The sequence below is a fragment of the Polyodon spathula genome, chromosome 2 (assembly GCF_017654505.1).
Source record: "Polyodon spathula isolate WHYD16114869_AA chromosome 2, ASM1765450v1, whole genome shotgun sequence".
NCBI classification, from domain to species: Eukaryota; Metazoa; Chordata; class Actinopteri; order Acipenseriformes; family Polyodontidae; genus Polyodon; species Polyodon spathula.
This window is the reverse complement of record NC_054535.1, coordinates 57,108,548-57,239,117: the sequence shown is the minus strand read 5'-3', so window position 1 is coordinate 57,239,117 and position 130,570 is coordinate 57,108,548. Positions and strand designations below refer to the sequence as shown.

Genomic DNA, 130,570 nt, shown 5'->3' with positions numbered 1-130,570 from the left:
GAAAAGGTTTTTTTTTTTTTTTTTTTTAATTATTCTGGAACGCTGCAGTGAGTGCTTGGTATACTGTAGAAGGGATTGTAGGGCAAGCCGTACAGCTGCCACGCGGTGGGGAACACACAGCAGTGGAAGATTCTAGAGGGCTGCAAAGCAGACTCCACACACACATACGGTCTAGCCAGGCGAGACCGACTGCAATATGCGTGTGGCAAAGCCAACGACGCGTGTCAAAATATATATATAAATCTGAAATAGAAATATATACAATCCAAAAACACACAGTATAATAATAATATTTATAATAATATTATAAATAATAGGAGAAGACGGAGACCACGAGGTTAAACAAAAACGCAATGCCGAAGCAAAGCGTGAAGGATATATATAAAGTAATATATAAAATATATAACACAATTATATAATCCAATAACCAATAATAAACGTACTGAAATAAACTCGGAGAAGGGGCCAAAACCAGCTTCTCAAGCCTAAGCTTTGTGAGTACAATCAGTACGAGCTCTAGTACCTACTGCTACCGATGCTGAAGACAAAAGAGGAAGAGAGTCTCTGCACGCGGGAGCAGGCTTACACGGCAGCTCGCACAAAGGCCTATCAGCAGCTTTGCTATAAAGCTCAGCCAATCCCTACTGCCTGACGGCAATGTCCCATATGTTAATGGTTATTTTCGAATTGAAAGGGAAACTGGATTATGCAGCAGTCAGCAAAAAACTTTTATAACTGCTTGTGAACAGGGTGGCTTTGCAGGGGTGATGTCAGACCAGAAATACAGACTCCAAACAATGAGGAATGGTGGTGAACCTGTGAAGCTATGGCATCCAGAGTTTTATTAAATAATAATAATAAACAAAATGATTTAAACAAAACAAAGGCCCGTTGGCCAAACAAACAGACAAAACAAACGTGGACGAACCCAACAAACAAGTACCGTGCTGGCACTTCCAGCATGCTGTAACAATTGTTATTGTACTCTCCTTCTCTCTCCCATTCTCCACTCACGAACACATAACCCCCCCACCCCCCCGAGTGAGTGAAAACATGCTGCTTTTATGCAGCTGTACCGAGACTCGATTGCTGATCAATCATTCAATTAGAGTCTCGGTATAACTGCACGTGAATTAATAAAAGTGCAATTCCCTGTGCTCACATGTTATTTTACCTGCACGTTAAGTGCTGTGCAATCCTTGTGCCTAAATACAAATGTACATTTTAAACACTTGTGCTTGTAACCCATAATTTTCCACTGTGGTTGAGTCTGCAGTACATATTTAATATATGAATCAGTCAAGAAAATAAGTAAGACTAGGTTGGATAGTAAATATAACTTTATATATTTTGTTTAAATATAACTGATATAGCATTACCTCTCCCCCCCCCCATAAATGTTATATATATATATATATATATATATATATATATATATATATATATATATATAATATATATATATATATATATATATATCAGGAGAGAGTTAGATTCCTCTCTGCCTAAAAACATGTGCAAATGCACATTGGTTTAATTTAATTAGATTTCTGTTAATTGTTTTATTGTTAATTATCCCCTGCACCTGGCTATCATTGTGAATTAGAGTCAGGCGCAGGGTATTTAAGGAAAGCAACCAGTGTGCTCAGGGATGCTGCGGTGAGGAAGGCCCAGCTGATGGTGCTTCAACCGTTATGTAAAAAAAGGCATGGTGTGAAAGCCTTTTTTGTGTTTTGTTAGCTGGTGTAACAGGTAAACAGCTTAACTGTCCTGTTGTATAGTTTAGGTTCTTGTTTAGTTAGGTGTTTGAATTTGTTTATTTTCTGTAATTAAAAGTGTGCGTCAGTACTGTTCCTTCCGCTCCTGTGTGTTGGGTTGTGTTTAAAGAAGGGAAAAGAACCTGAGCGAGCCTGTGTGGCGAGTCTCCAGTTCACTATATATATATATATATATATATATATATATATATATATAATAGTGTGGGACATTATGGGACATTCAGGTGCATTTCAGTTTAAGTACTTTTTATTATACGCAATAAAACTATTGTTGCATGTTTCAAAATGCACCGTAATTTCGGTAAGACAAGTTATATACCCAGCATATAAGGCAAGCAGCTGAATATAATACAGAACATTAGTAGACTCACTTGAGACTAATGAAACCTGAGTGATGTAATTTGTAGAAAAACTTATATATTTAAAAACTATATATATATCAGGGAGAGAGTTAGATTCCTCCCTGCCTAAAAACATGTGCAAATGCACATTGGTTTAATTTAATTAGATTTCTGTTAATTGTTTTATTGTTAATTATCCCCTGCACCTGGCTATCATTGTAAATTAGAGCCAGGTGCAGGGTATTTAAAGAAAGCAACCAGTGTGCTCAGGGCTGCTGCTGTGTGGAGGGCCCAGCTGATGGTGCTTTCAACCGTTATGTAAAAAAAGGTATGGTGTGAAAGCCTTTTTTGTGTTTTGTACCATGTCCAGTTGTCGAATTTTGACAGTACTGTGTATATCAATCCCAAGAACAAATTAATCCACAAACTTAACAATTTTTCTGTAATTAAGTGTGCGTCAGTATTCTGGTTCCTTCCGCGCCTGTGTGGTTGGTTGTGTTTAAAGAAGGGAAAGAACCTGAGCGAGCCTGTGTGGGCGAGTCTCCTCCAGACTATATCTATAATATATATATATATTATATAGATATATAGATATATATCACACCATAATGGGACATTAGGTGCATTTCAGTTTATGGGACATTCAGGTGCATTTCAGTTTAAGTACTTTTTATTATACGCAATAAAACTATTGTTGCATGTTTCAAAATGCACCGTAATTTCGGTAAGACAAGTTATATACCCAGCATATAAGGCAAGCAGCTGAATATAATACAGAACATTAGTAGACTCACTTGAGACTAATGAAACCTGAGTGATGTAATTTGTAGAAAAACTCTGCCTGTCTGTTTTTCATTCCAGCAAAATGGTCGATAACAGCATCATGCCCGCATGGATTTTTTTCTAGAGCCTTACAATCCTCTTTTCCACCGCAATAAGTGCAAGCAAGTAAAATTGCTTATGAAGGAAAAAAATTTACAACATTTTTTCTGCCATTCATTGCTCACTGTGCTACAACTAGCACACTGCAGTGCATATGGACTTCAAAAGAGAGCAACCGCACATGACCCATACACAGCCAAGTAACAGACACATCAAGATTAAATTTAATTAGGACTGGTGGAGTCTAGCCAAATTGATTATATTTGTATTGTGTTAGCCAATAGAAATACAGTAAAACTAGACAGCGGGTTATAGAATTGTATGGAATAAATGTAGATTCCCAGCCCATTTTGAGGCTACAAAAAAACTTTAAAAATGGGTGAAATTCAGATATATCAGCCAATAGCAATACAGTAGAACTTGGAATAGAATATGTAAGTTTGAAAATGTGTGAAACAGGCGCTAGAGGCTAAAGGGAAGCTACCCACGATACACGGTTAACACAGATCAGTACGGTTAATATGTTTTTACTGTTACTAAATTACACATAGGCTTAGCCTTCGCAGACTCTTATGACGAGCAGCCACTCAACGGGTATTATAGTTATGATTAAGACCATTTTTAAATCTATAACCATCTGTTGTACACCTTTTCATGGTCATGTGCCTTAAGGCATTTTACAAACATGAATATTACATACTACATCATTATCCTACATCTATGAAACCCACTGATATGCAATGACATTACATGATATGCACAGGTCCATGTCACATTTGTTATACATTTCGTACCAAGTTATTATCATCAAAGTAGAGAAGATATGTAATGATGCAGAAATCGGGCAGTTTTTAAATTGTTTCAGATTCTTGGTGATACACCTCCCTGCCGACCTGTGAGGGCACTGTGTAAAGGGGAGAGAGTGCCCTAGACTGGATGGCCGGACAATTCATTCCCAGGGTTAGGCGGAAGTTGGTCATCTAGAATGGGAGTGGAGCTCTGGTACACTAAATCATTGACCCAGAAGGGAAGTGATGTGGCAGCCATAAATTGGAGGAGCTGTTGCACTCATTAACCAAGGGGTCATGATTGATGGTACAAAAGAGGACAGAGCGAAGTGATCTGTTCCTTTGTATGGTTAAAGGTGAACTGGAAAGAGATCGGGATTTGTTATCGTGAGTGTTTGTTTGTTCTGTTCTGTCGTGTCTAAACAATTCAGTGTTTGTTATTATTAGACGGCTAAACATGATCTGGAAATGTCTCCAAAGGCCAGCACTTACCAGACATCACTGCACTTTGTTTCACAAAGACACCAATTATACCACAAGCACTTTAGTATGCACTGTGGACTTGTGTATGTGTTTTGTGTTTCGTGTGAGTGTTTAAAAACGGGTCTGTTTATCATTTCGGGACCAACCCGTGGATTATAATAACGCAATACACACCACTGTATTGCTTACCACCATTATTATTTACTATGTTTTTGTGTCATCAGACAATTGGATTTTAAATATAAACAACATTACACTTGGATTATCGTTGTCTGTCTGTTCATTAATCACTGCTGCATTGCTGCATCTGCACACAGTTAACCACTTTGCCACAGTTCTTTAAACTACAAAACCAGTTTTCTTAATTTTAAAGAAAAACACAAAGTGGTACTGGTTTCTCCACTGTTAACATTGTTACTGTTTTGTGTAATTGTTATACAGTGCTCCCTTGTTATTTCACTATTTGATAATTTGCAAATCTGGTTAATTCACAGTTAGTTCATACTACACACCCTGAATGTATCCCACATAAAAGCATAGCTAAATATCTCTCTGAGATCGTCTGGAGCAATCTACCGGCTTTGGACTGATAAATTCCTAAATTAAACCAAACCATGTGGTACTAAGACCTTTCAACTCTTCTGGTCCAATCATATAGAGAGAAGGTACATAGGTGGGCACAGCCATATTGAATAGTCATTTTGACACATGATTTGAATGGAATGAGGAAGTCTGTTGAGTCCTAGGCAGTTAAACATTTATCACAGACAGGTAAAGACAGTTATTGAGAAAAATAATAACTCTACTTCGGATCAATAGAACCAGAACCACTTAACATAATTGTGAACATTATAAAGGGAAAGGTGAAAAATATTTGAAGCCACTGACTTTTTAATGAGAGCTTTTTTAAATTATACTACTGTAAAAAACTCAATCTTTGCAATGATATGTGAAAGTATCTTGTTTTACACTCATTATTTAGATGCATTGACCCAGAAAACAACTTCTCAAACATATTGCTTCAGTCAGTCTGTTAAGTTTGGCGAAATAAAAGATAAACAACATTTGTCAATTTCATTAAACTGAACATCGAGTATTTGCTCTTAAAATGAGAGCGCCATATTTCACAGAAGCCATGCCTGTAAATAGTGTTTGGTTTCATTGTGGGGGCATTAATAAATATAATTATCTTGCATTTAAGTTATGCAGGGATGGGGTTAACTTCCAGTGAAGACACTGCCCAGCCTGGAAAGTATGGATTTTAAGGTTTTGTTTAGCCTTTATTTTGGCCACAATATCCTGTTTCTTTGCTTTGTTTATTTCGTATTTGTAAATAAACCTACACTTCCGCGCTTTAACTAAAGCTCTGTTTCTGATTCTCCCGCCTGCTGGGAACCTGCCTTGCCAGTGACGTTATCTTTTCATACCACATCAAAATATATTATTAAAAAGTTGAAAGTACAGATAAGCAAAGTTTTCTTAAGTACGTTTATTTTTAGGTTTGTTGAGTTCTTGGGTGTGTAAATGGCAGGGCATAGCTTCACAGAACAAAGCATTCCTATGCAATGTAAATAAGCTGACAATTTGTAACTGATGTCATGCAGTGTAGGTTCATGAGAAAATGATAGATGCTGTAATTAGTAGCATTCTGTGTACTGTGTATACTTATCCCTATCATTAAAATAGACCCTCATGAGCTGTATTCTGATATGTAGTGGTTTACAACATTATATGCTTTATTTACTTTGTTTGTTTTTGTAAATGTTGTATCTTTTTGTTAATGTTAGTTAATATATACTGTTTTCATAAAGTACACTCAATGTTCTCAGCTCTTAGTCAACAATATCAGTGAAACTGGCCGGTTTAAAGGCATTTTTTTTACGTTTCTAAATAGGTTACTACAAATCAACGAATCAATAACAAAGAACAAAAACATTTGTTAATATATAGTAGAAGAAATACCCACTAGAGTAAAGCATGAACAAACGTGTTAGTAAGGGGCATGGTGTCAGTATCTCTGACTGTTATTGAAAATACAAGTCAGAGAATACAATCACTGACTAAATCCATTAATGAATGTTATAAGCAACCCATCGCCAATAGCATACAAAGAATTTTAACATGGCAGATCCTTCAATGGTCCAAAGAATATGGTCAATTGAACTGGTAGTAGAAAATCACTATGCACTCAGCTAGATCAGCTATAGAAAGCTATTCACCCTTCACAATTCTCCCCACCAAAAAAACAAATAAATAAGCAAGACATGTGGCGGTGTTAACCCCCACCCCCATCACCACCACCCCATCACCACCCCTCACCATTGCCTGTCATCCAGGTCATGACTATCCCTCCCCACCAACTAATACGAATAGTGAACCAAAATACAGATATTTATTGTTTTATGCTATATTGCCAAACTAAAGGCAACACCAGACGCGATGCGATTTTTTCATCGGGCAAGATCACTTTCACAGCGACATGACCATACACATCTGAAGCGACACAGACACAATGCGACAGATTTGAAAACTGCCAGATCTATGAAACTATAAAAAATTGCTATTGATAAAACTATGTTAAAGACTGGTACATATTTGTCAGCATAAAGTGGAAATTATGAGTGTCTTCTCTGACTGTATTTCAACACAATAAATCATACATACCAGGTTTATCCAGTTCCTTCAAAATTGATATTATCTTTCAAATCTGTATCTTTCAAATTGCGATTATCTTTGTCATAAAGCTCTGGGTATTTTTCCACTTCAAGTATTTTTTTTCCTCTGTCATTTTGGATACTGCACCCCGCTAGACCATGTGCATTGAAGCTGTTCTTTGATTATTCATTCCTAGCTGTCATGTGACAAACTGCAAAAAATAGGATTCAATACTATTTATTTCATGTCATCTGTTGTGTCGCCTGTGGTTTGAAAGATACTTATTAAAGTATCAGTTCTATTCATTTTGTTGCATATTTTATAATCATATAATTTATTTATTTATTTATTTATTTATTTTTAAATCAAAGAATAGATTTGGGCATTGTTGTAAGGGAAAGGGAAAGGGCCGAATTCAGACAAATTGAGTTTTTATCTGATCCTCAGAGCCTCCCCCACTCGCAATCCAGAGAACAAGAGATGGCCAGTCTGGATGTGGAGGCAAAAACAAGATGACATCTTTCGGGCGAGATGGTACTTTCTCGAGTTAATATGCATACACAAGAGATAGCAAACTGACTCTAACTCAGCCAAGCGGAACAAAGAACACTGTTTGATCTCACAGAGACTGGTACACAATCACACACATACACACACACACACCACTTATCAAAGAGCAGACATAGAGTTTAGAGTTGCAACTGCACTGAGCAGGCAAATGAAAAGGGTGTTAACTTCTAGGGTATGTCAACCAGGTGCTGTACATTTCGCATTGGAGTGATGGTGGGTTAATATTAACATATACAATCCCTATTGGAGAGATGGAAAACGAGGCTGAGCCAACCCTATGCTACATAATGTGAATGTAAGTCTCAACAACCTGTCCCGTTAATTAGGGTCAGCAGCCTGGCCAGGTTAAAACTTAATTTCCCACAGTTCCTTGCAACCACCCTCTGTTCATCCTCTCTCCCCATTGGCTCATTCAAATACCCACTCCTCCAATCTCAGAGCTCCTAGAAGCCAGCACCTGTACTAAAGCTGATTGATTAGGCCTGAATGTTGACTCCTTTTCTTTGAGTCCATCATAACCTACAGCATTACAAACTTAAATCTCAGTGAATCCTTTAGCATTTTTAGATAATTCCAGTGCAGTCATTATTTTTTATTGTATCCTGCACTTTTTCTAAACTCTTAATTTTATTTTTTTAAGTTTAGCTGTTTTTCAAGGTCTGTTTAGTGTTTGTTGTTTTGTGTGTTCAGTCTCCATTTTTTCCTGATCTTTCTGATTTTTTACAAACAACTGTTCACCATTCAACTCCGCAGTACTGGACAGACTCATCATTTTCAAAGTACTCAATTTTTTCAACCTTCAACAATCACCATCATTACTGGACACTCTGCTGGACTTCCTTATCTGCTGGTGAGATCATTCCTTTTCTGATTGGATTCATTCTACTTTAATTTGATACTTTGTTTCCTGTATTTTTTGGTTTTGTTCTTTTGTTACTTTGTTTGGTTTTCAATTACATTGCTGCCCTGCTGGACTTGTTCGGCCTAAATTTCATGCACCATCCATTGCCATCCAGACTGTTATTAGGCTTCCAAGCAGACTGGCTGGAAGCCTATTGTTCTTCAAAAGATTATTATTATTATTATTATTATTATTATTATTATTATTATTATTATTATTATTATTTATTTTCTTTCCTTCTGCCGCAACGGTAAATCTTTAACAGCCCATAAAATGAAAACCATTGCAGGTAGAGACTTGCTGTTTGGAATATTGGTAGATACCTATGGGAAATTGACCCTGAAGCAAAATGAAGCACGTAGGTCACATGGTTTGGCAGCCATGTTTTGGTCATTTTCAAAACTTCTTCTCCAAAACCACTTATGCTAGAGCTCTGAAACTTGCTGTACATGTTTATGAATGGTCAACACTTTGAGGTCCTATGTTGGACGAGATCCAACATTCCGATTTTCCTTTTCCAGTCTGATGTCGGACCCTGTTCAATATCATCAAAAAGATGTAAAGCACAGGTCTCTAGTTGTTTTTTCTCTGGAAAAAGCTGAGAAAACCATTCAATGACCGAGTGAGACCGATAGGAGCTGAATGATACCGAATAAAAAGGTATGTTTGAGCAATAGAGCTAGCAGCTGCACCACAGTCACAAATAATGGAGATGGCTGCTTCCGCATCCAGCGCTCAAAGAATATCACGGACATTTGCAGAGCTTTTTGAGATGTTATAGTAGTAAAATAATGACTTGTCTCACATTATTGAGGTGTTTGGTGATAAAGCCAATGATCAGGAGAGGATTTATCAGTATGCACGTCTATAAAGAGGTATGTGAAAAATACAGCTAACAAGGGTTGGGGCTTGACTGGAGATGCAGTACTGATGTCGTTTTGCCATGCAATGAGTTTTAAACCTGTTTTACTCAAAAATATATATATTTTAAACAGTGCATGTGAAAATAAATTGGACCTGACGAGCCTGACAAGCGCTGGATAAATGGACTGCAAAGGGTTAAAAGTTATTCAAGTAAAAAGTTTTCTTCAATGGTGGTCATGTTTATGACATCAGAGGTCAAAAGTGAAAGCAGTCGATAACTCCTTATAGAATGCAGATAGGGCCACTGTTACAATGGAACACATATAGGAACCCATATGTGTTCTATCAAAAACATTAGTTGCCCGTGACCTTTAACCTCTCTTGATAGGATTATCTCTATTGTTATTTTTTATCGCCTACCAAGGACTTTAATAGCCCATGAAACAAAAACCTTTGTACGCAATTGCTCACGGTTTGGTATGGTGGTACATGACTATGGTTAGTTGACCCTGAAAAAAAATAGGTCACATGGTGCCTCAAATGGTGAGTTTTTCGTCAATCCAAGATGGCCGACATAGATGACTCTTGCTTATAACTCCTTAGAGAGTGCAGATAGGGTCATGGTTACTATGTAAGACCTATAGTAAGCCATATATGCTCCATGAAAATATCTCCATGCCAGTGATCTCTGACCTCTCCTAAAGTTCAAATGCAAAACTTGATTATAATCATTGATTATAAGATTGCAGATAGGACCATAGTTACTATGGAACACTTATAGCAACCCATGTTTGCTCTATAAAATAATTTTAGCATGTGACCTCTGACCTTTCCTAATGGTCAAATTGCTTGTTACTCATTAGATAGTGCAGAAAGGGCCATGTTTACTATGGAACACATATTCTAACACTTCGCTGGTGCCTTGGAAGCCTTATAGTTGTTGACAACTCTAGTTATTATTGTTACCATCTGTGATCATTTCATTCACCTTTATCTTTCTTTCTCTGTCTGCATGTGCATTGATTTGGTGTTCATGTGTGGGGGTTTATTTAAGGCCCATCGGACACTTCGGTGGAACGCTTTAATAAGACCCTTAAGAACATGTTGCGCAGGTTTATTCGTAGTGATGGGCGTTACTGGGACCAGGTGATTCCTCCCCTTCTCTTTGCGATCAGAGAGGTTCCCCAGGCTTCCACGGGGTTTTCACCATTCAAGCTGTTGCATAGGCAGAGACCCCGGGGCGTGCTCGATCTGGTCAGAGAGATGTGGGAGGAGCAGCAGGACAATTCGACCAATACCATCCGGTATGTGTTGGACCTGCACAAACGTTTTGAGTCTGTTGGGAAATGGGCGCATGACAATTTGCAGCAGGCACAGCACAGACAGGAGATACAATATAACTGAGGAGCCCGGTTGCGCACATTTCAGCCGGGGGATAAAGTACTTCTATTATTACCCAGTTCTGAGTCGAAACTCTTGGCTAAGTGACAAGGACCCTTTGAGGTTACACGCCAGGTTGGGAAGATGGACTATGAGATCTGCCAGCTGGAGCAATGGAGAGAGAAACATATTTATCATATCAACCTCTTAAAGCCTTGGTTGCAACCAGAGGCGTTGTTAGTGGTGCATGCAGATGACGTCACGGACCTGGGACCTGATCTTTCTGTGTTAGCAAGAAAAGGATCAGTACAGATTGCGGAGAATCTGACACCAACACAGAAATGTCAGGCTCACGGTCTGGTGGCGGAGTTTCCTGACGTGTTCTCTTCCATCCCGGAGCAGACTCGAGTAGCCCTTCATCACACTGATATTGAGCCGGGGGCGCTAGTTCGCCAGAGGCTGTACCGTATACCTGAACGTAAAAGACAGGTAATAAAAGCGGAAATTGACGAAATGCTGAGACTGGGGGTAATAGAAGAGTCCCAAAGTGTCTGGAACAGTCCAATCGTTTTAGTCAATAAGCCAGACGGGTCAACTCGATTTTGCATTGATTTCAGATGAATCAAAGAGAAATCGAAATTTGATGCTTATCCGATGCCCCGGGTAGATGAGTTGCTGGAGCGTCTAGGCACAGCTCATTTTATAATGACACTGGATTTAACGAAGGGGTACTGGCAGATACCCCTGACTCCAGAATCTAGAGAGAGGACGGTGTTTTCGACTCCCTTCGGGTTGTACCAATTTAGGACCATGCCCTTTGGGTTGCATGGAGCACCCGACACTTTCCAGCGGATGATGGATCGCATCTTGCGGCCCCATAAGCAGTACGCCACTGCTTACATAGATGATGTGGTTATCCACAGTGAGGATTGGCCGAGTCATCTGTGTAAGGTAGTGGCGGTGCTGCAATCCTTACGGGAGGCGGGGCTCACTGCTAACCCAAAGAAGTGTGCCTTTGGGAAGAGTGCGTCTGAGTATTTGGGGTATCGAGTTCGGGGACGGCCAGATCAGACCGCTGGTTGCTAAGGTGAAAGCCTTGGCTGACTGGTCGGTTCCTACAACAAAAACCCAGGCGCGCTCTTTTTTGGGACTAGCGGGTTATTATAGAAAATTCATCCCGAGCTTAGCTACACTTGCTACTCCCTTGACAGACCTCATCCGGAAGGCTGCCCCAAATACGGTTGAGTGGACGAGTCGTCAGAGTCGTGCCAGAGGGCCTTTCTTGCCTTGAAGCAGAGGCTGTGTAGTAAGCCAGTGCTATGCAGCCCAGATTTTGGTAAGAGGTTTACCCTGCAGATAGATGCGTCAGAGACAGGTCTTGGGGCAGTGTTGTCACAGGAGGTTTGGGGAAGCGAGCACCCAATCCTGTACATCAGCAGGAAGCTCCTTCCCAGCGAGAAAAATTATAGCACCATTGAGAAGGAGTGTCTCGCAGTAAAATGGGCAGTCGAGTCACTCTGGTACTACCTCCTGGGGCAACACTTCACCCTAGTTACAGATCATGCCCCTTTAGCATGGCTTCACTGGATGAAAGACAGCAACACCAGAATCACACGGTGGTACTTGGACTTACAGCCCTATGCCTTCAGGGTAGTCCACCAAGCAGGAAAGCTGCATCAAAACGCAAACTTTTACTCTCGGGAAGACATGGGGGTGTAGGATTTTCGAATGAACCGGTAGTGTCATTCTGATGGGAAGGATATGTAGCAGGGGAGATCTGTGCTTACTCTGCTGGCGTGTTCACAGTACTGCAGGAAGAGGGCAGCAGTCTTCCAACAACCGCCTGTGAGTCATGGCAGTGACACAGGGAGGTGGGAAAGTGGGTGTGTGGACTTTCCCCCTCTCTGAATGGCTGAGAGGCGATTCTTGGGAAATTGCTAGCCCTATAAAAAAATGCTCTTCTGTTTCCTCAGGTCTGCCTTTGTAGATGTGCTGTGTGTGTGGAAATGCTGGTCGAGGACGGAGAAACCAGCTGGGAGCAGCGAACAAGCCGGAAAGTGACAGCGGGGAACCCTTGGGCAGAACCCCAAAGTATTGTTTAGAGCAGGCAGGGAGCCGCTAGAGTAGGACGGTGATCCGGGTCGTGCGGGTAGCGACGATTGGGATAACGCTGCCGAGTGCAGCACCTTCTATTTGTAGTTTTATTACTGTTTTATTTTTCCTTGTTCTTTTCGCCTTCTGTTCTCTGCATTATTTTGAGCACCTGCGAGTGCGCCCGCAGTTAATTCAACTTACCAGCTTTGGTATTACCGTGGTGTTGTTTATCATTGTTGATAGGCAGCCCACGGACAACAGTGCCCTCTGCGGGTAAAACAGTGAAAGTGCCGAAAATAAAACTGGGCACCTGGGTGGTGTTCCAAGTACAACTGTTCTGTCTCATGTGCCAATGCATTATCCACCACCCTTCCACAGCATGTCTATAAAAATCTAAACTGGACCTTTAATTAATTGAAGAATCTGCATGCTCTGTAATGGGAAAATGATTCCCTGCATATATTGAATAAACCAAATTGATATTTGAAGAAAGGAATCTGTGCATTTCTTTGAATCTAGTTCACATCAAGAAACAACTATGAGATCTTCTTCAGGCATAGCTGTCTACTGAGAGATTAACAGCACAGCTGACTCAGAAACCACATACACCAATAACTGATTACTTCACAGGGAAAACAATTCAAACCTTCAAGAAGATCAGTCTACATTCTTGACTTTGATTTGTTTAATTTAACAAGAACCTGCTTTATTAAAAACTAAATAGTTTTTTTCACAGTGAACAATAGATATAGAGGATAAAACACCATGGTATGCATCCCGTTCAAGCCAATCAAATACAAAACTGAGAACCAACCCAATTCATGCTTAATTTATTTATTGAGGTGTCTATTTTATGTCTAGACTTAAAACACACCCATTTGCACAAACCTTTTAGCTTTGGGCAACAATGCATACCAGACTCAAGTGACAAAATACAATTTATGATAATTGCCATCTAATGAATGTTCACATCTTGCATTAAATTAGCTTGAGGGATATTAGCCCAGTAACTACTGCAGAAAAACAATTTATAAAAAATCTCAAATGGGTCATCAGTTTTAGGTTCATTAAACTTTTTGAGGGTAAATTTTCTCAATATTACACACTGGAGAACTCAATCAATAGGAAAAATGGGAAAGCATGACTGGGACTATGTGTTAAAGAACAGTTGCCCTCTGACATCATTCAATAATAATAATAAAAAAAAAAAAAAAAAAAAAAACATTGCTGTGACATCATTTAATAAAACATTAATGATAGGCAGGCTGGTTTTCCTGGCCAGAATGCGGTACGGAAAGTTCAGACATGTGTGGGTACAAGAACAGAACACATGTGTAGTCAAATGCTTCAGACCAGACATGGATTGTGGTTACAAGAACAGAAGAATTCTATCTTAGTAGTCAAATGCTTCAGACCAGACATCACCTTGTTCCACAGTTCCATTCTATAACATACATGTCACAGAGCCAGGTATTTCTATTATTTAGCCCACTAGTTAATCTATGTTGTCTACACAGCTCTCTGTTGAAAATGTCTTAGTTGCAAGATGGCAGCGTACAACCCAGTTAGTAGCTCAACATAACTATATACTTTGCTTAAAGTTACAGCAACCAGTTACAAAAGGAGCATTACACTACATTTCCTGGAGTTTTCACATTACAATGAAAACACTTGACCGTTGAAAATGTGACTTCACTAGTTACATGCACCTGTGAATGTGAATGTTGATTTGGAGAAAATTAGCTATTTTTTGAAAATCACTTTCAATAATCTATTGGAAAAGTTCATAATCCTATAATTAAGTTAAAGGGAATGTGTAGGTATAATATTAAGAAAAAGGGATTATGATAGAAAATAAATATATTTTATTGACATTACTTTTAGAGAAAGGGTAGTGTTGTAACAATTTGTGTGAAAACAAGCAGTTTCCACTTTGGAGGGGAATGAGAATGGGTCCTACAACTATGTGAGAATTTCTTATTCAATTGGTTTTTAGGCTACCTCCGAGATGTAATGATCTAAAGTAGCACTTATTGAAGTAAGCACACCTAACTCTAGTGTTCATTTCAGCCATTAATACATTCATCCAATTATTAAACTTCTTTGCTCATTAAAAGCACGGGAAAGCAGTATTGTGATGTCAACCTCAGAACAAGCAACAAATAACACAGCCAGAGTAGCCTAGGGTTTATCTTACATGTTAAAAGTATCTTAAAGAATAGGCATGTATACAATATTAAAGCACTGACACAGCTGTGTTGTAGATTCATTTTATAAAAAGCGTGATTCAGCCTGATCTTGGGTCAATATATATGGACATCACGAAAGATCAGACATCAGTACGAATAGCCTATACAAAATTAAAACCCTTAGCAGTAAATTACTACACTGCATTAGTCATGTATGCTACCACAGGTTATAGACGACTAGTAAGTGAGGCTGTGAAAGGGTGGTGGGTAATTCACTGACTCAGGAGACAGACAGGTGAACTTGACAACACCGCACAGGTGCCCAGTTTTATTTCAGGGCGCTTTGGGTTTCTTTAGCCCGCAGAAGGCGCTGTTGGTCCGTGGTCTGCTTACCAACTATGGTAAACAGAACCACGGGAATACCAAGCAATGGTAAACAGTCCAGGCGCACTCGCAGGTGCTTCAAAACAATAATGCAAAAATCAAAGGCACAAAGAAACACGGAAAATAAAACAGTAACAAAACTACAAAGAAAAGGTGCTGCACTTTGCAGCGATATCCCGGTCGCCGCTGCCTGTGCGACCCAGATCACCGACCTATGCTGCCAGCTAACTAGCCTGCTTGGCTACAATATTCCAGGGTCTGCCCAAGGGTTCCCCGCCCTCACTGTCTCGCTCTGAAACCCTCAGTCTCGTTCTCTCCCGACTGGTTCTCGGTCCTGGACCAGCGCTTCCGCATTCTCGGCGCATTTAAAAGGGGAGACCTGTGGAAACAACAGAGCGTTAACTTATAGGGCTAACAATCTCCCCAGGACTCGCCTCTCAGCCATTCAGAAAGGGTGAAAGTCCACACACTCACTTTCCCACCTCCCCGTGTCACTGCCATGACTCACAGGCAGTTGTTGGACGACTGCCGCCTTCTTCCTGGCACACCGTGAACACGCCAGCAGAGTTAGCACAGATCTTCCCCTGCATTAGGACATAATAGACATTAGGAATTATTCTAATCACAACCTTGTTTTATTTATTATTAATACGTACAGTGTAGTTTAAAAAAAAAGACTTAAAAAAACTGTGTAGTGTGATGTCTTAAACAAGCCACATGTTAACATGTATTCATCAGTAGAGTCTGTAGCAAACAAAACAAAATTCAGCGAACTTTTCATTAATACAGATTTCAAGGGACCATTAAAAAATGGCTTTAGGGACTGAGCTATTTCAGCCTGTCTTTTTTTTTTTTTTTTTACTACTGTGCTACAACTCTTTAACTATAAAGGTTACAGGTACATGGCATACATGAAATGAATATGCACACACTAGGCTTTCATAAAAAAAAAAAATGAAATAGTCTGAATCTCACCCTGTTCAACACAGATAACAAAAACCACAGAAAAAGACAAAAAACTAAACAAAAAATCATTATTTAGTGTTGGTAAAACAATATTTTAGCATGGCCAGCTCAAATCAAACAGTGCACAATGAAACTTCAACTTGAACAAATTAAAAAATAAAGGAATTATGGTCATATATACAAAAGAAAACAAAAAGAAAAAAGAAAGAAAGAACAATCAAATTCTTTGTCCCAATCACCCTAATCATGTGGCACAAAATGGGGCTGTTCAGTGTGGCTTAAATAGCCAGGGCAACATAACAGTATTACCAAAACCCTGGTTCCCTGAAAGAGAATGACAACCATTACCGAATGGGAAGAGCCATGTCTGACTGTCAATCACTGAGCATATATAAAAAAATCTGCCCTATCAGGGCCTTGCTGTGAAGAGGAAGTCCCTACCCCCTCCTGCTCAAAAGGGTCATCCTCACAGTAGCATATCGCCATTTTCTTTCGAAATCAGAGGGCAGCTGGGGACACAACCTAAAAGGGTAGTGGTTGTCATTCTCTTTCAGGGAACCAGGGTGTGGCAGGAAATGACGTTGCAGTGACGTCAGGCCAGAAGAAGAACGAACAACAAAAGGTAACTGCAGTTCACAGGCGCGGCATGCGCCGTTTATTAAATACAAAAAAATTAATTAAATATTTAAACAAAAATAAACACTGCTCACAGAGCATAAAAATAAAAGATTTAAACAAAAATAATCACAAACACTAACATAACACTTATGGTCCGGTTGGGCAGTAGCCTTCATGGATCCTTTGAAGTTTCAGTTTCGTTTTTAGTTTTTTTCTCTCCTCTCGCTCTCCTGTTCTCTACTTCCGAACACGCACCCGGAGTGCAGAGAGCTGCAGGTATTTATGCAGGTGACCACCCCCTGATTAGCAAGAAATTAATCACTTAATTAATTTGGGTGATGGCCACCTTCTGCACAAGTTTTTAATGTGGATGGGGCTTCCCATCCACGCTGCAAAACAATACAAAAACAATAACAAAACAAAACGCACAGCCACGGCGTTATATATACAAATATAAAACAATATAAAACAATAAACAAAACACACATCAACGGCGTATATATATATATATATATATATATATATATATATATATATATATATATATATATATATATATATATATATATATATACACACACACACACAAATAAAATACAATACAATAAATCATAAAACAAACAAATACAAAATAACACAGGGGCAGAGGGTGAAACCCTGTTCTAGAAATAAACAAATACGTTTAAGCAGGACTTTCCTACCCCCTGCTACATAGGTTTATGGTAATAACCTAACGTTCCCTTTCAATGGAATGAAAACCATTACCGAATGGGAAGCTGTACCAAAGCTGTCGTGGCTCCAGATTACCGACAGTACAGTCCACATGACGCCTAAGGGCATGCCACCTGCAACACTCTAGAGCCCAGGGAGGGTCTCGGTCAGTTTGCAACATCAAGGGCGTGCAAATGTCTGACTACCTGTCCATGTAGCAGCATTGTAAACCTCATGCAAGAAGGCGCCAAGAAGGAAAGCCCATGAAGTTGCCTGGCCCCTGGTAGAATGGGCCGTAATGTCCCACAGCAAGGGGGAGTCCATCTGTTCATACGCCAAGCGTGTAGCATCTGCCACCCAGTGTGCTAGACATTGCTTCGATAGGGCCTGACCTCTGCAGTGGGACCCATAGCAGACAAACAGCTGGTTGGACTGTCTCCAGGACGCCGTCCTATCCAGGTAACAGCACAGAGCCTGAACTGGGCAAAGCATGTGCTGTCTACGGTCCTCCTCTAACTCGTGCGGGGAGGTCTGAAAGTTTCCAAAACCACTGGTTGGTTAATATGGAATGATGATACCACCTTTGGCAAAAAGGTTGGATTTGTTCTTATTGTTACCTACGAGTCATTTCCAGTGAAAGCCATACATGTGTCATCAATGGACAGCACATGAAGCTCACTTACTCGTCTGGCAGACGTAATGGCTTTTAAAAACGCCACCTTCAGGGAAACAGGGCGCAGTTCTGCTGACTCCATGGGCTCAAATGGGGGACCCGTTAGGACCCACAGTACCAGTTCTAGATCCCACTTGGGGACTATACTTTTCATGGGAGGACGAAGCCTCCAAGCCCTTTAAGAAATTGCACTGCCAAGAAATGTGCCCCAGGGGACTGTGGCAGAGTGTCCCGCCCCTTTGTGTTTTGTGTTGTATGTAGTGTGTTAATGTTGGTGTTTATGTATAAAATACACAGGATACAAAGATGGGTTATGAGCACAAGTGTAATAAAGTGTAATTTGTATTTAGGCACGAGGATTGCACAGCACTTCATGTGCAGGTAAAATGTAATAATATGTGAGCACGGGGAATTGCACTTCATTAACTCACATGCAGTTGTACCGGACTCCAATTGAATGATTGATTAGCAATCGAGTCTTGGTACAGTTGTATAAAAGCAGCATGTTTTCACTCACTCAGGGTTGTGTTCGTAAGTGGAGAATGGAGAGAGAAGGAGAGTACAAATGCTACAGCGTGCTGGAAGCACCAGCACGGTACTTGTTTGTTGGGTTCATCCACGTTTGTTTTGTCTTGGGCTTGGGAGTGGGCGGGTCTTTCTTAGGCCCCGGCCTCGGTCTCCAGTTTGAGAACTGGTTACACTTGACTGGCGGTGGTCCCTTGCCGCCGGCTCTTCCTCTGTCTGCTTGTCTGTTCTGGGGTGGAGGGCGGAATTCATGCCCTGTTGCCCTGTAGGCTGTGAAGGCCACCTTGGGCGCTGGCAGTAAGCCAGAAGGCATTAAAATTTGGAGGCGACCTCCATAGCCTTGTGGGACCTGTCAAGGCTCACATCAGTGGTCACCCCAAACGTCTGCCCCGGTGTAATGGGGGCATCCAGAAACGCCACCTTCTCGGTCTCCACGGCCTTAGCTTGCGTCAGCCACAAATGCCGGTGAGCGGCCACCAGCACCACCAGAGACCTCCTTGATGCCTTACCCATCTCCCCCATTAAGTCAGTCATCGCCTTTGCAACTCCCCTATGTCTGCTTCTGTCGCCCTTTCCTGTAGCCTCTCTGCCAACTGGGTCTGATAGAGCACCAGTATTGCCATGGCGTTCGCTGCTCCCTCTGACAGCGCTGCCAAAGCGTATGCCTTTTTTAGCATCGCATCCGTTGACTTGCAAGGCTTGGACTGGCAGGTCCGGTCTTTATCCCATCTGGTGAATGTGGAACCTTGCACTAGTACCGTGACCGTGTCTCCAATAGTGGGAAATGTGCCTAGTCCTGCTTCTTGGGCTCCTGCAGTGTGCAGCAGGGACTCTGCTGTTCTGACGCTGGGTTGCTCCACGAGGAGCACACCATTTCCAGGAAATCCTGGCACAAGGAGAGGGCCTGCTGTGGGTGCCCTTTTTGTTTTAAAAAACAGTTCCCCTTTAACTCCTGTTCTGCTGGCCAGGGAATATCCGTGGCAGCAACTGCATGTTGCATAATGGCCCTGAACTCTTCCCTCTGCGACACATGCGGCAGGGGAGGTAAGGAGCCCCCCGCTGTGGCTTGCCCGATGGATGTACCTGGTTTAGACACATCTGACCTTGACACTGTGAAGGACAGCTCACCTGAGCTAGGAGGTCTAGGTTATGGGGAAGGGGAGCGAGACTGGGGAAGTTGGGGCTGCCCGGTGGTACGGGGCAGTCTACCCTGAGCTTTGAGTAGGGTACACTGAGCTTTGAGTAGCTCCAGAAAGTGCCACTCAGCCAAGCTTGGGCACCTCTGAGGAGACTCCGACGGGGATCATCTGCACCTGCGTGGTGATCGTCTGTCCCCTGGTGAACACCCCCTCGAGTGGTACCGCCTCATCGGTGACCATCCTGCTTCTCCTGAGAGGTGCCTACCTCTGCATCAGTGGTGGAGAAGGGGAGGGTGACCCAGGTGTGCAGGGGAGCTTCCTGGTCACTCCTGGTCAGGGCCAGGGGGGGGGGGGGGGGGGGGGGGGGGATCCTATATGACCTTTGCAAAGGGCCCTGGACCACAGATCTCATTTTCCCTTGGCTCGGGGAGAGAGACTCCATTGAGTCTGCTCTCCTGCACTTAGTTCTTTTGGAGAACTTCCTGCATGGAGAGCAGTCCAACTCACCCACCAGTGCTTTGGTCGCATGGTTTGGCCCCAATGATCTGGCGCAGGACGAGTGCTCGTCCTGTCTGGGCAGCTTCGCCGTGCACTGGTCGCACTGGTCACACCCAGCGGAGGACCCAGTGGAGCGCACTGACATGGTGCGGGGAGCAGGTGGAGCTGGCTGTCGATCAGTGCCGAGTGTAACGGAATTTGCGCAGAGGAAGTGCGGTTGGTGCTGAGTTATCGGCGGCGAGTCAATTGGTGCTGAGGGGGACTGCAGTCGGTGCCGAGTTATCAGCGCGGAGGTCGATGCCGAGGGATAGCGTGATCGGTGCAGAGTAGCTGGTGCCGAGTCAATTGGTGCTGATGGGGAGCGCGTTGGTGCTGAGCTGTAGTCAGCGCCGAAGATTATCTCACCGGTGCGGAGTCAATCGGGGCCGGGTTAGGCACTCGAAGGGTGTTGCAAGCCTGTGCCGAATAATCGGCGTTGGAGTTGGCACCGAAGATAAGTGTGGTTGATGCTGGGCTGATGTAGCCGAGTCAATCAGCGTCAGCACCAAGGGCGAGCGTTGCCACGCTAGGAAAACCCGAGGCTTGAGAGGGGTGCGTAGGCCCGTGTGGTCACCCTACAGCACCACAACAGCTCAAACACGGTGTGAAAAACAACTACACGAGGTAGTGCTAAGGAGAGTAATGGCCACTTGCCAATCTCAAAGAGGGGCCGAAACAAGCTCTAGTCAGTAAACTGACCCAAGAATAAGGCAGGAGCACTCTCTAGCAACCGTGTATATTTTAAATTTGCAGGTAGAACCAACAAATTCAGCCACTTTTGGACAAGAAAGCATGAGGAAATCTGCGATCTTTCGGTGAAGTGAGAGAGAAAATGGCGATATGCTACTGTGAGGATGACCCTCTTGAGCAGGAGGGGGGAGGGACTTCCTCCTCACAGCAGGGCCCTGATAGCTCAGCTTTTTTATATATGCTCAGCATTGACGGTCAGAGAGGGCTCTTTCCCATTTGGTAATGGTTGTCATTCCATTGAAAGGGAACGCTAAACAGCTGTGGTCTCGTACATCTGATCCACAAACAGAAAAAATAGGTCCTTGTCATTTCTCTTATTGTGTAAAGATTTTGTGTGAAAATGTTTGTTTACTGCACTGAGATAGATCTGTTTTTCGCAAAACAGCAGCATTCCAAAACACTTTCATTCAAGCCTATCTCCTAATATGGTCATCTACCGGTAATACACAAGTAAGAACTCGTAGGAATCTCCTCTTTCCAGTGACATATCGCAAGCAGGGCTGTCTCTCACAGTGCCTGAGTAAAAAGAGTTATAGGGCCAGGTCTTCGGCCAAACCGTAAAAGGTTAAAAGTACTGTGCATTTTGTTGAATATACAGTAAACTATTAAAACTTATACATTGCAAATGAACTGCACTTGAAATATACTTGTCCCATTCTTATCAAACGGGCATTATTAAACTGCAAAAGCAAGGTGTCCTCAGCATCAGGGTATTGAGCAAATCGGAATTGCTGATGATTTGCATCCACAGTTTGCTGTTCATAGGCCTTTTGTTGCAAGGAAACATATGAAATCCGTTCCTTATGTTCGTGAGATTTCAGCAGTGAAGATCCTGTTTGTTACATAACCTCACGCAACCTTCTACTATAAATAAAGCCAATAACAAGTAATTCTTTATTAACAACTGAGATATTTTATTCAACATTGCAAATTATTGCCATTTGACTCATAAAAGATGATAGTGATTTATAGTTGAGTTATAAGCATGGTTATAAAAAATACTGACTCTACTATAAATTTGCAAAGCACGGAAATATAGATTTTTATGCTTTTGTTATCTTCGTGTTTGGTCAACGGGTAGCTGGTTGCTTTAAAACTAGACTTTTTGGTCCCTTAGCAAAAAGATGCAATAGCTTGTCCACGAATTTGTTCAAAAGAAATACAGGGTTTAACAAGAGCTTGCTGCAAGATTTACATAAAGAAGTTCCAGAACGTTACAAAAATGCTCGGGTGGATTATCATCTACTGTGAGATTTGTTGAACTTGAACGGTATACATATGTGTGTGTGTGTGTGTGTGTGTGTGTGTGTGTGTGTGTGTGTGTGTGTGTGTGTGTGCGAGGAAGAGTAAAAGCGGTAGTTATGAAATTGTGGGTAATCGGGATATGCAAATGTAAGCGTTACAAGAACCAATCAAATCACGTTTTGCCCTGAGAGTAAGAAAATTAAAGTAGCTTTTTTTGTTAGGGAGAGTAAAGGTGGTAGCTATAGAATTATGGGTAATTGGGATATGCAAATATAATAATACAGTGGGCAGAACGGGGCTTGATCATGTTGTCCCGAGGACAGTGTGTGCGAATCGTGAATACAGCAGTTTTAAAATCAATGTAAGATTATCCCAGTAATTATGAATTGAAAAATAAATATATTTTTAATAAAACTTTTTGTACACTACATGTCTGTGTTACAATATTTAAGTATGTTTGAGTAGTTTTATGTTTTCAGAGGTCTAAAGTCACTGCATATTGCAAAAGACAATGAAACCTGTAATAGTTGTAATAATAATTTCTCAAAATATTATATAAATCTCACAAAATCTAATTCTTTAAATTGTACAATTCACCTAGATTACATTCAGAACCAAAAAGATAATATTTTACTGTATAATAGTTTAAAATAAACTTAATACCCTTTAATCTTTCTGAATTCCTGTTTTCACATTATTCTGACAGTTGGAAAATTAATATATATAATATATATATAAATTCTTTAGGCTGTTTTTTTGAAAACAACAACAAATACCTTTCTCTCAAAATGTACATAATTGGTTAGTACTATGTGTCTGGAAGACATACCCGTGAATTATTATCCTATCAAGTGGGGTTTGGAAGATATGTGGGTTAGATTAAGTGACAGGTATTCAGGTTTGTCAAAGTTTAACTCATTCTCTGCTGTCTGAAATAATGGCAACAGTACAGATTTGCTGTGACAGACATAGTGAACCAGTGTGGTGACCCTTTACCTTCCAGGATGTAGCCTGTCCCTCACAGAGCCGGTTTCCTGGTTTCTCTAGACTAGTCTGCTGATTGTTGAAGCAGAACATCTCATTCTCCGGGCAACTTCTCTCACAGACAGGCCACCTTCAATCATGTTGATAGCAACCAGGCAATCTTTATTACTCAAGCGGGGCATGGTCGTATTGTTCGCTGTTTTTGCATTAATTCAAATCATGTCTTTTCAAATGGCTATTTATACAGATTCTTAATCAACTCATTTTCTCAACTCACATACCACACACTGAGCACCTAGTGTTTTTATGAAATCACATGACTTGAGCTCAGTATTTTGTTATCCCAAGGAACAATACTACTCAAACAATGAACAAACCTATCTGCTCACTATTTAAAATGTAAATAACATACATACTCATGGCTCACTCGATGACTACATTTTACAAAAGTAATACGTAGTCAGTCATTATATATATATATATATATATATATATATATATATATATATATATATATATACCAGGTTTAACAATGTAAAAAAACAAGTTAGAAAAATGCAACAGCAGTTTAAAGTGGTGATATCAAACACAAAAGCCCAAGTTAGGAGAAGCAATTGGGGCAACCTTGTCAAACATCAAGCAAATAGGCACAATTGGAAAGGTGCTGGGGCCCAACATTCACACAATTGTTGCTTCTAACTTGGCTTCAATCAATTAACACTAGAAGGACCGTAGATATACTCATACCTAGAAGCCCCACGTATTTATTTTACAAATCAAAACAGGCAAATGCAAATAAATAAACATCTGAATAGTCATCGGTTTACAACATACGGTACATAGTTATAAAACTGAAATGATAGCAATCGGTTTATTTCAACAACTACCCAATGTGCAGCGTGCTAAGGACATGTGCTTTTCAAGGACGTCATATTGCAAGTTTAAACCACAGTATTTTTTTTTCTTCGATAGGTGCTGTTTTAAAACATAAATACATTGTTTAATATAAATGGTGTGGATATCAAACTGCTTGAGAATCTAGTTTTCTGTTGATGTTGACCAACATGTGAATTCACATGATTGGTAGATGTCCAGTTATTTAGCTTTTCTGTTTGAATAGTCGCTCATCACTCTTAAAAAATGTTAACTGAAGAGGAAGAATAATAAGAATACATTGGGTATAACAGATATTTACGTTTTTATCACATTTGATGTAAGCAAGTTTCAGACTTTTGGTGCTGGTACAGATGGTAATTCTAAGTGATTTAGTTTTGCCGCTGCAACATGGTGAAAACAGCAAACCTGTTGGAGCTGTATAGAGACTCACTGTAGTTTCAAACAAGTTTTTCTAACTTGTATGAGGAACTACCATTCTTCTCAATATATATGTATAATGTTTATATATATATATATATATATATATATATATATATATATATATATATATATATATATATATATATATATATATACACAGTCAAAAATGTTTAGCAAATAATGGATATCATGGAATGTGTTTTTTTTTTTGTGTGTAACGCTTATGTCTGGGTTTATGTTTTTTTTCTCCTGCTTTTTTTAAATTACATTTTTATGGTGGCCAAATGAGGCAGGCTGCACTTGCGGTGCTTCAACACAAACTAAAAACGTATTGTAAACCCAGTTTAAGAAGGCTGTAGGGTATCAGTAGTTGCTCAAGGCCAAATTGGAACTCAGACAGAAATATTTAAATATACCTTCCCAGATTTTGATATTAATCATGTTATTTGCATTTGGAAGGTGACTTTCTCTGGCTAAAAGAAAACTACAAGGAAACCCACACTACCCAAAAGGTACTACCAAAACAACCTGAGAAAAAGGTGAGACTTATTTGTATTTTTCCATGGGAACCCTGCTATTGTTTCTACTAGTGTTGTACAGTAACATTAACAGTTTTATTTTCCTTTCATTAAAGATGGTGCCAAATGCACTTCTGTGTAAAAATATTGCTACATCTAGCCCAGTGTATAATATTTAGCAAGTCCTGCCCTTTATGTGCTTATTATCATTGACGTACTGTACATAACTAATATTGTCTTCATGTTTATCTATACACTTTAGATCTACATACAGTATATGTCTGTAATAAATATAATACAATCACAATTACCTCAGCTTTAATCACTGAGCATTTTAAGCTATTGACGTCTATATTTCAAAGTAATCCTTTGTTTGTTCCTATTAGTTTAAACAGATATATACAATGATAACATTTAAAATCAAACAGTGCTGCTAGGGACAGTTTTGATTGACTATGTCACATACCATGGATGGTAGGTAATACTTCTAAATGCAGTTATCAGTAGATATGTTGTGTTTTAGGAATGCATCAACAACATTCATAAGCTGTCTTCTGGTTTGAACAAGTAGATTTATGACAGCATTTACCCTTCAGTTCTACCTATATACAAACACCTCTACCCAGATGTAACTTGTTTTTGTTTGATCAGTATAATACAATGTATATAAAAAATACTCCCTGATAAGCAAGATTCCTTACAGACATCTATGTCTATGTGTTTGTGTGTGTGTGTGTGTGTGTATATATATATATATATATATATATATATATATATATATATATATATATATATATATATGGTATATATATATATATATATATATATATATATATATATATATATATATATATATATATATATATATTTGCTCAACATACCTTTGTCAAGGAAAAGTGCGTTTGAAAACAGTAGAGGTACTTATATGTGTAAATAGTGTATGTAAGGTTGGCAGGGATGGGGTTAATTCTGCCCCTGCCAACAATCACAGGTGTGGCCATTCTCCAGTTAGGTAACTGAGTGCTAATTGGAGAATGGCCACAATTATAAAAGGAGGATAGATATTTTGTGTAGGGAGCTAGAGTTAGGTGTGTGGAACTGTGTGTTTTGATTTTGTTAATAAATGTGTGCAACAGTGCTTCAGTGCAGTTTTTGTCTTTGCCGGTAACATCTGGGCCACAGCTCTATCCTGTCACACTACACTCACTTATTTTTCTATTAAATCTGTTCATCTGCTTGTGATGTCATTTACTACATAGTTAGTGATGTAAAGATATACTATTCATTTCTAATTTAAAACCTTCAGGCATCATGGTATTGAGTGTATTTATCTATTTATTTTCTTTTATTCTTCTGTATTTTACAATGTCTAATGTTATTTCTTCCGAAACTATAAATTGTAAGTCATTCATGTTATGTTCATTTTTTGTAAAGTGTTGAACTATTGGTTCACTTTTATATTTATGTTTCGTAGATGATTCTTTATTATTTTCTATAATGTTAAACCTGTCTCTCCTACATATTTTATTTTGTTACTTTTTTTTATGAAAATGGTATATTTTCTCCAAAATAAAGTAACAAAATAAAATATGTTACTTGTTATGTTACAAGGGTTTGTTATGACTGAATATATTTTATCTATTTGTGATTTCACTTTTATCTTTATAAATATATTTGCATACTTTACATGTGCTCTTACAGGTTTGAATGTCCTCTAATGTGTCTGTGATACATGTATGTTTACTGTGGACCATATACAGTTGCAGGCAAAAGTATTTGGCAGTTTAAAAAATAGAAAAACCACAAACAAAGTGATTTCTACAATTTCTAATTGTCCTATTAAATACATTAAAGTAGAGATTCAGCTTTATAATAAAACAATGCATTATTACATAACATGCATACAATGAAAAATAACATGACAAAACTAATTTCATACTTTGACTAAATTATTTTGTCAATCAACATATTTTGTATGAAACCTATTCATTGTTAATTATTGACAATTAACATGATTAAAAACAAGACCTGATGATAATTATAGAATAAATAAATACATAACACCGTGGAACAATTTTTTATTTTATTTTTTGGTTCCTGGGTAGTAAATGTTATTTCCTAATTGCTTATGCCTCAAAAGTATAGAAAATGGCTAATATTCCCCACAAACTTTGCTTTTGTGACCAGGACAGTGATATTTTGAAATTTACCTATTTTCCAGAACATTCCAGATAGATTCAGTGCTGAGTAAACTTGGAGTAACTTCTAGAAATGTCCAGTAATAGTAATATAAATACAGGGGCCTTAAGCCCACCAGTTCAGTTTAGTTCCAGTTGCCTAAGTGGATACATATCTGCATTTGGCATGCGATGGTGGCATTCCTGATGGGTCTCCAAGGCGGTTTTACCAAGTTTCCCTGCTACTTTTGTCTTTGGGACAGCAGGGACACCAAGGCGCACTACCACAGGCGGGACTGGCCACAGCGGACCGAGTTCTCTGTGGAGAGGAACAGCGTCAAGTGAGAGCCACTGGTGGACCCCCGGAAGGTGCTGATGCCACCACTGCACATCAAACTGGGCCTTATGAAACAATTTGTCAGAGCTCTAGATAAGGAGTCGGCAGCCTTCAAGTACCTTCAAGCTGTCTGAGGCAAAGGTCAAAGCCGGTGTCTTCGTCGGACCACAGATAAAGAAGATCCTGGAGTGCAATGAATTCCCCAAGAAGCTCACTAGTAAGGAGAAAGCGGCTTGGAACAGCTTTGTCGCAGTGGTTCGGGGCTTCCTGGGCAATCACAAGGCCAAAAACTATGTGGAGCTGGTTGAGACTCTGGTGAAGAATTACGGCACAATGGGCTGTAGGATGTCCCTCAAAGTCCATATCCTTGATGCTCATCTTGATAAATTCAAGGAGAACATGGGAGCGTACTCGGAGGAGCAAGGCGAGCGCTTCCACTCGGATATACTGGACTTTGAACGCCGCTACCAAGGACAGTATAACGAGAATATGATGGGAGACTACATTTGGGGGCTGATTCGTGAAAGTGATTTACAGTATAATCGTAAATCTCAAAAAACTACTTACTTCTAAATCATTTTTAGTCATTTTTGTATTATTTTAGTATAAATACATGTTAATTTGGATTCATATGTTGTTTTTTTTCCGACTTTATGTGAACGAAAAGATACAAATTCGCCCGTTTTCTCATTGAAAATAGGTAAATTTCAAAATATCACTGTCCTGGTCAAAGTTTATGGGGAATAATAGCCATTTTCTATACTTTTGAGGCATAAGCAATTAGGAAATAACACTTACTACCCAGGAACAAAAATTGTGTTACATAGTGTAATCATCAAGTGCTGAAAAATAAATTAGAAATTTGTGATTCAAAAAAGCAATAAAAAAGGTTAAAACTAAAGAGTATAGCAATGATCTCAAAATGACAGTGATACAACTAAATGAAAAAAGAGAAGCTACCAGCAAAATAGCAAAGCCTCAGTTTACTGAAAAGCACTATGTGGCTGTTATTGACAAACACAGGAGAACATGAACTACTGCAGCTAGCTCCAGGTGTGGAAGACCAAGAAAGATTTCTGTGAAATCTGGAAGAAGAATAGTTCAAACAGCCTGGCAAGATCTTCAGATTACTGCAAAAGGTTTGATACAAGTATTGAGAGAAGATGGGCAAGAAATTCACGAGCAAACAATTCAATGATACCTCAATAAGATGAATGTCCATGGGTGAAAACCAAGATGCAAACCTTTGTTAAAAATAATACACAAAAGAAAGCTATAGAAGAATTTAAAAAAAAAATCATCACGCCCTGTGTTAAACATGGTGGAGGTTTTGTGATGGTATGGGCTTGTTTTTCTTCCTCAGACATTGGTAACCTTTGTACTGTAGAAGGATCAATGAGTGCTGCAAAATATCAAGACATTTTGCACTCTCATTTGAGCACCTATACGAACTACATAACTTTTCAATTGCAACGCATTATCAGAACTGAATTATGTCTGATCAGCTGAACTATTTCCAGTTGGAAAACTGCTGACAACAAAGTTAATGCTACAAGACTTGGAAATCCACAAGCTGATCTCCATTTGAAAATAACTATTTGTCTATTGCAAGCCGACACAACACAATGCGTACTTCAAGCAAAGTACTGTCTTCTTTCATTAGAACTTCAGATCCAGAGAGAGAAGCTGCAGCATTCATCAAGAAATTAACTGTAGCAACTGCTATCAAGTTAGTGGATAAATTGTTCTAAGAATAGAATATAACTTCCTGTTTTAGCGTGTGTAAAAAATGTATTTTCTTTGTTGAAATGTGCAACTCAAAGGAGAGAATGTGATTATTGCCCCATCTCTGAGTTAATTTATATATATATATATATATATATATATATATATATATATATATATATATATATATATATATATATATATATATAATCAACTGATGATAACATATTATTAGTTTGGTACATCACGTCTAAACTCAATTAACACGGTAAAACAAATTTGTTAAATTAGGTACTGCAATGTTAATTAATTCTCGTGTATGTTGATATGAATTGCAACGAGAAACAGGTATTGAAAATAGTAATGCAGGGCCCAAATGGCGCATCCAGTAAAGGCACTCTGCATGAGTGCAGGATGCACCCTATAGCCTGGACATTGGCAGTTCAACTCTGGGCTATTCCACAGCCAACTGTGGATGGGAGTTCCCAGGAGGCGGCGCTCAATTGGCTGAGGGTCAACAGGGGGTCTAGGTCAGCCAGGGTGTCCTTGGCTCACCACGCACCAGCAACCCCTGTAGTCTGGCTGGGTGCCTGTGAGCTTGCCTGTTAGCTGCATTGTCCTCCTACACTGTAGCTCCTGGGCAGCGGCATTGTGAATCCACAGTGTGTAAAGAAGCAGTGATCAGACATAATTAATATTAGTATATTAACCATGTATGCTAATAATGTTATGGTCATTTTAATTGTTTTACTATGAAATCAATGAACTGTATACTATCCACTCATATCTCTAATCAATAGCCTGTCTGTCAGTTCTGTGTGTTAGGTGATTACATCACCATAGTGTAAAGGTTAGCGTGTTTGCCTAGCACGCCAAACATCAGTGGATCAAAAACTGGTGAAAACTTTTTTTTAAAAATATCAATTCTACTTTTATACTAACATAATTTATTACTTTGTGTTCATGAATCTGAATATACAAAATGCTAACTGTATTATGTTTTATATTGTAGCGATCTCGGTTAATGCAGGTAGGCTCCCCACACAGGACGACACATTCCACACACAGGCGCAGGGCAGACGCGAACTCGGGATCTCTCGCAGTAAAGCATAGCGCCAATACCACTGTACAAAAGAGATAGCTCCTTTGCAAGGAGCATATATCAGGCTTGTGTCTTTGTAAGTGATTACGTCACTTACCAGCCCTGCTGCTGCCTTCCCCCATGCATGCTACATTATATTAAATATTTTAATTGTTTTAGTAAAAGACAATTAATAAATAAATAAACTAGATTGAACATAATTTAGATGTTTTATTTAACATCATGTAATCAAAGAAACTACAGAACGATATTGCAAAACTCTACCGGAAGCCATAATAGTTATACAGTAGTATTTAAGGCATGTTGGATTTCGAAATGCCACATTTTTAAATGTAACAGTTTTTCGATAAGTATGGAAAACAACACAGAGGTATGTAATTCAGTATGTTAACGTAGCATTATTCCACAGGCTTCATTCAACTCCGTTAAGCAAAGTGTTTTAATTATATAGGGAGATGCAAAACATTTGGCCATAGCTGTACTGCTAATTCACTGTATTCTAATAGAAACATTACAACTGTACATGCAATACTGGCAAAACACAATAAGCATAGACTTGATTTATGATGGTCTGTACTGTATAGCCAAATGTTTTTATATAATTGACCCACAATATTAATGTTATAGTTTATTACATACAGTGTTCTGTTTGGAACTTTTTGTCTAAACAAAATCACCACAATGTACAAACCGCATCCCCAAATCACTGTGCTAAAATCCATATCAAACAACCTGAATGTTTCAAAATTCAGTATTAAAAAAAAAAAAAAAATCATGCTTTTGGGATATTAATTTGTTAAGCTTGTTCATATAATTATGTTTGCTTGGGCTAGGTTTTGACATGCACATGTGTTTTTTTTTTTTTTTATAGAAATGTTTTCGTTCTAACTTTTGTACTTGATAACACTAATTTTAAAATCCAATGATTTATATCTTTTAGTACTAATTTGAAACTATTAATATGTTTCAATATTAACTAAATTGAGTTATTAATCACATTGATTCATCTTGTTACACAATTGATTTATTAAAATGTTTGGCGATACTGTTACTTGATTGATTACTGTCTTGTTCAGTCATCTTAAAATAACGTTAGAATATGTTTTGTTGAAAAGTAATATGTTTTTGACCGTTTCAGATTTTGCTGCTGATGTATTTATTTTCAAAAGCTTTTCTTTGGGTTGTGCTGCAGCGGCGCTGTACTTTTTTTTTTCTTTCATGTGTATTATATATAAACCTGTGTCAGTATTTAACATAACGTGTGACGTGTTTAATCAAGCTTACAAATATAGCCACTTTTACATTTTGTGCTTTATAATGGAATATACAGGATTTCTAGCTATAAATATTCTCAAAAAGGAAGGAAATTCTTTGCAAAAAAAATCTTCATTAAAAAAAAAGGGAAATGTGATGTTACGGTTTATAACCCTAACTCTGCATTCCCTCCCACCCCTTACAAGCAGTGGAAGGGGCAAGGCAAAACAAGCAACCACAGACAGACATCATCAGTTAGGAAGAACAACATACAAGTCTCTGCAGAAAGTACTGATTAGAGCAGAAACCTCAAAATGGAGCGAGGTAACCATGGTGTACCACAGGGATCAGTATTAGATCCTCTGCTATTCCTAATCTACATTAATGACTTAGAGTCTTGTATAGTAAACAAACTTGTTAAATTTGCAGATGACATAAAAATAGGAGTGGCAAACACTGTTGCAGCAGCAAAGGTCATTCAAAATGATCAGACAGCATTCAGAACTGGGCAGACACATGACAAATTACATTTAATAGAAAAAAAGTGTAAAGGACTGTTAAATATGTGCATTATACATATCATATGGAAGATATTGAAATTGAAGAAGGAATCTATGAAAAAAGCCTATGCTTTTATGTTGACTCAGAAATGTCTTCATCTAGACAGTGTGGGGAAGCTATAGAAAAAAGGCCAACAAGATGCTCTGTTACTGTATATAGTAAAAAGTGTTGAATTTAAATTAAGGGAAGTAATGTTAAAACTGTACAATGCATTAGTAAGACCTCATCTAGAACACTGTTCTCCGTTCTGGCCATCTCGCTATAAAAAAGATATTGCTGCTCTGGAAAGAGTGCAAAGAAGAGCGACCAGAATTATTCAGAGTTTAAAAGGCATGTCATATGCAGACAGGCTAAAAAAATGTTATCTATTCAGTCTTGAACAAAGAAGACTACACAGAGACCTGATTCAAGCCAAAATCCTTAAAGGTATTGACAATGTCGACCCAAGGGACTTTTCAACCTGAAAAAAGAAACAAGGACCAGGGGTCACAAATGGAGATTAGATAAAGGGGCATTCAGAACAGAAAATTGGAAGCACTTTTTTTTACACAGAGAACTGTGAGTGTCTGGAACCAACTCCTCAGTAAGCTGACACCCTGGGATCATTCAAGAAGCTGTTTGATGATAATCTGTGACTACTATAAGCTACTAACAACCAAACAAGTAAGATGGGCTGAATGGCCTCCTCCCGTTTTTAAACTGTTCTTACTTATTTGGCACATCAGTTACATGCAGGCTACACTGAAAATATGACAAAGCAAAGGAGTCTCGGTCCGTTGTTAAAGAAAAGGGTATGTAACCAGGAAGTCCCTGGTTCAAATCCCGGCTCACTCATTGACTGACTCATTGTGTGACCCTGAACATGTCACTTAACATCCTTGTGTACTTAACCTCTTTTGGGTGAGACATTGTTGTAACTGACTCAGCTGATGCATAGTTCACACGCCCTGGTCTCTGTAAGTCATCTTGTAAAAAGGAGCCTGCTAAATAAACAAATAATAATAAACATTTTAAAAACACAGGATTCTGGTATTTATAATATGCTATATGACAAGTGGAATTTCTCTGACATTCAGATTCATTGAGATTACAAATCCTGTTACCCTGTGGCAAAAAGACACAGTACCGTTTGACTAAATACACAACACAAACAGTTCATAGAGACAGCAGCCTGTCGCCTAAGCTTTATTAGAAAATGTTTACAAACCAATAATAAAAAAAAAAAAAAAAAAAACACATCTCAATTTATTTTAAACAATATTGCCACCCAATATTGTTTCACATGTGAACACATACTAAATTCTTCTTATATAGACACATTGCATATTGGATCTTGGCTTAAATATGATTGTTATGTATTCTACATTACTAAGCTTATGATTTACATTAATTTAAGGTACCAAATAAATAAAAAATAACACATAAACACATATAAATCTTGTGTTAAACATTAAAGGTGCATACATTACACAAAGAATGGTGACTCACTCAAGGTAATATTTTTTTAATGGACGTGATGGACTTCTTGTTTTCAACCCTAAATGTTTTATATTTCAGCTCTGCCAGGTTATTTCCTTTTTCACCAGTCTTTTATATTTGAATCAAGTAGGCTTGTATGATGTGAGGGTCTTTTTCACTGTCACTTTTCCATGGTGCGCATTACTCTGTTAATTTATTTAGATCACACAAACAAACTACAGCATAACAATTACACAAGAGCAGTGGATATTGTACTGTTAATATGACACATTCAACAAATTATGTGAGAAATTACATTTTCAAAACATCCCTGTTCAAATTCATTTAAAGCTCTTACGCCAAATCATAAATTCTTTCTTTATGAACAAAACGAGTTCTCGGTATGTTAAAAATTCAAGCCAGCAAGTTTCAGCCTGCTTAGCTGCAGATAAGATTGGCTTGTTTGGGAAGATCAAGGTTAAATTTCAAAAATAAAAGGTACAGAATGTGAGCTTGTACATATGAGCAGCATGTATGTCAGAAGAAGCACCAATGTGTATTGCTGTAAGCAATACAACTCCATATAAACTTATAACAGCAAATCCAAGCTAATTGTTTTCAGTGGCAATATGTTGTGCTTATTAAACAAATGAATTATTTCTAAGGTTAGATCAGAAACAGAAAATTAATTGTTATTCTAAAGGGCACTTGATGTCCAATAATATATATACAATTTTTGAGAACAGTATTATTTATACAATTTTTGAGAACACTATGCCAGATGGTCTCATATAAAAAGGACTGCACAATGTTAGATCATTGCTGTCCAATTAAAAGTTCTACTGTGCTCTTCTAATATGTTCTGTATGGATTTAAAGCTAATGAAAATAATTGAAACACTCTTACTTGGAGTGAATTGCCATTTGTTTTATAGGTCTTGTATAGATTTTCCAAAAACTTATCAACCTAACATCCAGAAAAGCATTCACCTCGCAACATTTCTCCTCTTGTGTTAACATCATCACTAACCTGCTAAAGGTGAGACAGGACAGACAGTGTCTCTAAATGTCAAAACGTATTGGATATGACAATCATTGGAGGAAACTACAAATTAAACAATTAATTGAAAACAGAGTGTCCATCCGTGCTCAGCAGTACCACATTGTTGATGCAGCTGACTACAGAAAACACAAGAGAAGGATTGCCAACTGGAAGCTTTAGATAAATAAAATATGTCTTGCTAGAGTGATTCCTAATATTGAGTTCAAAACCCATGTTTCCCATAATGTGTTTTCCTATCAAAGCCCAGAACATGATTCCAACCTATACAATAGCAATGCATTCCAGGTAAGAGTGATAGAATTTAAATGATTAGCTACATCTTGAACATTTGTCGCACCTTGATAAACAATAAACAATGCTGTAGAGCGCTTATAAACTAATGGAGAATAACTCCATGGGTCAAAATTTCTGAATCCCTTCCCTTCCCTTGAACACATCATTTAGAGAGACATACTTCCAAAGAGCTATAGGAGATGGTCTATGTCAGGAGCTTTCTAGACACTTTAAAACTCAAAAGTCATATAAAGTTGTTATGTCAAAAGCTATTGAGATGAGCTCAGGATTTTGACACTCGTCAGCATCCCCTTTTATGTCTTCATACCGAGTTGTCTGGATGGCAGATCTGGTATGGAGACTTTTGTTTCTTGCATCTGCAATAAAAGACAGTTACATTGTGAGGCAAAAGAACATAAGTCTAGTATCTCAATTGTTTTCTTGTTTGTTGTTTACAACATGATACTATAATCTGCAATTATGTTTTATTTAGTCTCTGATGACATTCCTGTTGATAATATGTTACACCTGGATTTTACTGGGTAGACAAATGTATTACAGTGCACTCTGTTTGTAAGAATCACTGATATAAGAATCAACCGCATATAGTGATCAAAACACCTGGGACAAAATCCTTCCTATACTAATCATGCTAAAATATACTCAGCTTGTAAGAATCTTTTCACGGCAAACTGACTACACGTAATAAGGTACTGTATCAAGTGCAATGACGTGTACAGCCACTGTTTTTGAATTTGATCACATCTCGCGTGATTAGGCTCTTACGCAGCGTGGATTGTGCAATGATGCAGAAAACACTGGACAAGTTTGTAATCAAACAGTGACTGCGTGCCACTGCATTGTGCAGGATTGTGTTCTCTGTTAGTGAAAATGTGTTTCAATAAAGTGAATACACGTTCATTGAATACATACCGAGTACAGCAGTGTTATTGTGTAGTGTGGCGGCGCGATGTGGTGAGGAGGAGGGGGGAGATTGCTGCGCATCTCCGCTTAGTGAAAAACTGTGAGATTTGCATTGCAACTGAAAATAAGTAAGTCATGTTTAAATGCAGTGGTAATCCTGACAGTAAAATACTGTACTGTAATGTCATTTTAATACAAAAGCCATTGCACGTAGCTCCGCACAATAGTTAAACTAGGCACCCTCACAAGGTGATCGCTTTTCAAGTATACTGTAGTAAAATAGGATTCTGCAGCCTTGAGTAAACATAGTCGTGATCATATAACAAGTTTCTTACCCACAAGGCCTTGTTTTGATATACTGTCCTCAGTGATTGAGCACCATTGATATCTGAATACTATATTTAAACTGCTGATGGCATGCTTTTGCTAACTGTAGTGTGACAGAGTGGCCGAGGGCAGTGTAAATAATCAGGCTGGAGTCTTGATTTACAGTTTTAAACCGGTGTTGGTTTTATTTTTTCTGTGGTGGGGAAACAACTGCTAATACACCAAACAAAGCAAACAAAATAAACCTAGCTCTCAGCTGGAGCACTAACTAAACAATACTTCGCATGGTCTCTGTCTGATGTCAGGACAAGTACAAATCAACAGTTCATATGTTTCCCCTGGAACTACACATATACTGTGACTACTTATTTGCATAGTACCGGAACAACCACTAGATCTCTTATTTGCTGTTTCGTTTGGTTGTGGTTTGGCTTTGGCTTTGGTTTCTTTTTCTGTCTGTTTCTTGCTTCTGCTTCCTTACTCACACCACAAAGGTATCGGCTAAGCCCTTTTTATCGAGGTGTCATTAACTTTAACAAGCAGTTAACCAATTGACCATTATCCATAATGGATTTTTCGTGGGCGTGCGTACATGCGGGAACTCATGACATCCCATTACATTGCAGGGAACAAAGCTCCTGTTCTCAAACTAACATACTGATTCTGCAGTACTTCACCACTGTAATCATATTGGTCCGCTTATAAGAATCAAAACATCTGGGACAGATGTGTTTCTTTTAAACGGAAAGTACTGTAAAACAAAAACAAAAAAATACCCATAAAGAACAAATACAATTTTAAAAACGAATAAAAACTGTATACATTAGGAAATATGCTGTATTTTCTCAGCTAATTGATCACCATCTTACCTTTTTTTAAAACAACAGTAGAGAACCCCGATCGTGCCACCAATCAGCAATAAAATGCCAACTCCAATGGCGATAAATTTCTCTGGGCCTTCTTCTGTGTGAGAATCCAAGAGCAGATGCTGGCATCTTTCTCCAGTGTAGTCTTTATGACATCTGAAAAATAAGTTAATTTCAGCAGGAAAATCAATAACTGATTTAATATTGAGAATCCGTGATGGGCAAAAGTTTAGGTTTAGGATTTTATTTTAATGACCTACACAGTGGAAGATGTAAATACTGTAAAATAATTACCTGCAAGTTGGTGTACTGAGTTCTCTCTGGTAACTGCAAATGCCATTCATACAGAAGCTCTGGTCATTCTCAGTACAAGGGCTTAGAAGTTCTAGAACACGAGGCATCTCTGAATTGTTGTCTGTTGGAAAGGAAAGGGGATAAAAATCTTATTACTTACTTTATCACTAGACATTTTTTCAGTGCCTTTAGTGTTTTAAGTACCTCACCACAACACTGTGTAGTCCCAGCAACTGCTTTGTCTCAAATAAGTGGTTACTGCAATCACAAACACATTTTTCAGAACACCAATGGTCTTCCCGCAATTGAGCTTAAGGTTTGTTTGCAGACTAATTTAGGTTCATGGATTCCAGAGCTAACAGAAAAAAAATGTTCACCACGGTGCTTCCTGGAGACGTTTGCATGACAGTATAATTAATACCTGCATACTTTATTCATGAGTCCAATTTGCATTTAGTTTGATGCAAGGGTATTTAGTCATTTCAGAGAAATGATTTAGGCTGTCAAGACAGAGTTCTACATTCCAGAGAACACACAAGGTGCTGTTACCAGTTTAACTATGGCTGATAGACACATCCACTGTCATGCAAATGCTGTTTGGCAAATAAGAGCTGTTTTTCTGTTGAGCAGTTTATGAGGCATTTTAGCTAGTTGGGGCTGTTACAGTAACTGACACACTGTCCCCTATTTAAATGTTAATGTGTGTGAGAATACATTTGCATAGCTAAACTATGTTTTTTGTGTTTATGACAGACACAGCTTCAATATACAGTAATTGGTTGTCATAGGTTAACATACATTTCATTGGGCCTGTCATAGCAAACAATAACCTTGATTTGGTTTGTCATAATAGAATTGGGCTTTGTTTCTCTTTAAGTACTGTAGTTTTTTTATTTTAAAACACCACACAGTACATGTTCCAAAATATCTATCTTTCATTCTAAACTTTTCATGCCTCAAATAGAACTGCTGCCACTCAACTGAGCTTCACAGAGCAGCCATTCCCAAAACCCCTGACCCCAGGATACGAAAAAAAAAACAATGAAATGAAAGTTCCTTCGTTCATAAAATCATTATCTAAACACTGACATGACAAAGGATCAGTGCAGCCTGCGGGAGGACAAAACCGCCCCTGTTTAAATTGAAAAAATAACAAAAAGAAATAAATAAAAAGAAACAATTTCAACAATCGACTACAGTTATGCGTACTGATTAACCACTCTGGGGTGACCCCTAAAACAACAAAATTATTAGCAATGCACAAACACAGAAACAAAAAAGAAACACTCTGGTTTATAACTAAATCAAGTTTATTATGTTGGTTAGGGTAAATGTTCTACGCTGGATTTTACCACAGCGCTCATCAGATCTGGTTACAATGCACACGAGTAACTTTGCAGACTCACGTTTGGCAATCATTTAAATCAACGTAGATAAACATTCCAGTTATAAATAGGTATACATCCGCAGCAAACTATTAGCAGTCCTTGTACAAACCAAGACAACAATTAGGTTTTACACAGTGTTCACCCCTTTTTATACAATTTTTAAACCAGTGTCTTACCACTTCCAGAGAGAGAGCACTTCGAATCACCACTTCCCTAAATAGAAGCATGCATTTCTCTGTCGATACAGAGTGCACAGTTAAATTCTAAAAAAAAATATAATTTGCGATCAAATCTTTAGTTGATATGTCGGTCCGATTAATCTGTTAATCAGAACATCCTAATATTATACACCCATCCCTCATTATATCGCCCTTCGCTATACTGCGGATTCGGATATATTGCGGTCCTGGAGTTAACTTCACTTAGAATTACTTTTTGTTTTATTTTGGACAGCACGTCACATACTAAAATATACAGAACAATTAAAAACAAAGCATTAATATCGTACTGTTCTCATATATACACGCATTGCACAATAACACAAAACAAATTAAATATCTACTTGCTGAAGTGGTTTTTTAAGCAATGCACAAGCAAAAGTCACAAGGCAGTGACGTCGGCTCCCTAGCAACAAGCCTCCTATGTTGGGAATGGATTCTTTCAATGCACCGGATTTGGGCATTTGAGAAAGGAGAGGTAGATTCATGAAATTAACTGGAGCCTTAAGTTGATGAGAAGCAATTACCCCCCGTAGTATGAATTAAAACAGTGTTGCGCTCGAGCACGAGCTAGGTTTTATTTTCATTTCCATTGTTTTGTTTGTCTGTTTGTTTTGCTACTGATACCTGTCCCTGTGTGGGAAACAATAAAATAAACCATGTTTGCAACTGCACTTCCTGACTCCAGCCTGGTTCATCAGTGCACCCTTGACCATACTGTGACTACATATATTGTGATAGAGTGGCCAAGGATGTAAGTGATCAGACTGGAGTCTTGAATTATAGTTTTTAAACAGGTGTCTTACACTCGGCGGGGAAACAACCGCTGATAAAATAAAACAAACAAAATAAAGCCAGATTACAGCTGGAGCACTAACTAAAAAAGACTTTTTGGTCCCTGTCTGACGTCAGGACGGATAAGCCATTTATCCAAATAAACAAACACAAATCAAAACATTTTATATTAGAAAGCATTTGGGGATATTGGAAGACACACAAAAAATGTAGTTCAATATGACAGCGTCCACACTTCTGACAAACCATACTACCTGATGCGATTAATTTAGAACCGGAATAGAGACTACCCCTTGGGGTATATGAAATGAGCGTTCCAAGAAATGTTCTGGGGACACTGGGACCAGTGTTCCAAGTGGGACTGTCATGTCCAAAACAGGATGTCTGGTCACTTTACCAAAAATTGACTTTCCCCACAAAATATAAAAACAAGAAATTCCTGCCACAGCAAAGATATTTCTAACATTCCTGGTGAAAAGGGTGCCAAAACACTGCCTTTGAATAATACAGAAGTGAGGGGGATAAATATTATGTGAAATGTGAAAAGTTGCGACAGAATGGGATAATCATTCCAATACATACACTATATGAGTTGCAGAATATAATCAACCAGTACACTATATTACATATCCTTTAATGCAAACAGTACCTTGTAAAATTCCATGAATTGGATTGTTAATGTAAAATGAATCACAAATATGATCTATGTTCCCCAAATTAATTAAATGGATTTAAATTCAGTCTTGTCTTTTTCCCTTTGTTTATTTCCCTAATATGACTACAATAAGCTAATATGCACTGAAAACAGAAAATAATGGTAACATACCTGTTGTGTCATTATACTCTTCAAATCCCTTAAGTGTGTCAGGGTTTTCAGCAGAGTTCTCTGTCACAGTTGTTGAGGATGAGCACACAACCATTATTGTAAATGCCATGACTGCTAAAAGACAAAAGAAGCTTTGAATCACAACATATTTCATCTGCATCTGCATTATTAAAGTGTACAATTACCCTTGGTTAATTGTGGCAACTACAATAAGGGAATACCACAATTTTGTCCCTAAACCAAAAGCAATACTTTGGTTGTACTGAACCACTTACAGTACATGTATGGTTTACTGACACGCATGGCTAGACACCTACTGTAATTAAAAGTGTTAACTTGAAAACAAAGGAAAAGAGCATACTTGACTTTCAAATATACTATTGCAGCAACATACTAGCTTTATATCGAACAAATTTTAATATTATATCCATTACCTTCAATTGTTACCGTAAATATTGAAAGTAACCTGAATTTGGGCATGGTGTGACTCACAATTCTCATGAACAAATGGCAGCACACATCTGCCCACATAAGCATCCTTCTATGGTCTCTCAACAGGATGTAATTACTCAACCCCACTCACCCGCCCCACCTCACCTTCTTTGGAGTTATCACATTTGGCTTTTGTCAAATAAAGCAAGCCAGGGATAGATTTTAAACAATTCACCTGAGTTGATAGTTCTATAGAATATAGAATACAGTTGCACTTTGGAGTAAAGTAATAAACAAATCTAAACAAATCAGGCCAATTGATGAAATCATTGCAAGGATCTGGTCTAGATTTACTTTTCCTTCAGGGCTCCAACTAGAAATAAACCACTCAAGCTGTTTTAGAGGCTTTTCTATGCTGCATCTTAACTGTTTTTATTATTATTATTACTGTTTTTAATTAGGTTAATCTTGCTCTCTATGTAACCCCCAGAACTTGTGTAATTAATTTGTTGTGCTAATAAAATGTAACATAACATTTAGATATTTCACAACTCCCAATAGTTTTATGCAGTGGCTGTGTTTTTTCAACAGTGGGTGCGTTAAGTAACTGAGCTGCTCAGAGACTTTTTCCCCCTTTTTCCGCTCACTTAAAAAAATAAACAAAAAATTTTTAATCACTAGTGAAATCTGCTCGCGTCGACTGAGCCCTCGACGAGTCCCCTCTAATTTTTTTTGTACGATTTTGGTTTGGTTTTTTCCCCCAACATTCACCCAAGAAAGTGAAACTCGACGACACTCACGGAGTGAATGACTTGTGCGGGTTACTACACTTGTTTTTTTGTACAACTGAACACATCTTTATATTCTTGTGTAGAATATAAGGAAAACAGGTTTTAAACTTTAAAACAAATAAAATATATATATATATATATATATATATATATATATATATATATATATATATATATATATATATATAGAATTAATTTGAGAATTAAAGGAAAATGTAGAAAATATGACAATACAGTTGTAAGTGCGGGTCTCTGGCTGATGTAATATAGACAACTTTAAAACAAGCTTTGTATTAAGACTTTTCTTAACTGACAGAATACACTGTGTAACAATTTTTAAATTCTTTTTGGTTCCTCGGTAGTAAGTGTTATTTCCTAATTGCTTATGTCTCAAAAGTATAGAAAATGGCTATTATTCCGCACAAACTTTGCTTATGTGACCAGGACAGTGATATTTTTTAATTTACCTATTTTCCAGAACATTTCAGATAGATTCAGTGCTGAGTAAACTTGGAGTAACTTCTAGAACTTTCTAGAACTTTCCAGTAATATAAATAATAGTATAAATACAGGGGCCTTAAGCAACCAGTTCAGTTTAGTTCCAGCTGCCTAAGTGGATACATATCTGCATTTTTCTGAGATGGCATCAAGAGGCTGCAATGGTAGCATTCCTGATGGGTCTCCAAGGCGGTTTTACCAAGTTTCCCTGCTATTTTTGTCTTTGGGACAGCAGGGACACCAAGGCGCACTACCACAGGCAGGACTGGCCACAGCGGACCGAGTTCTCTGTGGGGAGGAACAACTTCAAATGGGAGCCACTGGTGGACCCCTGGAAGGTGCTGATGCCACCACTGCACATCAAATTGGGCCTTATGAAACAATTTGTCAGAGCTCTAGATAAGGAGTCGGCAGCCTTCAAGTACCTTCAAGACTTCTTCCCTAAGCTGTCTGAGGCAAAGGTCAAAGCTGGTGTCTTCGTCGGACCACAGATAAAGAAGATCCTGGAGTGCAATGAATTCCCCAAGAAGCTCACTAGTAAGGAGAAAGCGGCTTGGAACAGCTTTGTCGCAGTGGTTCGGGGCTTCCTGGGCAATCACAAGGCCGAAAACTATGTGGAGCTGGTTGAGACTCTGGTGAAGAACTACGGCACAATGGGCTGTAGGATGTCCCTCAAAGGCCATATCCTTGATGTTCATCTTGATGAATTCAAGGAGAACATGGAAGCATACTTGGAGGAGCAAGGCGAGCGCTTCCACCAGGATATACTGGACTTTGAACGCTGCTACAAAGGACAGTATAACGAGAATATGATGGGAGACTACATTTGGGGGCTGATTCGTGAAAGTGATTTGCAGTATAATCGTAAATCTTGAAAAACTACTCACTTCTAAATCTCTTGTTGTCATTTTTGTATTACTTTAGTATAAATACATGTTAATTTGGATTCATGTGTTGTTTTTTTCTGACTTTATGTGAACGAAAAGACACAAATTCGCCCGTTTTCTCATTGGAAATAGGTAAATTTCAAAATATCACTGTCCTGGCCACAAAAGCAAAGTTTGTGGGGAATAATAGCCATTTGCTATACTTTTGAAGCATAAGCAATTAGGAAATAACACTTACTACCCAGGAACAAAAATTGTGTTACATAGTGATATCAATGTTTTAAAGAAACAGCGAGTGGCAAGTACACCTCAATAATAATAATTGCGGCGACTGTTCTCACAAACTAAACTCTGTGATCCATTAATAATAACTGTGTGCTTTCCAATACCGAATGCTTTGTCTACAGTTATTGCGCAGATATAGTTTCTTACCAAAAAGATAAAATAAGTAACCTTTATTTAAAAATACATAAGCAAATAAATAAAAATAAAATAATGTGAAGCACACTAAGTAAGTGTGTTTGCAAATTCTGTTTTCTCCTGCTTGGTAAAAAATGCTTTGCTTGGATGCCATTGTTATGTAGTCACAAGACAGAATTTAGTGATCAGGAACAGCACTTTATTGTTACATCCAAACAGATGCACATGTACCACTAACTCTTTTGAGATTGCCGTCAAAACCCAGCTGGCTCAATTTACGGTAGCTATTGCCACAGTCCATAACATAATAGCAGTGTTGTACTACTGCATTACTTTTAAAACTGAACATAACAGCCATGTTAACAACAACAGCAATAGCAGAATATGGCCAATATATGTCACAAACAATCCAATAGCATGATGCACATTTAACATTAATAACTGTATATAAACAGAGATTATTTTGTACTGGGTCAAAGGATGTCGACCCACATTCTGAGGTGGGTCGTTGGGACCCGGGTCAACCCAGGTACGACCCAGTTTTCACATTGGGTGGTATTGTGACCCTGTGTAGCCAGAAACTGGGTCTGGACCCAGGTAGGAGTACCAGTGTAAAAGGGGCTTAAGAATGATTATTGTGCTTTCACACTTATTTCACATTTTCAAGCTAAGCCTAGCAGCACTGGCTTGGCAGTGACAGTTATTTTATTTAGGCATAAAGCCCTCTAGTAATTTCTAAAATAAGTTATTTATTATATATCTAAAAGGTGGGGGAGGAGGGCTGTTAATGTAACAAACAGCCCTTAAAGATTACATTATATACATTTTTGGTAAAAAAAATATGTGAACATACAGTTCAATTCTTTAAAACAGCCTCTGAAATGATTAAATCAAAATTACGCAACTCCTGGTTGAAATGCTTTGTGCTATAGGAAAGTGGAAAACACTGTCAAACATTTTTCAAGACACAACATATAGTATTTCTAGAGCCACTATTTATAAATGTGTCTTTTAGACTTTTTATTTAAAAAATGCAATTTTGAAAATTCAATAGTATTAGAAATGGAGCCCTATCTATCAACAACCTTTAAGGACAACATTCTGAATAAAATTAAATATAGTGTCCGTATTTTTTAACTGTGTATGCCAATACAAATATGACATCCTCAATCATTTTTTATTAACCCCTTGATATTATCACATTATCATGATAATAATAATAATAATAATAATAATAATAATACACATTAATAAAAAGCTAAGACAATGACTTACCGTTCAGTAACAAATACCTCTCCCCATAAGTGACCATGACGTTGCTTTTACTTTTTTGAACACAGCAGATGAATTAAAGTGGCTTTTCCTTTTCCCACCACCAGAGTTGGAACCCTTTGATTTGAAAGCATGACTTGCCTGAAATTATATAGCTTTGAAGCAGATTCTATCATGTGTCATCTGATGAAAACAAACCAATGAAGCTGAGTTTCATCTTATCTGGCAACAGCCTTACAGCTTATTGTTGTTTTTCATTCAACCAAGAGCAAGTTCCTAACAGGTATCATTAAATGTCGCACTTACGTTTCAGGTTATACTACGTATCAATAAATTCATACCCATAACTCTAATTTAACAATTCGTGAATGCATTAGGAGATAACGGGGTGGTGGTTATTACGACAGTAGCATCCCTGTTAAACTCCACCCATGAACACCATGGTAAATTCCATAAGTTGTGGACTTCGTTTATATTATACGAAGTGACTTCAAATTGTCTAAAAATTCTCTAGTAATACAAGTGATGTTAAGAATTCAGTCCCATATTATAGATATATATATATATATATATATATATATATATATATATATATATATATATATATATATATATATAACACATTCACTTTAAATTTACGCCTCTAATACCTTTTGTATTTATTAAAACCTGAGAGTAGACAGGGAATAATTATGACTTGTTCTAAGAGTAAATGCTACACAGGTTTTTTTTTTTTTTTTTTGTGTCCGCATATTAATTGTGGACACCATTGTGTTATACTGTGTCCTGTCGGTATACAGTAGCACAGAAGATGGAAAGTTTTTAAATTGCAACTACTGATAAAGCTTAACTGTTTAAGGGAGTTTCCTTCATCTGCATGGAAGGCACTGGCCTAAGATACTAGCCCAAAAGTGTATCTACTTGTTTTATCTATGAGTGAATGTTTTTGAAGTTATGGATCTCACTTTTGATAAACCACAAATCACAATCAGCTGTTGACTGAGGGTTTTAAAGTTAGAGACATTGCAATATAATACCAGTAAATAATACTTAGCCATCTCATATTAATAAAAAAAACTTCACAAAATGAACAGTGCATCCTATCCCATCCCTGCAGTTTCAACAACAACCAATTATTTAGGAAATAATGGCTACTTAAGCATATATAAGCATTATCACACATATATAACGACATTCTTTTTTCTAAATTTAAGTAGAAATATAAAGCTGAATTACGTTAAGAGATATGGGAAATAAGGAAGTGGTTTTGGACGACAACCACCACTAAATTCGGCTAGCCATTATTCCTCTAGTAATTATTTTTCCGTTAATATTCATATTGTTTATAACATATTGGGAATGTTTCAAGCCATTTTAAAAGGACCACTGCCTTTCCATGGGAACAACTATTCCAATACTGTTAAAATATTTTATACCACTATTATGTAAAACATATCAAATTCCAGAGATTTATCAACTTTTTATCTTGTTTCCACCATATTTTGAACTTTTCATAAATTACTGTATATTTAAGTACAAACATCTACTAAAGGTAAATGGAACATAAAATCACATTATACGACATGAGAAACAAATGTTTATTTTGTGAAATGTTACAATTTCAGCAGGCAAGATTTGTACAATCCTATTCTAAACAAACATAGCACATGTTATTCCACATGCACCTAGATAAACAGCAACTTGCTCATTGGCACAGCAACATTATAAATATTGACTTTCCTGGTGATAAATATGACTTTTATAAGAGAAAATGGGTCCCTTCAGTGTTTTCCAGCACTCTTACAAGCATAGGAAACACAATATTTAAAATGAAACACAAACACATGACATAACAAATCATACAAAGCAAAAAAATAAAATAAAATAAAACAGACAATATTAGATGGACCCTTTCACAACTAAAATCATTCTGAGGCAACAAGATAAAACACAAGAGATTTGTGTTGTGTTAATCTTCCTGTTTTTCTGCTCTACTTTCATCTACTGATGTTTACAAACAAAGTTTTAGAGGCAACATGTGTAAGGTATACTTAGGGCTTCTGATTTTCGGTTTTAACCAAGAAACAGTTAAAACACCCCTGATCCCCCCCAAAAAAAAGAAACTAAAAAACACTGTAAGTGGTTACTCAATTTATGTTGACTTCACCTCTTTCCCAGTGAAAAACTAAAAACTAAACTAACTTTCCTAGTGCAGTTAGGGAATGACCCTCCCTGACTCATATATATCATTGACCCCCCCCCCCCCTTATTCATACCAGCAATAAGCACTGTTTTCATGATTCAAACTTAATTGGGTCCTAGCGGGGTCAGTTGTTTAAGCTACTCCGCTAGGATGAGTCTACTGCTGCGTGACTGATTCAGCATTATTCAGTGATGACCCACATATGTTACACATGGGAAAAGCAAAACTGCTAAATTACAGAGCAAATTTCATGTGGTAAACTTTTAAAAGGGTACATGTTAGAGCTCTAAGTACAATCCTCATTGTTTCGGCTCAGTAAAATAACTACATTATTATTATTATTATTATTAATAACTACAGCTATATGAACAATGATTTAAATAGCATGACATATATCATGTGTACAGTAATACTACTTAGTTTCACAAAAAGCTCATGTTAACTTATTCCTGTATGTGTCAATTTTATTTTTGTTACACACCCAGTCCATTTATTTAATTAAGCAAATGTAATGCATTTATAGAATGGTAATTAAGTAGTTTTTTAGACAGCAATGAATGAATGCTGTAAAAAAAAAAACATTGACAACATGCACCTCTCTGATTTGATGTGAATTCAAACTACATAATTTAAGGTGTTGGAGTATTTTAGTGTAAATTACTCTGGGTGCAAAACAGATGGGGGGAAAAACCACATTGAATCCAAACCAAAGTTATTGGTTATTCATGAATAAATACTGCTACCACTTAGTCCAACATTCTATCCATTGTCCTTTATTATTTAAATGTAAAATAATAATAATAATAATAATATTTATTTTTATAAAGCACCTTTCATAGTGGATCACCATCACAAAGCACTTTACAAGATACGAGACTAGGGTGTTTGAACTATGCATCAGCTGCAGAGTCACTTACAACATCTCACCCGAAAGATGGAGCACAAGGAGGATAAGTGACTTGCTCAGGGTCACACAATGAGTGCGTGGCTGAGCTGGGATTTGAACCGGGGACCTCCTGGTTACAAGGCCATTTTTTTAACGGCTGAACCGCACAGCATTAGACTTATCCAGCACTGTACAGTTACTGTCACTATCCAGATTTCCAAATAGCTCACACATGCTATGATGTTTGTTAAAAAATGAGAACATCTTATGGCAATGAGAAAATATGCTCTCTATCCTGTGCAGTTAAGCAATGAGTCATAATTATATTACTTTTCCTTATTTCCTTTATGCCATCCACTAATACTAATCATGTAAAATAAAACTCTGTAAAATCAAGTATCTTCCAAATTGGAATTTAGACTGACCAGTAAGCATGTAATGTTTAGTTTACTGGTAATAAACATTTAGAAAATCCACAAACTATAAACTAACAACAGCAGCCTACAAGTCTGTATAATTTTATCCCTGATGCATTTTTGTATAACATTGTAATCGCATACAGAATGGCATTATGGTGCATTATTATACATACAAACTGGGTGATTGGGTATTTTTCTTTAAATACTTGCGTGCCAGCATTGGCATGCAAGTGCTTGTTAAGAAACCACAGAGTCCACAATGTACCTGACCTGACTCTTCCTACCACATAAATACCCAGAGGCTCTAGTGTGTAGAGCTGTAATTACCTTGACTGTTTAGCAAGTTCCAGCATTTTAAAATATTGTTTCCTTTCTATGTGGAACAGGATATGGAATGAAAAAAGGTAGGCGCAGTTCAATTAAGAGTTGTTGTTTCAAACTAACCTGGATATGATCGCTAATGAAGAATAGTGAAAACCAAAAAAGTAAGACCTTTTTTTTTGTGAATTGCATATATTTGTATGTAATGGTACAGCCTGATTACTCAAACTATTCTGAGCTGTGCTTTCTGTAAATATGTAACACCCCCTATTCGACATTTAAAGTGTAAATTTTCTGCTTGTAACGCAAGTGTAGTGTAGTTCACAGTAATGTTGAATTTACTCAAACAGGTCAAACTGAAAATGATTGTGGTAGAAAAAATACTCTTCTGAAAATATAATAAATATGAACTAAATCAATATATAAATAGTAATAAGATAACATTTGAGTGGAATCAAATAAATGTATATACTGTATATGGCATCAGTCCTTCAGTGGTTCAGAAGATTTCTAGCAGCAGTTACTGTATTCTTCATGAGCATGGCGACAGTCATGGGCCCCACACCTCCAGGTACAGGTGTGATGTACCCAGCCTTCTTCTTCACCTCTGCAAGGGAAAACCGAGAAAAAAAAAAAAAAATAATACATGCTCTTTTTTGTACTCACCTAATCCCTTTTAATTATGTAACAAAAAAAAATACTTCATGAGAAACCTTTTCATGTGTGCAATATTAATACAAAATTAAAACAACATTAAAATCATTTATTCAATAACCTTAATGATTAAGGCCGTGTGAACAGCTCAGATATATATTTTTGGATTCACGGCAGCGTCATGGGCAGTGTTGTATTTTGCTGAATGTGCAAGGAACTATTTTAGAAATGACGTGTAATGATTTGTTTATTTTTTAACAGCAGATAGAGAGATAAATGCACTGACATCATCAAAATCAACGTCAAACTTATTCAAGCACTTTAGAATAGCTTGTGAAACGGTGTTGTAATTAACAGCCTGCAAGTAAAGTGTATCTACAAGGACAGCTTTCAGTTCTAGTACGTCAGATGCATGTTCACTATTTAGGCCTTGCAAAACAAACACAATGTGTAATACATAATGATCTTGGGCATCCGTCGACTTGTCAGTAACCACTGAAATGCAATCTCCTGCTTGTAATACGTGGCAAATATAGGTAAGTATTCATGACTCAGGAACTGATATCCTTGCAAGTTTGAAGCTGCCAAAGTAAGGCACTAACTACACACTTGTATTATAACCATAACTCTTCCAATGTCCCTGCAAGCTCCGAGGCACAAAAAGCTACACAAATTGAATATTTTGTTTTTGAACGGTCCAAGGATGGTAGCATGGCATGTATGAGGTGGGTCTAAATATGTGCGTTAATAGGGACCCAAAATTCAAAACAAGTGTATAACTTTGTTAATTTTTTATGATTTAAGGCATCCAGATTTAGAGAATCAAAAAGCAAGTAAAAGTTATGTGTCTATGAAAAGTATTTACAAAATAACGTATTTATATCAGAATTTTAAAACCCCAAACTTGTCTTAGCACACAGTAAATTTCAAAGTAAAAAAAACTTTGGTTTTGCAATAATTTATAGCACAGAAAAAAGTGGTGAAAGAAAGACAGAGCCAGACATCAATGAAACAGAGAAATTATATTTCAGACACAAAACAAACAAGTGTCACATTATATAGCTGCCATAATACCAAGTGAGCCAAAAGAGAAAAATGTGGAGCAATTGCAAAATTAAAGACATAAGATAATAAGCAGCATTAATTGGTAGTACATTTGAATACAGAAAAGGTAACCAATAGGCTGTTTTGTTTTCTGTTTTTTTCATGTATTCCATTTTTTCTTTTGTATTTTATTTCACAAAGGAGACATCCACAAGATTTGCATTTGACAAATGGCCATATCCATAATAAAATGTAATATAATTTGGCCCATGGCCTTAGTTTACATATATTATTCACGGGGCGGGAGCAAGGCTACCTGTAGTGACACCTTCTGACTTCTCGGAGAGCCGCCCACAGTTAGGACGAAGTCTGAGTTAGGTGAGACTGTGTCGTGGTGAGGCAACCAACATAAGGGATCCCCTTCTCTTGGGAGACCCGACATATGAAAGAGGGGTCCCTGTCTCTTGGGGGGCCCCTTACATAAATAGAGGCTCAAGCACCTGAAAGGAAGGAAGAAAAGGTGACCTCGATGAGGTGAATTATAGACTTCCAAAGCTGGGATGTAGATGCACCCCCAGAGAACCTGATATGAGAAGAGAGCCTTGTGTTACGAAGGGAGAGCTCCTACAGCGAAGTTTAGCCCCTCAGATTGCGAGGGTAGTGATAGATCATGAGATGCTAAACGGTTGGGTTTGGCCGGGGGTCCCCTCTGACTCATGAAGAACCCTCCTACTGCGGTAAATGAAGTGGAGAAAGTGAGAAAGATTTATTTTTAACACAACAAAGGTGGTTAGTAACTGGCTTCCTACTGAATATGTGAAGACCCTCCGCTCAGTGGAAAGGAAAAAAAAAACTTTCTTTTTAGGGGGGAAACCTTTGGTGGTCCCGGAGGAGGGGTCATTCCCAATCCAGACATACAAGTAATAGACTGTTGTGAAGAAGATATCTCAGATTGAGAAGAATATATGATTCAACTGCTGATGTTGAATATTTTTAATTAGATGCTCGTTAATCTTTGCTATTGCTGCTGATGTGGCTGCCCCATTTCTGAATGAAGTCCTGTTCTAGAAACTAATGTAGACAGATAAGATGTGAACCAATGTCTGGATATAATAGTCCAGTATGAATCGATGAACAGGGGGTCAGAATTTGAAATAGGTTTGCATTCTGCAATTTATTTATACATGGGAACATATGGGCATAGAGGAGATTCAATTTTTGATAGCTGAATAAATTGACCTTGAAGAAGCTGATCCATTTTGGAAATGTGCAAGAAGAGGATAAAGTGTGAATCCAAGATGAGCGTGAGATCATTGCAGCAAATACCCAGCATTGGAAAGCTGGCAATAGGGGGAACTGCATATTCTGAGCAGTTAGACATATAGTTTCCATTATTTGGTCATCAAATGTAGAGAAGCAGCATTGACGGAGGATTGAAATATAGGCATGCGGGAAGGAGAAGCAATAGGAGAGCTCTTAGAGACTCCGCACAGGAAGAGACGGACAGCTGGTATTAATAGGAGAGTTGGGGAGGTAGTGGACAACAAGCAAAATTGGTATTGTATTCCTGACAGATAGAATTTGATTGTAGCTGGTGCAAGATGTAAAGAGTCCTTTGCATGCACTATAAAAGTCCTGGTTGATGGGGTCAGATTAATCCTGCTTTGGGAGCAGAAAGTCAAATAGGTGGTCCAGCTGGTGAATTAAGAGGATCTGGTGGAAGGAGCCATGTATGTTTGCGCTGTATTGAGTAGTCTGCTGATAGTTGGGTTCAGTTGAAAATTAGCTGGTTGAACTGGGCTGTCACTGCTGGAGTTGGCTGAGCTGTAGAGACCAGACGATGAAATCTATAAATCTGCAAATGAGAAACAACATCTGCTGCATTATTATAAATGCCCATTAGATGGTGTGCTTGCATAATAAGAGGTGAACTGGAACGTACTTTATTAAAGATATGATCTGCAGATTTGTTATCACCCCTCAGATGTGCTGCTGTGACTATTGGGTAAACTTCAAGAAGAGCTGTAGATTTTAGATGCGGTGATAGGTTTTCGATTTCTAGTGGTCATGCAGTAGAAAATCATTAATTGTTTAAAAGGCCGCCGAATCCCGTGAATGAGGCGTCCTTAAATAGTTAGATCGTGCAATGCTGAAATGAAATCATCGTAGAACATAGAGGGGCCGTTCCAGTGCTGTATGAGAGCTGACCACATTTTAATGTCTTTTCTAGCTTTTGATGAAGTATTGACATTGAGTCCAAGTTTTTTGCTGTCGATGAAAGAGCAAGTAATCAAGATATAAATGTTTCTGTCCCTGGGGGATAATGTGAATTGAAAAATTAAAATGACCCAGCAACAACAGTAGTGGGAGCTTGATGACTGTTTTATTGATCTGAAATTTCTGGATAAAGGAACGGATATTACTGATTTTAGACACAGGGAGGGGGCTCTTGAGTAGCAGAATGGAGGTTGAAAACACATTTTTAGACCGTCGAGTAAATAGTTGACGAATATTTTATCTGGATGATCCAGAAGTTTTTGTTTTAATTTGTGAATATTTATAGGAGTGTAGCCTGTAAGTGTTGAAGAAAGTCACTTTGGAACTACTGGGCAGATGGCTTTTGAATGAGCGTCCCCGCAGAAACTGCATATATAAACATTTTTGCATTGGCTCCTCAACCAGATAACGAAATTGAAATGATTGCATATTTGCTTTCCTCTGCTTATCTGATTCTTCGACCTAGTCGATGATGTGGTTATCTGATGCCAAAATAGCTGCTGCTTTTGCTGAAAAGGATTTGTGATAGTTGAAAAACATGGTCCCTCCATACCTGACAAACAGCTCCACGACATAGAAACCACTTCTGTATACCCGAACCGTAGGCAAGAACATAACACATCTCTAAATACAGTGAATGCAAGGACAAATTCCCCCAGGGTAAGATTCTTTAGTAATCTGGGGTCTCTGGATTTCAGCATGACTGGTAAATTTCCGCTATCCACCACTATATGGTCCAGAATACCAATGTGCTTCTTGAAAGTCCAGCCCTTGCTCAGGAGAGATATCCTGAGTTCGCAGCCGCTTGGATCGACGAGGATTAACTCCTTGAACGGTGGGTAGTGGAATGGTACCCTGCTTGGGAGGCATTTGTTCAGCTGTTTTGGATAAGCCTAGAAGGAAGAGTGATGGGGTGATCGGCTTTTGGATTGATGCTGTCGGAGAATGCTCTGATACGGACATGAAGTTATCCTCGAAACTCTCTGAATCCAAGGAAGAGCTGTGCAGTAAGTACTCCATACTTATTTTTTTTTCTTAATTCTTTACACAGAAAGAAATTGCTGGGGTCTTGCAATCCGCTAAGGTCCACAACCAAACGAAAAAATGCAAGACACCGCATAGGGTGTGACTAGTGGTTTAAATAGGAAGTAGATTTGATTGATGATAGGAGATGAAAGGATAGGGTGGAGCCTAGCGCACGCCCCCGAACCACACTAATAGGTTAACATGAATAGGGATAAAATCGGTATAAAATAGATTTAGGGGTAAAAAATCTCAGTAAATACACTTTACATGTGGAATATGATGCGTAGCAGTTCTGGTTTCTGATTAAGTTTAATGCCCCGGGCATGTATGATGAAGCAGAATCTGTGCAAGTCGAAGCCACATTTTCCCAAGTTAGCTGGTACATTGCGAATGTTTGGTCAATTAGTGTGCTGACGGAAATATTATCTACAGAAGGTGTGCACATGACATCAGCACAAAACAAGCCAGGTTTATTTGCCTTGAAATCATACCAAAAAAAAAAAAGACAGAACTGGGTGGTACGAGCCATTGAGAGATGTATCAAAAAATCCCACTGGCCATTTTCATCAACGCGTTCCATAAGTTCCCTTTCAATTCGAAGGTGACCACCAAAACATCGTTATGAAATACACTCCTGCCTATTGGTAGGTGTCACTGAGCTCTTTCTATCAAAGCTGCAGATAGGCCCTCTCTCCTGGGTCCCGCCTCCCGAGGGTACTTAACCATCACGCAGGGGAGATTCACTGTCTTTCGCTTCTCACGATTGGTACGGTAAGACATCTCTGTGTTGCATTTTTTTCTTCTAAAAAGTGCTGCATAAGCTACTGCTTTCAGCCAGACCTGCCATATACTCCTCGCTGAGGCTCCCTCGTTGTTGAGTTGAGACTGGGCTGTGTTAGCCTTCACCACGCATGTATGTCTTATAATCAAACAGACAGTGTGGTCTCCCCCATCTGTACTGTAATATTTAACTGTTTTTGTATTTTAAAAACTGTTTTTGTATTACTGTGTTGTAAAAGTCAATCGCCCACCACGGCTTTGGCCCTGTCCCCCTGTTGTACACTACGCGTTGCTCAGGTGTGTGACCACACAGTCATGGTAGACACCGTGCTCGGTGCACATCCGTATCTGGCGCTAGTATGGGAATTCAGTGCTGCATGGTACTCTGCGCACAGCGCTCAGGTCGCATGGTGCACGCAGTGCGCTCAGTGCTTGGCCACTGCTTCGGACCTAGCACAACAGTGCCTCGTTGCCTCTGCCTGTAGACGGTGCTCCACCGCTGTAGGCTATGAGCTGCCCCGGTCGTGTGACTGCACGTAGTCCAGGCTAGACATCCTGGTCCAGCCACTACGCTGTGTTTACTCTTTTCTGTGAAACAGCCTGCACTGCTTTGCAATTGCAGTCTGCTTAAACCTTTCAGTGCTTGCTGTTTTGTGTTTTCCTCTGCTACTGCAGTTTAAAAGAGAGAAGGGAGATCCTCCATCGGACCCTGGCTCTGCTGTGCTCCACCGTAGAGTTGACTCTGCTGGGTGGCCACTCCTGGAAAGATTCTCTACTGTCCCAAACTTTCTCCATTTGGACAATATGGCTCTGACTGTGGTTTGGTAGAGACCTTGAGTCTTAGAAATGGCTTTGTAGCCCTTTCTAGGCTGATAGGCATCAAGAACTTTTTTTCCCGGAGGTCTTCAAGAATTTCTTTTAATCGTGGCATGATGTGCCTCTAGAACATGTGTGCTGACAACTTCACTCTGATGGTAAAGGGCCAAAGTTAGTCAGATTTATTTTGGGCAGGGCTGGGCCAAATCAGGCCTGATTGTTAACCAAAGTACTCAAACAGCTGACCCTAATTATCCCTTTAATTGGGGGGGCAATAACTTTTTCAGACCTGAAGATTGCATGTTTGATTACTTTGCACACCAAACAAATGAAAGAAGCACCAAACTTTGGTGTCATTTTTTCTCTCAGACTCAGACTATATATACTACTATAACCCACAAAAAGATCTGACCAAATTCAATGTGAAAAATGTGCAAAAATGCAGAAAATCAGACTGGGGGCAAATACTGTTTTCACGGCACTGTATGTGTATTTGTTTCCTACTGCCGTGCAATTAGAAATAGGTAATAATAAGTGTGATTCCTTCACGGGAACCCAGCTCTGCTGTGTCCCGCTGTTGAGTTGAATCCGCCAGCTTGTTTAAGCCTCCTACTCGGCGTGCTGTTTATAAAAACAAAGCAAAACAGTCGCACGTGCTGCCGTGGTGACTGTTATTTTACACTCACAATTGTTATGTATATATGTTTTTCTTTACTGCCTTGCAGTTTTAAAAAAGAAAAAGTAGCAGCGTGACTCCTCTACCGGGATCCAGCTCTGCAGGGTCCCGCTGTTGAGTGGAATTGGCAGGCTTATTTTAGCCTGTCTATTTGCGTGCTTGGTCACCCGCCTGGGATGGGGAATGTGTCACTTTGTTCCTGCACAATACACCACAGCTCCTTGAGCCTGTGCTCCATTCTGGCATACGCTATGCACTGCCACATTGTGTGACTGCACGGGGTCCAGGACCAGGTTATCGCCTCCCTGCACCATGGTGCAGCACCATGCGCTCCCCTGTACTGCTCTCCTGATTGCCTACTGCAGTCACTCGAGCTATGTATCCACCCCAGTCTATGCTATGCACTACCCCGGATTCACGCATCCATGCCTCGGTACTTGGCGCCACAGCATATCAATAACACTCGGTGTCCCCAGTGCTATTCTACCTCACTGGGTGCCCTCGGTGCATCTGCACCCTTGGTGCCAGAGTGCTTAAATACACGGCTGAGGTGTATGGTGGCTCGCCAGGCTGTTGGCCTGGGTATCACACTGGACCAGGAGAACCTGTTCCACGTTCCTATGGGTCCAGCGCACAAGAAGTATCTCCGTTCCGCCTTACAGGGGAGCGTCCTCAGTCTCTGTGCGGTGATTTGGCCTCTCCTTACCCCCACACGATTCAAAGTGCACGGATGCCACCCTCGCTCCCAAGCGGCGGCAAGTGATCAGGGTGATGAATTGCCTGTATGACTGGTTGATCTACCCAGTCGCAGGAAGGAGCAGCGGCCCACACAGCTATTTGTGATGAAGCATTTGTTTGAGACTGTCTCACCCTTAATGATGCTAGAGCCAATTAATAGCAAGCTTACCTGTCGGATGACAGAGTAGCAGCTCTACAGCACCAACTCTCCTTGTTTCGACATGGATCAAGGTGCCATTTGTCTTGTGCCGCAGCAATATCAGCATTGGGATGGGTTTACTGTGCATGCACCCGCTGCTAGTGTGGCTCAATGCGTTCCCTCTGCATCCCAAGCACAACAGACACCATCGGCTGACAGTGTGTCTTGCTTGCTCGGCGGCCCTGCGCTGGTGGAGAGCTACCTCTCCCTTGTGCCAAGGAGTCCAAATGGGAGTAGTTTCCAACTGGACGCCTCCAACTCAGGTTGTGGCGCAGTCTGCAAAGGCAGAGGAGTCAGCGAGCCCTGGTCGGATTGTTGGACGTCCCTGCATATCAATATGCTGGAGCTGCAGTCAGTGTTCCTTGCTCTCCAGCGTTTCCTACCCGTAGTGCGGAACAGACATGTGCTGATCCGCACGAACAATACATCAGTGGTGGTGTATGTCAACAACCAGGGTGGCCTTCAGTCCCCAGGGCTGCATCGCCTAGCCTTCAGGCTTCTGATTTGGGCACAACGGAACCTACTGTCCCTTTGGACTACGCATGTTCCAGGCGTGGAGAATCGGGCAGCGGACCTCTTCTCGACGGAGGGCCTGCATCCACGGAGTGGCGGCTCCACCCTCAGGTGGTGGAGTGCATTTTGAAACGGTCTGGAAGGCGCAGGTTGATCTCTCGCCTCGGCGGAGATGACACACAGCCCCCTATGGTACTCCCTCCAACGCTGCGGCGGTCCACTCGGTGTCAATGCCCTAGCACACGAATGGCCCAGAGCGCTGCGCTCCTTTACGCGTTCCCGCCTCTGCCATTACTCCCGGCCTTTCTCGAAAAGGTCCGGTCAGAGAAGGCATCAGTTCTCCTAGTGGCCCCCAGGTGACCCAGGAGAATCTGGTATTCATCGCTGTGCCAGCTATTGAATGGCCCGCCCTGGGATGTCCCGCTTCGCTGAGATCTCCTCAGCCAGGCGAGAGGCACACTTTGGCACCTGGAGCCAGGCAGGCTCCAGTTGTGGGTCTGGCCCTTGAAGGGACCACTGGTCAGCCTTAGGGCTGTCAGACGCGGTCGTGGGTACACTGCAGAATGCTAGGGCGCATTCCACTAGGTCACTGTACGCCTATAAGTGAAAATATTTGCAAGATTGGTGCCGTATTAATGGTCATGATCCAATCTTCTGTCTCATGCCTGTCATCTTGCAGTTTCTGCAAGACTTGCTTGAGGCTAGTAGATCACCTTCCACACTGAAGGTTTACCTAGCAGCTATTTCTGCTTGTCATGCCCCCGTTGACTCAATGTCCCCGGGCGCACATTTTCTGGCTACCTGGTTTCTCCAAGGCGCTCAGCGATTGCACCCTCCTAGGAGGGCTACTCTCCCCGAATGGAGCCTTGAGATTGTGCTGGATGCTCTCACGCAGGCCCCCCGATGTTTTGGTGGCCATCTTTGACTAGAAAGGGAATGTTAGTTTACCTACCGTAAACCTGGTTCCCTGAAAGAGAAGATGGCCACCGACCGCGAGGTCGCTTTGATAGAAAAAGCTCAGTGACACCTACCAATAGGCAGGAGTGTATCCCATAACGATGTTTTGGTGGCCATCTTCTCTTTCAGGGAACCAGGTTTACGGAAGGTAAACTAACGTTTACCAACTAAAGCATCACCATTTTCTGTCAAATATTTATGTTTAAGATTGTCGGCGTAAGGCAGTGTTTTAGCTGATGGACAGTACTGTAGCACAAAGTCACCAATACATACCTCGTTGCAATAATCAATGGCTGTCCAGCAAAGCATAGTGCTCTGATAAACTAACACAGTCATTCTGTGTTCTCTTTGTATTAAAAAGCTGCATAAATGGATTGCTTGTCTCTCAGTTCACTTTATTGTTTTAGTTTAATGTGTCGCTTATATTTCAGTATTTGCAACGCTATGCATCCTCTGCCTCATCTGACCCCTTCTGTTATCTTTGCTTTCTGTACACTTCGAAACATTAGTTTTCCTTTAAATATTCATAAACTAATTTACATTTTCTCCCCATTCCTCATCCACTACAAATATTATATTTTCGTGTAAGTACAGTATTTCAATTTAGTTTTTGATCAAGCTAGTAGTTACTACGCCCAGCAATTGCCACAATAATCAGACTTTCATTGGCCAACATAACCAGGTGATAATGTGTTTAAGAGGTGGCAGAGAACCACGTTTGAACGTTATTTGATCCTATGACATCTAAACATCTGCTGTATCCTAGGATACAGTGTAGGGCTGCTTATTACAATGCCAGAGTCACAATAATACAGCATTTTCATCAAAATATTGACAAAAAATAGACAAAAAAAAATCGGGTATTAATCAGTAGAAACGATGTCCAGTTAAAAAAAAAAAAAAAAAAAAAAAAAAAAAAAAAAAAAAATCCTGTATTGTTTCGGTAAAATTCGGAATAAACCGGAACCGCAGAACACTATGTATATCCTACTGTATACAAAGCGAGTCCAATCAGCCATTTACACTCATTTGGAAGCACTTAACCATTGTTTTTGACATAGCATGCTGGTATGTAAGTTTGGTCAGTCAATAGTTGATCAAATGTATAGACATCTGGCCCAATTAATAAAAGGTATAAATGCTGTTATATGCCATTACAATACATTATTCAAAAGGGTGGAGTCTTCAAAAATGTGTATATTATTTGTTTACAATAGTTTTACAGAACGCCAGTAACATCAAACCAGGGTCCCTCCATTGCCAACTGCACGTTGTACATCAGAGTATGTATGACTGCTAAGGTGGCACTGAAATTTCCCCACTGAAACTTCATCGAAAACGCTCAAAGCTAACATGCAAATGAGGCCGCACTCCAAACTTTCATGACGACTACCAACCACTGGATGTAGAAGCAGCTATCACCTTTGTTTATGTCCGTGTTATCTCTATAGTGCATAGGGCTATGAAATACGCTTTTTTCTTTTTTTTTTAACCCTTTGCGGTCCTATGTCGGACAATTTTCCCTTTCCAGTCCGATATCGGACCCTGTCCAACATTATCAAAAAGAAGTCAAGCACAGGTCTCTAGTCGTTTTTTCTCCAGAAAACGCAGAGAAAACCTTTCAATGGCAGAGTGAGACCGACAGGAGCTGAGAGAAGCTGAAAAAGAAGGGGGCGGATCTGAGCAATACACATAGCCCCGGCACTACAGAGATAACACAAAGAAGATAGCTGATATCCGCATCCAGCGCTCATAGCGCTCATAGAATAACACAGACATTTTCAGAGCTTTTTGAGATGTTATAGTAATAAAATAATGACTTGGATCACATTATTGAGGAGTTTGGTGATAAAATGATTTATCAGTATGCATTACTATGAAGAAGTATGTGAAAAATACATCGAACAAGGGGTGGGGCTTGGCTGGAGATGCAGTACTGAGTGTCCTTTTGCTATGCAGTGCCTTTGTAAAATAAACAGCACGCGTGAAAATAAATTGGACCTGACGCATCTGACAAGCCCTGAATAAAAGGTCCGCTAAGGGTTAACGTCAATATAATCAGTGCATGCTGATTGGCCAGGCTTTCATTCTGATCAGATTTCATTTTGGCATGCCACACCAATTTCCACTTGTTTCTCTTTATGTCAGAGCTTACACATTGATCAACGAGCGAAGACTTTAGTAGTGCGATGTAAAAACAGCGGTACGGAATAATACTACTTTTTTTTAGTGTTGGGGAAAAATATAAAAACATTTTAAACAAACATTGATCCACCTGAATTTAAAAGCAAAAATCCATGCCTTCGTCCAAGAGATCAATTACACAGAAATTCCAATGCTTTTCACCAATTTATAACCTTGCCAGAATTGGTGTGACAGTTTCTAATATGGCAAGGGAAGAAACAGCTCCATCAGATGTTTGGGATTAACATGTATACTGTACAGTTATGGCCAAAGCGTTGCATAACATAGAATTTTGGGACTGAGACATCAATACAAAATAAATAACAAAAAACATAATTTTGATCTTTTAGTTAGCATCATGTAATCAAAGAAAATTCAAAATGATATCGCAAAACTCTACCGGAAGCCATAATAGTAGTACAGTATTTCATGTTAGACTTCAAAATGTCACATTTTTCATACATATGGAAATTACAAAGCAGTATGTAATTCACTATGTTATTAACATAACATTATTTAGCAGATCTCATTCTACTTTATGAAGTGAAATTAGTTAATGCAAAACCTTTGGCCAAAAAACATGAACATGCACAGCTTTTCAAATGGGTCTTTTACTACTATTGTGAAGAAACAACAATGGCAAAAAAATGTCATGTCTACTGAGGTACTGTTTCTGCCTCAAATATACACAAAAAAATATTTAACTAACTACTGAGTGACACCTCTATAGTTAATTCAGTGGTGTAAAGTAAGGCCTTCACAACCTGTTCTTCAGGAGTATATTTTCATACAGTTGAACATATAATTCTATGATATTAAAGCATTGCTAATCATTATACTTGTGTTATATTTAGCTGGGAAATGTGCAACATGTGATTGGAACAGAAAAGTGAAAGTAATTTTTTTGTATTTATGTAACTTTAATACGTTAGTAATGTACGTAAGTTTAGGTACCATATTAAATAATATTAATGTATATGACTTGTTGTCAGAGCAATGCAACATCTAAAAAAAATCCTGATTTATGTCTCCAGTTTATCATTAGAAGTGCCTGGGAATTAAGATCCAGTAAAGAATAGAGACAGACCGCTGTATTTTTTAAAATGAGAAACTAGCTTCATTGCAGAAATTTCATTTATTTTTCATACAATATACTTAGGAAAAAATTGCAGTACGACCACCAGTGTTGATGGCTGCAATCTGAGGTCACCAAAACAACTGGGTTGAGAACCACTGTCTGAAATGCTTTCGATGAAGTAAATATGTTTTACCTTCAAAGTCCACATCTCCTACCAACTTGGTCTTTCCAGTTTCAGGGTCCTGGATGCGATTAATGCCAACATCAATAACAGCTGCTCCCTCCTTCACCATATCTGCAGTAATCAGCTTTGGAACTCCTGAAATAAGAATAAATATAAGTCTTTTTACTTTCATATTACATAGTCAAGCCCATGGGATCACCAAGCATAGAACAGTGGAGTTCAGTCACAGTGGTTTTAAGTTGTGGTGCAGCTGTTTGGTTATTTGGTTTGGAATGATGGTAGGTGGGTCAATTTTTGCAGAGAAAACCACAGCTTTACTACATTGAAAAAAAGGTATTCAGTCAATTTCCATCTGCAATATACAGTAGGCAGTAAAACTAACAGGTTGAATAATTGATTTGATGCAGCAAATCTGTTTAATGTGTTAAGGTCGCCACACACCGGACGCGATGCGATTTGTCCTGCAATAAAATGGTACTTTTGCTGAGACACTACCTTTCACACCAGTGGTGACAGGCAGGCACAATGTGATAGACAACTCCTCTGACTGTATCATCAGCTAGAAAAAAGTCACACTTATTAGTCCTGTTATACAGCTAATAATAGACTCAGGCTCAGTACTGTGGGGTGAGACGCAAATGTGCTCTTCCTTTCTTTAACCCTTAGCTGTCCATTTATTCAGCACTTGTCAGGGGTGTCAGGTCCAATTTATTTTCACACACGCTGTTTAAATTACTTTTTTCCAGAGTATAACAGGTTTAAAAGTCACTGAATCGCAAAAGTACACTCAGTACTGCATCTCCAACCAAGCTCCACCCCTTGTTCGCTGTATTTTTCACATACATCTTTATAGACGTGCATATTGATAAATCCTCTCCTGATCACTCGTTTTATCACCAAACTCCTCATTAATGCAATTCAAGTCATTATTTTATTACTATAACATCTCAAAAAGCTCTGCAAATGTCTGTGACATTCTTTGAGTGCTGGATGCAGAAGCAGCTATCTCCTTTGTTTAATTCCGTGTTATCTCCATGGTTCATGGGGCTATCAGATATGCTTTTTTTTTCATCTTCATTCGGTTCCTATCGGTCTCACTTGGCCATTGAAAGGTTTTCTCGGCTTTTTCCAAAGAAAAAACGACTAGAGACCTGTGCTTTACGTCTTTTTGATGATGTCAGACAGAGTCCGACATCGGACTGGAAAGGGAGAATTGTAATGTGGGACCTGGTCCGACACAGGACCGCAAAGGATTAATAAATTAAATAAACTAAAACACAAACAAAACGGCATGGTGGTCAAAATAAACACACAGAATACAACAAATATCACGCTGGTCTAAATCTAGCATGAGTAGAAGCTATTGTTATAAAATTGTTCTCTGCTCTCTCATTCTTTCCTCTGTCTTCCTTCTTCTACAGCGCTCAGCTGCTTCTTTTTTTATACATGTGCCCACCCCCAAATTGCCAAACGACTAACTAATTTGAAGACAGCCACATTCTGCACGTGTTGTTTTTAGCAGGGAAGCAGACAATTATCTTCCCTGCCAAAAACAACACGTGCAGAATGTGGCTGTCTTCAACCCAGGAACATAAGAACATAAGAAAGTTTACAAACGAGAGGAGGCCATTCGGCCCATCTTGCTCGTTTGGTTGTTAGTAGCTTATTGATCCCAAAATCTCATCAAGCAGCTTCTTGAAGGATCCCAGGGTGTCAGCTTCAACAACATTACTGGGGAGTTGATTCCAGACCCTCACAATTCTCTGTGTAAAAAAGTGTCTCCTATTTTCTGTTCTGAATGCCCCTTTTTCTAAACTCCATTTGTGACCCCTGGTCCTTGTTTCTTTTTTCAGGCTGAAAAAGTCCCTTGGGTCGACACTGTCAATACCTTTTAGAATTTTGAATGCTTGAATTAGGTCGCCACGTAGTCTTCTTTGTTCAAGACTGAACAGATTCAATTCTTTTAGCCTGTCTGCATATGACATGCCTTTTAAGCCCGGAATAATTCTGGTCGCTCTTCTTTGCACTCTTTCTAGAGCAGCAATATCTTTTTTATAGCGAGGTGACCAGAACTGAACACAATATTCAAGATGAGGTCTTACTAGTGCATTGTACAGTTTTAACATTACTTCCCTTGATTTAAATTCAACACTTTTCACAATGTATCCGAGCATCTTGTTAGCCTTTTTTATAGCTTCCCCACATTGTCTAGATGAAGACATTTCTGAGTCAACAAAAACTCCTAGGTCTTTTTCATAGATTCCTTCTCCAATTTCAATATCTCCCATATGATATTTATAATGTACATTTTTATTTCCTGCGTGCAGTACCTTACACTTTTCTCTATTAAATGTCATTTGCCATGTGTCTGCCCAGTTCTGAATCTTGTCTAGATCATTTTGAATGACCTTTGCTGCTGCAACAGTGTTTGCCACTCCTCCTACTTTTGTGTCGTCTGCAAATTTAACAAGTTTGCTTACTATACCAGAATCTAAATCATTAATGTAGATTAGGAATAGCAGAGGACCTAATACTGATCCCTGTGGTACACCGCTGGTTACCACACTCCATTCTGAGGTTTTTCCTCTAATCAGTACTTTCTGTTTTCTACATGTTAACCACTCCCTAATCCATGTACATGTGTTTCCTTGAATCCCAACTGCGTTCAGTTTGAGAATTAATCTTTTGTGCGGGACTTTGTCAAAAGCTTTCTGGAAATCTAAATAAACCATGTCATATGCTTTGCAATTATCCATTATGGATGTTGCATCCTCAAAAAAATCAAGCAAGTTAGTTAGGCACGATCTCCCTTTCCTAAAACCATGTTGACTGTCTCCCAGTACCCTGTTACCATATAGGTAATTTTCCATTTTGGATCTTATTATAGTTTCCATAAGTTTGCATATAATAGAAGTCAGGCTTACTGGTCTGTAGTTACCTGGTTCAGTTTTGTTTCCCTTTTTGTGGATCGGTATTACGTTTGCAATTTTCCAGTCTGTCGGTACCACCCCTGTGTCAAGAGACTGCTGCATGATCTTGGTTAGCGGTTTGTAAATTACTTCTTTCATTTCTTTGAGTACTACTGGGAGGATCTCATCCGGCCCAGGGGATTTGTTTATTTTAAGAGCTCCTAGTCCCTTTAACACTTCTGCCTCAGTTATGCTAAAGTTATTTAAAACTGGACAGGAACTGGATGACATGTGGGGCATGTTGTCAGTATCTTCCTTTGTAAAAACTTGTGAAAAGTAATCATTTAACATATTTGCTATTTTTTTTTTCTTCATCTACGATTTTGCCATTTGTATCTCTTAAACATTTAATCTCCTCTTTGAATGTTCTCTTGCTGTTGTAATATTGGAAAAACATTTTGGAATTGGTTTTAGCTCCCTTAGCAATGTTTATTTCTATTTCTCTCTTGGCCTTTCTAACTTCCTTTTTGACTTGCATTTGCAGTTCTGTGTACTCTTTCTGTGTACTTTCTTTTTGGTCTTTTTTTAATGCTCTGTAAAGTGCCTTTTTTCGCTGAATATTTTTTTTAATTGATCTATTAAACCATTTTGGCAATTTAGTTTTACATTTAGATTTGTCTACTTTAGGGATGTAATTGTTTTGTGCCTCTAGTACTACATTTTTGAAGAACAACCATCCTTCTTCTGTGGGTGTTTTCTCTATTTTACTCCAATCTACTTCTGTTAGTCTCTGTTTCATACCTTCATAGTTTGCTTTTCTAAAATTGTAAACCTTAGCTTTAGTCATTACTTTTGGGGATTTAAAAAACACTTCAAATGAGACCATGTTGTGGTCTGAGTTTGCCAGTGGTTCTCTGACCTCTGTTTTAGTTATTCTATCTTCGTTATTTGAAAAGACTAAATCAAGGCATGCCTCCCCTCTAGTGGGTGCCTTCACAAATTGTGTTAGGAAGCAGTCATTTGTCATTTCCACCATTTCTATTTCATCCTTCGCGCTACCCACCGGGTTTTCCCATTTTATTTGGGGGAAGTTGAAATCCCCCATTAGTATGGCTTCTCCTTTGCTACACACATTTCTAATGTCATTGTATAACAGATTATTTTGCTCACTGTCTGAATCTGGCGGTCTATAGCATGCTCCTATTATTATGCCTTTTGAATTTTTGTCCGTTATTCTGACCCATATTGATTCGGTTTTATTTTCTTTGTCCAGGTTTAACACCTGGGCTTCAAGACTGTTTCTTATGTATAGCGCTACCCCTCCTCCTCTTCTGTCCTGCCTGTCTTTCCTATACAGTGTATACCCACAAATATTATATTCGTCCCCATCACTCTCAGACAACCACGTTTCTGTAACACCTATCACATCATAGTTACCTGTTAGTGCAGTAGCTTCAAGTTCTAGAATTTTGTTTCTGATACTTCTAGCATTTAGATAAATACATTTAATGGTTGTCTTACCTGAGTTGTTGTTCTTGTTTTGATGCGGTCTCCCTTCTGTTTTTTTGTTGATTTCTCCCCCCTTCCTTTCTAGTTTAAATGCTTCCGAACCTGCTCGAGGATCTTTTCTCCAAGTAGACTGGTTCCCTTGTTATTTAAATGCAGTCCATCCCGTCTATACAGATAGTCCTCGTTGTAGAATGTGGTCCAATGATCAAGATAGGTGAAGCCTTCCCGTGTGCACCACGTCTTCAGCCATGCGTTTTGATTAATTATTTCCAGCTGTCCATATGGTCCTTTGCAAGGTGCGGGTAGTATACCAGAAAATACCACAGTTTTGTTTTTCTCTTTTAATTTCCTTCCTAGCTCTCTGAATTTGTTTTGCAGGGATTTTGGTCTGTCTCTTCCAATGTTGTTTGTACCGATGTGGACGACTACTACCGGGTCGTCTCCTGTTCGTTCTAGGAGCCTGTCCACGTTCTCAGTGATGTGCTTGACCGAGGCTCCCGGAAGGCAGCACACTGTTGTAGTAAGGGGGTCCAAACTGCGAATTGAACTTGCTGTGTTTCTCAATATGGAGTCCCCAACAATCATGACCTCCCTTCTTTTTGCTGTCTGGTCACCACTGTCAATAGGGTCCTGGATGTTGTTCCTTTCATTCTCTTGTTGTTGGTTCTGCTCATCAAAATTCTGAAGTGACTCAAATCTGTTGGTTGTTTTGATTTCTGGTGGTTGTGTTTGACTAAGTTTCTTTTTTTCCCTGCTTCTGCCTACCTGAACCCAGCTGTTCTGACCTTCTATCTCCCTGGTGGCTTTCAGTCTGTTAGGGGTGATGCAGACTTCCATGAATTGTGGGTGTGCCAGTTCCTCAAGATCCTGTTGCTGTCTCACTTCTTCCAGCTCCATTTCTAGCATACTTCCTAGTTTATGCAAATCCAGGATCGCGCGGCACTTTACGCACACTTGGTTTAGCTCCGCTGGGTTTTCTCGGATTTCCCACATCAAGCAGGTGTCACAGATTACTGGCTTGAAGACCATGTTGAGGTTTTTTTTTAAGTTTAGTTTCTTCTGCAGCCGTCAACCTGCTTTCAAACTGCTTCGAAACTGCTCTGTACTTTTCCACGCCTGTACTTCTGCCACTCGCTGTCGCTTCCACACGCTGTCGCTGGGAAGACTGCCTCGTTTAACTGCGTTGTTCTGCTGTGCTGTTGGCTCCTCCCCTCGCCCGTGTCTCAAAACGGCGCTGAATTTGAATCAGCTGCTCCGAGTTTCAGCTTGTTTGTTATCAGAAAAACACAAGCGGCTGTTTGACTTTGAGCTGCTGCTGTGTTTCCCCAATGTCCTCTGTTTTCTGATTAAAGCAATTCAAGATGCAATTTCTCCTTTCTGCTTCGAAACTGCTCTGTACTTTTCCACGCCTGTACTTCTCCCACTCGCTGTCGCTTCCACTCGCTGTCGCTGTCGCTGGGAAGGGGCCTATCAGCAGCTCTGATAAAAAGAGCTCAGTGAATACCTATGAATAGCCAGGCATATCCCATTATTATGTTTTGGTGGTCATCTTCTCTTTCAGGGAACCAAGATTACGGTAAGTAACCAAACGTTTTCCATACTTAACGAAAAACTGAGACATTTAAAAAGTGACATTTCGAAATCCAACATGCCTTCAACACTACTGTACAACTATTATGGCTTCCAATACACTATTGCGATATCATTCTGTAGTTTCTTTGATTACATTAATAAAACATCTAAAATTATGTTAATCCAAAATAAAATGTAGGCGATGCAAAAGTTGTGGCCATAGATGTACCATCTCTAAGCAAAACATAATCGTCGATGTTTAATTTTACTATAACCATTACAATATTTAATATATAAAATGTAATACCCTGTTAGCATTTTGGATGTTCGTACATATGAACAAAAACTAATAAATTAGTTCACTGGAAAAACAATCAGAGGCTGAGATATCAGCAATTAAAATGTAAGGGAGGTACTGCTGCACCAAAAAGTGCTGTCTGTCTCAGGCAAACCTCTCCCGAGGACATGGCGGTGGTTGTCCACATTCTTTTTTTGTGACATCAGGCCGGAATGCGGAAAGCAAAACATGCACATGGTACTGCAGTGAAAAAGACGAGCCATGTGCCGTTTATTTGAATACAAAAATATTTCAAACAAAAACAGTGCTCACAGAGCAAAATAAATATTCAACAAAAACAAATCACGGACACAAAATAATAATAAGATCCTAGGTCAGGCTGGGCAGTTGCTGGCACTGTTACCAGAATCTATTATTTTGCTCTCGATCTCGCTCTCGTTTTCTCCTCTGTACAACCACCACAACTGCAGAGAGCTGCAGGATTTTATAGTCTTTCCGAGGGATTAACTAGCTATGAATTTATTCAATAATTATCTTATTACCACTCGGCCATAGTCTGCACAAGATTAATAAGGATGTGTGACTGTCAGCTAGTTTAATAATCAGCAGCTGATCAGTCACGCATCCTCACAAGGTTTTTAAAAATAGAAACAATATACAAAACACGGCTTATCGCCACAACATTTACACATATAAAACATAACACAAAATAATAATAAACAAAGGGGCAGGGCACTCCGCCACAATCCCCCTCATGACAAAATTAATTAAATTCTAAATGATTTTTTCGCCAGTGTACCTCTCTGTTCACCAGAGCAGCTTCTTTTTTCATAAGAAGAATTTGTGAGACGTGTGACGAAGAAAGATTTTAAAAATATAAAACAAACACATTTCCCACTCACAAAATGAAAAGACAGTGTTACAGTCAATCTTAACTGCAAAAACTGTACTAAGCATGCTCAGAACCAAAATTTCAAATCCCTATAACTCAGCAACAGATTAATATGTTTTCACCAAACCAGAAAAAGGTGCTTTTCTGGGCCAGTCCCCTTGTACCCTAAAATTGTTAAACAAAAATTGCAAACCATTTTAGAGCTGGAGACTGACAAAAAAAACCCAAAAAAACACACAGATTTTTTTTTGTTTGTTAATTTTCCACTATCAGGATCTCGGAATCCGCATACCTGAGCAGAATGAAATAACCCACACCAAGAGATCTAACCAAAGGGGCCACATATCCAAACTTTCTTGCAAATCCTTTGAACAGGGTCAAAGTTATTAAAGTACTGAAATTGGGGTTTAACATGAAACTGCCTACACAACCCTAACACACACACACACACACACACACACAATATACACATACATATATATATATATATATATATATATATATATATATATATATATATATATAATATATATTATAAGATATATATATAATATAGACATATACATATATATAATATATATATATTATATGTATATCATACATATATACATATATATATATATATATATATATATATATATATATACACACACACACTACATACACACACACAGCTCCGGAAAAAAAAATTAAGAGACCACTGCAAAATTATCAGTTTATCTGGTTTTATTATTTATAGGTATGTGTTTGGGTAAAATGAACATTTTTGTTTTATTCTATAAACTACTGACAACATTTCTCCCAAATTCCAAATAAAAATATTGTCATTTAGAGCATTTATTTGCAGAAAATGACTGGTCAAAATAACAAAAAAGAGTGTTGTCAGACCTTCGACTAACATTATGTAATACAATTTTTGTTCCTGGGTAGTAAGTGTTATTTCCTAACTGCCTATGCCTCAAAAGTATAGAAAATGGCTATTATTCCCCAAAAACTTTGCTTTTGTGACCAGGACAGTGACATTTCAAAATATCACTATTTCCAATGGGAAAAGGGGCAAATGTGCATCTTTTCGTTCACATAAAGTCAGAAAAAAACAACATATGAATCCAAATTAACATGTATTTATACTAAAGTAATACAAAAATGACTACAAAAGATTTAGAAGCGAGTAGTTTTTCAAGATTTACGATTATACTGTAAATTTGTTACACGTGTAATGCAAATAAAATAAGTTCAGATTCATTTTTAAACAACACAATATTAATGTTTTAGCTTAGGAAGAGTTCAGAAATCAATATTTGGTAGAATAACCCTGATTTTCAATCACATCTTTCATGCGTCTTGGCATGCTCTCCACCAGTCTTTCACATTGATGTTGGGTGACTTTTTGCCACTCCTGGTGCAAAAATTCAAGCAGCTCGGCTTTGTTTGATGGCTTGTGACCATCCATCTTCCTCTTGAGATTGAATCTGGAGATTGGGCTGGCCATGACAGGGTCTTGATCTGGTGGTCCTCCATCCACAAAAAACGGTCCTCAGAGTTGGGGAACATTGTGCAGAAGGAAGCAAGTTTTCTTCCAGGACAACCTTGTACTTGGCTTGATTCATGTGTCCTCCACAAAGACAAATCTGCCCGATTCCAGCCTTGCTGAAGCACCCCCAGATCATCACCGATCCTCCACCACATTTCACAGTGGGTGCGAGACACTGTTGCTTGTAGGCCTCTCCAGGTCTCCGTCTAACCATTAGACGACCAGGTGTTGGGCAAAGCTGAAAATTGGACTCATCAGAGAAGATGATCTTACTCTAGTCCTCTACGGTCCAATTCTTATGGTCTTTTGCAAACCTCAGCCTGGCTCTTATTTGCTTCTCATTGATGAAGGGCTTTTTTCTAGCTTTGCACGATTGCCTGTTTCGAACCGTCCTCACTGTGCACTTCACCCTAGCTGCCGTTTGCCATTCTTTTTGTAGGTCACTTGATGTCATCCTACAGTTGCTGAGTGACATTCAAATGAGTTGCCGGTCATCTCGGTCAGTGGAGAGTCGTTTTCGCCCTCTGCCGGTCTGTAGCTTTGTTGTCCCCAATGTGTGCTGCTTGATCTTGTTCTTATGAACCGCCGTCTTTGAAATTTTAAGGATGGAAGCAACCCGACGCTCACTGTATCCCTCTGCCAGTAAAGCTAGAATTGAAACCTTCTTTTCCTCACTCAAAACTTTCCTTTTCAACTCTTTGGGCATGGTCAATAGTTATTTTTTGATTCCAATTACTTTTGAGGTACTACTAGCACTGTTTTGCCATCCAGCTGGTCCTATTGCAAGAGGATAGTGATGACCACAGGAGTGGTTTTTATACTTTTCCTCGTTAAATCAGATTTGGTTCAGGTGATCCCCTAATCAGTACCTCATTCGGTAGAATGAGGTGTGCCTGTGTTGGAATTCAACAGACACTGGAATGGAATGGCTGCCATACATGTACAGATGCTGATTTAAGAAAAAAATTTCAGTGGTCTCTTAATTTTTTCCAGAGCTATATATATATATATATATATATATATATATATATATATATATATATATATATATATATATATATAGTGGCTTGCAAAAGTATTCAGACCCCTGACCAATTCTCTCATATTACTGAATTACAAATGGTACATTGAAATTTTGTTCTGTTTGATATTTTATTTTTAAATACTGAAACGCTGAATCAATTATTGTAAGGTAGCATTGGTTTTATGTTGGGAAATATTTTTAAGAAAAATAAAAAAAAACTGAAATATCTTGCTTGCATAAGTATTAAACCCCCACACATTAATATTTGGTAGAGCCACCTTTCACTGCAATAACAGCTTTAAGTCTTTTGGGGTAAGTATGTACCAGCTTGCACACAGTGTCGGAGTGATTTTGGCCCATTCTTCTTTGCAGATTTGCTCCAGGTTGTTCAGGTTGGTTGGACGAAGCTTGTGAACCACAATTTTCAAATAGTGCCACAGATTCTCAGTGGGATTGAGATCAGGACTTTGACTGGGCCACTGTAGGACATTCACCTTTTTGTTCTTGAGCCACTCCAGTGTTTCTTTGGCCTTGTGCTTGGGATCATTGTCCTGCTGAAAGGTGAATTTCCTCCCAAGCTTCAGTTTTTTAGCGGACTGAAGCTGATTCTCTTGCAGTATTTTCCTGTATTTTACTCCATCCATTCTTCCTTCAATTGTAACAAGATGCCCAGTCCCTGCTGATGAGAAGCATCCCCACAGCATGATGCTGCCACCACCATACTTCACTGTAGGGATGGTGTGTCTTGAGGCATGAGCAGTGTTAGGTTTGCGCCACACATAGCGCTTTGAGTTTTGGCCAAAAAGCTATATCTTGGTCTCATCTGATCATAAAACCTTTTCCCACATCGCAGCTGGGTCACTCTCATGTTTTCTGGCAAACTCCAGACGTGCTTTCAGATGGTACTTTTTGAGTAACGGCTTCTTTCTTGCCACCCTCCCATACAGGCCAGTGTTATGCAGAGCTCTTGATATGGTTGACTGGTGCACCACTACTCCACTCCCAGCCACTGAACTGTAGCTCCTTCAAAGTGATTGTTGGCCTCTCTCACAAGTCTCCTTCCTTTTTGAGTGCTGAGTTTTGAGGGACGGCCTTTTCTTGGCAGTGCCTGGTCCTCTTCCTGATTATTGATCCAACTGTGCTCACTGGGATATCCAAACACTTGGATATTATTCTCTACCCTTTTCCTAATCTATCCATTTGTATTACTTTATCTCTAAATTCTGTAGAATGCTCTTTGGTCTTCATCTTCCTTCAGATTCACAGCCTTACCAATGATCCTTCAACAGTGGGGTTTTTATCCAGAAAATGTGACAGCAACTTTAATGGTTCACAGGTGGAGACCAATGGTAAGGTAATTGTGTCCTCGTTAGGGCAATTTCTTTCATCGGTGCAAACTGGGAGCTTCCACAGCACAGGCGTTGAATACTTTTTTTAAATTTTTCTTAAAAATATTTCCCAACATAAAACCAATGCCACCTTACAATAATTGATTCTGAGTTTCAGTGTTTAAAAATAAAATATCAAACAGAACAAAATTTCAATATACCATTTGTAATTCGGTAATATGAGAGAATTGGTCAGGGGTCTGAATACTTTTGCAAGCCACTATATATATATATATATTATGTGTGTGTGTTTGTAAGGTATAAACCACGAGGGGCCGTGCGGTTCCTATGATATACACCACGCCTGGGGTGGCCTTTAACCAAGTGGTTCATACTGCTTATAACACGGCTACCTGTCATTTGTGGGAAGAAAAATAATTAAAATAATTAAAGCACATTTAAATTAAGACAAAACCAGAAACTTTTATTGTGTAGACATCCGCAGTGTAATATAGTCCTAAATTTAATTTCATTTAATTGTTCACTTATTAAAAATAAATTGCACGTTAGTTTATTGTGAATGTCTGCATCGAAAGTGCTTACTAGAAACTGGAGGACTGAATACAAGCTGTGATGATGGACAGAGTTTCAAATGACAATAAGGAAGTAAACAGAGCAGATGCGATGGAGACTGAAGGCAGATCTTGAAGTGAGTTTGTGAATTCATTATATGCAAGGCACACATAGTACGTTTTCATCATTTTGGGTCTTAAAATATGTTTTTGTTAGTTGTCAGACACCCTTGCCTCCAAGTCGTGCCACATTAAGTTGACGATTAAACCAGACTTTAAGCACCAATCCGACTGCGGTGTCAGGGGACAGTACCTCAGTTTCCCGCACACACTTAAAATCCAGGCCGGTAATTCGGGGGGTGGTGTCTGGCCTTTTCGTTATCTGCTTTTCTAAGAGTTTTCCTACCTGACAGGAACACATTATTGCATCAACTCGCTGTAGGCAGAGATGTTAAAACTTCTACTGTTAAAATATGTATTTAGTCCAGCTAAGCATCATAAAACTAGAGACTGAATTCTGGTCCTCAGTTGAACTTCTTGCACTGGCATAAAATTCCCTTAATGTTGTTAATTTATTATTATTATTTTTTTTTTTTACTTATTTCCATAAAATTAGTGTCCATATTTTTTATTTAAGTACATTAACCAGCCCATGCTGTAGTTTTTTTTTTTTTGTGTGTGTTTTTCAATCTTTGTTTTCTTCTATTTCATTTAGTTGTTCCTCAACAACTGACGTGTCTGCTCTTGCTGGTGCACTTATTTATTTATTTATTTTTATTCAGATGGACTGCTGTCTTCACTCAGAAAGCTGGTGTTGTACCAGTTATGTGGAGTTTCATCCCCAAATATATTAAAGGAAATAGGTCAAATGCCACTAATTTTGGCAATCGTTTTGTAACTAATACAAACAAAATATCAGTTTGTCATGGAATTTAGAATGTGTTGGTGCGTAGTGATTTATTCGGTGTGAAGCAGCTCATTAGTATTCAAGCTGTGCTATACGCTATATATAATCACGGTCATGTGACGCTGTATATAGGACACACACACACATGCACAGGGTGATTAGAAAGTAATCAACGCACAATATCTTGTGTGGTAAACTTACTTTCTAATCACCCTGTATGTTAATCCCACACATCAGACGGAGCTGTTTTTGCAATTGCCATTTTAGTCATGAAAGGTGGTAAACTGGTGCAAGGCAAATCACATTGTGATACGTGTTTCTAAATTCTATCAGCGATGTAATTTTTGGCAGACGCGTACGTGGATTGTTGCCTTAAAATACATGTGGAGAAATGTTTGTACTTCATCACGGCAAGAATGCCAACATCTCAATTGTAAATTATGACTGTTGAATCAACATAATATTGTATACTAACAAAAAGATTCTAGGAATTTGTAGTAAACAGCTGCAGTACTAATGTTTACAAATATTTCTATATAAATAATTACTGTTTAAAACTTACCAGCTGCTGCTATAATGATGTCTGCAAGACTGCTGTGGACCTTAAGTTGCTCCTTAGGAGTAAATCTATGAGCAATAGTCACTGTGGAATCACCTGTAGTTGTAAATACAAAACATCTAATAAACTCATTGCACAATTAATAAAGGTGAGGGGGGTTATTAAATAGTTTCAAATATTCATTAGGGGTATACAGACTATGATTTCACCTTGTGAGTCATTATAAACCAAAATGGTTAAAAATATTTTAAAATAAATTGTTTGAACACCTCATCGTTAAACTGGAAATACAACTTTATTTGAAACAGACATTTTGTTATCTTGTAATGAGTTATCTAGGATGTAAGAATGAAAAAGAAATGAAGCATTTCCTACTACGCATCTTCATCACTGTACACTTGCTGTGTATACAGTACTTAACCTCTTGAGGTACACAAGGAATTGAGAGGTTGTTCAAACGGTTTCTTCTTAAAACACATTTCAGAGTAACTCAAGTATCACAAGAAAACTGACAATTTGGACAACCAGATCCAACCTGTCAGGATGTAATTTGTGTCAGTGACTGAGCTAGAAGAAAATCTCTCTGGGTATTGAGTTATACAAAAACGGGGCCAGAGACCAGTGACACGGAAATTAAAACAAAGTGTATTTCAACACCATTAAAACATTAAAATGTTCATAAAAAAAGCCTACTGCAATGCTAATTGTGTAAAGTAAACACCAAGATCAGCATCTTGTGCCCTTTTCCTAACCAGAAGCCTGGTCATTCCAGCATTTTGCATAGGCTATTTATTTATTCATTCGTTCATTTTTTTGTTACAGTAACATTACAAAACATGTTTGTATTATTAAAATATCAACACTGAAAAACGTCCCTAAAAGTATCTTTCTGTATTTTGTGGCATTAAGAAATTAAACAGAACAGCATGTCTACTGTTGTTATTATTACAGTTGATTCCACCTAATCGGGATACTGATAATCGGGATGTTCGCTTAAACAGGACACTCTCTGGAGACGGTTCTTCCCAATGGTATTTATGTCATTTAATTGGGACGTCACTTCATTTAATTGGGATACAGTAATTTCAAATGATGAACGCAGATCACTTTTCAGAGCAAGACAGGTACTCGTAGCACAGTGCAGTGAGTATGTGATTACGCTGTGACTTGCGTAAACTAGGCTGAACTCTGATGGAGCTGGAGTCTCCTGTGGTTGGCACTGCTGTCTCGCCTTCTGATAAGATGTGTCAAGAATTGCAACGCTGCTGGGTTTTTCACACTCAGCAGTTTCCCGTGTGTATCAAGGATGGTCCACCACCCAAAGGACATCCAGCCAACTGCAGGCCAGTGATCGAAAACGGCCCATTGATGAATGATGCGAAAGGCGGCTGACACGAATTGTGCAGAGCAACAGACAGGCTACAGTTAGTCAACTGACAGTCCAGTATAACATTGGTGCTGAAAGACCCATAAAAGAAAATCACATGAGTACATGCATCCATCATGCCGCGTCTCAACATTGCAGGCTAGTGGTGGTGGTGTGATGGTGTGGGGTGTGTTTTCATGGCACACATTGGGCCTCTTGATAAAAGTGGAGCAACTTTTGAATGCTACAGGATATCAGAACATCATTGCAATCAGGTCCATCCCTTCATAGCAGCAGAGGTTGGTTCCAACTTCTTGGAAAAAAAAAAAATCCAAGTTTATTCAAACTTGTTTAAAGAGCTCTAAAAGTGACCTGCAGACCCTGATTAGCCCAAATCTAGGATTATCTTATCTACGGTACTTTAGGTAATCCAGGATTAGTGCTAATCAGTATCTGTGAAACCAGCCGTATAGTATAGGGGTCATTTTTAACTGTATTTCGCTTTAATATGTTGAACTAAAAAATGCATGGTCATAGTGTTTAAAATATTAATGTAAGCAATCCAGTTTCCATATTTTTTCTGAAGAAATATCGCCCACTTATACAGTATGTAAGTCACCTACAGTCTTCTAACCAGAAACCCCAATGAAAAGATGTTTTTATGAAGATGGATAAAAAGCAGTTGGTTGTGTATTCCCCGGTGGCTGTGAAACTAGAATGTTTCTAGCCCATGGTCCGCAATCCACAAACATTGCCATGCAATCGCGTGGAGCTCTATGCAAAACTTTACTATTAGTGTGGTTGCAGATTGGGACAATGCAAAAAGCTACATTCTGGGTCTGTTTGGCAGAAGCCCTGCACATGTAATTTGTATTTCCTGTATTGCAAGTAAATAGTGTTTTATTTTAATTTTACAGAGATGGGGTTAAAATCCCACCCCTGGGGAAAACATGCAGAATGTGACCAGGTTATAATTAATTTTCAAGGTTAGTTTAAGGGAGTTCTCAGACTAGCGGGTTGTGCTCGCATGGAGATATCAATAGCTTTTTAACTGATTTATTTTTGCTTAATTTGTACATAATAAAAATGTACAGAAAAAGCACTGAACTTCAAATCTCCTGCCTCTAGCCTTGGATGTAACACTACCCTTCCACAGTCTGGCATGTTTTATGTGTCACTGATTGCTAGATGGGGATGTAAAGCAGACACAGAAGGCAGAAAACATCACAACAGCTTCACATACAAAGTCAAATCTAACTTTTAACATCATTTCATACAATGTGGAGTGGGAGCAAAAACATTAATGTATGGGGAGAGAGAATAAGTACATCATTTTATTATATACCATGCCGATAAAAAGTTTGTGAACTCCTTATGATTTTCACATATTTCAAACCTAAAATGTTATTGGATCTTAATCTGAGTCCTAATAATAGATAAAGATAACCTGATTAAACAAATGACACAAAAACAAGATACCTTTTCAAGACTTATTTATCCACAAATGATTCTACATTCAATATCCATCTGTGAAAAAGTATGTGAACCTTTAGATTCTGTAACTGGTGGCACCCCCTTGAGCAGCAATGACTTCAACTAAGTGTTTCCCGTAACTGTTGGTCAGTTTCTCACATCGGTTTTGAGGAATTCTGGCCAATTCCTCCTTACAGAACTGCTTCAACTCCGTGACATTTGAGGGCTTCCTTGCATGGACAGCTCGCTTCAGGTCCTGCCACAACATTACAATGGGGTTTAGGTCCGGACTTTGACTACGCCATTCTAAAACGTGGAATTTCTGCATCCTTCTTTTGTAGATCTGCTTGTATGTTTAGGATCATTGTCTTGCTGCATGACCCACTTTTGGTTCCTTTTCAGCTCACGGACGGATGGCCTGACATTCTCCTCTAGAATCTTCTGATACAATGCAGAATTCATGGTTGTGTCAATGATGTCAAGCAGTCCAGGTCCTGAGGCAGCAAAGCTGTTCCAAACCATCACATTACCACTGTTGGGATGAGGTTCTTCTGTTCGAACACAGTGTCTGGTTTTTGCCAAACATAACATTTCTCATTGAGGCCAAAAAGTTCTACATTTGATTCATCTGTCCAGAGAACATTGTTCCAGAAGTCTTGTGGATCATTTATGTGCTCTTTGGCAAACTTCATACAGGCAGCAACGTTCTATTTAGAGAGCTGTGGTTTCCTCCTGGCTATCCTTCTACAAACAGCATTCTTGTTCAGTCTTTTTCTGAGAGTTGAGTCATGAACACTCACATTAGCTAAGGCGAGAGTGGCCTGCAGATCCTTGGATGTTAGTCTGGGGTTCTTTGTGACTTACTTGATGATTTTCCAGTTTGTTCATGGAGAGATTTTGGTAGGACGACCGCTCCTGGGTAGAGTGACTGTGGTCTTGCACTTTCTACATTTGTAGACTATCTGTCTGACAGTGGATTGGTGGAGCCCCAAATCTTTGAAATGGTTTTGTAACCTTTTCTAGACTGATGAGCATCTATAACTGTTTTTCAGAGGTCCTCAGAGATTTATTTTGATCGTGGTATGACGTGTTTCCACACACCTGTATCGTGAAGACCAAACTCAAAGTTTCTGATCTTTATATAGGATGGGGCCTCCCAAACTCACCCATGAAGATCCACCTAATTATTTAAAAACACCTGATTCTAATTATCCCCTTAATTGAGCTGATAAAACCAGGTTTTTTTGTTTTTTTTTTCCCCCCACACACCTTGAATCTTAATTATTCATTGTTTGTCTAATTCATACATTATTTTGTTTAAAAAAAAACATTGAATGATTTAATATAAACCCTATTGGATGATTCAAGAAGGCTATCATGGTAAAACTATGGAATTTCCATAATTATCATTGGAGTTCACAAACTTTTTTTTTTTTTTCTTGGCACTGTAAGCCTTGCCTGCTTAAGGTCTTAGCCAAAAACATTTATCTACTTGAAAAATTCCTAACATGTTACAACACACTTAGTTTACACAAGTTCCATTAGGAAACTAGTAATAGTGACAATTTCCTTAAGCAGAATTGCTACAGACTCCAAAGTTGCATCATTACATTGCATGGCTTAAGAAATGTCCACGCCTACAGTTTCCATTTACTCTCCTAATACAGTACATTCTTACCTCCTTCAGGTAACACATTTTTTTTTTTTTTTTTTTATTACAGTATTGGGTTATTACCATGACAGACAACAAAAATGGTTGGCCTCATTCTCATTTCTTCCTCTTCCATATATGGCAGTCCGGTTGGACAATTTACTCATAACTTAATTTTAACTACAGGAATCTTTCTTGATGGATTTCTATAAAAGACAAAGTTATTTGTGCCATGCCTTCCTTCATATAAAACTTGCAACAAAAAGAGTCTCTCTTGCAAAAGCTTTTTAAGTTATAATATAATTTTACATTATATTATTTGTTTAAGCAAGTATTTTATGCTTATATGCATAATGCTCAAAAGGAACCATGAAAACCATTGGTCAGATCAATAAATCAGCTATTTCATTGCTCAGTTATTGGTAGTGCAGTATCAAAGTGTTGATTGATAAGACCGATTTAGAATGTTATTTATGTTTAAGAAGAACAAGCATTTTAAAACATACACAGTACACTTTGGCCCCAAAAATACTGAGCGACCTCAAGTTTATTTCTTTATGTATGTACTGTACTGTACCATGTGTTGTTGAATAACATTGAAACTGAACTACAATCTGCATTCCATTATTTTAAAACAATTCTCAAAAGAAATTCTGAATATACTGGGATGAGTAAAAACAATACACACTAGAAGTTTTTACAAACCCAGTTGATGACTGGAGTGTAAAAGGCTACAGCACACATTTTTGTGACCGGATATGACAGCATTACCATCCGAAGACCCAGAAAGCTTCAGGACTTCCTCACATCTTTTTTGATATGCCACAGCACCTTGCTGGTCTAGTTCAAACTGTATTACAAGTGTATACCATTGGTAATATATGCCGATCATTTCCTTGTTCTTTTGGCTGAGGTGACAGTCCATTTGAGTGAAAAGTGCACTGTTTGACTAAAGAAATAAATTTGTGTATGGAGAAACACTTTCAATTACAAACATAACACTGCCCCTTCCATATTAGCTGTATTTCATAATATAAAAATGTGCTTGTTGTACCAATATGGCTTTTTAAAATCACTTCAGCAATGATACTGCCAAGTACTACTAACTCTGGTATTTTCAAAAAAGTTACCATACGTGAAGAATATGTTACCTAGTGTGACAGGCCTGGGCTCTCCACCGTGTGCGGCGTCATTCACAGGCCCCTTCAGCCAGCTGCTCCGAAGATAAAGAAGGGAAGAAGCACCCATCTCTGGAAGAAGTAGGTGCAAGCTCCAGTGCCTGGTTGCTGAACTCTGAGGTGGAGCTCAGGGAGGCCCTCCCGACGGCGATCGATGGGGAGCAATGGGAAGCCTGGGAACACCAACATCACCCAGCATCCCTCCCAGACATTGCAGCCATGGTGTGCAACTACCTGGCTGCAGATATGGGAATACCTCCAATGTTTCTTTTCCCATAGGGAGGGGCCATGCCTATTCCAGCTCCACAGGCAGTAGGCACGTCCACTCCAGAGCCCAGAAGAGAGCCACACCAGTCCCCAGTGACCGAGAAAGAGCCGTACCAGTCTCCAGCGACCAAGGGAATTACCCACTGCTCCCGCCTCCACCTCCAAGAGGAGACTACCAACTGCTCCCGCCTCCACTGCCAGTGGGGAGACTACCTGCTACTCTCACCTCCACTACAGGAGGGGGACAGCCTGCTGCTCCCACCTCCACCGCCAGGGCTAGAATACCTGCTGCTTCCAACTTCAACACCAGAGGGACACCAACTGTTGCTTACACCTCCACCACATGAGGAACTGAACCTACCATCCGAGGGTCAGCTCCTCTCCTTGCCTCCCAAGGGCCTGCCCTGTCCTGCAAAGCCTGCACCTACTAGGGCTGCCGAGCAGGCAATGCCTCGGCCTGCAATGCTTAAGGCTGTTGAGCTGGCAACACCTAGGGCTGCCACGCCTGGGGAGGCTAAGCCTGCAATGCCCAGGGAGGCAAGTTCGCCATCGCCCGGGGATGCCTGCTTGTCATCATTCGGGGCTTTGTTGTGTCCAGCAGCTGCAGTTGTGCTAATGGAAATTCTGGGCTGGAGCCCAAGAAAAGGGAATCACTGGCTACAAAGAAGGGGGGAGAGGTGAGCAGACCACCTCCACCCACAGTAGTTGCACTGCTGGAGTACGCAGCACTGCTGGAGTGATCCGCACCGAGGGCGGCACTACTGCTGCCAGCGTCATCACTGCTGGACTAGGCAGCGCCGCCACCACTTCTGGAGTGTCCACAACTGAGGGTTGCATTATCACTGTCACGTCCAGAGTACCCAGCACCTCTGCCATTGCCGGAGTGTTCCACACTGAGGGCAGCAGCACCACTGCCAGCACCACCACCACTTCTGGAGTGTGCTGCACCACTGTCAGCATTCCCATGCCCAGAACCGCAAGTGCTGGAGGAGCCAGCCTTACCGCTGTTAAGGCCATGTGTGCTACGCATAAGGAGGGCGGGGAGTGTGACGGGGTACACCCCGCCCTGTGTGTATATGTATTATTTTGTATTTGTTGTATTATTTAAATGTATGGTTTGGTGTTTAAAAACAAGTTGTTTTATTAATTATTTTACAGCATGAATGGGGTTAAAATTCCCCATCCATGCTAAACTTGCGTAGAATGTGACTGTCTCCAGTTTGATTAATTTATTACTAATCTGGAGACGGTCACAGTTATAAAAACCTGCATCTTTGGCTGAACAGGGTTAGCTGTTCCGAGGCGGAACGAGAAACATGACTCGTGAGATGAAAAGGATATAGAAAACAATTGCTACCCATTCTTGTTTTGTTCTGTGACAGTTTTGTTCATCTGTTTTGGTCACAGTGCTGTTTACTTTTGAAAAGTGTTTTGTTTTCTGTTTAAACCTAATTTACTATTAAGCATGAGCATCAGTGCTTCATACAGCGTAGTACTGTCTGTGTCCTTTCTCTTCCTGGTCTGACATCACCCACAAGGCATCAGGGTCACACTAGTTACATATGTATTTTTAAAACACAGCAGAGTAATATTACTTTTAAGTACGTCGATTTAGATTACCATGAAAATGTCTAACTATCACGTAAGAAGTTACGTTAATATTTATTTTTTGTGGTGAAAGCAATCACTTCATTGGATAAATGTAATACAGGTGAATTGTGGTACAGGCATTCTAGTTAGGTAAAATGGACAAGAGGAAGAGATTGCTGAAGCTAGAAAAAAATTACTCTTTTGCAGAGGAGGAAGGTGAGACTGTCAAAAAAGAAAGCGGCAAGAGAATATTACAAAAGCCCAGCTGCCTGTTTTCTAGGACAAGCTAGCAAAAACAAAAAAGCGGTATTTGGAGAAAAAGTTGGATATTACACAAAACTAAAAATATGGTGTTGCAGGGCCTTAGCCCTCCTTGTATACATAGTGTGTGAGAATGTAAGGTAGGCAGGGAAGGGGTTAATTCTGTCCATGCCAACAATCAAACAGGTGTTGCTATTTGGATAAAAATAAGTGAAATGGTTAATGCCCTGCGCACAGTAGATTAAGTTTAAAATAAATTTAATGATTTACACTAAAGCAATTAAAACTCTTAAAATGGTACAATCTGTACACAAGTCACTGTTAAAAAAAAAAAAAAATAGAAGCATACTGCAATAAAAAAAAAAAAACTCAGTGCTGTCTCAACTCCGCCCCCTGGTGTATTTTTTCCAATGATAATTTTTTTTCTTCAAATCCACCGTTTTATCTGGAATATCAATGCAATAAGGCCATTCAGGGAGTCAGTATACATTGAATATATGGAATATAAGGACACCCTGTCAGGTCTTATTGCATATATGCATATATTTCCCCTGTGGCATAGCACCTCATTGACCTCTACTAGTCTTTGAACTTTGAAGACTACTATATTCTACTACAACTTAATAGTAAAATATTTGCTGAAATGTGATTTGCTCGTTGGCTCCAACTGTGTGTGTATACAAACTGTATTAAAAGCAAAAGGTGAACTCACAACTGCATTTAGCAATGTGTGTACGTAGCATAAAAGCTTGCAACAAATTAGCACTGTGTAACCTGGCTGTGCCACTTCAGTTAAAGCAATTTATGTGATCTGTGACTTTACAAAAACATAATTTTTTTTATGTAATATAATAAAGAGCTTCATAAATCACTTCTGCTGTAACGCTAATATTCATCGCCTTGTTTGCAGACTTTGTTTTTACTGTAGTCATCAAGCCAGAGTTGCCATATGTTCCTTTGAAAAAATGATGAATCAGTATAAATTAGCAATCAGCAAATGAGGCACATCTCCTAATGTGTTTATTGATCACTGATCTAAATGTATTCTTTACAAGTAGTTTTGATAAAAAATTGAAAACAAAAATAATTGATAAACTTTACTTTGTGAAAAAAAAAACTGATACCTAACCCATTCAACTCTGCTTCTGTCAACTGCTTAAGTTATAAAAATTGAACCAGATATTTTAATTCAGTGAAGTGCTGGGTCAGTAACAGTACTGCACCATGTGTCTCTGTACAAATATGTAATACGATTCAACTGACTGTTTAATTTTACTACCTGCTTAACTGCCAACTTTGACAAATAAGGTTATCACTTACCGCCAGGTCTTTCATGTCTTCCATCAGTATGCAAAAGCACTGAAATAGGCAAGCCTACATTCTTCGATCTTCCAACAACCAGAACATTTTTACCACATGTTTCAATCCCTAAAGACAGAAGCACTATGTAATAATTACATATCAACAGAAATAAATGAGCAATATAAATCAACATGTAAAGCTGTTAAAAACTGTTTTTATAAATGAAATAAAGACTGATATTTTATTACGGCAGGTTTACAATTTGCATTGTTAACATCTGGCACTGGTTGTAAAATACACCCCACTGAATGAAGAAGCTGTCTAGCCGAGGAGCTGTCTAATTTTAATTAGAGGGATATAATGTAAAAAATCTCAAATAATCTAAAGAAATTACTTTCCAAAATGAATTAAGTATGATCTTATTATTAAAAACATTAAAGGGTAGATATGGCGTGGAAAAGTACAGAGCAGTTTAGAAGCAGTAAGGAGAAATTGTATCTTTAATTGCTTTAATCAGAAAACACAGGACATTGGGGAAACACAGCAGCAGCTCAAAGGCAAACAGCCACGTGTGTTTTTCTGATAACAAAACAAGCTGAAACGCGGAGCAGCTAATTCAAATTCAGCGCTGTTCTGAGACATGGGCGAGGGGAGGAGCCAACAGCACAGCAGAACAACGCAGTTAAACGAGGCAGTCTTCCCAGCGACAGCGAGTGGAAGTGACAGCGAGTGGGAGAAGTACAGGCGTGGAAAAGTACAGAGCAGTTTAGAAGCAGTTTGACGGCTGCAGAAGAAACTAAATTTAAAAAAAAAAAAAAAAAAACCCTCAACGTGGTCTTCAAGCCAGTAATCTGTGACACCTGCTTGATGTGGGAAATCCGAGAAAACCCAGCGGAGTTAAACCAAGTGTGCGTAAAGTGCCGCGCGATCCAGGACTTGCATAAACTAGTAAGTATGCTAGAAATGGAGCTGGAAGAAGTGAGACAGCAACAGGATCTTGAAGAACTGGCACACCCACAATTCATGGAAGTCTGCATCACCCCTAACAGACTGAAAGCCACCAGGGAGATAGAAGGTCAGAACAGCTGGGTTCAGGTAGGCAGAAGCAGGGAAAAAAAGAAACTTCGTCAAACACAACCACCAGAAATCAAAACAACCAACACATTTGAGCCACTTCAAAATTTTGATGAGCAGAACCAACAACAAGAGAATGAAAGGAACAACATCCACGACCCTATTGACAGTGGTGACCAGACAGCAAAAAGAAGGGAGGTCATGATTGTTTGGGACTCCATATTGAGAAACACAGCAAGTTCAATTCGCAGTTTGGACACCCTTACTACAACAGTGTGCTGCCTTCCGGGAGCCTCTGTCAAGCACATCACTGAGAACGTGGACAGGCTCCTAGAACGAACAGGAGACGACCCGGTAGTAGTCGTCCACATCGGTACAAACAACATTGGAAGAGACAGACCAAAATCCCTGCAAAACAAATTCGAGAGCTAGGAAGGAAATTAAAAGAGAAAACCAAAACTGTGGTATTTTCTGGTATACTACCGGCACCTTGCAAAGGACCATATGGACGGCTGGAAATAATTAATCAAAACGCATGGCTGAAGACGTGGTGCACACGGGAAGGCTTCACCTATCTTGATCATTGGACCACATTCTACAACGAGGACTATCTGTATAGACGGGATGGACTGCATTTAAATAACAAGGGAACCAGTCTACTTGGAGAAAAGATCCTCGAGCAGGTTCAGAAGCATTTAAACTAGAAAGGAAGGGGGGAGAAATCAACAAAAAAACAGAAGGGAGACCGCATCAAAACAAGGACAACAACTCAGGTAAGACAACCATTAAATGTAGTTATCTAAATGCTAGAAGTATCAGAAACAAAATTCTAGAACTTGAAGCTACTGCACTAACAGGTAACTATGATGTGATAGGTGTTACAGAAACGTGGTTGTCTGAGAGTGATGGGGACAAATATATTATTTGTGGGTATACACCGTATAGAAAAGACAGGCAGGACAGAAGAGGGGGAGGGGTAACGCTATACATAAGAAACAGTCTTGAAGCCCAGGTGTTAAACCTGGACAAAGAAAACAAAGCCGAATCAATATGGGTCAGAGTAACGGACAAAAATTCAAAGGGCATAATAATAGGACCATGCTATAGACCGCCAGATTCAGATTCAGATAGCAAAGGAGTGAGCAAAATAATCTGTTATACAATGACATTAGAAATGCGTGTAGCAAAGGAGAAGCCATACTAATGGGGGATTTCAACTTCCCCCAAATAAAATGGGAAAACCCGGTGGGTAGCACGAAGCGGATGAAATAGAAATGGTGGAAATGACAAATGACTGCTTCCTAACACAATTTGTCAAGGCACCCACTAGAGGGGAGGCATGCCTTGATTTAGTCTTTTCAAATAACGAAGATAGAATAACTAAAACAGAGGTCAGAGAACCACTGGCAAACTCAGACCACAACATGGTCTCATTTTAAGTGTTTTTTAAAACCCCAAAAGTAATGACTAAAGCTAAGGTTTACAATTTTAGAAAAGCAAACTATGAAGGTATGAAACAGAGACTAACAGAAGTAATAGAGAAAATTGGAGTAAAATAGAGAAAACACCCACAGAAGAAGGATGGTTGTTCTTCAAAAATGTAGTACTAGAGGCGCAAAACAATTACATCCCTAAAGTAGACAAATCTAAATGTAAAACTAAATTGCCAAAAAGGTTTAATAGATCAATTAAAAAAAATATTCAGCAAAAAAAAAGGCACTTCATAGAGCATTAAAAAAAGACTTAAAATATAACAATTGCCCTTGTAGAAAGGGTGCACAGAAGAGCGCCCAGAATCATCCCGGGCATGAAAAAAAGGAAACTGACATAGTTTAAAGCCAGACAGTCGCTGGGAGATCTGTTCCACAACAGGTTCAAGCGATCTGTACTGCATTTTTCGACGGTAAACTTTCTCTCTTTACTAAGACTAAACTTCGTCTTCTCTTTCTCTCATCTGGCTCAGATGATTTAGAGCAATTTCCCTACCTGCTCTGAAGATTTCTCATCCTTCAGCTTCTTTCTTTCTTGCTGCGGTCACTGCATCGCCAGTTAAGCCTACAGTTATCCAATCTCCAACCGCACTGTTCAAAGCGTGCCATTAAACTTTATCAAGCTCTGTTCGACAAAGGCATCAACATTCCCGTCTGCAGCAATCGCCTTGTCCTTAACATCTATTACAAAGCTTTGTTTGTCTTTTCCTCCACCTGCAAACTACAAAAAGGCGACCCTCCCCGACTTTTCTTTAAAGATTCGTACTCAAGATTCTAAAAGCTACTCTAAAGGTATTTTCTCCTCTGTAACAGTTTAGTGTTAAAGTAGCAGGAGTGTCCCTGCCCACCTGCTCATTCGATAACAGAATCGCACAATTCGGTTAATCTCTCGTCTCCTTGCAGATGACATTGCAGCCTCTGTTCTCTCAACGCCCACCTCTGCAGTAGATCTGTCAATCATCTCGCTTGCATCTGTTCCCCACGTGGGTTCCTGGTTTAGCGATTCACTTCTACTTACGTTCAGCAGTCATCAAAAAAAAATAAATCATAATGGATAAGGACATCAATTTGGTTTCAACTCCCAGTTCAACATGGGAAACTCAGCTTTGTCCTTGTTCTAGTTTTGTGCTTTGTAACATATTACGTGAACCCTACTCACATAACAATCACTTTCAAAACAAACCATTGCTAAAAAAATTTAAAAAAACCATTAACTCCAACGACATTGCTGTGCTGCAACTTTCCACTGGTGTCTCACAGGCCATGGTTACCACGGCAATGCTCTCATCGAGCGACTACTACAAGTGTTAAGTTGCTGTGGTAACCAGGCAGTTTCATGAGGCCCTGTGAGCTCTGTGCCACAGTACTGCAATCTTCCAGCTTCCTGCTGTCGCAGTGGTTCGGGGCTTCCTGGGCAATCACAAGGCTGAAAACTATGTGGAGCTGGTTGAGACTCTGGTGAAGAACTACGGCACAATGGGCTGTATGATGTCCCTCAAAGTCCATATCTTTGATGCTTATCTTGATAAATTCAAGGAGAACATGGGAGCGTACTCGGAGGAGCAAGGCGAGCGCTTCCACCAGGATATACTGGACTTTGAATGCCGCTACCAAGGATAGTATAACGAGAACATGATGGGAAACTACATTTGGGGGCTGATTCGTGAAAGTGATTTACAGTATAATCGTAAATCTCGAAAAACTACTCACTTCTAAATCTTTTTTAGTCATTTTTGTATTACTTTAGTATAAATACATGTTAATTTGGATTCATATGTTGTTTTTTTTTCTGACTTTATGTGAACGAAAAGACACAAATTTGCCCATTTTCTCATTGGAAATAGGTAAATATCACTGTCCTGGTCACAAACGCAAAGTTTGTGGGGAATAATGGCCATTTTCTATACTTTTGAGGCATAACCAATTAGGCAATAACACTTACTACCCAGGAACAAAAATTGTGTTACATAGTGTAATCAGACAGACGACGCTCAGCAGGCCATGCCTCACTTGCCTGTACCGACGAGCCGCCTGTGATTTCAGCAGCCTCTTCTGTCAGGCGTCACTCTCTCTCCTAACATCAGAAAATAAATCATTGAAGGTAAAGATATCAATGTTAGACTCAAGTCACGCGACATTAACTTCCACATGCCATCAAGAGCTGAAGCAATACTTTATTCTACATCGCGGAGCTCTCTGTTAGATACGGGGGTACTGTGTTCTACAAGTACCATAAAGCATTCTCCACAAAGCCGCCACCATCTTATCAGCAGATAAACATTTTGTCAATTGGTCTTACCCTGATTTTGGACCACTTTTAAACATGTTTTCAGTGGTTTGTGAGCCAACACGTGCGAACTCTGCACATCCACAGCCCATTCTACTTCCCTCTGTCCAAATACAATCCACCATTATTCACTTTCTACAGTTTCATCACAATATTATAGAAAATTGACAGATTTCAGGTGTTGGCATGATACAGCAGAGTATTTAGGATAAACATTCTAATCACATGGACTATTGACCACAATAATCAAATCTATTCTACCCTGCAGAACTTTCTAAAGCCAATGGTTTTATTCTAATCATAATGTCCAGATGGCAGCATGATACCACAAGTTCTATACTTTTTCTGGTCCTTTCACTGCGAAAGTCATGTATTTTCAAATCGGGTTAATATTTCGTTCCATTTGAGCTGCCAGTTAGGTACAGAAATCATGTCCTTCAATTTATGAGCATTTCAGTCAAACTAGCCCCCCACCTTGCAATGGACAACACACTCATAGACTGCTCCTGATCAAATCAGTAGGTTTTGCAGCAGCCTCACAGCAATGCTTTCTACATCTCTCCTGAAAGCAGCCTCACCTTTGGCTCCATCTAAAATCGTCTTAACACTTAAAGACCAACATTGACGTCCTATCAAAATTTTGGTTGGCAGACAACGGTGCAACAACTTCTTGGAATCCCAAAGTGGCACTTCATGCAGCTTAAATTTGCTCACGAGTTTCTTTTCACTCACTTCAGCAGATCTCTGCTCTCTACAGCAGGCCACCATTCGCTGTTACAGATCACCGCTTCAGCAGATCTCTGAGCTCAAGCAAGAAACCGCCTGTTCTTACTCTATGAAGACCTGATATCAGCTCTTCATGATTTGAATCTATTTACTAACGCTTCATTCTCAGGTTTCAGGAGTTACCTAGGAACTGAATGGTTCTCTATCGAATGGCCCCCTGAAATACAGAATCTTTCTTTCCACCTCAAAGCTACAGCTCTTCTTAAACTGTATCCCACTGTCACAGCTGCTCACATCTGGGACCACTGATGGTCAAGAAAATCTATCACATTCTTTAGCGACAATAAATCTACAGTCCATATCACCAATAAACAAAGATCTTCCTCTCCACTTATAATGCAGTTACTACGTCGCCTCATTTGGATTTCAGCGTCTTTTAACTTCTTCATTCAAGTCTGTTACACACCCGGTTCACATAATGTAGCTGATGCTCTTTCTTGTCTACAAATCGCCAGATTTAAGCAGTTGGTTCCCACAGCATCTCCAGCACCTCTCCAAGTTCCACAATATCAGCACCTATATCTGTGAGCTCTCCTCTCTTCAACCTTCTGCAATCTGCTAGAAATTACATGTCCACTGCCCTGTCTCCATCAACAAGATCATCCTACTCTACAAGCTGGTCATCTTTCTCCTCCTTCTGCGCAAAAAAACCCCAAAACAAAACAAAAAAAACACAAAACCCCCACCCAAATTCAGTCACTTTCATTTAATCAAGACTGTATCCTAGCCTTTATCGTCCACGCACGAGACATTCTACCCATCTCTGCCGGGTCCATCCGAGCTTTTCCTCCCTAATATGGGGGAGAGGGTTCCTCTCCACTGTGCGGCAGGTAAACACATAATTTCACTCTACCCATTCTTTTGTCAAAAAAAAAAAAAAAAAAACTAATCTGGTTTGTCTTTTTTCCTCATAAATGTTATGCATTGGCACGTGAACTATTATTTGTCCTAAGGTGTGGGGATATGCGGGGAGCAGGGGGTCCAAACATTGGGGGTAAGTGACACTCACTTCCCCGACCTCTATGGCCGCCGTCATCCTCGCCTCCACTGAGGGGGGGTTCTCACCATGCGAGTTAGAGGGGACCCCAGGCCACACATTCTATCCTTTATCTTACTCAAATTGAGACTGGGCTCTATATCCAGCTCCCTATTCTATCATTCCTTTTCCAGGTTCTTCAGCACAAGAGCCTATTCCTCCTACATGACTGCCGCTCTACAGAGCCTGTCGTGGGCTCCACCGAGCCAATCTATCTTAAGCGTTTTATGGTTCCCGAGGCTGCTGAACAGCCTGCCTTTGAGGTCGCTCTCACCCCTGGCCAAGAAGGCGCCCATCGGTCAGGAACCTCTTTCCTTTCATATCACATCCCCCTGAGGCCACTCCTCAAACTACCTCTCCAAGTAACGACCTTTCACTCCAGCCCCGACTCTCGCCCCATGAAACAAAAACAATGTTATTTTGATTCTTGCACCCTTGCATGTATAGACTTTATCCTTCGGGCACCCTCTGCTGCAGAAAACCACAACTCAACTGCCATTATTTTATTTGAAAAAATGTTGCACGACGCTCGCTAGAGATCTCATGAAGATGACGCAAATAATATTTCAATTAGTATATTGCAGCTCTCTTTATTAACATATGTTCTCTTAGTACATACCACAGAATGTGCACTTTGTGAATTGTCGCAACGAAAATGCAAATTGCGGTATGCTTGCGTTGCAACTGGCCCATCTTAGTACATCTACCCCTAAATGTTTTATTATAACAATGTGACAGCTCCGTTATAGGTAACAGCAGCTGACAGAGCCTTGTTTAAACTCGATTTTGAGGGGTATGTTTTCTCGGCCGTTTCAAAATGGATCAGGGCATTATTTCATATGCTGCAAGTCCGTAGTTTAAGTTACAGAGTTGCGAAAATATTAGATTTAACAAATTAGTCACAGTCTAAAAATGGCTGTGTTTAAATACCATGTCCGACATGCAGGTAGTACTGATTGACTAGTAGTGCCTTTTTTTGCAACCAAAAAAATTGCTAAAATATTTAGCAAGTTATTTTTCTTCACGCATGAACATTTATTTTTTGTTAACTCAAAAAGTTAGGCATGCACAGTCGAGCAACATTAAATTAGTGGGTATTTGTAAAAATTCTCTGTGGGTAATTTAATTTGAATTCCCTAGATCACTTATGTCTTGTGGTAATTTTGGATCCTGACTTTATCCATTTCTTTTTTTATGATTTTTTTTTTTTTTTTTTTAAATGCTTCAGACCTCAACCAAGTCTGTGAAGATAAACCCTGTATACACTATCTCCAATGGGGACTCCACAAATTGATGTAAAAATTAATTAAAATTGTACCTCTTTTAAAGATTTACAGCCAAGATATTCATCAGTATATATTTACTTTATATGCATTATATACACTTTAAAACATAAGCATAAAAGATATATTCGTAATACTAATATATTGTGTACGATAACGTACTAGAAACAATATAAATGTGGACGATAATTAATATTACCCAATATTTGAGGGTTTGTTTCCAAATACTAAAGTCACGTAATAAACTGCTCATAATTAAGGATTTGCAGCATTTGGCTGATCATTTATGTTCAGAACCCTCCTGTTTGAACTGTGACACACAATACATACAGTATAGTTGGGAATATACTAGGGTAGATGCAATTGAAAAAAAAAAGTAAAACGCAGAGCTTAAAAGTGTTTTTTTTTGTATGTGTTTTATTTTGTTTACATGTTATAACTCCGTTAACTAGGGATTTCAAGTATCTGGGAGTCCTGTGTTCATTTTTATCATGGGTGAAACCAGGGTAATATTATAACAAAACCGGAGCTGACATTCTCAATGACAGACTAAACTAGTATTTTATAGACATTGAATGAATTTAATATCCACTGCGCTGACTCGGGAGGGAAAAGATGAACACACACCGTCCTCCAAAGCGTGTGCTGTCAGCCGACCACTTCCTTACAAGCTGCGGATTCACCATGCAGCCACCCAGGAGCTACAGCGTTGGAGGACAATGCAGCTCCCGGGCAGCTAACAGGCAAGCCCGCAGGTGCCCAGCCAGACTACAGGGGTCACTGGTCCGCGGTGAGCTGAGGACATCCTTGCCGACCTAAACCCTCCCCCTCGGGAACCCTCAGCCAATTGAACTCCCATCTACGGTCGGCTGTGGAATAGCCCAGACTCGAACCGGCGACGGTCAGGCTATGGGGCGCATCCTGCTCTCATGCAGAGCACCTTTACTGGATGCGCCACTCTTTACTTTTGGTATATAAAATAAACTTCATGCCTTTAAATTATATCCGCGGTGTTCTGGTACTATAGGTACAGAATTTGTACTCCACTGTCCAATACAATATGCATTCGGGGTCTCACAGGTATCTACATGGGGCAGTACAAACCCCAGACATCTACAAATCGGGAAGCTCTATTAGCAATGGTTCCCCGCTTTATGAAAAATAATGTGTTTAAAAAAACGAATACCAGTAATTATTTACGTGTTCACTCAGGGTCGGTCATATAAACTGCAGTGTAAGGTATCAGAAAAATGCTACTGCATAAAAAAAAAAAAATTAAAAAAAAAAACTAGCAGCAAACTAAGAGAGTTTTGGGTAGCAACATGCTACCAAATATAAGCTTAACTTCGAGCATTGCTATGTACAGCCACTTCGATGTGCGCGGTAGATGCATTTTTGACAATTAGTGCGTAATTGAAAAAACGCATAAATCAAACTTAATTTCCGCATAAGAAATAAAGGAAATGGTAGGGGTTAGGGGAAACGCTGCTTCAAAACACATTCGTCTATTTCCTTCACTGCGTTTTATTTTAAACTGTGCTTATTTGTTACTGACAATAATAAGTACATTAAAAAGCCTATCTAAAACAAGAAAATTAATTTTAAATGAAAACTTTTGCTACTGTACTTATGTTGAACGCTGGCTGGGATGGCTTGCTGGTGCTGGTGGTAGTGGTATAGGGGAGGTGGGGGTTACTAGGGTAAATAATGTGTGGCGCACAAACCGCGTAATTCCAAACAAACGTCAGTGTATATTAAAAAATGATATAAATAGAACATCCACGTTATTCCAAAAACACGTAAATAACATACGTGGCTATATATGTGTATAATATATCTAAAATGTGGTCCTACTTGGGAAAGTTTGTTACAACAGTAGATCGCTATTCTTATACAAAAACACATAGACAAAAAAAAAAAAAAAAATAGCAAACCAAAAATGTCCTTTAAGATATACAGAGAGGACTGCAATCTAAATGGATGGATCTACTTTCCATTGCACATAAACATTAAAATCATCACTTGAAAAATTCACTATATATATATATATATATATATATATATATATATATATATATATATATATATATATATATATATATATAAACTAAATACTAAGAGCTGACAATTCAGAAAAAGGTGGAAAATTGTCAGGTAAGGCCTCCACTGCTCCCTTACCTGACTTATGTTCTGACAAGGCTTTCCAGCACACACTGGTACAGTAGGTGGGTTCACTTCAGACAACATGTGTAGTCACCAGTGGGTTGCTGAGGATTCAACAGTTCTCTGAAACAGCCTACTACATATCCTTTAGTAGTTTAGAAGAGTCAATGTCATAAATGGATAAGAAAGATCTATAAACTATAAAGAGCAAGTCTGCACACAAGATAGTACACTTCCATTTTAATGAAAATGAAAATAATAATTCCTGTACCTTTAACGTCAGGAAATGGGTGGGAGTTTCACACTGCCTAGGAGGAGTTTAAGTGCGCCAAAGTCCGACTGGAAATGACACGTAGATTCACGTGACAAATGCGTAAGGGAGACAACACCTGTGTTGAAAACTGGAAGAAAATGGGCGGCAAAGAAAGCTGTGGAGGATGCTAAGGCTGCCCTTCGAATTGGTGATATTATGGGGCAAGTTCAACATGGAAGAGGTGGTCTTGGTCTCAGTTCAGCTCCTCCTACATGACACAAGGCAACCCCAGCTCAACAAAGGAAGCTGGTAGTGAACTAGGTGAAAAAGCAGGAGAAGTTCAAGTGTGTAAAGGCCATTTCCCAGGCCAAGCAGAGAGAATGGATGAGATGGGAAAGTTTGGAACACCACAAGCTTGGCTGGCAAGACCTATGGACAATGGAACAGAGCAGGATCAATTTCCACATCAGATCAACATATGATATTCTCCCATCACCACAGAACCTAAACCTCTGGGTGGGTGAGGATCCCTCATGTCCTGTGTTCATCACCAGCAACATTAAGGCACATTTTGATAGGATGTAAGGTAGGTCTTAGCCAAGGATGGTTTACTTGGCGCCATGACCAGGTGCTGCAATGCTTGGCTTAGCATTGGAAGCATTTTAACACCAAGAAAAGGTGTTAAAACTAAGCCTCACCCAGGACAACTGGAAGCTGCTAGAGACTGGAAGATGCTGGCAGATGTTGGTCAACAGCTTATTTTTCCACCTGAGATTGCCACCACTAACCTTTGACCAGACATTGTCTTGTGGTCTGGATCAGCATACTTTGTTCATCTGGTAAAGTTAACAGTGCCACGGAAGGATGCTGCTGATGAGGCACATGAGAGGAAGAAACTTTGGTATGCTCAACTAGCTGCTGAAGCGGAAGAGCAAGGATGGAGTCTGAGTTTTCCCAGTGGAGGTGGGTTGTCATAGATTTGTGTTACACTTTACAACCCGGTTTCTCAGAGATGTTTGGGTTCAGTGGCCAAGAGTTGCATCACACAGTGAAGAACTTATCTGAAGCAGCAGAAAGGAGCAGCAACTGGCTGCGGTTGAGACGGAAAGATTATTTATGGGGATCTCAAGCACAATAGAAAGAAAGCAACGCTAATGTACATGTGAGTAAGCTGGGCTGAGTTGAGTGGGGGATGGAGGGTGGTAATGCTGGGACGCCAGAATCAATGTTGAGCCCTCTTGAGGTGTTGTGGGCTAGTCGACGAAACAGAGGATGGAAGGTGTCCACTTGAAGACCCCAGAGATGTACCCTACTTGGCTCAATCCAGATGGTTGTCATGCCGATGCGCTGGGGAGACCACACTGGGATGATCCCCTGAGCCAGCATCGCAGCCGTTGTGTGTGCTGATGCGCTGGGGAGGCAAAATAAGCTGATCCCTGGAGCCAGCATTACACTACAGTCATCAACACACGGCAGAAGGATGTCTACATCAACAGATGGAAAGAAACACAAATGGATGGAGATGCAGATGGATCACATTAGTTTACTGTAAAGCTATGTCTTAGTTGGTGCTTATCTTGGCGAGATCCGAGTTCAAATCAGCATGAAGTTTTAACATCTGCTCTCATGTAATGGAAATCTTAGTGCTATTCTAATTAGCTTTCCCAATTCATATATAATTATGTGACAACATGAAAACAACCATGGTGACAGCGAGTGGGAGAAGTACAGGCGTGGAAAAGTACAGAGCAGTTTCGAAGCAGAAAGGAGAAATTGCATCTTGAATTGCTTTAATCAGAAAACAGAGGACATTGGGGAAACACAGCAGCAGCTCAAAGTCAAACAGCCGCGTGTGTTTTTCTGATAATAAACAAGCTGAAACTCGGAGCAGCTGATTCAAATTCAGCGCCGTTTTGAGACACGGGCGAGGGGAGGAGCCAACAGCACAGCAGAACAACGCAGTTAAATAAGGCAGTCTTCCCAGCGACAGCGAGTGGAAGAAGTACAGGCGTGGAAAAGTACAGAGCAGTTTCAAAGCAGTTTGAATGCAGGTTGACGGCTGCAGAAAACGAAACTAAACTTCAAAAAAAAAAAAACCTCAACATGGTCTTCAAGCCAGTAATCTGTGACACCTGCTTGATGTGGGAAATCCGAGAAAACCCAGCGGAGCTAAACCAAGTGTGCGTAAAGTGCCGTGCGATCCAGGATTTGCATAAACTAGTAAGTATGCTAGAAATGGAGCTGGAAGAAGTGAGACAGCAACAGGATCTTGAGGAACTGGCACACCCACAATTCATGGAAGTCTGCATCACCCCTAACAGACTGAAAGCCACCAGGGAGATAGAAGGTCAGAACAGCTGGGTTCAGGTAGGCAGAAGCAGGGAAAAAAAGAAACTTCGTCAAACACAACCACCAGAAATCAAAACAACTAACAGATTTGAGTCACTTCAGAATTTTGATGAGCAGAACCAACAACAAGAGAATGAAAGGAACAACATCCAGGACCCTATTGACAGTGGTGACCAGACAGCAAAAAGAAGGGAGGTCATGATTGTTGGGGACTCCATATTGAGAAACACAGCAAGTTCAATTCGCAGTTTGGACCCCCTTACTACAACAGTGTGCTGCCTTCCGGGAGCCTCGGTCAAGCACCTCATCTTGAATATTGTGTTCAGTTCTGGTCACCTCGCTATAAAAAAGATATTGCTGCTCTAGAAAGAGTGCAAAGAAGAGCGACCAGAATTATTCCGGGCTTAAAAGGCATGTCATATGCAGACAGGCTAAAAGAATTGAATCTGTTCAGTCTTGAACAAAGAAGACTACGTGGCGACCTAATTCAAGCATTCAAAATTCTAAAAGGTATTGACAGTGTCGACCCAAGGGACTTTTTCAGCCTGAAAAAAGAAACAAGGACCAGGGGTCACAAATGGAGTTTAGAAAAAGGGGCATTCAGAACAGAAAATAGGAGACACTTTTTTACACAGAGAATTGTGAGGGTCTGGAATCAACTCCCCAGTAATGTTGTTGAAGCTGACACCCTGGGATCCTTCAAGAAGCTGCTTGATGAGATTTTGGGATCAATAAGCTACTAACAACCAAACGAGCAAGATGGGCCGAATGGCCTCCTCTCTTTTGTAAACTTTCTTATGTTCTTATGTTGTTCTGGTTTTAGACCTCACTTCACCTGCCCAGGTGTGACTATACATAGGACTGTAGCATAGTGGCGGCCTTACCTGACAAGTTTTTTGTGTTTAAATATAAATAGGTTTATAGTTACCTGTTCTTTTAATAATTTCCCAAACAGCAGCAGGTGTAGCAGGTATCATGGATTTCTGATCAAGGCAAAGTTTTCCAACATTAACTATGTGAAAGCCATCCACATCCTTTTCTGGAGCGACTGCATTACAAACTGAACGTTCATTGAAGTGTTCTTTAAAAAGAAAAAAAAAGACAAATTTAAAACAGACAAAGTAATTGTCTATAGTCATGGATTAAGAATATTCCACTTGCTGACACATGGTAAAATAAAAGTTGCAAAAAATTAAGAAATACATGACAACATTTTAGAGAGGACAGATAAAAAAACAAAACAAAAAAAAAAAAAACTACTCTTTAATTTCCTTGCTTGAACTTTGCTAATTTTCTTTTGTTGGCATCTGTCACAAAGACGGCCGGAGTGGTTGGCGTCAGACCAGAACCAGGAAATAAAAACAACAAGAGAGGTGGATTTTGGTGGAGCTGAGCGAATGCTTTCGCTCAGCATTTAATAAATAAACAGAACAGAAAATAAAAAGGTTGTAACAAACACAAACAGGACACGGCACATTCGCCAAAATAAATAGACAAACAAAAACGGACTAACACTACACAAAACCGGGTGAGCAGATATTTTAACTATTATTCTTACAATTATTCACTATTACCTCCGTCTCCAATCCCGTTCTCCACTCACCGAACACACAACCGAGTATGTGAAAACATGCTGCTTTTATGCACTCGACCTCTAATTAATCATTCAATTAGAGTCACGGTACAACTGCACGTGAATTAATAAAGTGCAATTCCCCTTGCTCACATATTACATTTTACTTGCACGTGAAGTGCTGTGCAATCCTCGTGCCTAAATACAAATATACATTTTAAACACTCGTGTTACACAGACCCGTTTATATCCCGTGTACCAATGACTATACACCAACATTTAACACACCACACGCAACATATAACAGAAAATACACACAGGGGTGGGCACTTCGTCACAGCATCTTTGCACCATGCCCTTTTCAATAGTGTCCTCGATCTCAGAAAAATGCTTGTAGATTTTCTCACTTCCTCCAATGATTTCCAAATTACGGCTAATGGTTTGTAAAGCAGTCAGTGTATCACAAAGTTTTGGTTCAGGTAGGGCATCCTCCCCTTTCTCTTGTGGCATCTTCGCATTTCCTTTAAGTTCTCTGACAATAGCGTCATTGGATAGTTCACTCATTCTCGTTGACTTGCACTAATGCTTCAAAATCTTGCACTGTCATCCTGTCAGGTGGAGTGACTTCTTCCTCGGGTATTGGGATTGCTGTTGCTGCTTGTAAGACTTCAGTTGCCTGCTTCACAAACTTTGCCTTTTTGAAGCAATTGACAATGGTGCTTTGCTTCACATCTGCCCATGAACGTACAAGTAGGTGCATTGTTTCAGTCAAGTTAACTGTTTTTACAATGGATGCAGTACTGTCTCAGGACCCATTATCTACCAGGTTTATTATCCGCTGTACAATATGGTGCCAATATAGGGCTCTGGAAGTCTTGATTATCCCCTGAACCAAATTTGAGGCAGAAAGATCAGGCGGATATTTCTCAATGGAAAATGGCTGAGATGCGCAGCACAGTTATCCAAAACAAGTGCCATCTTGAGTTGCTTTGCTCCCATATGTCTATCAAATTCCAATAGCCAGTCTTTTAAAAGCACAACGGTGACCCAGGCATTTGCATTGGCAGCATATGTTATAGGCAAAGCTACACTGCAGCCCCCTTAAAACATCTTGGGTTTTTGCTCTTTCCAGCCGAAAGAACTTTGCGTTTGTCGGTTCCAGTCAAATTGCAGCAAAGCAATAAATGTCACATAGGCTTTACACTTTTTCACCATAATTGTAAATGTTGTCATGTTGTCATGTCAATGTTGTCATCAAAATCATTAAGGATTGCCATAAGAGTAATGCTCACCCAGTCTTCAGCAGCAGGGGAGTTGGCATCATTATTTTCACCATGTGTACTGTACGTTGGAACTTTATGTTATGCACCCACCCCCACAACCCCCAACGACATAACCATCCATTTGTTGCAGTAAAGCTGGTAATCTACATTTCTCTTGCCAGGTTCTCTGCTTTTCCTGTTAAAATTGCACCAGTACTTGAAGGATTCTGTGTTCTTGCCATTTGGAACCATCATTGTAGAGCCACATAAACATCACTGTCCTTTCCTTCTCGCTTATGTTTCTGATTTGGACTGGAATTGTGCTGCCACTCAGACAGAATAGTGTCTTTTTTTCTTAAAGAAATCTAGAGATGACTGGTTGAGACACATCAAATCTTTTTGCCAGCTCTGCTTGAGAGATTTTAGGACCTTGTAAGAGCTCCAAAACTTTACATTCTTCAGCCAGGGTAAGATCCTTTTGCTTCTTTGTGGCTGCCATTTTAGTGCAGGAATATCCTGAAAGCATTCATTTGTCTGACGCCAGACCAGGCTTGTGCCCGTTAATGTCAGATTAAATTGCACATGCTCAGTTAACTGTATACTAGTATCACCAATATTCAGTAAAACAGGAATGTAGCAATGGTAATAGTTTCAGATTTTAAAATTGAATAAGTGGGATATACACTTAACCACTTCAACACCATGACATACGTACTTATGTCAAATGAAAACCCACTTACAGTACATTAAGTCAGTCAAGTTTCCCATTCTATTCTATGAGCGGTTTCTCAGTCTAGCGTTTCAGGTTTCATTCTCTAAGGCAATGCTAGTACTGTGGAATGTGCAATGAAAGTCGGGGGAGGGTTAGGTGTATCCAGCTGTGTGTCACGTAGTGATTCCAATCTACCTGTAGGCGTTTAGAAGACAGATACATTGCAGGAAGCCATTCAACTTATATATATATATATATATATATATATATATATATATATATATATATATATATATATATATATATATATATATGTGTTTTAAATTAGAATTTTTTGCTTTATTATTAGTTTTACTTGTTTAGTTGTAGTTTATATAGTTTTTAGCGAAAGCTAAACATGGCAATGTACGTGGTCTTACTATAATGAGCAACGGGGGTGAAGCTGGTTCAGAAGATTTCGATACCAGCGACGGTGATGCTGACTTATCACTCAGCGATGATGATGAAGAGGATCTGGAGCCAATAACAGTACAAACAAAAGAGCATGCAGCACTTAACAGGTAAGCCAGCTGCAAACGGGAAGCTGTTTGGTATGAAACGGCAGTGCTGTGACAAAATACTATCAAAACACAGCACCGGCTACAAGGCATTAAAGCAGGTGTCTGTGGCAGCCAGATCCATCACAATGCCTGTGCAAAGTAGCTGTGTACACGCATTTGTGACTATCCCTCCTACACAAGGGAAGAAGAGACCGCAAAAAAGGTGCGGTGAATGAAATGAAAACAAAACATACAAGAAAAATTTGCAGTAGTTGCGAAGGCAACCCCAGGTTCTGTTCTATTGAACACTTCAATAAATAGATGGCATAGAGCAAGCAGATAATTGATTTTTATTTGATAATTATTATTTACTGATTATTACTGTGATTAGCAGTGTTTTTGTTTTCACGGTTCAAAAAACATGGGTATGTAGTACACAGGATCATAAAGGGTCAAGAAACACAGTTTAGGTCATTTATTTGTGTTTTATTCATATTATGTTAACATTTTACAGCAATTTCGGGTTTGAAAACATTATTATTATTATTATTTTCAAAATCTGGTACCTGGGAAGGGGTTTCATTTTGTAAGCTGGAGTTGAAGTAGTTAAACGATATATACTTAAGTGGGGCAGACTGTATACGCATGTTCAAGAAAACAGACCTTGACGAACGTGGATTCAGTTGAACATCACAAGTGCCGGGACAAAATAAAACTGCTACAGGTTTCTTTAGCACAATACCCCAGTGACCTTTCGTTACGTTTGAAAAAAGGACTGAAACGCATTTCTTGGCCAGGGTTGGCCTTCACCTTGAGTGGAAATGATGGATTAAGTTCTCAGACATACCTGGTAAAGGTAGCTGAACAAGTAAACCACTGACACTCCAGTCCCGATTCAATCTGTCAATCACTTCTAGTAGATCTTCTTGAGAAACATTACTAGGTCGCAGTATTGTTTCACTGCTAATACCTAGAACAGGGAGAGAACATATATTCAGTATATCAAGCATGTATTTCAACATAACATAAAACTACACATTCATTACAACAAACTGTCTTCAACATCCTTTGAGAAATATGGTATATACTGTACATGATTGAAAACCCTGTTTCGCACAAACCTGAGTTGTGTTCCTGTAAATGTATGTATTAGCAGAAATAATTTAGATTAAGGCACTGGTTAATAGTTTCAATCCATAAATTTGTAGGTGATGCAAAGCTTTTGGCCATAGCTGTACATGCAATGTTGTTACATATATATATATATATATATATATATATATATATATATATATATATATATATATATATATATATATATATATATAATGGAACAGTAAAAAATAAAAAATAAAAAAATGCTGTCTTCATGCTCACTCAACCTGACTTTATTACTTCAAATAATGTATTTTTAGAGGTTTGTAAACGATAAAGAAAAACACAAAAAGACACTTGTGCACATTATCCATCCGTCTCTGACACAGACCTTGAACAAATTACTGAAATCAGAGATGTCGTTGAATTTATTTTTATTCCTCAAGTCTGTTCTGCTCAGTGTGAACACTTGCAGGAAGAAAAAAAAAAAAAAATCAGTGGCAATGTGCACACTATAAAAAAATGATTTGCTTTCTTTTACATGTCTTAACTTAGTGTGTAGTTCAAAGTTATACATGGGCCTACTTTATTTGGCATAAGGATATTTATTTAAAAAAAAAACACATTTTTTTGCCTTAAACATGACTTATCCTTTTTTTTCTTCAAGTCCACCGTTTTGCCTTTAGGGCATCCATATACGTTGAATATACAGACTTCTCGGGGGTTGAAGGGTTAGGGTTAAGGTATACGGACACCCAGCCGGGCCTTATTGCATATTATATATCTGTTCATATAATGTGACTGTAATTAACACTTATTTGTTTATTTTTAATAATTAAAGACGGGTCTGTCTTTATGGATTGAAACACAGTACAAACAATTTGGCGGCAAACTCACCTAGTGCAGCAGCAGTTTTTGTTTTATTCCTTACATAAGATCGACTGGCTGGATCATCTCCTACTAAAATTACACTAAGATGAGGTCTTTTGTTGCCTTCGGATACCCATTCTTCCACATCCATTTGAATTTCCTTATGTATTTGCTTTGCCAGTTCAGTTCCTGAGATAATTGTGGCTGCATAGCTAAACAAAGGGAAAGAACAGCACCGCTAACAAAAATATGTAAAAAACATTTAGGATAGGAAGTTTAAGGTATTTTTGTTTTGTTTTTTCTTATTTTATACTGTATGGCAAATATATGTCTCCCAAAAAAGTTTCCATTAATATTTCTACCAGTATGACTTTGTTTTTACTGACAGTTTTATTTGCAGGCTGTCAAAGCAAAGGTTTCAACTGAAAGGCCTATTGTGCTTTATTATAGTCAATTTTCAGACAATTATACCTCGTTTCCATAGTCAAGCGAACTCGAGTGCGCTCAAGTGCTCCCGGGTTAGCCTGAATTTTGCAAAACTCGAGTTCAGGTGCAACGCAAGTTAGCTAAAGAAAAATAATAGTTTCCAGGGTTTCCTGAGTTTCTCAAGTTATTAGATGAGATGGACAAGTCTCACTCATGTTATTGCGAGAGGTGGCCAGATAATAACCAGATTACTGTATCACTGTTATACATTGTAACATTGTTATCACCAAATACGGCAATGGATACTTTTCCAGAAAATTCACTGCAGATTGTCTTGTGATATTGGATGGTGTCCTAAAATTGCATCTAATCTGTCATAATAGTGGAATGTTTTGAGATCATTTCCGCTTTTGTTATTGTGGTCCTTGATTTTTTCCTATATTACAGCACATTTCTACTCACGCCCACAGAAAGTAGAACTTGACTTCTTTTTTTAAACACTTCAGAAAGATCCTTGAAGCTAAGTTTGAATGACCTGATCTCCCCAAACAGTAATCAGTGATAACGTTTCATCATGATTCCACTTTTTTTTTTTTTTTTACAGAGTTAAATTACATGTAAGCTTTTATTTTGTTTTTTCTAACTATAATTTGCAACTGACACTGGCTTTAGAGATTGTTTCTAAGACCCAGGATTCCACGATTAGTGAAGTAGTTTCTGCTCAGGACGAATTCAATCTGTCCAGTCTGCATAATGAAATGGTACCCAAAGAACATAGGCGCCCGAATTGGAGGCCAACTTGAGTTTTATAAAAACATGGAAATGCAGCATTGGGGGAGCAATTAGTTGACTTGACTATGGAAACGAGGCATTAGTGTATGAGCTTTGTGTGCTATAGGCCTATCCCACGGCACGTCACAAAAAACAACAAAAACAAAATCACAATTTCAATTTAATATTTAGCAACTTCATTTTCAATATTTGTACTGCTGACTTCATCTGCTTGAAAAATCTAAGTCCCACTTCAGATCCCTTCACTTAGAAAATAAATCAAATAAATCACAATCGTTCAAATACTACACACCTCAGCCACTAAATGGAATTCCCTTTCAAAACATAAACAAACCTAAATATGTAAGGGATAACACGACAGGGCGTGTCGTAGTCAAGTTCTACAAGTCAAGTTCTACAGCCAAAATAGGGGCTCCTGAGTTGCACATCCAGTAAAAGCACTCCATATGGAGTGCAGGATGCGCCTTATAGCCTGGGGATCGCAGGTTCAAGGTTAGGCTATGTCACAGCCGACCATGACCGAGAGTTCCTAGGGGGTGGCGCACAATTGGCCGAGTGCTGCCCGGGTAGGGAGGGCTTAGGTCAACAGGGGAATCCACGGCTCACCGCACAGCAACAACCCCTGCAGTGGAGCCACCAGATTGTCCCCCAGCGCTATAGGTCTGGTGGCCTCACTGTGGATCTGCAGTGTGAAAAATGACAGATTGGCAGGAGCATGTTTCAGAGGACAGATGCACGACCCAATGTGGTTTATACCGCTTATAAAACAGCTATTCATCCCCCAAACAACACTTAATTAAAATGCTTTTTAAATAATAAAAAAAAAAAACACTTTCATTGTATGTACATCCAGTGTTATACAGTCCCAAAGGACAAAACATTTAATTTGTATTCAATAATTCATTTTAAAGTGTTAAAAGTAAACTGCACATTACCATTTAATGAGAATTTCTGTAATGAAAGCAGTATCTCATAAGTAGAGGGCAGAGTACTGTGCAACCAGTGTTATTTCTGGTCGGAGTTTCTTGAAACTAAGGAAAGAAATGGTGCAACTGCAATGGAGACTAGAGTCAGATTGGATTCGTTGTTTTCCGTTTTGCAGTGTTCAGTTACAATACTTACAAACTTGTCTGTGGTGATTCAAAAATATTGTTTAACAGAATACATGGTGATTGGGATTCATATTTTGTTCTGATAAAATTGAAAGACCTCTACAATTACTAACTGCACTCAGGTCATAAAATTAAGGATAAAGGTTTGTGCACGGGGTTGCTCCGCCAATAGGGGCATGTGATTTAAAAATATAGTACCGGTGTAGTGTTATAAAGTGGTACATTGTTACAATGTGGTATGCGTACCAAAACTTGACACATGTAACCTAGAAAGTGGTACACTGTGAGATCTTGGTACAGGTGTAATCAATTGTGATGTGTTTTCCTTTTGTAAAACAGAAGTACATTTACCATTAATTATACCTTTTTTTTTGCAAAACATTAATTGTACATATTTTTTGCAAACAAATTGGAAACAGAATCAATTTGTCTAAAAAAAAAAAAAAAAAAAAAAAACACTCATGACGAACAAGACAAAATGAGAAGTCCACTGCAAAGTTGCACAAGTAAAAAATATATGCAAGACGTAATGTTTTGAATTTGGTAAATATTTGCATACTATTTTCTTAATGATGGGAAAAAGACCCAAAAGAGCATAACGTACCACATTTGCATGGGCAATTCCGTGCTTTCTAAGCAGAATCTGTTCAAAAGTTGTTTAGGCAGGCGCAAGCTGCTTACCACTTCTTATCCACGTACCTGAAAATAACACTAGACCGGTGTGATGCAGGTTATTTTATATTATGTTTGTCAGAGATTGAATATAAATGTTTTTTAAACGTCTGATTGATTATTGCAAATTATCACACATTCTATTAACTGAAATATATTAAAGCTGCATGGGCTGCCTACCTTAATTATGTAGCCTACATGGTGCAAAACAAATAACGCTAGGACCAGAGATGCGGTATACCAACAATATTGTACCTAAACGTGAACCAAAAACAAACATTTTATCATGAGTGGTAGGTAGTTTTTTTAACCACCATTAAACTACATGGTTATATCATGTAAAAAAAAAAAAATCCTTCTTGGATTTGTATAGTTAATCCAAATTATAAATACACCAGTATGCAAAGTGACATTGTACTCTTTCTTTGAAATATTCCCGCAGTAATAAATCAAAACTAATGACACGTGACGAACATTCCACAGGCACCGGCTAGGAAGCATCCTCAATTCCCACATTGTAAACCATACAAAAAGAAATCCCAAATGTCCTCTTACCTGTTACTAGAAATACAAACATGTCTGTGGGGTACAGCCTTTTTAAAAATTCGCATTTTTTTCAGAAAACGGGGCTGCAAAAAGCAGCTGTATACTCTGAAAGAAGCACTCGGCACAGGAAACGCCGCCGCCATGATGTTCAAGCTGCTCTGTCTGTGACAGCCTGACAGCAGCTGCAACTGACTCTGGAGACAATAATAACGCTACTACAGGTAAGATCTAGAGCCAGATATGCTGATAAGAGAGGGTTGCATTGCCCAGATAAGAGCTCGTTCTGCACCCAGTGCTGTAATCCAAACACTGTAACACACAGAGGATAGAGTGAAGGAGAAGGATTTTTTTTTTTGTTTTTTTTTTTTGTTTATATATGCACATACATACACACACACACACACACACTCATTTTCAGATACTGCCGATATGAGGAAGTGTACTTAGCAATTATTATTATTATTATTATTATTATTATTATTATTATTATTATTATTATTATTATTACATGTGTGACATGGAAATAAATATTAATATTATTTAAAATGATAGGTGTATGATCATATCATTGACTTAAACTAAAACATCCCATTAATTATTTGTATAGCTTTCATAATAATAATAATAATAATAATAATAATAATAATAATAATAATAATAATAATAATCCCGTGACATGAACTATAAAAAGCTAGTGTATTAAAATGTTTAATTGGTACCATTATATTTGGCACCTGTGATCATGTGCATTTAGAAGGTCAAAAGCATTTTTGTGAAAAACCAGTGAGGTTTAATACAATTGTATCAATGTGTTCATTAAGAACTGGCACTCTTTTTATGCAAACTGTTTTTTTTAATGATAAATAGGAATTCTTTACCCCCAACCAGGAGACAGGATTTCATTTCATTAAATTTCTTTCATACCTAAATCTAATAAAGATGTATAATTTCCATCACACTTTTGAATACAAATTATAAAGCAGCAGCTTTAGTTTTATCAAGTAGATTAAAACCCTTGCTACCTTATCCAGTAAATGAAGCAGTCAAGGTTTATTTGCACTGTGTTTGCTTATAATAGGTAGTGTTTTGTAGTTAACATTGTTGTTTTCTGTTGTTCTTGCTGTTTGAAAAGTACTGTTTTGATAATAGGATATTAAAATAATTAAGATCTGAACCTTACATAAGAGAGAAACAATGCCAGCTAGTTGACAGTGGTTCAAGAGCCAATATAACACTGGCTGTTCAAGACACTGTGTCGTATTTGATGGACAACCATAAATGTTTGTTAGAAGTTTATAAAATTTCTAAAAGTCCCAATACTGATTGGAGCCTCAAACTGTCTGCATTTGCTTTACTTTTGTGAGGGGGTGGGGGGATTTTGCAGATGGGTAATAATTTATAAAAATGTTTCTGTAAATAAAAATTAACTACACTCCAAAAGCATGATTTGCATGGGACTAAAAACAGAGTTGGCGAAAAGCAGAGTACATCTAGGAACCTCCCAGACGTGGATTAGTATTTATCAACAAAAGTCGGTATATTCAGAATTAAATGTGATGTGGCCGGAGAAGGTGCTTTTGTGCTTGATTTGTAAACAGTGAACCAGGTTTAAATAATGAATTTCATTGTACCTTCATTTCCAAAGGCTACAATAACCATTTTGTCCATTGAGTCGCCAATTATGTTTTGTATTTTCGCCCGTCCCCAATTTGGTAATGCCCAATCGTTGTGTTTTACTGCACTGTAGAATCATAGGACAGATTGTACCAATTTTAATATTATATTATGGTTTATTGTGAAGACTGATATGGCTTTGAGGCGAACACCCCGTAAATGCTTTATCAATTGTAACATAACACTGACATGGTCTATTCGCACGGGAGTAAAAAGACACAGGACGCTTGAGTTTGAAACTTTACAGACAGTCCCAATGTTCTGTAAAATAATCAGAGGACCTCCTGAGAGAAATTATCTGGGCTAAAAAGTTTGCCCCAGATAATGGGTAAACTTTTGGGGTTTCTAACCTTTAACCCCCCCCCCCAGCTACCCCACTGTATACACTTTACCAATGGGTAACAGATTAAAAGCCTCTATTGTTGAGAGGTACAATCAGACACTGAAAACCAAAATGTGGAAATATTTCACCGAACATCCGAACGTATGTAGAAAACTTACAAGAAACGGTTCAAACTTATAATAATTTGTACCACGTAGCATTAAAATGAAACCCTCAGAAGTTAATGAGACAACTCATTTAACTCTAGAACCGCAGAGATTTCGGACTTAATAAAACCGCCGCACCTGCAAAATTTGCGGCTCCATTTTAAAAGGGCTTCGATAGGAAAATGAAAAACAAACAATCGGATACAACTTAATATTTTTGTTTATGAACATCATAGATAACATTTTCAGAGCAGAAACACTTGTATTTACAGTGCCGAGAGAAAGTTTGTGAACCCCTTAGGATTTTCATATATTTCAAACCTAAAATGTTATTAGATCTTAATCTAAGTCCTAATAACAGATAAAGATAATGTGAATAAACAAATGACACAAAAACATCATACTTTTTCAACGTTTATCACATTCAATATCCATGTCTGAAAAAGTATGTGAACCTTTAGATTCAGTAACTGGTGGCACACCCTTAAGCAGCAATGACTTCAACTAAGTGTTTCCTGAAACTGTTGGTCAGTCTCTCACATCGGTTTTGAGGAATTTTGGCCCATTCCTCCTTACAGAACTGCTTCAACTTGGTGACATTTGAGGGCTTCCTTACATGGACAGCTCGCTTCAGGTCCTGCCACAACATTTCATTGGGGTTTAGGTCCGGACTTTGACTAGGCCATTCTAAAATGCAGAATTTCTTCTTCTGCAGCTATTCTTTTGTAGATCTGCTTGTATAGGATCATTGTTTTGCTGCATGACCCACTTTCATAAGAACATAAGAAAGTTTACAAATGAGAGGAGGCCATTTGGCCCATCCTGCTCGTTTGGTTGTTAGTAGCTTATTGATCCCAGAATCTCATCAAGCAACTTCTTGAAGGATCCCAGGGTGTTAGCTTCAACAACATTACTTTGGAGTTGATTCCAGACCCTCACAATTCACTGTGTAGAAAAGTGCCTCCTATTTTCTGTTCTGAATGCCCTTTTGTCTAATCTCCATTTGTGACCCCTGGTCCTTGTTTCTTTTTTCAGGCTGAAAAAGTCCCTTGGGTCTACATTGTCAATACCTTTTAGAATTTTGAATGCTTGAATTAGATCGCCGCATAGTCTTCTTTGTTCAAGACTGAACAGATTCAATTCTTTTAGCCTGTCTGCATATGACATGCCTTTTAAACCTGGAATAATTCTGGGCGCTCTTCTTTGCACTCTTTCTAGAGCAGCAATATCTTTTTTATAGCGAGGTGACCAGAACTGAACATAATATTCAAGATGAGGTCTTACTAATGCATTGTACAGTTTTAACATTACTTCCCTTGATTTAAGGTCAACACTTTTCACAATGTATCAGAGCATCTTGTTAGCCTTTTTTTATAGCTTCCTCACATTGTCTAGATGAAGACATTTCTGAGTCAACAAAAACTCCTAGGTCTTTTTCATAGAGTCCTTCTTTAATTTCAGTATCTCCCATGTGATATTTATAATACACATTTTTATTTCCTGCATGCAATACTTTAAACTTTTCTCTATTAAATGTCATTTGCCATGTGTCTGCCCAGTTCTGAATCTTGTCTAGATCATTTTGAATGACCTTTGCTGCTTCAAAAGTATTTGCCACTCCTTCTATTTTTGTGTCGTCTGCAAATTTAACAAGTTTACTTACTATATCAGAATCTAAATCATTAATGTAGATTAGGAATAGCAGAGGACCTAATACTGAACCCTGTGGTACTCCATTTACCACACTCCATTCTGAGGTTTTTCCTCTAATCAGTACTTTCTGTTTTCATCATGTTAACCACTCCCTAATCCATGTACATGTGTTTCCTTGAATCCCTACTGTGTTCAGTTTGAGAATTAATCTTTTATGCGGGACTTTGTCAAAAGCTTTCTGGAAATCTAAATAAACCATGTTGTATGCTTTGCAATTATCCATTATCGATGTTGCATCCTCAAAAAAATCAAGCAGGTTAGTTAGACACGATCTCCCTTTCCTTAACCCATGTTGACTGTCTCCCAGGACACTATTACCATATACAGCTCTGGAAAAAATTAAGAGACCACTGCAAAATTATCAGTTTCTCTGGTTTTACTATCTATAGGTATGTGTTTGGGTAAAATGAACATTTTTGTTTTATTCTATAAATTACTGACAACATTTTTTTTTTTTCCAAATTCCAAATAAAAATATTGTCATTTAGAGCATTTATTTGCAGAAAATGACAACTGGTCAAAATAACAAAAAAGATACAGTGTTTTAAAACCTCGAATAATGCAAAGAAAATAAGTTCAGATTCATTTTTAAACAACACAATACTAATGTTTTAACTTAGGAAGAGTTCAGAAATCAATATTTGGAGGAATAACCCTGATTTTCAAGCACAGCTTTCATGCGTCTTGGCATGCTCTCCACCAGTCTTTCACATTGATGTTGGGTGACTTTAAGCCACCATCTTTAAGGGTCTTGATCTGGTGATCCTCCATCCACACCTTGATTGACCTGGCTATGTGGCATGGAGCATTGTCCTGCTGGAAAAACCAATCCTCAGAGATGGGGAACATTGTCAGAGCAGAAGGAAGCAAGTTTTCTTCCAGGACAACCTTGTACTTGGCTTGATTCATGCCAAAGCTGCCCAATTCCAGACAAATAATAAATAAATAAATGACAATATTTTTATTTGGAATTTGGGAGAAATGTTGTCAGTAGTTTAAAGAATAAAATAAACATGTTCATTTTACCCAAATACATACCTATAAATAATAAAACCAGACAACTGATAATTTTGAAGTGATCTCTTAATTTTTTCCAGAGCTGTAGGTAATTTTCCATTTTGGATCTTATTAGTTTCCATAAGTTTGCATATAATAGAAGTCAGGCTTACTGGTCTGTAGTTACCTGGTTCAGTTTTGTTTCCCTTTTTGTGGATCGGTATTACGTTTGCAATTTTCCAGTCTGTCTGTCTGTCGGTACCACCCCTGTGTCAAGAGACTGTTGCATGATCTTGGTTAGCGGTATGTAAATAACTTCTTTCATTTCTTTGAGTACTATTGGGAGGATCTCATCCGGCCCAGGGGATTTGTTTATTTTAAGAGCTCCTAGTCCCTTTAACACTTCTGCCTAGGTTATGCTAAAGTTATTTAAAACTGGATAGGAACTGGATGACATGTGGGGCATGTTGTCCGTATCCTCCTTTGTAAAAACTTGTGAAAAGTAATCATTTAATATATTTGATTTTTTTTTTTCTTCATCTATGATTTTGCCATTTGAATCTCTTTAACCTCCTCTTTGAATGTTCTCTTGCTGTTGTAATATTGGAAAAACATTTTGGAATTGGTTTTAGTCCCTTTAGCATCATTTCTATTTCTCTCTTGGCCTTTCTAACTTCTTTTTTGACTTGCGTTTGCAGTTCCGTGTACTCTTTCTGTGTACTTTCTTTTTGGTCGTTTTTTAATGCTCTATGAAGTGCCTTTTTTCGCTGAATATTTTTTTAATTGATCTATTAAACCATTTTGGCAATTTAGTTTTACATTTAGGTTTGTCTACTTTAGGGATGTGATTGTTTTACGCCTCTAGTACTACATTTTTGAAGAACAGCCATCCTTTTTCTGTGGATGTTTTCTCTATTTTACTCCAATCTACTTCTGTTAGTCTCTGTTTCATACCTTCATAGTTTGCTTTTATAAAATTGTAAACCTTAGCTTTAGTCATTACTTTTGGGGTTTTAAAAAGCACTTCAAATGAGACCATGTTGTGGTCTGAGTTTGCTAGTGGTTCTCTAACCTCTGTTTTAGTTATTGTGTCTTCGTTATTTGAAAAGACTAAATCAAGGCATGCCTCCCCTCTAGTCGGTGCCTTGACAAATTGTGCTAGGAAGCAGTCATTTGTCATTTCCACCATTTCAATTTGACATTTTTTCAACCAGTGGTTCATAGTCAGTCATTTTTAGAGCAACACATGCATCACTCATGTCATCTGTCAGCCTGTTGTGCATGTCTGATTTGATCAAATTTATGCCAGAAAAAAGCTGCTCACAAAAATATGATGAGCCAAAAAAAGTTAGAAGTGAAATTCCAAGAGTTTTCATTGCTTTGAAAGAATTTGGCAAAGAATTCCAGACTTTTAATATCTCATTTTCTGCACTTTCTGCTTTTTCCCCATCTACTCTGTCACACTGAATCTGCTGTAATGTTACATGCAGATCAGTGAATTTTCTTTTCCACACTGCACTTTCTTGAAATTCCAACAATTCCATTTCCAAACTTTCAAGTCCCAGCCATTCCAACTGGGAAATATTCAGCTGGTCAATCATGGCTGTCTCAGGACTGCTCATGAAAGACAGTGTTGCCTCCATGTTGCGGAACTGAATAAACCTGGCTTCAAGTGCTTCCCTAGAAGCCCCCACGATTTTGGAAAACTGGTGGTAAACTTCCTGCAGATTACTGGGACTGTCTGCAAAGTGTGCAGATTTCTGCAAATGTGTTTTCAGGTTTGGGAAGTATTTGAGCTGTCCACAGTCAATGTCTCTTTCAAACACCTCTAATTTTCTTTCAAAAGCCCTGATATCCCCAAACATGCTTTCAGCTGTTTTGCCAAAACCCTGCAATTTTTGGTTCACGTTATTAAAATGTTCGTTGAAGTCAGTGAAAAACATAAGGGTGTTAAGCCACACAATATCAGTGAGTTGTGGATAGTTTTCCCTTTTTTCATCCATGAACAGCCTTATTTCATCTAAACAGGCCAAAAATCTCTCCAGCCCTCGTCCTCGGCATAGCCACCTGACATTATTATACATCAATAACATTGAGTACTGTGACTGAACCTCATCAAGAAGCATCTGGAATTGGCGGAAATTTAGAGCTCGAGCCATGATGTAATTTACAATCTTTGTGACTATCTTAAGGATGTCATCCAGTTTCTTGCTGCTATCTCTAGCTGACAAGGCTTCCTGATGGATCAAACAGTGAAACTGGATAACTGGATGTTTTGCCTCCTGCACAAGGTACTGAATGAAACCTGATGTTGCACCAACCATGCTAGGTGCACCATCAGTTGTAACAGAAACTACTTTTTCCAAGCTGATATTTTCAGCCAAAAATGCCCCTCTTGACAGCATTAAAGATATCATTCCCTGTTGTCCTCCCTGGCAGAGGTAACAGTTTCACTGATTCTTCCCGCATGTTTTCACCAGCTGCATAACGCACAATTACTGCTAACCTTGCATGGTTACTGACATCAGTACTTTCGTCCAGACACAGTGAATAAAACTCTGACTTTTGCAACTCAGCGGTGAACTGCTGGCTAACATCTTCAGCCATGCGCAGGATTCTGTCTTTGACAGTATTTCTACTGAGTGGCATATCTGTGATGCGCTGCACAATTTTATCCTTGTTAGGGAAGTCATGAAATAAAGAACCAGCACTAGCCAGCATGGCACTCTTGATATATTCACCATCTGACAAGGGTTTGCCATGATCTACCACTATCTGTCTGAAGTTTAGCTTTTTTGATTGTGCTCATTTTCTTAACCTTCACTTCTCTTTTCAGTTAACTGATGAGAATGTTTTTCTTCGGAAACACGCTGAAACAGGCTGTCTTACTATCTCCCCAGAAGAGGTCTCTGTACAACAGCAGCTTTCAGCATGAACAGCTATCCCACTATTGCAGATATTTGCTGGGTGCCATACCTAACAAAAAATGGCCACAGTTAATATTGCCCACCACATCCCCTCCCCCCCAGCCCATACATATCCCCATCCCCATCATAACTGCCAGACCAAACATACACTCTCTCTCTCTCTCTTCAACCCCATCCCACTCCTGTTCCCCTTTATACTTCACTGGGCACTTAATGCTGGTCTCCCCTCACCGCCCATAATTTCCTCTTGTCCCTGAGAACTCGCAATCTGTTCTAAGCAATTCCCTTACATTTCCCATTCCCTGTCCCTAAGTACACTGCACATTCTAATCTACACTCACATGCTGTTCTTGCTGGAGAATGCAGCCGGGGAGCGTGGTTGTGGTAGAAGGCAGTGGAAGACTACTTTGCTGCAGACCAGTGGGAGGCAAAGTGAGGCAGCAAGACTGATCAAATTCATACAAAAAAAGAATAATTATGAATATGCATGTTCTTTTTTCCGTCCCTAAATCCATTTTTGCTCACAGATTATATTATATTGTTTTGTAAATTTACAGACATAAAAAGCAATAGTGATAGTGCACCTCACAGGGACCCATCAACTTTTGCATATGCCCCTCTATATATTTTGGACAATGACTCTTTAATCCTTATTCAAGTAAGATCAATCAATCTTAATTTTATATAGCGCCTTTCATAGTGGAACATCATCTCAAAGCACTTCACAGCTTGTCAAAGAATAACAGTGCATACAGTAAATACATAGTTTGAATATTATATTGCTAAACTACAGTAAAATACATAAATCACATTTCATGACGCATTAAGTTTAAGAATTATAACGCTAAACATCAGTAAAAGCAACAATCACAGTGCATCATACAATAAATATAAGACGTTTGCTCAATTGGCGCGCTGCACCAGTAACCCTGGCCATAATTGTTTGTTTTTTTGTTTGCAATTGCACACAGTGACAACCGTTACCGGTGTACCGTCATTTTTTCAACTGTATATTTACTTACATAAAACATATCTACTGCTTTTACATTTTGTAAAATAACTATTTAAAAGACGAGTAGCAGATAACATACTTATTAGAAAAAGATTTCTGGGGTGTCAAACTACCTTGAAAAAAAGGACTATCCACAAATGTACTCTACATATCAGAGGCATCATTTATTTTGAGACGATTGTTTTTTGAGAATTTACAACCTGCTTTTCCCCACTGTATGAAGTGGGGTAACAACATACCACATTATGACCCATAATTAAGATCAAAATAGTATTAAAAAAAAAAAAAAAAAAAAACAGTGCATCAAACAAAGAATACATAGTTTGAGATACGCGTATGTGACCGTGGAATATGTTTTCGGTATTTATGACAAGGGAAAGGTTTGACAGTCAAAACAGCGTGGGACATTTGCTTTAAAGTTTAATGCAGAAATACACGTGTTGCCGCCAGTGACATCTGCAAAAGACCTTGCACTGCACATTAACACGTGTACAAAAAGTTGTACATCTTTTTAGAAAAGACGTAAGCCGAAAGTGCTTGGTTATGTAATTTAGACCTATTTAAGGCTCACAGACCCCCGAGCACGAGTGTAAAGTATGAAAGATTGTGGCCATTTCTCCATTTAGTTCAGGAGATGACGGCCAGTAAAATGCTACAAGCATCAGGCTAACGATCCCTTCCTCCCCGCGTGTCCCGCTGACACATCCAATGCTGACCACAATTACATTTGATCCTCCATGGGACAGACTTACTGTTTTTGATCAGCTTTCTGTTCCCAGGGTACTTGAATAAAGCAGCTCAGTAGCATAAACAACCAACCGTGAAATAACGGCTACAGTTAGCACTGCTTAATTACTAGGGGTGGGGCCGTCCTTGCAAATCAAACTGACTGGCTTTCTAAAGTGCCACTCAGAGGACGTGCAAATAAATAAATAAATAAAAAAAGCCGATAACTGCTCACTCGGCGTGCCAACTAATAGGACTCTGCGTGCCACTCTGGGCACGCGTACCATAGGTTCGCCATCGCAGGTCTATAGCATGCTCCTATTATTATGCCCTTTGAATTTTTGTCCGTTATTCTGACCCATATTGATTTGGCTTTATTTTCTTTGTCCAGGTTTAACACCTGGGTTTCAAGACTGTTTCTTATGTATAGCGCTACCCCTCCTCCTCTTCTGTCCTGCCTGTCTTTCCTATACAGTGTATACCCACAAATATTATATTCGTCCCCATCACTCTCAGACAACCAAGTTTCTGTAACACCTATCACATCATAGTTACTTGTTAGTGCAGTAGCTTCAAGTTCTAGAATTTTGTTTCTGATACTTCTAGCATTTAGATAACTACATTTAATGGTTGTCTTACCTGAGTTGTTGTCCTTGTTTTGATGCGGTCTCCCTTCTGTTTTTTTGTTGATTTCTCCCCCCTTCCTTTCTAGTTTAAATGCTTCTGAACCTTGTCGCAAATAACACTGAATCAGCTAGGCTGATCAGTAAAACATTGAATTCTTTTGTATGGAGAATCTCAGTAGCTAAGGCTCATGGTTCATCAGCTGATTCAGATTCAGTTGTATTGAGTTTGCCTACTGATGATCTGAGGCAGAACAGTAATTGGATACCAGAAAATATGAATAACAGTGAGTTTTGGCCCCTTACTGTATTCTGGATGAATGGCATCCCTTCTAAAGTGTCTCTGTGTGTGCAGAAAGAAATGTATAGTAACAATGTGTACAGATCCAGAACTATTGTACATGGTGCAGAAGTAACCCTGACACATAAATTAAAACATAATCCTCTTGTTAGTTGTGCATGTAATATGTGCCAAAGCAAGTCAGCAGTGACTGGGCCCAGACTATGTCCTGCATGCAGTCATTTGGCTAAACACTGTAGAATCTTGTTTGAATGCAATGATTCTGTAGGAGTTGCTTTCTCTCATTTAAATGTAAACCCAAAAAGATATTAAGAGGATTGAATGCATGAGTTGTGAAATGGTCACTTAGTAAAATGGGCGCATCTGGGAAAATTAGATTATGAGGAAGGTGTCCCTACTAAGCGTGTACAAGTGTCTTGTAGGTACGAAGTCAAGGCCATGGCGACTGACACCTGTGATGTGAGACGATGGATTCGAGAGCCTGTTGTCATGTTCGCTGAGCCAACCCGAGCGGAACCTGAGACCGAAGTGGAGTCTTTCTGGGAGCGAGCTGAAACCCCGGACATGGATTGGAGAATTTAAAATGAAATGTATTAATGCAATAATATGTGTTATAATCTTTTGTAGTGTTTGTATAATCTTTAGTTTGGAAAATTATGTAAATGTGTAATCAAATGTAATGTTTAATGCTGCTCTAATCAATAATTGTGAAAATCATGCGTTCTTTGGGTATAAAATGATGCCGTAAGAAACTGGTATAAAATAATGCAGTAGAAACCGGTATAGTTTGATACAAGTGGCCAGTTTTTAGGCAGTTCCTTATCAAGATGGGCTTCATTCCCAGAATTGAATGCTAAGTCTCTACAGCACCCTTTTTAGCCTAAGAAAATGTTGTTAAACGGTGAAATAAGGTTTAGTATGCTTGCCTTTTACTATAAACTATTTGTGCATGTAAGACCATATGCTTAACACTGCCTGTTATAATAATATACATGAAATTGTTTCTCATGAGCGGGTGAGATCATGATCGGATGTGTGGACCAGGTGTCGTATCTTGAAAAGTTGCTGACACAAGGTTCTAAATTTTTAGGCTGTTGTGTGCCAAAGAGATAAGAATTGGACTTGATAAAGATTCTCCATGTATTCCTATGGAGACAAATTCTATAAAACCTCACACCTTTCGCAAAGGGGCACCACAATCAAAACCTTTGCTTGACAGGGTGAAGTGGTCCATCACTTGCAGATCTCCACAAGACAATTCTGATTCCTTTGTTCACGCTACTTTTCCTTATAATAGGAGGTAAGCATATTACTAACATTGTTATATCCTACATGTATTGGTTGTATTGCTATAATGTTTTGGTTTTAAGAGAGTGTTATATTGAATGAAACTGAAATATAGAAGTGGGTGCTTGTAGACCGCATGTATTGGAATTTGGTGGTCTGATCAACCTACCTTTCCAATATTAAAAGCATTTTAATAAAGCGAAAGAGCATTGCTCTGATTCGTAAAACTTCAAATGAATGAGTCTTGAGTGTCTTTTTCTTGATTAAAGAGAGGTTATATGGACATACATACAGCTCGTCCAGTGCTCGAACATAAACCACTAGGAGTTTATAACATCTCTGTCCTCCTAACGTCTCCCCTGAGTTAAGAGTGTGTGCAGAGTAAATAGTAAATAAATAAGACAGAATAAAAAGAGTACATGAATCTGCAAAACACAGCAGACGTGATAACCTGCTTGAGGATCTTTTCTCCAAGTAGACTGTTTCCCTTTTTATTTAAGTGCAGTCCATCCCATCTATACAGATAGTCCTCGTTGTAGAATGTGGTCCAATGATCAAGAAAGGTGAAGCCTTTCTGTGTGCACCATGTCTTCAGCCATGCGTTTAGATTAATTATTTCCAGCTGTCATTATGGTCCTTTGCAAGGTGCCAGTAGTATACTAGAAAATACCACAGTTTTAGTCTTGTCTTTTAATTTCCTTCCTAGCTCTCTGAATTTGTTTTGCAGGGATTTTGGTCTGTCTCTTCCAATGTTGTTTGTATCAATGTGGACGACTACTACCGGGTCGTCTCCTGTTCGTTCTAGGAGCCTGTCCACGTTCTCAGTGATGTGCTTGACCGAGGCTCCTGGAAGGCAGCACACTGTTGTAGTAAGGGGGTCCAAACTGCGAATTGAACTTGCTGTGTTTCTCAATGTGGAGTCCCCAACAATCATGACCTCCCTTCTTTTTGCTGTCTGGTCACCACTGTCAATAGGGTCCTGGATGTTGTTCCTTTCGTTCTCTTGTTGTTGTGGCTCAAATTTGTTAGTTGTTTTGATTTCTGGTGGTTGTGTTTGACGAAGTTTCTTTTTTTCCCTGCTTCTGCCTACCTGAACCCAGCTATTCTGACCTTCTGTTTCCCTGGTGGCTTTCAGTCTGTTCGGGGTGGTACAGACTTCCATGAATTGTGGGTGTGTCAGCTCCTCAAGATCCTGTTGCTGTCTCATTTCTTCCAGCTTCATTTCTAGCATACTTACTAGTTTATGCAAGTCTTGGATCGCGCAGTTCAGCTTCAGCTCACGGACGGATGGCCTGACATTCTCCTCTAGAATGATAGGATATGATACAATGCAGAATCCATGGTTGTGTCAGTGATGGCAAGCCATCCAGGTCCTGATGCAGAAAAGCAGCCCAAAACCATCACGCTCCCACCACCATGCTTGACAGTTGGGATGAGGTTCTTCTGTTCAAACGCAGTATTTGGTTTTCGACAAACATAACGTTTCTCATTGAGGCCAAAAAGTTCTAGTTTTGATTCGTCTGTCCAGAGAACATTGTTCCAGAAGTCTTGTGGATCATCTATGTGCTCTTTGGCGAACTTCAGACGGGCAGCAATGTTCTTTTTTAGAGAGCAGTGGTTTCGTCCTAGCATCCTTCCATGAACACCATTCATGTTTGGTCTTTTTCTGATAGTTGAGAACACTCACATTAGCTGATTCAGGAGTGGCCTGTAGATCCTTGGGTGTTACTCTGGGGTTCTTTGTGACTGCCTTGATGATTTTCTGGATTGTTTTTGGAGAGATTTTGGTAGGATGACCACTCCTGGGTAGAGTGACTATGGTCTTGAACTTTCTCCATTTGTAGACTGTCTGACAGTGGATTGGTGGAGCCCCAAATCCTTAGAAATGGTTTTGTAACCCTTTCTAGACTGATGAGCATCAATAACTCTTTTTCTGAGGTCCTCAGAGATGTGTTTTGATTATGGCACGACATGTTTCCACACACCTGTATGGTGAAGATCAAACTCACAAACATTCTAATCTTTATATAGGATGGGGCCTTCCAAACTCACCCCTGAAGATCTACCTAATTGTTTAAACACCTGATTCTAATTATCCCCTTAATTGAGCTGATAAAACCAGGAGTTCACTTACTTTTTCACATACACTTAATCTTAATTACTCATTGTTTGTCTAATTCATACATCATTTTCTTTCAAAAGACATGGAATTGGTTACTATAAAACATATTGGATATTTAAGAAAAAGGTTTTGATTAAAGAAGGCTATCATGGTAAAACTATGGAATTTCTGTAATTATCATTGGGGTTCACAAACTTTTTCTCGGCTCTGTACGTTGAAAATTAGACTTTTTTTCTAATTTTTTTCAAAAAGAGCACATATACATAAAAATGAAAAACTGTAGCAAAAAAAAACTTTACGGAATAAACTTCAGTGTAAACAGGTGTAGAAAGCTGTATGCACATATAAAATTATAAAACCTAAATAACTAGTTATAAAAATAGCATAAAACTAAAATAAAACATAACTTACGCAACATGAAAGCGCTTTGAGTGAAACAGAATTCAAAGGCTCTGTCTGTCTGTACACAGTTCTATTACAGCATTCCTAGTACAATCTACGAAGAAAACATGCTTTTCATCTGTACCAGTGCATTTGCCACAGACTGCCTTTTTACAGAGGGCACAGACATCGAAAGTTCTGTTCTTTTGCATTTAGCAACTTGGCTTTGTCTTTTATTCCATGTGCCAGTGGAAACAGCGCTGGCTGAAAGTTGAGGGGCATTTGCCAGCTGGCTTTCGTGTCTCTTATCAAAATGTTTCTGCTGTAGCTCCAGGGCTAGCTGCAAAATGAAGTCCCTCTGAGTGATTGTATTGCCCATGCACTCCTTGTACAGAACCAAAGCGTTGATGGCTGCCAGGTCCAAAACATTATAAAAAATAGCCACAGGCCACCAGACCACCTTTGACAGAATACAGCCATGCCATTTGATCCAGTATATCCACACTGAACTTTGTTGCATTGTAAAATGCCACAGTCTCTAGCTTTCATTTAGCACCAGTCTCGAATGTCACTGATCTGTGCAGAGAGTTTAGAATAAGCACATTTTTAAGTTTTTTTTACACCTGTACACAGGCACAGTTGGCACAGTTGTTCTGCCTGAGGAGTGTAGTGGAGTGCAGGGGGGCTCGCACGGCTAGAGCTGTTGGTGATAACTCTTGTCTTGCCTTGTTCACAGTCCCTACCAAGGTGTTTTTATTGATTGTTTTCTTCATATCATGGCCAAATGGAGAGAAGTAAAAAAAATAGCCAGCCATTGAAATCCAACATTCGCAAATATTTAACGAGATAAAATCATTTATGCAGCCTTTTGCCGATACTCTATCTTCGGTCAGTTCTCAACTCTTGGATCTAGATAAAAGGGTGTCTAATATGGAACAGGGAAAACAATCTACAGCGCTGCCATTAATTCCAGCATCAAATACTGCAGCGCCGCCTATAGCTTCTTCCGGTCCAGCCCTAATTTCAGCCAGCGAAGCAGATCCTCCAATATACAACCTCGCTACTGCATAAGGATCCTCCTCTCCATCTGCAGCTAGATGGTCACACTATATCTCCACAAATTAGACGTAACATTCTCAAAGGTAAGGATATTAATCTTGTTTCACTATTAATGACAACTTTGGAATTCTTGGACCATAGAGTAGTGGATTGCGGAGATTTGGCTGTAACTCTAAAATCCAGAGATCCCAGACTGCTTAAAAATCTTACATTAGGGGAATTTGTCCTTGCTTTCTCCATATTCAGAGATGTGTTATGCTCGGTATATCCTGACCGCAGAGCTGAATTGGACTCATACGAATACTACATCATGGAGCTGTCTGTCAGATATGGAGGGACTATGTTTTTTGAGTATCATAAAGCATTCTCTGCAAAAGCAGCAGCGATATTGGCAGCAGATAATCACATCATCAATTGGGCACAACCTGATCCAGATCTATTTAACAGAACTTTTGGTAGTCTAAGAGCTAACGCATGTGGGATCTGCGCTTCAACAGCTCACTTAACATTCCTCTGCCCTAAAGCTGCAATTGCATCAACTTCTAAAGCACCCGGTTTCGCCGCTAATTCATACAGGTCTTCAATACCTAATCCTATACATTCTTCAGCTCCCCAATCAATCCACAAGGAAAGACAAATACGGGCTCAGTATTAGATTTTCAGGAAGAAGACAAATCTGCAACAATTTCAATACTGGCTTCTGTTCGAATAGGCAATGCAATCTTATCCACATGTGCAGCCATTGCGGAGATGCTCACGCTAATGCAATCTGCCCTTAAAAACGCAAGTGACTTTCCCCGATGCTCACAGTCTTTTCTCCTATAAACATCCCGGCATTATCAAGTAAATTACAGAATCATCCCGACAGTAATTTAATCAATTACCTGATCGACAGATTAAAAAAAAAAAAAAAAAAGGTTTTTCATCCGGTCTTACTCAAATTCCTTCTTCCTCGTTCAAAAGCAAAAATCTTTATTCAGCGACTCAAGAACCACAATTAGTGCCATCTCTCATCGAAAAAGAAATTATAAAAGGATTTATAGTCGGTCCATTTTAGCTCCTCCTTTTCCAGTATATAGAATTAATCCTATCGGCATTGCCACTAGGAAAATGTCAGAAAAAAAAAAAAAAAAGCTTCTCATTATTGATTTATCAGCACCACGGGGGTCAAGCACCAGCAGCATTAACTCATTAATTCCCCAAGATCAATTTTCCCTGCATTACATCACTATTGCAGACGCAATGCATTCAATTAAATTAGCAGGTCGTGGTTCCTGGTTAGCAAAAGCAGATATATCAGACGCATTTAAAGTAATGCCAATCCATCCATCTCTCCGTCACCTGTTTGGTATATGCTGGGATGGGAGGTTTTATTTTGCCACCCAATTGACTTTCGGCTGCCGCAGCAGCCCGAAGATATTTGATACCCTGTCGGAAGCATTATGCTGGATTCTTCTTAATGTCTATCATGTCCCATTCTTGCTCCACTTGCTGGACGATTTTTAGTAATTTCTTCTCCTTCAGATGCACCAACAGAAGTGATTTCCAGTCTAAAAGCTTATTTTCTGAAGTTGGCCTTCCGCTTTCAGAAGAGAAATCAATGGACCCCTTCATTCTTTGGAATTCCTTGGAATCATTCTAGATACAGAAAAGTTTGAAGCTAGCCTGCCAGAGTCTAAACGTAACCATATTCGTTTACTCATTGAGGATTTTCAGATCAGTAAAACAATTAAAAAACGGGCACTGCTTTCATTGCTGGGTTACTTTAACTTTGCAATACGTATCATTCCACAGGGGAGGACGTTTATATCTCGACTGCTAGTGCTGACATCAACAGAACGTGGAAGAGCCAGAACCTCTTTTGTGTTAACAATACCAATTCATGTTTTTCTTTTCGGTTCGCGAGCCTCTTCGTATGTTGGGTAACCTCAGAGACGGTGCCCCTCTTGTATGTCGGGTCACCTCAAAGACGATGGCCCCCCTCCTGTTTATCGTGTCTATCGATCAAATAAATGTTGGCCCTTGAAGAGGCGGAACCCCTCTCTCCATTTGTATATGTTTACTAACTCTGTCAATAAACACTATCTGGGGCCATAGCTCCGCCCCATGAACTGAACAATTATGAGAATTTTATATAGCAGGGGATGGTGAAGACAAGCCTGATTTGAATAACGCTTTGTGGGAGGATGTGGGGTTTCTTTGAACACACGGGAGACAGAAAGTTTCTTTGAGACTGCTTCACTGGTGTTCAATTTTTATTTAAGGCACAAGAGGGCACCGTTGTACCATGGATGAACAATACCAACAAAGGTAAGGTTCGTTTCCAAGGCAGTTTGATGAAAAATGCCAGCAATGGTGAGATTCTCTTCTCTGGCAAATTATCGTGCACACACAGGTGCTGAAAATGATATTCAAAACAGAAGGTGAAAGGAAAATAAAACACAATAACAAAACTACAAACAAAAGGTACTGCTTCTTTCAGTGTCTCACAGCCTCCGCTCTACGGTGAGGCTCCGGTTTCAGTTATGTTATTCCCTTGCTATCACTCACGGGGTTGCCCAGACTTTCCCAACTAAACTTCCAACGTCTTACTCGGGTACGTAAATAATTCTTTACTGTCTTCCACCACTGGGCTTGCTTGCTCTTTTTCTTGTTCCAGACATTGGCGTACCTGTTCTGGTTTGTTTACTCCAGCTTTATGAACCCAGCTCCTGCTGTCATTTCTCCTACAAGGGCAAGAGCAAAGAAACAGCAAAGAGTAATATTTATTGGTTGATCAAAACGCCCCCCCCCCCCCCCCCCCCTTTCTGAGTGGTTGAGACCCGCCTCTCAACCACTCAGAAAGAAAGAGAGAGACACGACACAACCTCACCCAACCTGTCTGTGTCATCGCCATGATTGGCAGACCGATCCTATAGGTTTCCCGACCACCCCCTGCAGGATCATGCACGCGCATGATAGCCATCACAGGTCTCCACTATCACACACTCTTTTAAAGCTATAATGCAAAATTACAAATACAGTAGACGCTCGTTAGTAGCATCATAACGGTGCCCTTTGCTCTGTTGCTGTTAAGCGGTGATTGCTGTTTTGGGGAGTGACGTCTGAACAAAGGCAGCCTGCTTTTTCTGATATTTAAAACAGCTACAGTACATGCTACATTCTTTTCAAGCATATTTGTAGCTAAGACATATTTCTAAAACAAAAAAAAATAACAAACTCGTCCTCTCTATCTTTTTCCAGAATTTAAGGGCCCCGATATTATGGTGGCGAACAGTAGTTTTAATCTAATACCAGACCCTTCAACAGTAGTCATAAGGAATAGAGTAATCAGACAACCAAATCCTCTTAGTGTTCACTATCTGAAACACTTTCTTTAGTGATCTGTTTTCAAGTTGGAATTAGTTTTTATTTCTGTAAATCTAAGACGCTTTAGCAGCAATTTGTTCAGAAAGGTGTTTCTATCATTCTGTATAAAGTTTTGAACTAATCCTTTCAAAGATTTAGGGTCAATTATTTTGGAATTCTCATAGCTTAGGGTGATCCCTTTACTTTTCAGACAAGTTTTACCCTGTGAAAGGGTTGAGAAGTGTGGGTATGTATTTGCTGCTGATTGACAGGCAGAAGAGCGAGATGAAGGTTGGAGTTGATAAGCCCTGCAGCGCACAGGTTTTATTTATAAATAGACACAGACACTTGCATGACAATACTAACAACAATGGTAGCACACGGAGTACATAAAACAAAGTGTAAGAAAAGCAAAAACAAAACACAGTGGAAAGACTGTAAACAGAAATTGCCATGAACACTGCTTTTACACTTCTCCTAGCTATACTTCAGGGGGATCTACAATCCCTGAACTAATCTTTATTCTTCAACAAATAAACAAACCCTGATCCTGCTACATGCCTAGCCATCAGCAGTTTTGGCTTCTTCTTTAGGCTCCAATCCCGGTTCACCCTCACACCAAGGTTGTCAGCAAGATGTTTGGGTTGCGTGGAGGATCGTCAGTCCATTGTTTTATTGCCTTGAAGCAGCCCTGAGGTGTACAAACTGGACCTTTTTATACCTGCTAATTAGGATTCCACAGCTGGCAATCACACACCACAGGTAGGCTCTCCCAGGAGCATCAGGTACTTCATTAACTATTTACACACATTTTACACAACACTATTTACAATATGTACACACAGAACCCACTCTTCATGCGCAGGGCTGCTGCCCTGCCACATACCCATATTAGTCTTATACCCGTAAGTCTTTCCAAACACAAACTCTGTAATGTATTCCCCGGGTTTAAGCTTGCTAGTTAATTCACTGTGAGTAAACTCCAGGTAGTCCGCAAACAACTCCCAAAATTCGGTTATGCAGTTCTTGCAGAAATCCTTTATCTGTTTTCTTTTATAACGGTTGTGTTTATAAATTAATATATATTACAGCTCCCTTTAATGCAATATCAAGCATCCCCTTGAAAGCCTTCTAACAGCTTTCTAATGTGAAATAAATACACCACCCACTCGATACAGTGTCTCTCAAAAGTATTCACCCTCTTGGACTTTTCCACATTTTATTGTGTTACAACATGGAATCACAAAGTCCATAATGTTAAAGTGAAAAATAAAATCTACAAATTGTTCTAAATTAATTAGAAATACAAAACAGAAAATAATTGATTGTATAAGTATTCACCCCCTTGAGTCAATATTTGGTAGAGGCACCTTTGGCACCACTCCAGAACAGACCTTTTTGTTTTTAAGCCACTCAGGTGTGGCACTGGCTGTATGTTTGGGGTCACTGTCCTGCTGGAAGATGAATCTTCTCCCAAGTCCCAGGTCTCCTGCAGACTTCAACAGGTTTTCCTCCAGGATTTCTCTGTACTTTGCTGCATCCATTTTGCCCTCTATCTTCACGAGCTTTCCAGACTCTGACACAGAGAAGCATCCCCATAACATGATGCTGCCACCACCCCGTGCTTCACGGTAGGGATGGTATTCTCAGGATGATGTGAGGTGTTAGGCTTGCGCCAAACATAGCACTTAGTATTGAGGCCAAAAGGCTCTGTTTTGGTCTCATCAGACCATATAATCATCTTTCTCTTGGTCTCAGAGTCTCCCACATGCCATCTGGCAAACTCTAGCTGAGATTTGATGTGAGTTTTTTTCAACAATGGCTTTCTTTTTGCCACTGTCCCATAAAGGCCAGTTTTGTGAAGCACCCAGGCTATTGTTGCCATATGCACAGTGTCTCCCAGCTCAGCCGTGGAAGAATGTAAATCATATAAAGTTGCCATAGGCCTCTTGGTGGCCTCCCTGACTAGTGCCCTTCTCGCCTGGATACTCAGTTTTTGAGGACAGCCTGTTCTAGACAGATACACGGTTGTGCCATATTCTCTCCATTTCTTAATAATGGACTTTACTGTGCTCCGGGGGATATTCAATGCCTTGGAAATGTTCTTATATCCTACCCCTGATTGGTGCGTTTGAAAAACCCTATTCTGGATTTGCTTTGAATGTTCCTTTGTCTTCATGATGTAGTTTTTGTTAGGAAATGTATTAACCAACTGTGGGACCTCCCAGAGACAGGCACATTTAATCTGAAACCATGTGAAACACCTTAAATGTACGCAGGTGGACTCCATTCAACTAATTATGTGACTTCTAAATACAATTGGTTGCACCGGAGCTTATTTAGGTGTGTCATAGCAACGGGGATGAACACTTATGCAATCAATTATTTTATTATATTTGTAATTAATTTAGAACAATTTGTAGATTTTATTTTTCACTTTGACATTATTGACTTTTTTTGTGTTGATCAGTGGCAAAAACCTCTGATTGAATCCATTTTGATTCCGTGTTGTAACACAGTAAAATGTGGAAAGTCCAAGGGGGTGAATACTTTTGAGAGCCACTGTATATCGCGGGTGTGGGGATCCAATATAAATCCGCTATATATCGAGGGCCGCGATATAGCGAGAGATCCATATAAAAACAAATAGGCTAATAACAAATACTTGTCCAACCAAGTCCTTGTTTTATCAGGAGCGTCAGGGTCCAATGTAAGTCCTCTATGCAACCATCTTTTCCTAATTTTTCATATAAAAAGCAGCACACTGTTGTAATTCGTACTGCGGGGGGTAATTGTTCTCATCAACTTCAGTCTTCAATTAATTTCAGTCTTTCTCTCCTTTCTCAAATGCCCAAACCCGTTGCATTGAAAGAATCCATTCACAATAACAACATAACAGGCTTGTTGCTAGGAAGCTGACGTCACTGCCTGTGGCTTTTGCTAGTGCATTGCTGCCACACATGAACACCTCGTTGGCTAAAATAAAAACCGCTTCAGCAAGTAGACATTTAATTTGCTTTGTGTTATTGTGCAGTGCATGTGTGTATGATTACAGTTTTATTTTTAACTGTTTTGTATATTTTTGTTTGTGATGTGCAGTACGAAATAAAACGAACAGTAATTCTAAGTGAAATTGTCTATGTATGTTGCAGCTAAGGCATAAGCAGTTAGACAGTATACATGGGGAGCCAACTCCAGGACCGCGATATATCCAAATCCACAGTATAACGAGGGGCGATATAATGAGGGGTGGGTGTACTAACTAAATAACTGTTACACATTATGTCTTGTCAAAATTACAGACTACTTTTATTTATTTATTTTTAATTTAGTAGTCACCAATGTTTTTTACAGCGGTTTTCGCCAAAATTTAGAATGCCCAATTATTATTTTTTATCATGGGTCACTGCTGTAACCCCCCGGCGACTCGGGAAACGGAGGCTGAAACATGTTCCTGCTAATCCATCATTTTTTGCACTGCAGATCCACAGCCAAGCCACCAGACCTCTAGTGCCAGAGGACAACACAGATCTGAATGGTTCCACTGTAGACCCGCAGGAGCCCTATCAGACTCAGAGGTCACTGGTGCGTGGTGAACCGTGGATTGCCCTGCCGACCTAAGCTCTCCCTACCCGGGCGGCACTCGGTCAATTGTGCGCCACCCCCTAGGAACCCCCAGTCAGTTACATATCCTGGATTCAAACCTGCAATCTCCATGCTAGGGGGTGCATCTTGCACTCCCACACAGAGCGCCTTTACTAGATGTGCCACATCTGGCTGTCCCAGCTTTTTCTCTCAGACAAACAAACAAGAAATCCATTAAAACCACAGATTTAGTACTTTTCATTTTCAACAATATAAAATGTGCTACAGTTTTGCCAGGGGTAGGAATATCCCTATTTCCATATTTTATGTTTTTAGAGAGGTTCGCTGCTTATAGTAATATAAGTTAATGTGAAACACAAAGAGGCTACATTTGTTGCTTGACTTGAAATCTGTACCGTAGTGTGAATGATCGATTTCAGCTGGTTGTTCAGCCAGGTTTAATATTTCACAAGACAATATGCCAAAAGGAAATTCTCTTAACACTACTTTTGGAAACACTCTCCAATAATTATATTTTTCAAATTGCTTCTTATCCACCTCATCTTCATATTCTGGTATGTTTTTTATATGTACATCGAGCAAAGCTGGAGTTAGAAATGTTGCAGAGACCAACACTGGTAGTTTACATTTACTGGATCTGAGGACAACCCAAAGCTCCAGTGCAATATTTGTCAGGAGCTTTTGTCAGATTAAACTTAAACCTTCAAAACTGAGATGGCATTTATCTTCAGAATGAAAAAAAAAAAAAAAAACTTTTTTTAAACAAAAGAAACAGGAGCTTTGCCATCAGCAACCTTAAATGCGCAAAATTATAAAATTAGGCCTACTTTGATCAATCCCTTACCCTCAATTATACCTTTAAACACACACAAAAGCACACATTATACATTTGAGAGAACCTATATTGCTTATCAAAAAAGTAAATATTTTTGGTTTTTTCAGATGTGCTTTACAACCTTGGCTTTTGACACAAGTATTGCACCCTTCAGAGCTGAAGAGTTGATTGAGAATTACAATGCAGCACACAAACCAGGGAGATGTAAAATCAGCACACAAACCAGGGAGATGCGTAGTTGAAAATCTGTTTGGCATCTTGAAGATGAGGATCCGATGCATTGACAGATCTGGAGGTTGTCATCATTAAACGCCCAAACGATGTGTGCACGGAATTTGTGCCCCTATAAACAATTAAATAATGAATTTAAACCAAAAAGAATTAGCTTGGCAGAGAGGCTTTTCACCCTGTCCCTGCTACAAAAAAAAACATTTTTATACCTACAGGGCCCCTGCCCTGCTACAGTACATAAAGCCCTTCTTCAGCTATTTATTTTACTTTGACTGTTTTTTGATAGGTCCTGAAATAAAATGTGTTAATTATTACATTTTTTGTGTACATCTAATTTCATTTGTATACACTGCAGTTATAACTTTTTAATTTTTTTTTTTTTACAATTTACAATTTTTTCCTACTTGCTCAACACCTATAAGTAAAGGAAAATACATAGGTTTGGTTTCAAAATAATCAATGCTGTAAATCTCCCTCACGATCAGAAAGGGTGCCATGTCGACTCGGTGGTGGGTGGAAACAGTAAGTCGGACACCCATACACTCTCACCAAGAGCACAGTTTTGTTCACAGAGCGATTGTGATCAACGGAGTG

The 130,570-nt window shown here is 39.1% G+C and overlaps 2 protein-coding genes across 3 annotated transcripts; both read right to left on the bottom strand.

The window, feature by feature from the left end:
- Positions 1-33,602: 33,602 nt before the first annotated feature.
- On the bottom strand, positions 33,603-45,357 carry LOC121298614 (epigen-like). Of its 2 annotated transcripts, none has more exons than XM_041225742.1 (5): positions 45,183-45,357; positions 40,880-40,993; positions 37,653-37,773; positions 37,362-37,514; positions 33,603-35,618 (listed from the first exon to the last, which is right to left on the bottom strand). In XM_041225742.1, the coding sequence occupies exons 1-5, from the start codon at positions 45,217-45,219 to the stop codon at positions 35,564-35,566; spliced, it is 480 nt and encodes a 159-aa protein (XP_041081676.1). In that variant the 5' UTR covers positions 45,220-45,357; the 3' UTR covers positions 33,603-35,563. The 2 variants fall into 2 exon arrangements, with proteins under 2 accessions (XP_041081676.1, XP_041081684.1); XM_041225750.1 differs by having other exon boundaries at positions 40,880-40,990; positions 45,183-45,355.
- A 3,036-nt stretch (positions 45,358-48,393) lies between these two features.
- Positions 48,394-103,794, bottom strand: LOC121326791 (probable bifunctional methylenetetrahydrofolate dehydrogenase/cyclohydrolase 2). Its single transcript, XM_041270300.1, has 8 exons — positions 103,777-103,794; positions 103,126-103,336; positions 101,981-102,103; positions 97,976-98,128; positions 84,345-84,452; positions 75,242-75,334; positions 62,144-62,269; positions 48,394-49,615 (listed from the first exon to the last, which is right to left on the bottom strand). Exons 1-8 carry the CDS (start codon positions 103,792-103,794, stop codon positions 49,500-49,502), a joined length of 948 nt encoding a protein of 315 aa, XP_041126234.1. The 3' UTR covers positions 48,394-49,499.
- Positions 103,795-130,570: the final 26,776 nt, after the last annotated feature.

What these genes read in the sequence shown, in the direction of transcription:
- LOC121326791 (XM_041270300.1), bottom strand. An exon ending in TGTTCAGCTACCTTTACCAG is followed by an intron (nt 98,129 to 101,980) that starts GTATGTCTGAGA and finishes TTCTTTTTAAAG; the next exon opens with AACACTTCAATGAACGTTCA. An exon ending in GGAAATTATTAAAAGAACAG is followed by an intron (nt 84,453 to 97,975) that starts GTAACTATAAAC and finishes TTCTGTCTTTAG; the next exon opens with GGATTGAAACATGTGGTAAA.
- LOC121298614 (XM_041225742.1), bottom strand. Translation starts at nt 45,219, where the DNA reads ATGGTCACTTATGGGGAGAGGTATTTGTTACTGAACG. An exon ending in CTCAGTACACCAACTTGCAG is followed by an intron (nt 37,515 to 37,652) that starts GTAATTATTTTA and finishes CTTATTTTTCAG; the next exon opens with ATGTCATAAAGACTACACTG. An exon ending in TACTGTTGTTTTAAAAAAAG is followed by an intron (nt 35,619 to 37,361) that starts GTAAGATGGTGA and finishes CTTTTATTGCAG; the next exon opens with ATGCAAGAAACAAAAGTCTC.